Source organism: Tamandua tetradactyla, chromosome 5 (genome assembly GCF_023851605.1).
Source record: "Tamandua tetradactyla isolate mTamTet1 chromosome 5, mTamTet1.pri, whole genome shotgun sequence".
In the NCBI taxonomy this organism is placed as follows: Eukaryota; Metazoa; Chordata; class Mammalia; order Pilosa; family Myrmecophagidae; genus Tamandua; species Tamandua tetradactyla.
The window spans coordinates 175,488,465-175,625,038 of record NC_135331.1 but is presented as its reverse complement, the minus strand read 5'-3'; the positions used below and the strand labels follow the sequence as shown (position 1 = coordinate 175,625,038).

At 39.5% G+C, this 136,574-nt stretch overlaps 2 protein-coding genes and 1 long non-coding RNA gene across 6 annotated transcripts; 1 reads left to right on the top strand and 2 right to left on the bottom strand.

The window, feature by feature from the left end:
• Nucleotides 1–20,473: 20,473 nt before the first annotated feature.
• CALHM6 (calcium homeostasis modulator family member 6) lies at nucleotides 20,474–22,675 on the bottom strand. Its single transcript, XM_077162717.1, has 2 exons — nucleotides 21,664–22,675; nucleotides 20,474–21,048 (listed from the first exon to the last, which is right to left on the bottom strand). The coding sequence occupies exons 1-2, from the start codon at nucleotides 22,189–22,191 to the stop codon at nucleotides 20,626–20,628; spliced, it is 951 nt and encodes a 316-aa protein (XP_077018832.1). The 5' UTR covers nucleotides 22,192–22,675; the 3' UTR covers nucleotides 20,474–20,625.
• A 4,248-nt stretch (nucleotides 22,676–26,923) lies between these two features.
• Nucleotides 26,924–85,306, top strand: LOC143685101 (uncharacterized). Its single transcript, XR_013176375.1, has 3 exons — nucleotides 26,924–27,034; nucleotides 28,175–28,371; nucleotides 84,839–85,306. It is a non-coding gene; the product is annotated as an uncharacterized LOC143685101 (long non-coding RNA).
• On the bottom strand, nucleotides 53,686–132,930 carry DSE (dermatan sulfate epimerase). Of its 4 annotated transcripts, none has more exons than XM_077162712.1 (7): nucleotides 132,906–132,930; nucleotides 98,112–98,580; nucleotides 94,789–94,890; nucleotides 63,614–63,867; nucleotides 59,596–59,835; nucleotides 58,456–58,663; nucleotides 53,686–56,400 (listed from the first exon to the last, which is right to left on the bottom strand). In XM_077162712.1, exons 2-7 carry the CDS (start codon nucleotides 98,525–98,527, stop codon nucleotides 54,642–54,644), a joined length of 2,979 nt encoding a protein of 992 aa, XP_077018827.1. In that variant the 5' UTR covers nucleotides 98,528–98,580; nucleotides 132,906–132,930; the 3' UTR covers nucleotides 53,686–54,641. The 4 variants fall into 4 exon arrangements, with proteins under 4 accessions (XP_077018827.1, XP_077018828.1, XP_077018829.1 ...); XM_077162713.1 differs by lacking the exon at nucleotides 132,906–132,930 and adding an exon at nucleotides 125,095–125,218; XM_077162714.1 differs by lacking the exon at nucleotides 94,789–94,890.
• Nucleotides 132,931–136,574: the final 3,644 nt, after the last annotated feature.

Sequence of the window (136,574 nt, the reverse complement as noted above, 5' to 3'; positions counted from 1 at the left end):
TCATAGAAACAATAAAGAAACTTTGCACACCATCTCCTGGACTCCAAGGGTGTTTTCATTGCCTTCATATGAAGCTGGCTCTTTCTGATAAGGACTTGAGCCTGACACACAACCTAACAGCAGGGTTATATAACACTTTCATTGCACAAGAACCTTCACTCTGAACCCCAAACTTTGATTAATGCAGTCATTTTTTTTATCATCTCGGCAAAGTTAAAGTGAATCAAAGGATTTGGCTAGAGAGATATTTTAGTGTTTACCTGGCATCACTAGACTTCTGCCCAAGCTATTTGCTGAGGAGGCCATCCCAGGTTGTCTATTCAACATTTAAAGTTGCCAGGGATCAGAATTACTTCCCTCAGCAGATGTCCACTTATTTATTGTGTTCTCAAAAACCTTAGCTTCTCCAAAAGGAACTAACACCAACCCTGCTCAAACTTTTCCAAAAAACTGAGGAAAAAGGAACAATGCCTAACTCGTTTTAGGAAGCTAACATCACTTTAGTATCAAATACCTCAGATTCATCCATTAGTGCCGAGAAATCTAGATCTCTTTACAAGTTAAAATAAGTTGCTGTGAAATAGGGACAGTTCCCTCTGATCCCTGTTTATGATGGAGCAAAGTAGAAAAGTAAAAATTTGGAAAACCAAATGCTTAAAGTGGGCACATGACATTAAATCTTTGGTAACCAAAGAGACCAGTTTAACCAAGATGTGTAAGTACTGACTAACAAACACGGTAAGTGCTTGAAAATATGATATTATTCATTGTGAAAGACATCTCCAGTCAGCACTGAGTGGTTATTATATTTCACCACCTCATCTACCAGCAATAGATTAATTAATATTAATACTGATTAATATCTCCTCAGTAATTCTGAAGGAGTCTGATGAGTGATGGTCCCCATCCTGGGAATATGGCTTAACAGAAGATTCAGATTCCTTCTTCTTAAAAGAGGAAGTCAAGTTTTGCTTACTCTATTTGGTTGTCATGACCAATGATCAAACAAGAGTGTCTGTGGCCAATTGTCAGCAGACAGAAAAGGGATGGAGCCAGGATAATGTACCCATCTATGATCTGAGAAAAAATACCCAGTTGTGTGTCGGAGTGGGGGGACGTGGTGCAAGGGTAGTTCAGTGGTAGAATTCTTGTTCGCCATGCGGAGACCCGGGCTCGATTGCCACCCCATGCACTTCCAAACACAAACAAGCAAGCAAAAAAGAAAGAAAAACAAAGAAACAAAAATTCAACAATTCGTGCTGCAACAACAGGATGCTCACATGGAAAAAGAATGAAATGTGACCCGCCATACAGCCTACAAAAAAAAAAAACAAAAAACCTAGTTGTTCTTCAATCAGCAAGTCATCCTAAATGGAAACAATTACAGCAAAACAAGGGCTAGCCAACAATCATTAGCAAAATTTTATTTTTCAAGTATTTCATTAAAAGAAGAGATGCTAAACAAAAATATAAAAACTTGGAAATCTTCACTAATGTCAGTTAGGACATAGATGTTCTAGGATAATATTTGTCTCCCTTAAACTCAAAATCTTTCCCACCTCATCCCTAGAAGCACTTCCTTTCCTCTTCCTTTTCCATTTCCCTTGTTCCCCCCTTTTTCTCTTCTAGAAGCCTTGTTGCCACTGAATACGTTTTCCTCTTTTCTTCCAATGAATCTTCCTGTAACTCTAACCTTCCTGTGTTATTCTCCCCTTCCATTTCCGTTCTTTTTACTTATGCTTCATGTAATGGACATTTGCTGGCGGCCTGTATCGTCCCTCTTTCTAATAAAACGTCATTTTTCTGTTCAGTTGCCCTCTACTCTGTCAAGCACCCTGTTTGTTTCACAGGAAGTAAGCTCTACCCGCAGCTCTCTTTCTACCTCTAGGCTCAACCGCTTGTTCCCAGTTTAAAACCACCCGTCGACAGCACAATCTAAGCCAATCCCCACATGGCATTCTCCAGAAGACATTCACAGTTTCTGGTATAGGCCAGTCACCCTTACTTTTATTCCATGGTTATGGAAAAAGTGTCTCTCCTCTCTTCTCTCCTCCCCTCCCCTCGCCTCCCATCTCCTTCTGCCCCCCCCCCCCCCACCCTCTGGAAATGTGCGGTCTTATTGCTGCTGATTTAGGGAGGAGAACAAAGGATAAGTGGATTGGATTAGAGGGAGGAAAATCTTGGCCTGCCTCTGGAAATGTCAGTGTATCTACCGATAAATTTATTTTATTCTTTATGAGAGTAAGTTGGGTTTCTGTTATTTGAAACTGACAGGATCTGAACAAAATTCATCTTCCAAATCGCCTATCCCTATTAACAGCTATGTAACAAAGCTCACTGCATGATAACTATGTGATAGGTCAGAGAATTTACAAAATATTGTGTAATACCAGCTGTTTATTATTACATTTCTCACATGGTTGAATGTTCAATGAAATAAAACTTGGATTTACATAGCTCTTCTCACACAGAGGAAAAAGCTTACAGGAGGGAGAGAATAGAGACTTGCATTATAGTGTGCATCTACATTAGAGCATGCAAGTACATTACAGTGTGCATCTACCCAGCACACTGAGTCCCAGAAAAAGCAGATTCCACAAGAAGAAAACATAACTTTAAATTAATAGCACTTTTTTTAAAAGCCCATATATTTCAATTTCTTATTGCAATATACTTCCACTGGAAACTAAATCACATCAAGAGTTGCTTGAGAATTTCAAAGTCAGGACAATTCTCTAATTCCTTGAGCCTCCCCGTGGCACAACTATTTCAAGCCAACAGACTATATTTAGTGAGTTGCTATTTCAGTGTAGTATGTGAGTCACAGATTTTAGTGACTTAAAACATGTTAATTCTTTTAGTGATAGTTGCTGAAGATCCATATATACCAAAAAATAAGATCACTGGAAATGGTGATTTCTTATTTTTAGATTCAATTAACATTTTTATCAGGTGCCAGGCATATTAATATGTGGTATCTCAATGAACTTTTCCTACAAAGAAACGAAATTTGCCAGTACTTAGTGTTTAGATGAAGGCTGTTGAGCCGAGGGACTTGGAATGACACCCAAGCAGCCCATGTAAGTAGAGGCACTGCAGAAGGAGGAGTCAGCTTAGAAAAGAAGCAAATAAGCTCTGTATATCTTGAGTTTGAGTTGTGTTTGAAACATCCAAATGATCCCAGTGCTCAGAAGAGAGGTCTAAACTGAAATTATACTTTGGCTTCATTAGTATATGAATAATAATTAAAGCAGTGGGTGTGCATAGCAGAATCCAGAGAGAGCATGGACTTGAGAAAATATGAGGGACAGTGATAGGATTCTGAGAAATACCACCACTCAAGGGACTGCAAGGAAAGAAGGGCACACATGCAAATGTGACTGAACCTTCAATACAAGCTGTAGACAGGAGAAACTGGTGTTGATGTCAAAGAGAATAGAGTGGTCCAAGTGTCTGATAACACAGAGAGGCCAAGAAAATGAGGTTTGAAAGGAGACGTTGGATTCGATCATGAGAAGGATTTGCCTCGGAACAGTTTTAGGGCAGTGGTGGAAGCAGAAGCCTCAATGCAGTGGACTGAGAGGTTAATCGGAGGTGAGATGTTATATTTAGATGACTCTTTTAAGAAGCTTAACTGTAACTGGAAGGAAAGTACGATATTAAATGCAGAGTTGGGAAGTTTCTTCTTTTATTTTATATTTTTAAAGAAAGCAGGTGTTTGAAAATATAGGAGAGAGGGAATAAGTCATGAAGCAAGAACTGGGAGGAGGTGGAGGTGGGCCAGACCCAGATAGTAGGAGAAAGGTTTTACTCAACTTCAGAATAACTACCCACCCCTTCCCTGAGAAACACGTGATGATGGTAAGAGAAGAGAAGGTGCGGATAGGATTGGACGTGTTAGTTGAAGACCTTGATAGACCTCATGAGTGGTGTCCTCATTTTGTCAGTGAAGCAAAGGTCCTTGTGAAGATGGAGGTGGGCAGAGCCCATAGGCCCCTGCCCATACTCTCAGCACTTATGGCCCAGAAGTGGAAATAGCTCAGCTGCAGTAGATTGAATCAAGTCCAAACAAAGACATGAGAAAGTCCTAACTCTCCATCCTGTGAGTGTGAACTCATTTGTAAATGAAACCTTCAAAGATTCTCTTAAGACGAGGCCAAACTGAAACAGTGTGGGTCTTAATCTAATATGACTGGAATCCTTAGAAGCAGAGGAAATCTAGAGAGACAGAGATGACTGAGCAGGAGGAGTAGGAGGAGCCGGAGGAAAAGACAGAAGGAGAGGGATGGGCATGTAACAGAGGCAGAGATTGAGTTATGGATTGCTGACAATTCAGCACCAGAACACTACAGACTTTGGAGAAAGCATGGCTTGCTGTACCTTGATTTTGCACTTCTAGCTTCCAAACTGTGAGCCTAATAAAGTCCTATGTTTAAGCCAACTAGTATGTGGTATTTTGTCATAGCAGCTCTCACAAACTAGTACATTAGCCTCCAGATTGAACAATCATACACTTTCCTGGGGGGGGGGGAATGCAGATCACTTTTACCTCCCTTGAGCACTAATGAATGATTCCCCACCTCACACCAACGCAGAGTACAACATTCTATCTGGACATGTTTACCTGGGATTCTGTACCCATCATCAGCATGATCTCTTCTGTTTTGGAGGAAAATGGGAAGACTTGATTGCAGGCTATTTTAGGGAACTTTTCCAAGCAGTGATTGGCCTTGCGGCTATAAATTTGTCCCAGGCATTCTTGAATTAGGAAACTGGTCATGCAAAGATAAATGACCACTGAGGAAAACCACAGAAAGTTATATAAGTGGGCCGACAAAAACTTGTAAAATGACTGTGCCAAAGATGTAAAAGAATGACGTTGTTTTCTTTAGGAAGAGGTTTTCCAGAGGTTCCCAGAGGATCCTATGAAAACTTGCCATGTGCCACTATTGAAAAAAAAAAAGAATGAACAGGGAAAGCAGCATAAAAACTAGAGGCATTAATCAAAATAGTTCATTGACATAATTTTTGCTGCTGCCAGGATGCTTAAAAACAGACAGAGAGAAGAAAATCTCCGTCTCCCCCAAGCCTGCCCTGTCAGCAGTCTCAAATGACGGTAACCTGTAACTGTCATGTGGCTGCCTAAGGAATTCCAGATGGTCTGGAAAGCTCCATGTTTAAACAATGCACTTTTCAACCTCCTAGACAGATGAAAAATGGGCCTTTTAAGTTTTTCTGAACACCTGTTGGGTGGAGTTCCTTAAGAGGGTGTCAAATCCAAGTGAACGAGTGGGGGAAAAGAGGCCCCAAAACGTGTTGCTCCAGTTTAGATGGCTAAGGGGCAATTCTTTACCAAGAAGTCAGTTTCCCCAGGCCCAGTATTTGATTAGGACGGCATTTCTATGTATGGGCTAGAGCAGCTACCTGTCTCTTAGGAAAGATTTGTCCTCTGTAATCTAAAGCTGAGCATGGTTGAACTTAGTCTTAATGATATTTCTAGTAGCTGTCTTTTAGAGGTAGAAATATTTGTGGCAATTTTGACTTTGAGGAAAGGCAGACAGAACAGTAGCTCTCAAAATTCTTTCTAGTTTTGGGATGGAAGACTATGTAGCTAAAACCTATAAAGATATAAATTAGGGACCAAAAAATGATGTTGGAGATTGTGGTGATATAGAGCTGTATGTTCTTAAACTTAAAACATGTTCTTAAACTTAATCCATTCCTGCGGATGTGAAACCATTATAAGTAGGACCTTTTGATGAGGCTGCTTCAGGTAAGGTGTGGTCCAGCTCAGTCAGGATGGGTCTTAAGCCTACAAACTTGAAATGAAACTAAATAAAATTTCATTCAGTTTAGAATGAAATTTAGACAGAGGTAAAGGCACAGGAAACAGGAGGCTAGAAATTGTCAGAACCTGGCAGAGAAGGAAGATGCCAAGAGAGTCCACCAAGTGCATTGTCCTGTGACAGAGGTTCCCATGCCCAGGGACGGCTGGCAGTCAGCCAACCCCAGAAAGCTAGTCTTTGGGAAGAATTGGTGTTGCCTTGATTTGGTCCTCTCCTAATCTCAAAACCATCAGCCAATAAATTCCCATAATTTAAGCCATCCCATTGCATGTTCCTTGCTTTAGCAATGAAGAAACTAAAATAGAGAAAGATCTAAAGTATCCTATTATTTCCTATTGATAAGGTCACTGAGACCTGAAAGCTTGTTTTGGTGTGATGATAGGAAGACCCAAGAGAAGACGAACTGGAATAAGTCATCACTAGTATATGGAATTGCTCATTTCTAGAGAGACACATTAGTGCTCTAGTTCTTACCATCTCCTCACATCTCACACCAACAGTTATCCCCACCCCTTCTACTGGCTCCTTATAAGCCTTAGAGCATGCTCAAGTCTCAATCATCTCCAAAAGAATGCTGCCTAGACACCACATCCCTAAGAGTTCTCCAGTACCTCTCTCATCTTTTCACTCTCAGACTTAAAAAAAAAAAAAACACAATGTGGCAGGAAGAGTGTCGATTCTGAAACTAGACAATCCTATGTTAAAACAGGATGCTTCATCAATGAGTGCCCTTAGGCACACCCCCTTCCCTCAGGTAAAGTGGTGAAAGACTACCTTCTTTGAAATATTAGGTGTTTAGTAAATGACACCCATTATTGTTACACTTGTTGAGTCTCCTTTCCCTACCATGCGCTCCTCAACTCACTATACTGACTTCTAATCCCACATTCTACTGAAATTCATTGTTTCAAATTGCTTCCTCTTCTGCCAAGTAAGGTTAACACTTCTATTTTTTTCCTTATGTCTTATGGGCATGATCCAAGGCTACTGCATAGAAAGCCAACGAGAGTGCTGTGGGACCTGTAAAAACAGAGTAGCTGCCAGTCTGGACTGGGGGGTTCAAAGAAGGGACACATTGGAGCTAAAATAACTTCAGAGGCAAAACCATGGAGGCCGGGGTCTGAGGTCAAGAAGCCTCGGGCCAGGAGAGCGGACCCACCTAAGCCCGTGAAGAGGGTGAGTTTGCCCTGAAGGCAGAGGATGGGCCTTCCACCTCGTAGCATTGGAAGACTCATACCGTCTCAGGCCTTGGAGAGGGTGAAGCACATTCCTTGGGGTTTGGGGAGAGCCTGGCTGCCACCACACAGTGGGGTTGAGCATGTGCCCCGGAGATGGCAGACAGCCCGTGTGCAGCCCCCATGTTGAGGGTGGAGTCGAGAAAAATGTGGTCTCCCCAGTGTCCCCCAAGATTGCATTTGGAGAGAGGCAGGCCTGTGTATAGGCCCTTGGAAAGGGTGGGACTGCTGCTTTCTAAAGCCCCGAGGATGAATGTCTCTCAGACTTTGAAATCTAATGGACTTTGCCCTGCAGGTTTTTGAAACTGCTTGGGTCCTGTGACCCCTGTGTTTTTAACTCCCTATGGAAATGAGTATATGTATCCTATGAATACTCTTCCTGGGTATGTTGGCAGCAGATAATTTGTTTCGAGTTTTTATAGGTCCAAAGCCAGAGGGGAACTTTGCCTTAGAAAAGACCATGCCTGTAACTAGCTTTAATAGGAGTTCATACGGTTTCTAACTTTTCATTTCATTTGTATTGCTATTGAAATGGTTTAAGGATTTGTGATATTGTTATGAAATGAATGTATTTTGTATTCAGGGAAAACATATCTTTTTTAGGGTCCAGAGGGTGGAATGTGCTGGTTTGAAAGGATGTATGTTCCTAGAAAAGCCATGTTTTAATCAAAATCCCATTTCATAAGGATAGAATAATCCCTATTCAATACTGTATGTTTGAAACTGCAATCAAATCATCTCCCTGGAGATGTGATTTAATCAAGAGTGGTTGTTAAACTGGATTAGGTGACACCATGTCTCCACCAATTTGTGTGGATCTTGATAAATTTCTGGAGTCCTATAAAAGAGGAAACATTTGGAGAATGGGAGATTCAGAGAGAGCAGAGCAGAATGACATAGCCACGAGAAGCAGAGTCCACCAGTCAGTAACCTTTGGAGATGAAGAAGGAAAATGCCTTCCAGGGAGCTTCATGAAACAGGAAGCCAGGAGAAGAAGCTAGCAAACCAGAACAATGTCTATGGCAGTTCATTAGATTATTCTCACCATTTTTCTCTAGAATTTTTATAATATAATGTGAAAAAAAAATCCTTTGCATCGATTAAAACATGGCTTTTCTAGGGGACACACATCCTTTCAAACCAGCACACATATCAAGTTTTCTATTGATTTATCTTTTTAAAAAAGCTTCTCCCAAGCTATCCAATGTGGTCTTGTTTCTCAGCTGTTGCAGTGGGAAAAAAAAACTGACTCAAAATTTAAAATAAGACTTTGTTGTTTATGAAAACTGCAATGCCGAAAGGAAGAAAAAGATGCTTGCCAGCCAGTAATTTGGCATATAACGAATTCCAGATCCTTAATTAATCAAAACTGCAATCTTTCTTTACACATGAGTACAATGTAAAACTTTCTCCAAAACCAATCGTCCTATGGTCAGCAGGGGAAGTGGGGTCTGTGACACTCAGGTAGAGGAGATAAGTGAGACCAGCACTCACTAGCATCACAGCAACAGAAGAGAGAGAGAATGGACCTTATAATTAGCAGCCTTCAAAGGGCTTCGATGTATTTGTTATCTATTGCTGTGTAATACATCACCCCAAAACTTTGCGGCTAAATGCAACAAATACTTATTTTCTCACGATTTTTCTGGGTCAAGAATTCAGCAGCAGTCTCATTGTATGGCTCAAGTTCAGGGTCACTCACAAGAGTGAGTGAGAATGTTAGTAAGGTATGCAGCCATCTCTAGGCTTGATGAGGACTGGAAGATTTGTTTCCGGGACAGGCCTTCCCCATGGCAAGAGACTTCACTTCCTCACCAGCTGGGCTTCTCCACAGGCTGCTTGAGTGTCCTCACAACATGAACCAACTTCCCTGAGCGTGAGCAATCCAGAACGGGGTGGGGGGGGAGGCTCCAGTGACTTTTATGATCCCTACGCTCTGAAGACACATACACCACTTCCACTTTTTTTTTCTATTCGTTTGGAGTTACTAAGTCCAGCCCACATATGGCAGAGCATTAAGTGCTCCTTCTTGAAGGGAGGAGTTTTGCAGAATTTGTGAACATATTTTAAAACCACCACACACTATTTGAAAGTGTTTTTTCAGTAAAACATTAAAGATCCATAATTTTGTTGAAATGTTAATTTTCTTTCTCTCTGACTCTGATGCGTAGGCAAAATCTCATTATGAAAGGGCTGATTTAATCATTACTTTTGCCTTGAACTTTCCCTTCCCATCGTCTTAGGAATTACCTTCTCCTTCATCTTTTGTGGAAACCCTTGTTGGGTGGTCATGATATCCCTTTCTTGGTGTACTCCCTCTCCTGGAAAAGTGCATTCTCTATCAGTTCCCTGATTTAAAAAGTGAATAACAGATAAAATTTGTGAAAACATGATCAACCAGCTTCCAGTTGGATGTCCATTTTCTTTAGAACACTTCCAAAACTTCTTACCCCCAGTGCTCTAAAATTGCACCGAGTTTCAGCGTGGTTCTGTGTCTTTCCTCTGTGCCGCATCTCTTCAAAATAGAAATCCACGGCCTTACGTTTGGAATGTTTTCTTCAGTTAGATCTTTGATTATTTCTTGTCTTATCCCATCCCTTCCCGTTCTGTCCATTTTCCCTGCTTTATCTTTCTGGAATCCGTTCAGTAGGATGTTAGGCCGCTGTACTATTCCTGTAAATTTCTTTCCTTTACTCTCTTTTCCATATATTTTTTGTCCTCAAAATGTTTTTAAGTACCATTCTATTCTTATTTCATACATGCACTGTTTTCCCTTTTATCTCTGAAGTCATTAATAATAATTAGTTTGTTCTTTTCAGGCTTTTTAAAACTACATGGTCTCCATATCTTCCAAGTAATTTTTTTCTTTCTTTTGGCCTCTGATTTTCATCCTTTTCTCAAACCTCTGGAGCTCCTTGGTTATCCATTGCTGTTGGAAACTCTATGAACTTCAGTGGAACTGGCAGATTATAGGCTTCAACATAGCATAAGTTTGGGAACTCAAATATTTTCTCCAAAATATGCCATTTTATTGAAGTCTCTTCTCGTAGGCAGTAAGACTTCCTAGAATAGGCTCTTCTGACATATTGCTGAGATAATATAGGCCTGAATGCTAGCATTCTAGAAGCCAGGTTGGGGAAGAAGGCTAGGAAATACAAATTTGAGATGTACATTTTAACTTGATACCCATTTGTTCAATATAGCGTCCCTCAGTTAAGAACCCTTTGAGAAAGAGGGCGGGGGGTGGGGGGAATTAAAAATCCCATCTTCTTCCAGAGTAGGGAGAAACAGCTGTCCAGCTTCATGGAATGGGGAGAGGAATCTGGGGGACGAATTCCTTCTCAACCAATCCTGTCTTTAGCTCCGCCTTCAGCCCCATTTCCAGAGGTGATGGGTGCAGCTAATGCCTGAGACTTTTTACAGATTCCACAGCACAAACCATATTGCTACTTATATTCCTCCACAGCTGGCTTGGGATGCAGACTTCTAAGGACTGTGAAGCCAATGACCACTTACCATCTGCTTTCAAGCTTCCAAAAATTGCTTTTCTTTTACCTCCTTTCATGGGCGCTTCATGCCATGAAATAAAGATTCCCTTATTATATTATTGAGCTAACTGTACTTTCAACCCAACAATTTTAACCAATGGTACTTCTTTAGATTGTGTTTCACTGCCAATAATCATATTTACCAAGGATCATTATCAATAAGTGTAAATTATTGGCTATCAGATAGTATTGAGAAATAGAGGATCTGGAATGAATTTTAAGAAAACCAAATTACTATTTTAAAAGTGAGTTTCCACAATACAACTTCCAAAAAGTTAGGCAGCTTGTAGCTGGGATAAAAGTACTTATGGATCTGGAAGGGTTGTGCAATTCTGTTGGTATGAACAGTGGGTCACAGATTTAAAAGTTGAAAAATCCAGACTCATTAAAATTTGTATTCTGGATTGCATATGAGTTGTATAGGAATAGTTGTCTCAAGAAATCCTGAACAAAGCTGAGAGTGGAAAAGGGATTAGAATTGTTTTGATTTTTATGAGGAAAACATCTGCTTCTTTATTTTATGCACTGCTCTCTCTCACAGCGCTTTCAAGTATCTTTAAGATGCCTAGACACAAGATGATCTGGTCTTCATGAAATAAACTATGGTTTAACAAATCCCCCATATATCCATTCACTTGCTTGGCCGTTGAAATAAGTTGCTCCATGTCACAGATTCTGGTTTATGTAACTGCGATTCTTGGATTAGACTACTGACTTAATAGTGTTTTGGAGTAAGCAAACTACAGCTTATGACCACCTACTTCTGGTTAGCCGAGACACTATTTCCCAAACTCCCAAACTGTGTTCTGTAGAACATCAGTGGGTCCTAAGTAGTTGGTGGGTATTGCATGAAAAAAAATCTTTTCTTTAAAATTTAATTATTAAATATATGGAAGTGTTAAATATATTTTATTATATTCATTATTCAATAGGTTATTTACTGTAGTATATATTATTGTATAATTACATTTATTATGCTATAATCGGTCTTTAAAAATGGAGTTCTATACAGGAAGGCTAGCAACAAAATGACATGAAAGATTGCCTGATTTGTGAACACAGTTTCAAGTCTGGAAATGAAAACGTATTTACCAAAATGCAACAATTGGTACCTTGTGCCTTAAAGTTTCAAGGGGTATTTGATACTTTAACATTTTTCTTTTTAATAAAATAGAAAAAATATTTAATTGTTTGAATTTTCATCTGTCTTATTGTTATTTCTTGGCAGTTGCAAGACAATTGTTTTGAAGTCTTCAGAAGGCATAAATCATGTCAGGAAGGGAAAATGCGGCTATAGTATGACACAGAGGTACACAAATGATGAAGTGCAGCAGTGAGTTTGAGAGGTGAAGTCACAAATATTCTGAGAAAGAAGAGATTACTGTGGACTGTCGCAGCTGGGGAAGGCCATAAGGAAGAAGCACAGTTTGAGATGGAGCTTGAAAGATGGAAAATATTGTGTGTTCGGAGATAGTCCTCCATGGGTTCCTTGAGCTCTTACATGTGTTGCCAGCATGCCAAGAATGCAAGACTCTGCTTTTTAGTCAGGCCATTTCTCGGAAGTCTGTTTGTAGCAAATAACCTTAGGACAGGAAGTAATGTTCCCTCTAGGACAAAGAACAGGCTTGATTACTACTTGCTATAAAATGGCGGCTCTCCAAGCTCAGTGCTCTTTCCAGTGATGCAACCTACTCTGTGAGCAGGTAGAATCCATCTACTCTTCCATATTGCCCCTGTGGTACTTGGAGGCAAGAGGAACCAATGCAAACATGATGCTCATGGTGTTTGCTCAGCTGTGATTTATAAACGAATTTTATACCTGTTTCCAGCATCCATGAAATAGCAACAGGCTAGCCATTAGCTTGTAACTAGGTCAAATCCCAGACCCGACATTAGGATAATGAGAATGTGGTTGGTTAGTGCTGCTGATAATGGATGTGACAGAATGGTCAGTAGGCCTGATCCAATGAAAGACTATATGCTGGGGAATGTTGAATAAATAAAGGTAGATAGATGTATAGGGAGTGGAGGGCATGGATCTTAAGGACCATAAATAACAGGCAAAGGACTTACATTTATTTACTAAGTCATGCACCATATTAAACTCTGAGCACACAGTGGGAAACAAAATCAAACTCTATCTCTCTTCTCATGTAAAAATAAAAATAAAAACTTCTTATCTCCCAAATTCCAAAAGGAAAGAATGAATGACCTTTGGCCATAGAAACCTATCCCAATTGACCAATAACAACTTTGCTTCCATACTCACAATTTAGAAAGCCACTCAATCAGTGATATTCTTACACTTCCAAAAGTCAGTCCAGCAGCAATAGTTTCATTCTAATAACTGCACTTCCACTAATTTGCAAACAATTTTCCCTTCTGAAAGTGCACAAATTCCTGAAATCTACTACTTTCCCAGATTTCTATATAAGATCACTGTATTTCTTTGTTCAAGGACCCTGTGCCCTACAAGCTCAGCTTTCTCTTGATTAACAAGCAATAAATTCAGCTTTTCTGAAATCAAGTGGCATTCCTCTTCCTTCAATACATGGAGCATAAAGTAGTCTAGCTTTGATGGGTCAAACAACAGGGGTCCCTCAATTAGGGTATGGTGATAGTGGTTTAGGAAAATTGAAGAAAGACTGCAGACAGAGAGGTAAAAGACAACTGCAGTAACCAACTGTTCACAAGCCTTAAAATCAACTCAGCACCTTACATCTGAACCCTTGTACAAAGTAGTACTGTGCTTTGAACTAGAGCAGCAAATATCCCTGCAGAAGAAAAGATAAGTGACTAATAAGAAGCAAAATGCTGAGGAATGGAGACAAAGGAGAAGGGACCACCTGAGAGTTTTATATACAGGGGAGGATAGGTTTGTTTTCATCTACAATGAATCTCAAGTCAAAATATTTGTGGATGTTGGACTCTTTGTGACAAAGTATCATTTAATGAATAAGAAAATTTCCTTGAATAATATTCTCCTAGTAAAATAGACTAGCAAAAAAAATGTACTCAAGATCCCATAGGAGGATTCACACACACACACATACACACACACACACACACACACACACTTCGCAGGTGATTTTATCTTCTATTTTAATTCTGGAGTTATGGACAACAATAGTGTAAAAAGAAGCATCACTTCCCCTTGCTTTAATCAGCTCTCCTTGCCTTTTATTCAGTATCCTGGAATGATGAATGGCCTGACACAGATATCAGATGATTTAGTCATTGTAGGAAATGTGAGTGGTTTCTTGTTTTATTCAGAGTAAAAGTGCTTACAATGGCTCCAAAGGCCTTACATAATCTGCTCCCCAAAGCCCTCTGTGTCTTTGGCCCTGTGGCTTTCTTTTTTTCCCCAAGTTCACTCCTCTGAGGCCGTACTCAGTAACCTCTCACTCCTTCAAGAGTCCACTGAGAGGTCACTTCTCAATGAGAACAACCTCCCCCAGCCCTAAGCCTTCCTAATACCTCTTAGAGTGCCTCCTCTCTTTTTTTCATACTACTCTCCTTACATAACCAAAGATTGATTGATTGATGATTGATTATGCTTAGTGTTTATTGTCTCTCCCTCTAGAATGTACGCTCTTCTATAGGGCAAGGTCTTTGCTGTTGGTTTACAGATATATCCCAAGTACCTAGAATATGCCTGGAACAGATATTAATACGCATTTGTCAATTTAAGTGATGAAGTAATTAATGAAGTCCTATGAATCAACAGAAAAACACAGATAACCCAAAATTTAAAAATATGTTTAAAGGCCTGAACAGACATTTCATAAAAGATGATATCCAGATGACCAGTAAACATATGAAAAGATACTTCAAGTCTTTAGTGATCATGGAAATGCCAATTAAAACCACAATGAGAGATACCATTACGTATTTGTTCTAGTTTGCTAGCTGCCGGCATGCAACACACCAGAGACAGATTGGCTTTTAATAAAAGGGGATTTATTTTGTTGGTTCTTCAGAGGAAAGGCAGCTAACTTTCCACTGAGGTTCTTTCTTACGTGGAAGGCACAAGATGGTCTCTGCTCGTCTTCTCTCCAGGCCCCTGGGTTCCAACAACTTTCCCCGGGGTGACTTCTTTCTGCATCTCCCAAGGCCTGGCCTGAGCTGCGAGTGCTGAGATGAGGAATGCTGAGCTGCTTAGCTGTGCTATATTGCGCTTTCTCATTTAAGCACCAGCCAATTAAGTCAAACATCACTCATTGCAGCAGACACGCCTCCTAGCCTACTGCAGATGTAATTAGCAACAGATGAGGTTCACGTACGATTGGCTTGTGTCCGCAGCAACAGAATTAGGTATGCTCACCTGGCCAAGTTGACAACTGAATCTAACTAACACAGTATTGTTGATCAGAAGGTGAGACACCTAAAGAGATGTCAACCCACTCCAATACAGGTGCCAACAAAACAGGACTCACACAGACTCTGATGGAAGAATGTACACTCACATAGAGAAGAGAGAGCCGGGTCAGCTTCACTGGGCGGGAGTGGGGAGGTGGGGGGAAGTGTCTGTTCCCCATAACCAGAGGATCTCAAGATGTGGCAGATGTAGAGACATGTCCTACGTGCTATACCCTTCTCTTGGAGGAACCCTGCTCTTTCCTTCCCAGGGACAGATAAACCACCAGGATGTGAGTTGGATGTCATAAAACATGCCCACCAGTCAGACATGCTCCTGTGAATGTTTATATATGCTTGGGAAAATAGGGGAAGGAATGTACCAGCATCTGCTTATCTACTAGGGATCTCTATTTAATCCAACCAGGCTGCCACCCCTGTGCCTGAGCACGGGATGCATTTGTGGGTCCCTGGAAAAGGCAGCAGGTGGTGCTAGGACTGCTCCTGCAGTGCATATTCACCACAGTGACAAAAATTAAATAATTGGAAATATCAAGTGTGGCTGAGATGAGAAACTGTAAGAATTTTCGTAGTAAGTACAATGATTTTGGAAAATGTTTGGCATTATCTATCAAACTGGAAGACATTTTTACCTTCTGTGCTACCTTCTCTTCCTAGGAACATTCCCTCATGAAACACCTGCACATGTAAAACAGAATACATGTCCACGAATGTTCAGCCTGGAAACTGGGACCCACCCAAATGCCCATCAGCAGTTCAACAGATAACTAGATTGTGGTATAACCACACAATGGAATAATACACAGCAACCAAAATAAACAATGCTCTAGACATAATATGGATGAACCCTCAACAAAAACAAACAAAAGGAAGATGACAAAACAATTCCAAAAGGATGATTTCATTCATATAAATTGGAAAAAAAAAACAGGCAGAACTAAACAGTGATTTTTTAGGAATGAGCACACAGGTGATAAAACTATCAAGCAAAGTAAGGAAACAATCATTTTCCAGTTCTAGAAGGAGAGAGTTGTGATTGCGAAGGGGTACATGGGGCAGGGGACTTCTGGGATGCTGGAAATGTCCTATTTATTTTCCCTCTGTGATGGTTACATAAGTATTTGCAATTATTCCTTAAACTGTGCATGAATGTTCTAAAACTGCCTTATTTGCCAGGGCTGCTATAACAAAATGCCATGGACTGGTTGGCTTAAACAATAGGCATGTATTGTCTCACAGTTTTGGAGGCTAGAGCTCCAAAATCAAGGTATTATCAGGCCATTCAATCTTCCAAGTCCGTAGCATTTTGGTCATGGCCTACTTGCAATTGGTCTCTGCGTCTGTCACAAGGGGATGCATCTCCTTTTGCTTGCTCCTGTTCCTTCTACTGACAGGTCCAAATTCCCTGTTTATCAGGTCCCCAGTCATACCGGATGAAGGGCCAGCCTGATTCAGTTCGGCCTCTTCTTACTATGATCAACCACTGACTTCACACCCACAGGTCTGGGAACAAGGACTTGCATATGTCTTTATGGTAAAACCCCTGACAAATACTCTTTTCTCATTTATCTCACAATTTTTAAATGTCAAGCAATTGCCTGGTCTTTTAGCATCTTTTTTCGCTTGGAAGGTTTTAATGTTCTGGTCTTTGTGGCAAAGGATCTTGGCAGGTCTCTTTGATTAGATAAGAATTTGATATAATCAATTCCACAGTCTTTATGTTGCATTTCTCAGCAACTGTTTCACAGGTAGGAAATGGAAAGGCAAAGACAAACAAAGATCGACTGAAGGCTCAGCTTTCAGGGCAGGCACAGTGTTTGACACCAGGTAAGTTATTGGCGGAAGGTGCTGACAGAAAGTAGGCAGTGGTTGCTTCTGGGGCTGACTCAGGGAGGGAGCTTGTCTGCGTCTTTTGTCTTAGATCTTAGGAGGAGTTATTTATTCTAGGCCAGCTGGTAGATAAGACGCAGGATGTTGTGAAACTCAGGAGTTTCAAAATGTTTTTCAGCCAGAAATGCTTGTGCATGTGGCTAATTCTATTATTGGATGCTTCCTTTGGGACTTACTCATTTAATTAGCTCATAGAGCATTGGTATTTCTAATAAAGCAAAGAGACCGTGCTTACTCTTATGCTCTGTAAATTGTATCATCTCCCCAGTATTCAATACAATGTCAAATCATCCCTTAGATCAGCAGTGTTGTTTTTCAGTAAATGTTAATAGAAGGTGTGTTCAAGTCTCTTCTGAGCTTAAGGCTTCAGGGCAGCCTGAAGTCAGAAGTGATTATGAAGAATCACTTGGTGAAGCAGCAAAAAAAAAAAAAAACACTGAGAGTAGAAATGCATTTTGAGTCCAGGTTGTGGCCTGTTCAGGGTCAAGTCCAGAGGAGTGCTGTGTCCTGCCAAACCAGTGTTGATCCATGAAATACCTGTGCTGGTCTCGCTAGGCTTATTCAAAATGGTGATAACTATTTTCCCAAAGCCATCAGCAGTTGCCAAGTTTCAGGGTAAGTAAAAAATATTGAGGTCACTAAGGACCTCCGTATCTCTTACCACATGGGCACATCCCTAAGACCGGAAAAATATGACTCAGTAATAAAAACAGGGAAGTGGTCACATAGGAACCGTGTGATCTAGAGAGAATCAGCCACCAGCTTCCGTTCTGCCCTCACTGACGCGGTGACCTTGGACTAGTAACGTAATCTCTCAAACCTCTGCAACCTGACTTGTGAATGTGAGCCCTGTGTTTCCTTGCCCCCCACAGGCTGCCCTGAAGATGAAATGAGGTAAAAGATGCAAATCCGCTTTGTCGACCGTAAAGCCTAAACCAGTGGAAGGATGCATTTTAACTTTTCTAATTACACAGGTGATATTTATTATTCATTTTAAAAATTCAAAGACTCAGAGAGGTGCAGGAAGCTAAAAAAAAAAAAATTCCCTGACTCAGTCTTAGTCTCCAGAAGGGACCACATTTAACAATTTAGTGCTTATCTTCAGGAAAGTATATGTATGTACTTGTGTGTGTTTATTTTTTTAACCAAAAGGTATCATATCCAGCTAACCAGTGGAATATTATTCAGTAATTTAAAAAAGAGATAAATTATTATATATTGACATGAAACAATGATGTTTTATGTGAAAAGGTTGTAGAACAACATTTATAGTTTGGTAATATTTGCACAGACATAGAGTGTAAGGGCAATTCTGGGAGGAATGAGGTGAAAATAATTTTACTTTTTCCTTCACATAATTCTCCTCCTGTGGTAGTTAGATTCAGTTGTCAACTTGGCCAGGTGAATGTGCTTAGTTCTGTTGCTGTGGACATGAGCCAATGGTACGTGAACCTTACCTGCTGCTGATGACATCTGCAGTCAGCTAGGAGGCGTGCCTGCTACAATGAAGGACGTTTGACTTAATTGGCTGGTGCTTAAATGAGAGAGTGCAAGGTAGCACAGCCCAACCACTCAGCATATCTCATCTCAGCACTCGCAGCATAGCCCAGGCCTTTGGAGATGCAGAAAGAAATCACCCCGGGGAAAGTTGTTGAAACCCAGAGGCCTGGAGAGAAGGCCAGCAGAGATCAGTCTGTGCATTCCCAGGTAAGAAAGAACCTAGGTTGAAAGTTAACTGCCTTTCCTCTGAAGAAATAACAAAATAAATCCCCTTTTATTAAAAGCCAATCCGTCTCTGGTGTGTTGCATTCCGACAGCTAGCAAACTAGAACACCTCTATTTTTTTTAAATTTCAAGCATACATACTTTCATAATAATTATTCAAGACTATGCAAGAGAAAGTGGAGCATAAAACACAAAATTGGGGCAAAATGATATTATTAAAGATGCACCTATTTTGTTTGGAAGCACCTAGAAGGAAAAATCTGAGACGATGGCATCTGTTCTGGAACTACTTGTGACGAGTGCTTTGAAAATTATTGTTTTATTCTTTCTTTGCTTTGTTTATATGTTATATTATACAATAAAAAAGTTTAAAAGAAAAAGATGCACCTGTAAATGGTAGACCAGAAAAAAATTAGTGAACGTGTACATTAAAAGAAAATAGAAAATGAAAAATGGAAGCAAAAATGAAAGTAGGCATGGCATGACTGTCAAAATCATTCATTGGAGAATAGAAAAAGACTGACCATGAAGTTTCTGCTGCCAACTTTCTCATCATATGACTCTCTACAACAGGATACTTGGCCCCGTCGCCTAATTCTTCTTAATGACCCCATGCAAAAAAGAGCCAATAGAAACTAGTGCAAGGGTCTGCCAAAAGAGAAAGAGAGGCTAAATATGATCAGTGCCCAAATGTTTTACAGTTTGAAGCTTCTGCTTTTCCTTTTTTAAAGTGCTAACAACAGCAATAAATTTGGGGAAGGGCAGGCATGACAATTTAATGAAAGACAAGTGGCCCCTGAAAAGTCTCAGCGTTATTAAGCAACAGAATTTTCTCCTGCAGTGGGGAGAAAATTTTCTGCATTTTCTCTCTAGATATCATCTCCTTGCATCCTTTGCATCAGCAAATCCTGTCAAGTCCACATACAAAACCTTATCTCGAATCCAACCAAGTTTTCCATTTTCACTATTAACCCAGTTCAAGTTCACGCTCCCCATCCTCCCTCCTACTTTCACTGCAGTGGCCTCGGATGTGTCCCCCCCACTTCCACCCTTACCCGTCCTCCCAAAAAGATTGATCTTCCTAAAACGTTCATAGGATAAAAACCCTGTGATTACTATAAATTACTGTAACTTCTAGCCCCTTCATGCTGTCTCCCGCCCACTTTTCCAGTCGCCTTTCAGGCTTCCTTCGGTGCCAAGATTTTTCTCACCTCGGGGTCTCTGCATCTGCTCTTCTGTCCAACTGAACCACCCTTCTCCCCATCTTACAGATTTCAATTTCTCAACTACTTCCTCTCCCCTCCCCTAATCTAAATCAGTTTACAATTTCTATTTTTATATTTGTTTCTATAGATTGGGTCTTATCTGCCTCACTGCCTTGTTGAAGCTGTGTGACAACTATGGGAGTTCATAATATTCTCTCTCCTTTTAGGCATATTTTGGAGTTTATTATCATATCCTCAATATTCTTCCTCCGATCCTACAAACGAAAAACAATACTTATGACTTGCAAATACCCTAAAACACTTCCTCAAATTGTGGGTTTTTTAAAAAAAGTACTTTCCTTCTCATAATGAGTTTTTGTATTTTCGTCTAGTGTACTATTATAAAAGAGGCACAAAATGCTGGTATTTTTAAATTCCAAAGGAGATGGCAAGAAAGTGAACTGGAATTAATAACTGGTAGTTAACCTACCAGAAAGGTCTGAAATTCAACTGCTCTTTCACTGCTTTTGCTACTAAAGAAGATTATTCAATGGAAAGGACCTGAGGCTAGGGATGTAAGACTTTTTGTTTAATTTCAGTTTGTCACTTTGAGTGAATTGCTTATAACCTCGCTTGAAAACAATAAATAACAGAGGGTAATCTTTAAATTTCTATTTCATATTTAAAATTCAGTTTCCACACTTAGGAAGATGAAATTCAAAAGCCAATTACAGAAAATACCAGTGTTTAGTTTTTAAAAAGAAATCAATAATTCCCAAGAAGTTTTTTTTTTCCCTATTCATATGTCAGTAGGCAAGTTCATTATATGTGAATCTACAAATCCAAGAACGGGGATCACTGCATCTCCTTCTACAGATCTTAAACTCTGGCTCTTCTCTTTCCTGTTAACATATTTATGCAATATGCTGTAGTACTGGTCTGTCGGATTGAAAGTATATAGTGATGAAATTTGTTGCCATTCTTTAATGCTTGGGGTGTGGTATTCCTTTGGATGTGAGCACTCGAAGAAACATTTAATATTCTCTTTTGCCAATTCAGTCGCATGTTCTGTGGCTTGAGCTTGAAGGATCTTCTGCTCCTGTTCCAGATAGATTTTCCAGAATTTCAGCTGCAGAAAACTAACTGGGGAGAGGCATCTGGTGATAGATACAAAAATTAGAAGGAAGATGATAACAGTTGCTATCAGGATCCAGCCCAGGACCTTAGGAAAATAGAGAAAAATAATAATTTAGTCCCTTAAAAAAAAAAAAAAGAAAAAAAATTTTTTTAAATCCTCAGATAAAGTTTGTGAGCTACTTCACAAGTTATAATAACCAACAAACAACAGCTTTAGGTGTGAATCACTCTAGAGAAAAAGGCTCACAGTAAACATCCCCTCCCCCGCCCAGTACAACTCTTGCTTGGAAAGTCAGTGTGTTCCAAGTCATATCAAGATCCCAGAAGAAGTCTACATGTCACTCCCCTAGAACTCACACCACGTGGAATTTTTGCATCTCCAGGGAAAAGAGATGTTCGCTTTAGAGAATCTCTGGGCTTTAGAAGCCCAGATGCACTGTAGCGGGGGAGGGGGATTTCCACCAGAACAGACCCACTTGACTACAACAATTCTGCTTTCTCCCGGCTGCAGACACAACTTTACCTAGACTGAGTTTTTAGGATGTCGCACATCTGGGAGAAAAGGTCGCATCGGTAACCTTTGCCTAAGGTCCCCGCTCCGCACCCGCACCCTCGTCTGCCCCTCAGGAGCTCGCCCCTCCCGCCCCCTCCAGCCCCTCCGAGCCCCGCGCCCGGCGGCCCTGGAGTACCAGCGCCTCACCTGCGACTGCGCCCTGAGCTCCCTGAGGATGTCCTGCACCTTGGGCGCGCGGGCCTCCTGGCAGGGCACCAGCGGGAGCTGCTCGACACAGGGCGGCTCGATGTTGGAGCACAGCCGCTGCGCGAGGGCCTCGCTCCCGCTGGCCGCGCATTCGTAGAAAGTGCCCCCGAGCAGCCCCACGGCCACCCAGGTGAGCGGCGCGACCGCGGCGGCCCCGCTCAGCTGTGCGCACACCAGGGCGCCGCGCAGCCCACTGCCGCAGCAGACACGGGCGCCGGGCGCGCAGCAGCCGGTGAGCAGGCGCCAAGTGCGCGCGCTCAGCACGTAGCCCAGGAGGAAGAGGGCCAGCGCCGGCACCAGCAGGAAGACGAGGCCGTAGGTCAGGTTCCACTTGGCGTTGCAGGGGCACTGGAATACCACGGTGGAAAAGATGCGCTCCCCGCCCGCCGTCAGCAGGGTCACCAGGCCGTAGCCTAGTGTGCTGTGGTGCTTCAGGTGCAGGTCCAGCAGTGAGCGGAACTTCTCCATGGGCTCCGCTCCCAGCGCGCTCTGGGCAAGTTCAGATGTTCTCCTCACTGCTCTTGCTCGTCAGATGGTTTGGGTGGGTTGGGGTCTGGGGCTTTCCTAAATCTGCTAAAAAGCAGCTTCAGAAAAGGGAAGAGGTCTCTTTCCCGCCCTGGTGAGGTTTCACTTTCGCACTTCAGCTAAAACCTCCTCTGACTGACAGACAGACCCAGGTAGACATACCTTTGACCTTCTTGGCACCCACTCCATTTCAGGGGCCGAGGCACAGGTTACGTTGCTTCACCAAGTCAGAAACTCTGCCCTTGGAGCCACTGTTTCTTTTGTTCCCATCAAACTGACAAGGAGCCCGGGGATTTTACCTTATACCCTTTCTGACCCAATGCAGCCTCCCCGTGGAATCATTATTTTTTTGCTTAGGTAAACCGGGAAGACATGAGATTTTCCTCTATTGCAGTCACCGTGGTTGCTAAACGGACATCCAGAAGGACCAAACAATTGCAAGAAAACCGAGGGTTTACAGGAAACATTATTCAAAGGCAACTATTTGGTTTCTCTTTCATAAGCTAAATCACCACAAAGTTGCATTCAAGGTCTGAGCCCTCTCCAACTCTGCCCGGGGACCAAACCGGACAGCCTGCTTCACACTGAGTGTCCTCTCCCTCATCTCCCACAGGACATTCGGCTGTGACTCACTTTTTGGCACCTTAATAGAGTGTATTGATTTCTGAGAGTTTTTTCCCCCTAGGTATATCATAACACTGCCGGTACTTGGAGGAGAGTCAGTTTCTTCCTCCAGGACTTCAAGTGGACCAGCACCCAGAGGTGTGTGGTGGCTCAAAAACACACTACTTGAACCAAAATATTTCAAACTGCGCAACCGCCAACATGCTTCCTCCAGCCTCAGTTTCCGCAAAGCAGTATTTGTTTGACACAAAGTGTAAATCCATGTCTGTGACACCGAGCTTTCTCTGTGCAATTCTGCAGCGAGGTGAGGTGTAGTTAAAAGCACAGAGGCTTTGAAGTCAAGTTTAACAAGTTAGCGCCTCTGACCTCAGAGTCCTCATTTTTGAAAGTTCTCACTTTTCAAGATCGTTGAGTGACCTGAGTAACATATGCAAAGTGCCCCTACATATAGAGTGTGCCTAGGAAATGAATGCTCAGGGTGAGAGAGAGCCTCTTACACTGCAGTTTTGGGAATAGACCTGATGTTGTGCATAACTTAAGGATCCAAATGAATGCCCAGTTTTAGACCAAGGACAGTATTCAATGACTCGGTGAACCGCTCTGCTTTGGAGAGAACTGGTACTCCCTGTTAGCTGGGTATGGGAGTCTGGGTGGACAAGTCACAGTGAACGGGGCACTGATGGTGCCCATGCACTAGGCCTGCCTCACTTTGGAAAAAATATACTAGTAAAACCCAGTGCACTGTTAGAGAAAGGGCAGGAGATGCATTTTTTTTGTTGTTGTTAGTTGTACTTGCCATCTTAAACCTTCCCCACGTCCAGAATATGCCAAGAACCTATTAAAGTACTTGGGATTGTTGGATACCAGGAATAAGACAAATGGGTACTCTGCTCTCATCAAGTTTATGCTGTGGGAAAGGATAGAGAAAAAGGGGAGAAAAGCGTTAAAGGTTATGCAGAGAATGAAAATAGAATGATATGTTAGAGTTTTCTGAGAAAGCCTTAGGGGGGAGATGACAGTTGACTGAAATATGAATGACAAAGAGTCTGGGGTGCTTAAGAGCTTATTACTTTGTGTTTGGAAAGAAACTCAGAATGGCAGGCACATCGAGACTGAGAAGGAAGATGTCACGTCACATCAGGTGAACTGAGCTACAGGAGAGGGTTGGGATTAGGGACTGCAGACCTGACCATGTAATCCTCACCCCTGCCCCTGAAACTCATCACAGCCTGGACATAGCTTCCAGCCTGCTTGTGTCTCCAAATACCCCTCTGGACTTACTACAATGTTGCATTGTGGAAACAAATTTAGGACACAAGAGAAACTTTTGGCAAATGATCCGTTTATTATACAGAATGAAGAGTCCGAAAACGGCCTATCTCCTTGTCACTTGCATAGTATAAAAAGTTCAAAAGAGCAGGGGGAGCCGTCCCATCACAACTGGTCTCCCGGGATGATGGAAAATTGCTTTAGGTCAGATCAGTAAATGACAGCTTGGCATGGCACACAGAGAAGAGAGACAGATCTACACAGTTAATCCACCTGGGGGGCTGCCACTGAGAATTCCTGTTCTGATGAGCATTAGTGGCTGCTTGTTTCTGGTTCCCAGTTTTAAGATCTGGCAGGGTCTTTTCGTTAGACTTAACATCATTCCATGATTGTGGAATGGCAGGATAGAATAGGAGGTGGGGAAAGCAAAAGCTGCTTAGCCTGTGTTTGTGACTTCCCCAGAGAAGGAGGTGAGGATATGTGAAATGGGGCAATGGCCTCTTCTTTTTTTTTTGCTGCATGGACGGGGAATCAAATCTGGGTCTCCCACTCCACAGATGAGCATTCTACCGCTGAACCACCTGTGCAGACTGGGGCAATAGCCTCTTAACACATGTCTTTGAATTCCCTAACAACCACCTCTCAGGTTCACCACTATCCTCCCCCAGTCACCTTGTGCTCACCATTGGACTGTCCAGATGATGGTGATCATTCTGTACCCATTACAGTCTTCCATCACCAGGGTTCTGCCTGCCAGCATGAATTTTCTCCCAGCACCTGCAATTGATTCTAATAGCCCACCAGTCACCCCCAGCACCTATAGCACAATGATCAGTTCTAGTTCCAGGTCTGTTGAAGATTGCCCAGCCCACCATGCCAGGCTGTGTCCTGAGAGGACATTTCCCAGAAGTTCAGCCCTCGGTATAAATAGAGTAACGTTCTAAGGGTGTGGAAAGTATTCGAGAATTTTCCCTAAGAGTGAAAGAGATAATATTTAAAAGCACTTTACAGTTTGGAAATCTATGATTCTAACACCAATTTGTTTTAGCTTTTTAGAAATGAACAAGAGGTTTTCATGTTAAGATCACTGAAAAACCAATGATCATGGGTTTTTGTTTTTGTTTTTAACTGTATTACTTTGTTTCTCAGCATGAACATTATCAGTGTCAGATGGGTTTCAGAAACCATATGACATTTCTTAGAGAAGAAAGCAAGAGAAACTCCTAAAAGGAAATACACAATCACACGTGAATCTGAAAGTTTCTTGCAAGTCTTCAAATGATCTAGTTCTCACACATTATTCTCTCTTATGAAAATTCAGACTAATATTATGATCCTGCTTGAAATATAACAGATTCTAGCCAAGTGTCAGTCCTGGGCCCGAGACCCATCAACTATAGTAAAATCAAATTAGGATTCAAATGTCTTTTAAGTATTAACCATGTGTATGACACAACTTTAGATGCCAAAATTAACAAGTTAATATGATCCATTTGTGTTCAAAAAAAAAGAAGGAAAAGAATATATGTATCTGTGTATAAATGTTTATATCTCTTGCAGATGCATGAAATATTCTGCAAGATTCAAAGATATTAGAAGTTTTTGCCATTAAGGAACGGGGAGGGGTGGGAAATAAATGTAGAGATGGAAACTTTTTTTATTGTGAAATATACTATATATACAAAAAAGCAATACATTTCAAAGCACACCACAACAATTAGTTATAGAACAGATTTCAGAGTTTGGTATGGTTTACAGTTCCACAATTTTAGGTTTTTTCTTTAGCTGCTCCAAGACACTGGAGACTAAAAGAAATATCAATATAAGGATTCAGCAGTCATACTCATTTGTTAAATCCTATCTTCTCTGTTATAACTCACCTTCTCCTTTGATCTTTCTCCCAATCTTTAGTGGTATTTGGGATATGCCCATTCTAAGTTTTTCATGTTGGAAAGAGCTGTCAATAATATGGAACAGGGAGATGGAACTAGCTGATGTTCTGGAGAGGCTGGCCCCTCTGGGTTTCAGGACTTATCTGACCTAGGAACCCTCCAGCTGCTGGCATCTGAGACATCTTTGTTGTTGTCAAAAACATAACAGCTTCAAACTACCACACTCCACCCTCTGGACCCCGAAATAGACACGTAATTTTCATATGCAAAATACATTCATTCAATCACAATATCACAAAAGGCTTAAATCATTTCAGTAACAATTGTAAGTACAAAGTTTCATCAAAATCAGTTACAGGTGTGATCTGTCCTGGGGCAAAATTCCCCTCAGGCCATCAACCCATGAAATTTAGAACAAGTTATCTGCTTTCATTATACAAAGGAGTATATCAGGGGTCTAAGGTCCCAAACAGTTCTGAAAACCTTCAGGGTGTATTTCATTAGATTTCAAGGTCTGAGAGTCATCTATAGAAAAACATGTCATCCTCAGAGAGCAGAAAAACCCTGCTCTCTCCAAATGCTGGGGTAAGGGCTCCAACATCTACAAGCCCTGGGGAGATAGCCATGCTCTTGGTTCCACCCTCTTTAAACATCAGGGTAGCAGCTGGACTTTCTCCAATCTCCAGGGCACAGGCTTAATCCCCTCAGAACAGTGAGGTGGTAGCCATACTCTCCCCAGTCCCCAGGGAATGTGCTTTCCACCCTCTCTAAAGCCTGGGGCATCAGTATTCTTCCTGAACAATGTGGCAGCCAAGCTTCCCTCAATCCCCTAGGCATCTGAGAACCCTGGGGTGGTAACATTCTTCCTTAACAATGGGGCAGAAGGCTCACCTTCTGCCAGCTAGGGCAAACTCACCCTTTCCAAGTACATGGGTGGGTCCACTCTTTTCCCCTGAGGTGTCTTTGCTCCAGACCTCAGTTTTCATGATTCTGCCTTTGAAGTAATTTTTCCTTCAATCTGTCCCTTTCTTATCCTTTTTAGTTCAGACTGGCAGTGGTTCCATTCATATAGATCTCACAAAAAATTTGTTGGTTTCATATGTAGCACACAGCAATCCAAGCCATCAGACAATAGACTTTCCACAAATCCTTTCTGGATAATTTCATTTCCAATCTTGATTCACATGAAATGGCTAACTGGTTCTGTGATCAGCTAAATCCTCACAAAGGCCACTCTTCTCTAGGGATTCACTTTCTGGAAACTCCAAATTTTTCAAACCATCAATTTCTGGTTTCTTTGTACCCACGAGTTCAGTTCTCAGCTTATCCCTCTCTGCTAACATTTTACTATAAACTTTAAGTTTTTGGGGAAAAAAAAGCTGCAGTTCCCACATTTAATTTGGAAACCTCTTCAGCTAAATATCCAAGTTCATCACTTTCCAATTCTGTCCTCCATTTGACATCAGGACTCAGTTTTGCCAAATTATCTGTCACTTTAAAACACTTTTCTTCCAGTTTGCAATGACACACTCATCATTTCTGTCTAAGGCTTCATCAGAAGTACCTTTAACATCCATGTTTTTACCAACAGTCTCACCAAATCAGTCTAGGCCTTCTCTATCAAGCTCCTCACAATTCTTCCAGAATCTTTCCATAATTGATTTATAAAGCCATTCCAGCATTTTTTGGCATTTGCAAATTATAGCAACCCTCTTCTCAGTACTAACATCTGTTTCGGTTTGCTAGAGCTGACAAAATGCTATATACTAGAAATGGGTTGGCTTTTAAAATGAGGATTATTAACTTACAATTTACAGTTCCTAGGCTGAGAAAATGCCCAACTCAAGGCATCAACAGGATGATACCTGGACTTTGAGGCCTGGCTACTCATAAACTTGGGCTACTCTGTCATATGGGAAGGCACATGGCCAGTGCCTGTTGGTCCTTCTCTCCCAGTTTTCATTACTTTCAGCTCTGGTTTCAGTGGCTTCTTCTGTTTTCTGTTTTCCATACCACATTGCTTTTACAATTAAAAAAATACTAACATAAAACTTCTTGATCTAATGGAGAAGCTCTAAGGAATAAGCCTGAAAGTGGATTTTTTATATCCTCCTCTTTCTTCTTCCTCCTTTGCACACAAGGACATATATCACAAGCTGCTTCGTGAACTTGGGTAACCTAACCACTCACCTCTTGCTGCCGAAAACTAATAAATTCTTGTGAGAAATCTACAGTGCTTGAAGAATGCAGAAGATAAAGAACTGAGGTTTGAGAACCAAAAGGTGACAAAAAAGCAGTAGGACGAGAAGAGGGAATTTTTCAACTATTAGATGGAAAGGTGAGTTTGCGTTGACGATTATCCAAGCCCCAGGGGAAACAAGGTGAGAGAATTCTGCTGTCTTCAGAGAAGGCTACAACTGTGTTCTGTAGGGTTCCCCATGTGTCCATTACTGGAACAGGAACAAGGTGCAGGGGAAGGCGGTAGAGAAGAGAAGAGATGCTGAGGGGCCAGCTGGGGGAGCCCAGAAGCAGGGGTTCAGCCTCTGACCATGCTGCCCTTTAGCAGTTTAGGATACACCATCATCTATGTCAAATGTTGATCCAGACAGGTTCTTCCTGAGTTTAGGGCTAGTTGTTTGAGTTTAATTTCATCAAAAATCACCTATGTGTTTGAAAATAGCTAGGAAGTAAATAGTGTGTGAATTAAGGTTAACTTTAAATGTAGGCTGGGAAGTGCTTCTGAGTGTAAGCACCAGAGAATAAGGAGAATTAAGTGACTGGTTCCAACTACAGTGAATTACAATTTATCCCATATTCCTTTCCTAGGGTCTGTTAAAAATTAAAAAAAAAAAAAAAAGGAAACAATTCTGAGGTCCTATTTTTCAATTCCCTGGAAAGAGTAAGGAGTTGGGGCAGATATTTGAAAATACTTCAGGAGCTTATACTGAAGTGAAATGGCTTCTCATCTATTTACACTAGCAAGTATCTTTGTGACTGCTAGAGAACCAGGCTGGAGTGATACCACTGTCATCTCTATGCTGTACTGGCTTTCCCAGGAACCCAGGCACTGCCCTCACTCTGTGTCCTATAGACTCTACTTCAGGGAGTTACTATCCCCTCTTTAAGGGATGCTTGTCAATGATGAAGATGTATAGTCACCACCTCTGTCCCTACATTCATCTTCTAGATGACATGTGCACTTCGGGAATGTTTGGAGGCCCTACAGCCCCCTTATCCTAGTGTGTTTCCTGTTTCTTCTCTCTGTTCACTTACGAACTTTTGGTGGAATTATTAGATCCAGCCTCTGGGCTGTTCTCCTTGTCCTCAATTTCTATCCCCATGTTAACCACTCTTCCCTTCACCCATTCACTACACTATTGCCATCAGCTTTAACTCCTCAAACACATCAAGCCCTTTCTTAACTCAGAGTCTTTGCATATACATCTTCTGTCTGCTAGCTTTTTCTCATCCATTAAGGTTCAGCTTAAATACCACATACCCAGAGAGGCTTTCTGCTCTAACAACCACCCCCGAAACTTGGGAAATACAGAACATTTATTTCTCTTTTCCAAACCATCTGCACCGCAGTGCCTGCCTTCCATGCTACTTTGAATATTTGGCACCTCTACCTCAAACCAAGGCCTCCTCCATCATCTTCACAGCAGCAAGTGTGCTGGAAGGTCCTACAGCAGCTGCTAAATGCTTCAGCACAGTTTTGTGATCCCACTTTACTGGGAGCAGACAAGGCTGTGTAATCCTCCCGTGGGTCAAAAGGAAAGTCAAAAAGGAGTGTCTGCTGCACTCCACTATTCTGTCTCATTCTTCTTCCCTCCCACGGAACCCACTAACCTCCTTCCCAAAAGAAATAAACCAGAAGTCCAAACCAGTCTAATGTGGAGCCCTCGAGTCTCTGCGTCGTGTGTGGTAGTCTCCATGTCTGATCTAGGCGTGGCCCCTGCTTGTCTACAGACCTATGAACCAACAAAGATTATCTGCTCCCCATAGACAATGTACAGTGGAGGAACAGGGTCAGGACAACCACAGGTATCACCCCCATTCTGAAGGGGGAAAGAAAGGAAGACACACAGAAGGCAGTGTTTGATCTGGTGCAAATACTTCCGGAAAAACTTGGTGAACTGTCCTACCTTGGGGGTGGAAAATGTTCCTCGATTTTCCAGACTCTACCTTCTGTAGGGTCTTCTTCTCTTATCTTCCTTATGGAAAACATGTACTCCTTGGGGATTGATCAGTTTTCACAGCCCATGTCCTGGATGCATAATGTTGGAAGACCATAGTTCCAATAAGGCTTGTGATTCCATTAACTGTAAACCTCTCTTGAAATTAGTAACCTTCTTATGTCTTTGATTTCAGTCAGTTATATTTGCCCAATACTTGTATACCCACAGTTCTTTCCAAGACATGTTTTCAGATTTACTATATCCCTTGCTTTCTTACCCCACTCTTTCGCTCTTTCCTTCTTCACCCTCCCCCGTCCAAGATACCCCAAGTTTACACAACTTTGTTTGTCTTTGGAAAACCCACACCCTAAATCTTTGCTCTGAAATTCATAGTCCAATGAGAGGTATTACCAACAAGTGCAGATTCATAATTAAGATGTAATCTTGCTTTGATCTTTTTCATATTTTTTAATAATAAACTTTTTATTTATGATGATTTTAGATTTATAGAAAAATTGTGGAGATAGTATAGAGGGCTTTTATATACCCTATTCCCAGTCTTCCCTCTTATTAACATCTTACAATATTCTGGTACATTTGGCATATTTGATAAACTAATATTGATACTTTATTACTAACTAAAATCCATACTTTTTCAGAATTTCTTCATTTTTAACTAATGCCTTTTATTTTCTTTTCCAGGATCCCATCCAGTATACCATATTACATTTAGTCATCAGTGTCCCTAGGCTCACCTTGACTATAACAGTTTCTCAGAGTTTCATAGTTTTTGATGACCTTGACAGTTTTGAGGAGTACTCTAACACAGATATTCTGTAGACTGTCCCTCAAGTTGGATTTTTCTGATGTTTTACCTGTGAATAGACTGGGATTAGGGGTTTGGGGAGGAACACCACAGAGGTAAAGTGCCATTTTCATCACCTCATATCAAGGATTGTACTATCAACATGGCTTAGTGTTGTTGATATTGACTCGATCACCTGGCTAAGGTGGTATTCGTCAAGTTTATCCACTGTAAAGTTATTACTTTTCCACCTTTCCATTTTGTACTCTTTGGAAGGAAGTCATTATGGATGTTTCTCACCTAAGGAGTGCAGAGTCATGCTCCACCTCTTTGAGGGCAGAATGTTTACATAATTTATTTGTTATTTTTCTGCACAGGTTTGTCTTTCTCTTCTTATTTATTTATTCATTCATTCATTCAATTTATTTTTGTCAGTCTGGGCTCATGGATATTTATTTTATTCTTTGGGTTATAATCCAGTACTACCTTACTTTGTGGTGCAAATTGGTACAGCTTTGGTAATCTGGGGCTTTTTCATTTGGCTCTGGTTTCTCTTTGACCTGCTCCCATCATTGAGAGTTTATTTATTTTGCTTTGTTTTGTTTTTGCCTTTTTTTTTTTTTTGAGCACATCCTTACTTTCTGGCACAAGATGCTCTGGATTTATCTTGTGTATTTCCTGCTCAGGCCTATAATCAGCCATTCCTCCAAGGAGTCAAGGTTCTTTTTATTGGAGAATGTATTAGGGACATTGGGTATGCTCCTTGCTGCTACCGGGATTTCATTGCTTCCAGATCCCCTCAGCAGAGAGAGCGAGGAGATTGTGTGTGCAAACCAATTTGTGTGCCAACACACATTTATAATCTGTCCATGTATAACCATCTGAATTTCTATTCGGATAAACATGAATTCATACTGATGTTTCTGGCTCTAATCTATAGGTTTATTTTATAGGGCTTTGTTTTTCCAGGCTTTCTCAATTTTCTCTCAGTATTTGGAGTCTAAAACCTGTTATCTTTTTTTTTCTTTGGCATGGGCTGGCACCGGGAATTGAGCCTGGGTCTCTGGCACGGCAGGCAAGAACTCTGCCTGTTGAGTCACTGTGGCCCACCCTAAAACCTGTCATCTTTTGCAGTTTTGCAAGGCACCAATTTTCTGGAAAATTTCTATTCCTTTTCATTTCTGATTACACATCAACCAATTCTTTCTTGAGCTTATAACCACACCAAGCAATACGTTAGAAACATTCTGTCTTCCAGTTTCCCTAGAGGTACAATTTCTTTAGCTATATGACCTTCCTTTCAAGTTAATGCAAAAGTCAGTTTTATCAACTGTGTTGCTTCCCCATAATAAGAACTGCCATCTCTGCAGACTCCACTATCAATTCCCATACTGTATTGTACTACTTAGCCAATACCACATATTTTAGGGTTTATTATGATAGCACCTTGCTTCAGGAACCAACAACTGTTCAACCAGTCGGTCAGAACTAATCATGTAGCTATACCAACTGCAAGGGAAAGGGGGAGTGTGGTCCCCTACTGGCCTTAAACGTGAAAATACTGGGGTAAATATGGGAAGTCTCTACTAAATCTTCCATGACAAGCCTTTCTAAATGGTCCCTGTGCTAGTTTGAAACTGTTATGTTCCCCAGAAAAGCCATTTTCCTAATCCAATCTTGTTTAGGGTAGAAACCTTTGATTAGATTGTTTCCATGGAGACATGACACATCCAACTGTGGGTGTGACTTTTTGATTAGATGGAGATGTGATCCCACCCACTTAACGTGGGTCTTGATTAGTTCCTGGTGTCCTTTAAAAAGGGATACATTTTGGAAAAGCCCAGTTGCTTTGGAGCAGGTTCAGATAGACATTTGGGGATGCAGCGGAAAACATCAGAGGGATCCATAGGATCTGTGAGAGCTGTCTGCAACCAGAAGTTGGGAGAGGAGTCCAGTGGACGTCGCCAAGTTCCTTCCCATGAGATGCTAAGCAAGCCAGAACCCAGAGAGGCTGAGACCGGACCCACAGACGCTTAGAGAAGAAGCCACTGGAATCAGAAGCTGGAAGAATTGGAACCAAGAGCAAGGACCAACAGACACCTGCCATGTGCCTTCCCACCAGCCTTTCTTCAGAGTCAAGGTATCTTTCCCTGGATGGCTGAGTTTGGACATTTTTAAGACCTTAAACTGTAAACTTGTAACTGAATATGTCTCCTTTATAAAAACCTATCCCTTTCTGATATATTGCATTCTGGCAACTTCAGCAAACTAAAACAGTCCCTCACATAACCCTTTTTTAGGCTTGTTCCAACCCAGCACAGCCCCAAGACCAAAGAACATGCTAGGTAGAGAGCTGCCCATGAGTTTGAATTAGGAACTTAAAAACAGGAGAGGATTTGTCCTGAATTGGGGAAGTGGAAGTCGGTGATCTGCCCAAACAAAAGGAGGAACAGCACCACGGGAGCAGCTCCTAAAGTTCAGCAGTCTTGCGAGATTTGGTTACAAACAGTGATCAGGGGAGGGGACTTTTAATTCTTTGATGATACATTCTTTCCCCCTGGAGAGGGTCTGTTGACCTTTAATGTAATTGCTCTGGTCACACAGACTGCTCCATTCATCAGGCTTCAGATTTTTCCTAAGGTAGGGAGGGGGTGGTCCTGACTCTGGGACTCATATTTGTTTCCTTATTACATATAATAGTTTTCTAATCTTCTATTTGCTATTTTCCTTTTTTGTTTTTTTAACATGGGCAGGCACTGGGAAGCGAACCCAGGTCTCCGGCATGGCAGGTGAGAATTCTGCCACTGAGCCACCATTCCCGCCTGCTATTTACCATTTTGAGGCATCTCCAGAAACTAGATTATAAATAAATTCCACGAAGGCAGGGATCATGCCTTACTAATTCCCTTTTGTTTACACAGGTCCCAGTATAGTGTCTGAGACATTGATAGTCCTTGATAAATATTTTTGGAACTAATGAATGAGTTAAGGAATGAATGAATGAGAAGCAGATTTTGCATCTCTGTTCTCCTACCACAAAGTACATGCCATGTCTGCTGTCCCCTCTGCAGAGGCCTGCCCAGAGACGGCCTGGGCAGTACCACTGAGAAGACAGGGCCATGAGGCAGCTTCCAGGTGCAGGTGTGCTACCTGGACACCTCCTCCCACCTGCTTTCATCAGTCACCAGGCCATGGTGGGGGGTGTGGAGGTGCCTGTTTGGGCAGAGCAGGGACTCTCCCACCGCTTCCCCCTTCTTTCCTCCCTGCCTCGCTTAGCTGCCCTGCGTATTTATTCAGTACAGTTGTCTGGTATGAAGCCCTCCCTGACTTCTCTACTTCCTTCCCCAGTTCTGCACAATCTTCTCACACCCACACATTTCCTCACACCCACACAAAACCGAATTCCTTAAGGGAGGGTTCTCTTTTACTTTAGCTGTAGACAGTACCAAAGAGGAATAACTATTTTTCTGTACTTTATTATTAGATTCCCTAAGGAGCTTTTATTTCCTTTAGGGGAAGCAGTGAACCAAGCCTGAATAGGTTTTGTTTACATGTAGACTCTAAATCTGACCATCTGTGACTCTACTTTGGTTCTCTACCTCAACTCCTCAGATGGTGGCAGGTGCCTGTGGTGCTTACTTTTAATTAGCCAATTTAAGTTTGGTTTCTAATGATGCTCTTCTAGCTCTCCTCCTACCTAGATGACCATTTCTTCTAAGTCTTCTCAGGCTCCTCCCAACCATTAGTATTGGTATGGGCTAAATTTCAGCCCTTTCTACACCTTCTCCCTGGATAATATCCTGTTGGTTTCACTCCTGGCTAAACAGGTGACCTTGGGCAAGCTAATCTGACTTCTCTGCGCCTTGGTTCTCTCCACTATAAAGTGAAGATAATAGTGTCATCTACCGCAATGGGTTGTTGTAAAGAATAAATGAGTTGACACATGGAACAATCTTAGGATAGTGCCTGGCACATAGTAAATGCTCAAAAGGTGCTGGCTTTCTCATGGCTTCAACAACCACTGTATGTGTTCTAGTTTGCTAGCTGCTGGAATGCAATGTATCAGAAACCGAATGACTTTTAAAAAGGGGAATTTAATAAGTTGCTAGTTTACAGTTCTAAGGCTGAGATAATGTCCCAATTAAAACAAGTCTAGAGAAATGTCAATCAAAGGCATCCAGGGAAAGATATCTTGGTTCAAGAAGGCTGATAAAGTTCAGGGTTTCTCTCTCTCAAGTGAGAAGGCACATGGCGTACACAGGGCTTCTCCCTCATCTGGAAGGGCATATGGCAAACACAGAGTCATCTGCTAGCTTTCTCTCGTGGCTTGCTGTTTCATGAAGCTCCAAGAAGGCGTTTTCTTTCTTCATCTCCAAAGGCTGCTGGCTAGTGGACACTCTGCTTTGTGGTGCTGCAGCATTCTCTGCTCTCTCCAAATCTCTCGCATTCTCCAAACTGTTTCCTCTTTTATAGGACTTCAGAAACTAATCAAGACCCAACCAAATGGGTGGAGACATGCCTCCACCTAATCTGGTTTAACAACCACTCTTGATTAAATCACATCTCCAGGGAGATGATCTAATTACAGTTTCAAACATACAATGCTGAATACAGATTAGAAGAAATGGCTGCCTTTACAAAATGGGATTAGGATTAAAACATGGCTTTTCTAGGGTACATACATCATTTCAAACCAGCACAGTATGTTAATATTTCCATATCTGCATTTGCATCTCCCTACCTTTCCTAAATTCTAGATATGTATTCCTTCATGCCTAGCAGACATCCCCACTTGTATGTCCAGCAATCACCTCAAACCCAAATGAGAACTCATCTTCCCCCTAAAATGTACTTCTCTTCCAGAATTTTGATGTCAGTTTGAGGATATTAATCTTTCAAGCTAGAAAGCTCAGGGTCACCATTTCTTGTGCAACTTGATTCTGCCTCAGGATGTCCCTCAGACTGAACATCTCTTCTCCATCCTCATTGCATGTAGACTAGGTCCATTTTATCTCACCCTATTTCAGTTTATATCAGACACCCTATCAGAGTTATCTTCCTGAAAAATGAACCTCATTATGCTTGAGACAGTTATGAACATGTGAATCAGAATACAGACACAAAAGCTCTAGCAATATTATTTGTAATAGCAAAGAACTGGTGGGAAAAAATCAAAGAACAAATAAATATCCATCAACAGTAGAAGTAACGAACTGGAAGTATTCAAACAAGAGAATGCCATACAGCAATGTAAATAAATGAACTACAGCTAGGGTATCAGCCAACAAGAATGAATTTTTTTTAAAAATGGGGAGCGACAGAAATCAAACACAAATGTATTCAGCATGATTATGTTTATATAAAGTTCAGGAAAAGTAAAAACTAAACTATATTTTATGAGGATGTACGCATAAATAATAAAACTATAAAGAAAAGCAAAGATAAGTATATTGATATAATAATAATATTCAAGAATCAGGAGAGGGGTTTTTATCTGTGGGTCCTGAATAGGATTGTGATTAGGGAGGAGGAGGGTGATATTTGCACAGTTTATTTCTAAACTAGGGTGATGGTCACAGGAGTATTTGCTTTGTGCTATCTTTTTTTTTTTTTTTTTTGCATGGGCAGGCTCCGGGAATTAAACCCGGGTGTCTAGCATGGCAGGTGAGAATTCTGCTACTGAGCCACCCGTTGTATCACCCTTTGTACTATTTCAGTACTTTTCTGACTATGGGTAATATTTCTTAATTTATAAGGTAGCAGAAGAAAATAAATAAACAAATATCATTATATTAATTTTTATTAATACGGGGAATACCATACCCCAAATATTATCAGTATTACACAAAATATATTATATTTTGCACATTATTGAGCAGAATGCCAGTATGCCTCCAGTACCCCCAGTTGTGAAGAGGACAATTCCATACCAGTGGCCTTGGCACAGAAGCTCTTCCCAGTCTTGGTTCTGCTCCACTCCATCCAAAGGACCCCAATTTCCAACAGCACTGGCCCCCTTCCATTTCCTATCTATACCTATCTCTGACTTCCTCAGTACATGCCTTCTCACCTGCTCTTCTTTCGCCTTGAAAAACATTTCTCTATTTGTCACACAGCAAACCCTTCTCCTCCTTTAATATGCAGTCCAATGACCTCTCTTCACTGAAGTCTTTCTCAACACTCCCCAGCAGAGTTTTGCTCCCATGCCATTAAAAATAACAATCTAGCAGTGGTTCTTAGTGTGCCTCTCATGGCCGTTCCATTCCAGAGACCTTTCTCCCCACTACGCTGGGAGGTCCCCAAGAGTCAGGACCGTATATTACTCATCGCTGTATCCCTCAGTAGAGTCAGTCATTCTGTCTGTCCCTAACTCTCATCTCAGACCATGAAGCAGCCCTCACCACATTGCTTATTAGCTTTATCTACTTACCTAGCTGTCTCAAGCTATGCCATAAAATTTTTTGTGAGAATTAAAATGAGATAAAATAAAGAACCCAGCACGGTATTTAGACCATTCTGATTTCACAGTTAACATTTTATCAGTTTTCCAAAAAAAATGTGGTGACTTAGAAATGTGCTAGAGGGCGCTAACTCATTTATAAAAGGCTATTGTGCTTTATAAGGGTCACACTTCATTTGCTCATCTAACCAAAGGAAGCAAAGAATCAGGTGTTCAGTAAGCACAATATTATCCATCTTTATTTAATGAAATAAATTAATAAAATTCAAGCATTTAAGCCCCTAACATATTTGGAATTATTTAGGGGAAAAGAACAAGCCAACATTATACCAAGTGTCAGTCCCTGGTTCGCATTTCCCAAGAAGCAGTGGAAACAAAGGAGGCAATGCTAATTTCGGCGATGCCCGAACCTGCCTTAAAGTGAAGAAATGACAAACAAGATGCTTCCTCATCTATCTGATGGGAGAGTTGGAATAGATGGTTTTCATGGTCCCTTTCAACTCTAACATACTATAACACACAATTCTAGGTTATAAAAGGGGGAAAAAAAGGCAAAATCTCCATACTCACCCAAGAAGTGACAAAATCCAATCAAAAGGGAAAATACATAAGGTTTTAAAAATCTCCCATACCAGCAAAGCAAAATAAATTAAAACAAACATCAGTTCCATATTTTCCTTCATATAACATGGGGAGTAAAAATCAATTGAGTGGGGGTGCACGGGTAGTTTAGTGGATAGTATGCCTGCCTTCCATGTGGGAGATCCGGGTTCGATTCCCGGACCACGCACCCAAAAAAACCAAAAAATCCATTGAGTGATAGAGGGTTGGCTGCCTGAAAGCTGTATTGATTGTGAAGTATTTTCTAGCCTCTTCTACATCTTCACATCCTCTATTAATAATTATTTCAACCAAATCTTTGCCTCCTTTAGGAGAGGGTGATAAAGTAGGTTTACTCTCTATAAATTATTAGTCGACCAACTAATTCACTCCAACCACCTAAAAACCATGAATATCCATGACTAAGGCAGGCTAGGAACAATCCTAAATTAAGAGAAGCAGATGAAGAGATTAGTAAATGATTTGTTTTTAATTTATGAAACTCTTCTGATTTAAAAAGAATCAAAGTGACTCCGTTTGGAGTGGAGACACGAATGGACACTTGCACACTGGTGTTTCTGGCAGTCTTGCTCCTGATTCGCAATGGATAGAGATGGCCTTTGTACAATGACTGGGGAAAGTAAAGAGGAACTGTGGGCATGCATACAATGCCCTGCTGAGCCGCTGCAAGAAGGAATGAAGTTGCGAAGCATGCAACTAGGTGAATGAAGCTTGAGGACAGTATGTTGAATGAAATGCCAGAAACAAAAAGGTAAGTATTATCACGCCTCACTCAAATGAACTAACTATAATATACAAACTCAGAGAATTGAAGTTGAGAGCATGGGTTTTCTCGTTGGGGCTTATTGTAATGGGTCCTAGATTGTAAGCTCTTATAGCAATTACATAGATTCAGGAGTTGTAACTGTTATTTCTAAATTCTAAGATACAGAGCTATTTGCGTATAACCTGGTCATTCCCTGAAACTCTGAATACTTATGTGACACCTGAGAATCAGAGTTAGAGCACTGAAGCTATGAAAAGTCAGCATTAGCCCATATAAACATCTGTTTAAAAGTTGAAAAAGTGATCAGATTTTAACTAGAGATATGAATGAAGCTGATCTGGAGAGGACTAAAGTAAATCAGAATACAGGGGAAAGGATGATATGGTCCATATTTTAAAACTTCTACTTCTGTGTGAGACCAAAGGGAGAGATGTTTATTTGGTGTTGAATTTGTATTTTGGGCAGCGCATTATCTAATACCACTTTTATGGTCAGTTTATTTGAATACCATAATTACATGGAATCTTGAATAGCGTGTGAGATCTTGTTGGTTTGTACAGGTTAATGTGATGCCCTGATATAAACCAGAGTAATTTGGGCAGAGAATAAAAAAGTATTTGCAAAGTTCCCTTGGGGGACTGGGGAGAAAGGACGAAATATTCAACTTCTCCATCTGGGGAATTCCTGATATTCTCACAAGCAGTGGGGATAACCAATTCAATAGACTGAGCCCTTAATCTTGGGGTTCACCCCTATGAAACTTGTTGCTACCAAAGAGAAGCTTATACTTATAATTATGCCTAAAAGTCACTCCCAGAGAACCTCTTTTATTGCTCAGCTGTGGCTTTGCTAAGCCACTTCGGCAGGTGAACTCACTGCCCTCTCCACAATGTGCGACGTGACTCCCAGGGGTGTAAATCTCCTGGTGATGTAGCTCTGGATTCCTGAGATGAGCCAGGACCCAGGCTTCTTGATCAAAACGGGTAAGAGAGAAATGAGACAATTTCAGTGGCTGAGAGATTTTAGAGTTGAGAGGTTATCCTGGAGATTATTCTTATGCATTATATAGATATCCATTTTTAATTTATGGCATATTGGAGTGACTAGAGGGAAGTACCTGATACTGCTGAACTGTATTTCAGTAACCTTGATTCTTGAAGATGATTGTATAATGATATAGCTTATACAATGTGACTGTGTGATTGTAAATACCTTGTGTCTGAAGCTCCTTTTATCCAGGGCATGGGCAGATAAAAAAATAAGGATAAAAAAATAAATGATTGGGGGGATAAAGGGTAAAAAAAATTGGGTAGAATGAAATACTATTGATCAATGAGAGGGATGGGTAAGGAGGATGGGATGTATGTTTTTTTTTTTCTTTTAATGTCTTCTCTGGAATGATGTAAATGTTCTAAAAATGACCATGGTGTTGAATACACAACTATGTAATATCATAAGCCATGATTGTATACTTTGGATAGACTGTGTGTGAGGATACCTCAATTAAAATACTAAAAAAAAAGAAAACAAACCATATCTCAAAAATAAAAGTGACTCCAGTTTGAGTGCGATATGAGATTAGAAGCAAAAAACAGTAATCTGATTTTACCCTGATTTATCTTATACTCCATATAGGCTGTGCTGCAGGATCTTAAAGGGTGACAAACAGCTGCTGTAGTAATTTCTAGAATGCGGTAATGTCCTTTAGTCTATCTTTAATAGACTAAGAAATTTAATTTTAATGAGTAAATCAATTTCAACAATTTTTTTGTTTGCCCTTTCAGTTTCACAAGATTAAGGGTAAAAAAAAAATTGTAGTGAGATTAATTGCTTTGTTATAACTATGCTCATATTTGGCACCCAATATTTTAAATGGTTTTTGAGCTATGGCACTTTAAATACTTCAAATAACTAAAAAAAGGCACTAAAATATTCTTTTAATTTGAGTTTTATGCAGTAGTCCATAATTGTTGGCTGCATGCCTCTGGTCATATTTCTTAACCTTTCCTAATTTGTAAAATGGGCTGTAGCTTGTACCTTCCTGAAAGAATTGGTTTGCAGATTAATTGAGATGAGGTGTACAAAGTGTTTGGAACTCTGCTAATCCTCAGTAAATTGTCTTTTATTATCATTGCTTTCCAGGATACTTTAACCTAATAATGGCATAAATATGGACTGGGCAATCTTGTCATACATTTTAACACATTTTATAAAATATGCCAAGCAGGTGCATTTTTTTTTACATACCATTGAAACACCTAAACTTATTTTACAGAATTATCAAATACTCTTTCATTCTGTCCTTCTTCCTCTGGCATCTAATTACTTTCTTTTTTTTTTTAAATAAAAAATAGCATCTCCTGGTTTTGGTTCTATATTGTATCTGTAAAAGAAACCAACAAAAAAGGCATCTCCTTGGCAGTGAGTTAAAAAAAAAATCTCTCATTTAAGAGACTTCTAAAACATCCACTAGACAACACAGAAACTATTTAGAAGTAGGGAAAGCATGCATAGCTTCTGTGAGATCCTTCCCTGGCCAGAGTCTTTTTCAGGAAATCGGTGATCTCTGAGGTGCCACAGTGGGACCCGCCACGTGTGCAGGTGTGGCTCAAGGCTCAGCTGAATAAGCAACCCTTCCTGCCGCTCTGCCTGCCCACAACCACACTCCCACACCTCACTGTCCCGCGTTCTCGAGGAAGTCTGCTGTGCTGGCGTGGCCTTGCCTTCTGGACTGCACAGTGTCATGAACTTGCAAGGCATTCTCGTCTGCAGTTGCTGGAGCTTAGCAACACTCTGTTGATTCCTTGTGGTTTTACAACGTCCCACACAGATGGTGTGTTATTTTAAGTTGTGCTTTGGCGTCTGGGCTGTCTATTCCACTTGAGACCATCCCACATATAATAGCCATGTAGCAGCTGTACAGGCACCTTGTTAACATCTGTCCTTCATATGTACCCTGTCCTGGGCACTGAATTTAAGCGCCTCCTCATAGCTCAGAGGCTAAGTTGAAACAGCTCCAGGATCTAACTGGACCATTCCTCAGGGCCAGGGTTCACGGCTATGTGGGAGGTTAGTGATGTCAGCTCATTATCAGAGATACAGCGCGGTATTAAGGTCTGCTGAGACCAGAATTGACTGTACTCCATTCATTCATTCATTCATTTACCCATTCAGTCAGTCAATTCATCAAGCATTTTTTAAATACCAAGTATGTGCCATCAATCACACTATAAGGAGCAAGATAATATTCCCCCCCTCAAGGAGTGTTGTCTAGTGAGAAGACAGAAAAAAAAGCTCTATTTTTATTATCTCTTTGTGTCCCTTAAGTGTGAGCTACCCAAGAGCAGCACTCAGTAACAACAGTTTTAAATTGTTATTGCAATTGATATTCTAACTGTGATAAACGTTCTGTAAATTCACTTTTCAAAATAATCACATTTTTCCTCTCCTCAGTCCTTTTTGCCTCAAGAATTCAGAACTTGAAATATATACAGGGCTGCAGGAATCCTCTCCAGAATGCCTAATAGATGGCATGGACCCATCCTTCTGTCAGTACAGCAAATTCCTTAGAGAGTGGAATGAAGAAGTCAAGAAATCAAGATGTTCTGCTCAGCGAGGCAATTTATAATTGTGACTCTTATATTGGAGGATTCTGATCCTGGACTAAATCAAAATTAAAAAATGGTAAACAACAAGTGCTGAAAAGTGACAAATAGAGGAAAGCCACAAGATGTTCCCTTCACACAAAAAAAGACACTCTCACAGCATCCTGTTATTGCCATTTCTTTGAAAGAGAAAGAAAGGGCTCAAAACATTGAAAACCTTTTTGTTAAGAAAATAATTCCTAAATACATTCTAAAACCTCTTCTCATTGTTTAATTTGGAATGTGCTAGGCTTGACAGGAATATTTTTTGAATCTCTTGCTTCAAGAAATTCTACCTTCAACCAAAGCCTCAAGGGCCCATCCTGAACCTTAGTGTTTCTGCTGCGGCTCACCACTGAAATAAAATGAAAGTTTCATGGCAAAGACTTTCCAATTTTTCCAAACTCCCAGAGATATACAGAAGGAGTAGCACTTTCAGTTTTCTGATTTAGAGGGTAGCCCAACTGCCTGGATTAATCCAAATGCTTTATGATTGGAACTATTTTTATAAGTTAAATGAGGGAAAGGAAAGTGCTGCTTCCCCTAATCTCCCACTTGCTATCACACACCCGAGGCTCCAGCATACTAATCTGGGTGAAGTGCCTGAACCAGGCAGGCTGAAAACAGAAATGGCAGGAAGATTTGGACCCGTTGCTGGCCTTATTAAGAGAAAGCTAGGGTGACTGGAATAGAGCCATGGCAGGCAACTGCACTGTTCTACAGGGAATGGGACATTGGAGACAGAGGAGGGACCCTTGATTCATCTTTCTGATTAGTGCTCCCAGAACATACTGAATACATTGATCACACGTGTTCCCTGTGAGTCATGCTTTAAATTTTCCCTCCTTAAACTTAGTCAAGGAGCTGACCATCCATCTCCTACCTAGACTATGGAAACCATCTCTTAATTGGGTCCATCCTTTGTTAAGCTAAAGCTGTCTTTCTAAAATGCACATCTGATTATTTTTTTAAAAATCCTTCAATAGTTCCCCTTTGAAGGTATTTCCAACTGGCTGGAAATTCTCCCCTGAAGTGTATGTGGTGGATATGGGGGACAAATCAGAGCACCTTAGGACTTTCTCAAAAGTTTGCAATCACAGGGATGTGTGCCATTACCTCCCTCCAATGCAAGTCCCCTTTCCCCTCCACAAATACTTCCCATCAGGTGAAAACCACTGCCATATTGGCTCAGCAATGGAACTGTGAATATTGCTTAGTTATGCTGAGGCATAGAAAAGGATGAGGATACCTTGCTGCAGGAGAAAACTCCTTAGCATGCCACACAGTATCCTTTCTGCTTTCCTTTGTCTCATCTTCGCCCACTCCCCATTCTACACTCTGTGGTACAATCATACCAATCTCAGTTGGATTCCTGAATCACAGTTATTTTTTATCCTACTACTTCTATTTGTCTATTTCATTTACCGAGAATTCCTTTCTCCTCCTGAGGCAGTGAATGTCCATTTAACCTTTAAGAAGTCACCACCAATGAATGGTATCTTCAGCCAGAACTCGCCCCTGGATTTCAGGATTATACACTGCCACCTGAATGTTTAGAAAATATATTAAATTTAACATGGACAAAACAAGGTCCATCTCTACCTCCCTCTCTTGGCCCCTCCTGCAGTCTGCCCCATCTCAGTTCATTGCAACTCCATTCTCCCAGCTGACCTCTCACCTCAAAATCAAGTCTTTGATTGAGGTGAGGCCAAGATGGCGGCTTAGCAATGTGCACGTTTTAGTTCATCCTCCAGAACAACTACTAAATAACCAGAAACAGTACAGAACAGCTCCAGGGGCCACGTCGGTGACTGGACACACAGCATACCCCAGTCTGGACCAGCTGGACCGGCTGTGAACCTCCCCAGAACCGTGAGTTCCCAACGCTGCGGCAGCCAGTGGTCGGCATCCCCTCCCCCCCAGGCTGCTTCCCAGAAGGGAAAGGAAAGAGATTTTACCAGCAGCAGGGGTTGAGTCCAACCAAACGCCAATTGTGGAATTAATTAACAAATTCTGACTACTAAAAATAGGCCCCCAGCTCAGGTGAACCTGGTCAAAGCGGAGGTCGCTCATTTTTGCCCCAGCACCAAGTATGCAGGGATGACGGAAAAAGAAAAAAAGAAAAGAAACAGAGGTTTTTGTGGCTGTGTTTCTACAAAGGTTTGACTGCCTTTGGATACAGCAGCAGGATTTCTCAGGCTGTGACTGCCCCAGGCATAGTCAGAAACAAGCTTGTTTGAGGGCCTGTCTGGAGCTTGTGCCTTCCCCAGGGGAGGGGTGAAGCCCAACTCAGTTGGAATCCCTCCCTTAAGGAATTCAGACACCAGAGCTTGGTAATTTGAAGCCATTAAAACCAGCCTACAACCTCTCCTCTGACTCCACCATGCCCCCAGCAGGGAGAGTCTTCGAAAGTTAAAGGTACTGCATCATCTTATGCTGATGGAACCTGCAGGAAGACAAGCACCACATACTGGGCAGGATAAGAAAAACAGAGTCCAGACACTTCACACGAAAGTCTTTTAACCTGCTGGGTCTCACCCTCAGGGAAAACTGATGCAGGTGACTCTTTCCTCCTGATAGGAGGCCAGTTTGGTCTGGGAAAATCCAGCTGGGGTCTATAATACCTACGTAGACCCTCCTAAGGTTGGGGGGGAAAAGGCACCATACAACCAGGGCAAGAAACAAGAACTGAAAAATTCTCCTCTGTTAAATAAAACCTAAACTAGAGGTCCAGAAAAAGCTGAACTGAATGTCAAAGAACAGATAGACAAGAAATTCATCCAACAAGAAAACCCTAGGTAAAAGAAGTGAAAGCAATCTCCAGAATAAACTAATTAAGGTAATTAAATGCATAGACTCCAGCAAAAAATAACAAATCACACTAGGAAAACTGAAGATATGGCCCAGTCAAAGGAACAAACCAACAATTCAAATGAGATACAGGAGCTGAAACAATTAATTCAGAATATACGAACAGACTTGGAAAACCTCATCAAAAACCAAATCAATGAATTGAGGGAGGACATAAAGAAGGCAAGGAATGAACACAAAAAAAGAAATCGAAAGTCTGAAAAAACAAATCACAGAACTTATGGCAATGAAAGGCACAGCTGAAGAGATGAAAAAAACAATGGAAACCTACAATGGTAGATTTCGAGAGGCAGAAGATAGGATTAGTGAAATGGAGGATGGAACATCTGAAATCCAACAAGAAAAAGAAAATATAGGGGGAAAAAATGGAAAAATATGAGCAGGGACTCAGGGAATTGAATGACAATATGAAGTGCATGAATATACATGTCGTGGGTGTCCCAGGAGGAGAAGAGAAGGGAAAAAGAGGAGAAAAACTAATGGAGGAAATTATCACTGAAAATTTCTGACTCTTATGAAAGACTTAAAATTACAGATCCAAGAAGTGCAGCATACCCCAAAGAGAATAGATCCAAACAGACATACTCCAAGACACTTACTAATCAGAATATCAGAGGTCAAAGAGAAAGAGAGGATCTTGAAAGCAGCAAGAGAAAAGCAAACTATCACATACAAGGGAAGCCCAATAAGACTATGCATAGATTTCTCAGCAGAAACCATGGAGGCAAGAAGACAATGGGATGATATATTTAAATAACTAAAAGGGAAAAACTGCCAACCAAGAATTCTATATCAAAATCAAGTCTTTTCTCCGATCTAAGAGGACATGCTTGATATGATCTCACTGTCCACCGTTCTTCCCCTTGTACATGTGCATCAGCCACACTGGTCTCCTATTTCTGAAAACTCCAAACACATATTGATCTCAGGGTCTTTGTAATTGCTGCTCTTTCTGCCTGGAAAGCTCTTCTCCTGGATGTCCCATGGCTTACTCCCTGTGCGAGTGTCATCACCTCCCAAACAGCTGTTTATGGATCACCATCACTTACTATCCCCTTCCCTTGCTCTGCTCCCCTTGTACTTGTCACTATTTGACATCTTGTATTTTTGTTGTTGTTATTTATGTGTCCTCCAACTCATTCACACTAGAATGTAAACTCCTTGAAAGCTGATGTATTTTCTGCTGTAGTTCTCTTCCACATCTCCAATTCCTCAAATAGTACCTAATACATGGAAGGTGCTCAGTTAACATGTGTTATGGTTATTCTTGTTATTTGTCAACTCTACTTTAAAGTGATGTGGGACTTCCAGCTAAAGATCTTGGACTCAGCATACAAATTTATTTCTGCTCCTTTTTAAAACTAAATTGTCAGTGAGGGATTTTTAAAACAACAAAGAAAATGGAAATGGAGACATCAGAAAACCCTATGCTGGCCACCCATTTCAGATCACAGAACCTTCCAGGTCTTCTGCTTTCTCCCTCACAATACCTATTAATGTCTAGATTATATAATTTAGCTGTAAACCATGCTAACTATGCCAGGTTGTCAGCCCTAACCTTAAAATGTAAGTTTTAAGGTTGGCAGAGGACAGATGAATGGTAACTAAGCAGGAGGTTAAAATCCAAGCCTTGAAAAGGGTGTGTCCCACCCCCCCAGAAAAGCCATATTTTAATCTAAATCTCATTTTGTAAAGGCAGAATAATCCTTATTCAACACTGTATATTTGAATCTGTAATTAGATCATCTCCCTGGAGATGTAACCCAATCAAGAGTGGTTGTTGAGGGTGGTGCAATGGTGGCTTAGTGGCAGAGTTCTCGTCTGCCATGCCAGAGACCTGGGTTCACTTCCTGGTGCCTGCACATGTAAAAAAAAAAAAAAAAAAAAAAAAAAGAAAAAAGAAAGAAAGAGTGGTTGTTAAGCTGGATTGGGGGAAATGTGTCTCCACCATTTGGATGGGTCTTGATTAGTTTCTGGAGTCCTATAAAAGAGGAAACATTTTGTAGAACGAAGGAGATTTGGAGAGAGCAGAGAATGCTGCAGTACCATGAAGCAGAGAGTCCACAAGCCAGTGACCTTTGGAGATGAAGAAGGAAAACGCCTCCTGGGGAGCCTCATGAAACAGGAAGCCATTAGAAGCTAGCAGATGATGCCGTGTTCACCTTGTGCCCTTCCAGATGAGAGAGGAACCCTGTATTCACCATGTGCCTTTCCAGATGAGAGAGAAACTCTGTGTTCATCATGTGCCTTCTCACTTGAGAGAGAAACCCTGAACTTCATCAACCTTGTTGAATCAAGCTATCTTTCCCTGGATGCCTTTGGTTGGACATTTCTATGGACTTGTTGTAATTGGGACATTTTCTCAGCCTTAGAACTGTAAACTAGCAACTTATTAAATTTCTGTTTTTAAAAGCCATTCCGTTTCTGGTATATTGCATTCTGCCAGCCAGCAAACTAGAACAGATTTGGTACTGAGAGTGGGGTGCTGCTGCAGTTTGCAGATACTAGATATGTTGGAATGGCTTTCGGAATGGATAAGGGGAAGATTTGGGAGGAACTGAGAAGAGAACGATTGAGAGGTCCTGGAGTGCTTGAAGAGACTGTTGGTGTAAATGGAACCACTGCCAATCTAGACAAAGGGGGACACAAAAGGGACAAATTGGAGTTTGTAGAGTGCAATCCATGGAGGCTGAGGTCTGAAGTCAAGAAGCCTTGAGCCAGGAGAGTGTGAGTTTGCCCCAAAGGCGGAGAATGGGCTTTCCACCTGGTTGCAGTGGAAGAGTCATGCTGCCTCAGGCGTTGGAGAGAGTGAAGCACATTCCTTGGGGTTTGGGGAGAGCCGGGCTGCCACCATGTGAAGGGGTTGAGCGTGTGCCCTGGAAATGGCAGAGAGCCCGGGTGTGGCCCCGATGCTTGGGGAGAGTGGAGTGGAGAAAAAGGTGGTTTCCCCAATGTCCCCCAAGGTTGCATTCGGAAAGAGGCAGGCCTCTGTGTAGGCCCTTGGAAAGGGTGGGACTGCCGCTTTCAGAAGCCCCGAAGATAAATGACTCTCAGACTTTGAAATCTAATAAACTTTGCCCTGTAGGTTTTTGAAACTGTATGGGTCCGGTGACCCTTGTGTTCTTTCCTCCCTATGAAAATGCATATATGTATCCCATGACTGTTCCTCCTTTGTATGTCGGCAGAAAATAACTTGTTACGAGTTTTCAAAGGTCCAGAGACAGAGGAGAACTTGCCTGAGCACAGACCACACTTGTACCTAACTTTGATGAGACTTTGAAAGGTTTTAATCTTGTATTGCATTTGATTGTTACTGAAATGCTTTAAAAGTTTTCTGATATTGTTATGGGATGAATGTATTTTGTATATGGGAAAAACATGTGTTTTTTTAGGGTCCACAGGGTGGAATGTGCTGGTCTGAAAGGATGTATGTCCCCTAGAAAAGCCATGTTATAATCTGAATCCCATTTTGTAAAGGCAGAATAATCCCTATTCAATACTATATGTTTGAATCTGTAATTAGACCATCTCCCTTGAGATGTAACCCAATCAAGAGTGGTTGTTAAGCTGCACTGGGGGAAATGTGTCTCCACCCTTTGGGTGGGTCTTGATTAGTCTCTGGAGTCCTATAATAGAGGAAACATTTTGGAGAATGAAAGAGATTTGGAGAGAGCAGAGAATGCTGCAGCACCATGAAGCAGAGAGTCCACGAGCCAGCAACTTCCGGAGATAAAGAAGGAAAACGCCTCCCAGGGAGCTACATGAAACAGGAAGCCATGAGAAGAAGCTAGCAGATGATGTCATGTTTGCCATGTGCCCTTCCAGATGAGAGAGGAACTCTGGCTGTGCTTGCCATGTGCCTTCTCACGATAGAGAAACCCTGAACTTCATCTGCCTTCTTGAACCAAGGTATCTTTCCCTGGATGGATGCCTTTGATTGGACATTATTCTATAGACTTTGTGTAATTGGGACATTTTCTCGGCCTTAGAATTGTAAATTAGCAACCCTAGTTTGCCCCTGCCCCTGCCCCTCTCTTCCCACTCTTGAGTTATGCTTCCCAGAGAAGCCAATTTTTATTATCTTAGCTGTTGCGTCTACTATTTTGTTTATGATTAGGTCTAAAACTTCCTAGCAGTAAAAAGGAAGATTTAGCTCACATTATCCATTCCCTCCCCTCTCCTTACACTCTTTGCTTTTCCCCCAACTTATTAAATTCCCCTTTTTAAAAGCCATTCTGTTTCTGATATATGGCATTACAACAGCTAGCAAACTACAACAGGGTGAGTCAGAGTTAGGAGAAACAAATCCGCTCAATCAGCAGAACTGCAGGGAGGCTCAGGAATCAGCAGCAGGTACCTCTACAAGTAAGAAGCACATGAGGCTGAAAACAGAGCCACCACAGAGCAAAATACAACTGGACCCCAGCAAAGGATGAGGCTTTGACATCATGGAGTGATTGAGCAGAAGGTTTCTGGATGTAAAGACACCAGTTAACTGAAAGTGCAGGCACTGTACTTAATCACAGGTAAGTTTCTACCTACTTAAAAGTGAGACAGCCAGTCCCCTTTCTTTGACTTTGAGAACACAAGCTGTTAGGCCTTTTAAGAACCCCCTGCCCCAGCATCCCTCATTGAACCAACCAGGGAGGAGCCTGGGGGTTTCTCTGGGTAAACTGCTCTGTCCAAAAAAAAAAAAGACCCTTTAACAGATTTCTCAATAACAACACCAGAAGACAGATAACCAGGGAGTCTTGCCTTCATAATCCTAAGGAAAAATAATTTCCAACCTAGAAGTGCTGGCTAAGTGATGAATCAAGTGAAGGAAAGAACAGTTCTTCCAGACATTTTAGACAGAAAAATAATTACTCCCCATTATTGTGGGGAGAAAGGAAAATTACATATTCCTTTCTCAGGAATCTTCAGGAACATATGCTCCACCAATATGATGTGTAAACCAAGGAAAAGGAAAACATGAGATTCGGGAAACAGAAGATGTACACAGAACAAGGTATAGAGGATCCCCAGAATGATTAGAAAGGAGATTTGAGGACAAGCAATATGCAGTGGCTCAGATTAGAGCCAGAGAAAAGCAGGGCTCTGCCAAGGGCTGGTTCGAAAAACAAAAGGAATTAAAAGATGTGGTTAAATGGAGACTTGGAGAGTCACACTTTGGTTGGAAAGGTTAGGGATAAAATGAGGAGACTGCTTCAAAACGAAGAAAATGAAAAAGTGAAATAATGATTAATTCTGGGAAAACCAAAATTGTATAAGAAAAGAAATATGATACTGCTCCACATGACTAAGCTATGAGTCATATTTACATAGTCATAACATAAAAACACTGAATATTGACTTAACCAAAAATTATGACAGCTCGGTTAGGAGGTTGGGGGAAAAGCAAAGAGTGTAAGGAGAGGGGAGGGAATGGATAATGTGAGCTAAATCTTCCTTTTTACTGCTAGGAAGTTTTAGACCTAATCATAAACAAGAAAATAGTAGACGCAACAGCTAAGATAATAAAAATTGGCTTCTCTGGGAAGCATAACTCAAGAGTGGGAAGAGAGGGGAAGGGGCAGGAGATGTTTTTAAATATAAATCTGGTACTATTTTACTTTTCTAATCATATATGTTTATAAAAATTAAAAACAAAAAGGGTGAAACTTTATACCCAAGAAAAAGAATATATAAGAAAGACATATTACAACTTCATTCATTTTTACTCCTGACACGGTGGCTACAGGTCTCACAGAGTTTGAACCTATAGAAACATATGACCAAAAATTAAATATTGTTAGAGCACGCAATGGAATAAATGCATGATTTCTCTTGGTCATTTCTTGAAAGTGCACAAGTGCCTCAATGACATTATATAGCATAAAACAAATAGCCAAAACACTGCTGAAAAAAAAACATGTCATTAAGTTAAATAAACTGCAGAAACTGACCTCTTCTCAATAAAGAACCAAACAGGAGAGACTCACACCAATGGGGTTTGACAACAGAAACAAAACAAGCACAGGAATACGCCTAGGGCAGGGTCTAAAGAGAGGAGATAGCCCCCTTCACCACTTGAGTTTCAGTTTCCTCACCTGCAGATTTAGGAGGTAATTACATCTCCCCAACTCCCTTTTCTAGCACTACACTTCAAGTTATATATCACAAATAAAACATTTCATAACCTGCTTTCTCTCAAAAACTGGGAGAAATTTCAGATTCCTCTGTGAGTGGTGTATGAACTTCAAGAATTTTTGAAAAACAAAGTTAAGTCATTTGTACATTTTTCTTTTTAAAAACATATCAAGGGGTGGGCCACGATGATTTAGTGGCAGAATTCTCGCCTGCCATGCGGGAGACCTGGGTTCATTTCCCAGTGCCTGCCTATGCAGAAGAAAACAAAAACAAAAACAAAAACAATTTGCAAAAGTATACGGAGACCTGGGTTCGATTCCCGGTGCCTGCCCATGTTAAAAAAAAAAACAAAACAAAACACACACACCAAGTGTTCATAACATTCTGTCAAAATGTTTCCTAATAACCTTAGAATATTAGCTACTTCTTAAAAATTACAACTCAAACATTTGTGGAAGAATTAATTCAATATTCTAGGTGATACATCTTAGTTATTAAAACAGTCCCAGAACAGGATCTATGAGTTCAGTCTATTTAACAATTATAACAATGTTCTCAAAAGAATGTTCTCTCAGCCTCATGGCTGTTTCTAAACTAATTAGTCACAAACAAGCAAATCTGCCACTTCCACTACGTCTAACTGCGGAGAGGTTCTGTGTGCTAATGATTTTCAAATCTTCTTTAAATTTAGGGCCAAAAGTCCTGCCAATCCCCTAAACTTGAAACACTCCTTTCATAGCGAGTAGCACTATGATAGATTCTATCATTGATTACTGAGTTTCAAGGGAGATTTTACATTGCTTGGCTATCTTGAAGATACAAAGAGGTCCTTAGTTTTCCTCACATATGCGCTGATAAAAAACATGTCTCATTATGAAGAGCTGTGATTTGTTTTTGTTTCAGCAGTTTTTTGGCAGGAATCACTGAAAGCAGTGCCTGCAGATATTCGTTTACTTCTTATTTTTGTTTTATTTTTATTCTTCATTTAAATATATAAATATATATTTTTTGCAGAAATTTCTTAAGTGCCATAGAATACCAAGTCCATGAGAAGGGAAAAAACACACATGTAATTGTAATTCATATTTTTTTTAAAGATACGTGATTACCTTATATTTAATTCCTTTAAAAATGAGCAGATGTGTTAGACTAGACTAAGCCATGCTGCCTAATAAACTGCTTTGCCCTAACCTAATGAAAACAAAAGGAATGCTGGATTTGGCACTCACTCACTTTTCATCTCTGTTAGAAAGTTTTGAATCTGAGATTAGGTTTGCCTAGTAGCCTCAAAGAGTAACTTTCTTTTTTTTCAAAATGTCCTTTGATCATTTCAGACAATTCAACCTTTTGAATGAGAAAAAATAGGAGAGAGGAATGTCGAATGAGGTTAAGTAAATGGAGAATCTGTCACATAAAGCAAATTTAAACCCACTAAGAGCATCCATGCAGGACAAACGGAAGCATTATCCTTTTGAAAACATTATTCTTTTAAACAGTGTGTAATGACATCCTCCCTAGAGATTTTTTTACATGAAAGAAGAAAAAAATACTCCCTCAGAAGTCATTTTCTAGATTCCAACTATAATGAGTGAAGCACAGTAAGAGTCAAACTTAGGTTGAAGGTTCAAAATTACAACTGCAAAAGCATCCATAACAGCTTCTTCGTGTTCGTGGTTTTTGCTATATATGCTATTTCCATGAACAAAAAAGACAAGGAAAAAAAAAATCTCCATTATTACTTTCGACCTATAGTGACTCTATCCGTCCTTTCAAAACTTGAGCGGAATATATTTTCCCTTTTCAAGGGAGAAACATATAAAAGATTCAAATATGCCCAATGTAAGATTATTTACTCTTTAGTTTCTTTTAAGTATATAGTTTCTTACATGCTGAAAAATAAACCGCGGAATCTGCTGTTACCTCCTGAGGACTTGATTGAAAATAACTATGGAAATGTTTGGTCTTACATAAATATCAGAAGTCTGTTTTGGTTTAAAATGTCTAAAATATGTTTAAACAAGAAAAAGGCAAAATAAGCAGGGAAATTAGTTGCTTTGATTCAAACACTATTTTATAAATTTGATTAGTACCTATCCAAATAAACTTCTCTACAAAGGGTTCGGAAAAAGTTACATACATTTTGAATGTAATGCAACAAAGGAGAAAGACACTCTAGAAAAAGCACAAGTAGGATCAGTTTATTTAGCAAAATAAACTTGAAGAAAGTTTTTTTTTATTAAAAAACATAAAAATTATATCCAAACTTTAACTTCCTCATCTTCTTTGGTATTGAAACTCACCTTCAAGATACAAAATATTTCATTGTAAATAATTTAGTCGATGGGTTTACAACAGTTTTCCATGTAAAGAAATACAATTAAGTTATCTGCAATTGTTTTACTTATTGAACAACCAATGAATGGATAAAAGCAATCAGTCACAGGTGTGTTGAAACTGCCATCAAAAATGAAATATTTATTCCTAGGATAAACGTTTTCTGTCGGAAATACATTTTAAATTTTTAAAGGTCTTTTGCCATCATTTTTATAATGTTATCTGGATAGCAAGTCAATAAGCTAACCCTGCTATTCCCTTGAGCTAAAGTACTACTTCTCCAAGGAAGCTGATTCCACCATAACTAGGTTACACCTTTCAACATGACTATGCCATTAAAAAACAATTGTATTTCTCAGATCATGTGCTTCAGTCTTCTTCATAAAATAGTATCTGGAAATTGCTAAACAGCATTAATTTAATATTAATCTAACCCAATTCATGTAAATCATTTTTTCTCTTAAGAAAAAAAAACATTATTTAATGCCACATTTTTTGTTTCTTCTAAGAGTAGTATTACATGGACTGCTAAATTTGCAAAACAAAACACTTCATGTTTTGCAACAACCATGCAACAACCCAATGAACTGCTCTTAATCTTTTGATAAATTCTTTGCCTGTTCCAAATATGACTTCACCATGTCCCTACTTCCTTGTCTAAAAATATCTTCCCCTTAATTTGTTAAAATGAAATTCTGAGAAAAAAAAATCCACCAACAAACGAGGGCAATGAAAAAAAAAATTTTTTTTTGCATCGATTCTTGGGATCACAAAATGCTAAGCCACGTAGAGCATGAGTGTTAACACTGAGACTGAGAACAAGAAGAATACAACCACAATAAAATACAGCTATCTATTAGAAGGACTGCGTAAAGACATCTTTGGCCATGTAAGCTCTGAGCCCTCTGGAAATAAGTCAATTGCATTGCCAACATGACAAAGAAAATAGCAATGTTCAGAATCAGGAACAGTCTGGTATACGAAGCAGACAGTGAGGGGGCTCTGCCATGAGCAGTTACCATCTGTGCCTGTCTAAACTGGCCTTGCATCAAGCCACTGTTTTTGTGCTTCTCATATGTTACATCTGCAAAATCTAAAAGGTCTTTCATTTCCTCATCTTCATCTATGGGCAGTTCTTTCTGTGCCAAAATCTGAGCTTTCTGCCGAATCTTCTTCTCATTGACTTCAATCTGTGCAAAAATATCAGGGACAGCATCCATAAATTTATATCGCTTGCCTGCCCTCCGGTTCTTCTTTGACTTGCTTTGCTGCTGCTGCTGTTGCTGGGATATGGCAAAAATCCTGTCGATGGCCTCCTCAGTCTGTCTCTTATCTGAAAATCTCAGCAGCCGCTCAGCGGTCTTCCTAAAGCTAGCTGTGTTTCGGACTCGGGACAAGATCTGCTTCTCCAGCAGCTGGAACACTGGCTTAAAACGCTGCAGGTTCTGTTCCACAATTGCAGCATAATCCTTCACCTCAGGGACAGTGGTGCTCTTGATAGCCGAATTCCAGTCAAACAGAATTTTCTGACGATCTGCAATGACCTGTGCAAAGGCAGACTCTCCCGGGGACTCAGCTGTCCAAAGGTAGGTTGCATAGGCATGTTCACTGGTGGCTATGAACACATCCAACTGCTGAGAGTCTCCATGGATACTGAAGCTCTGAACATCTACAGATGGCCCTATGAAAAGGTAAGCTGCCCTGGTGATGGGACTTCGGAGGTGCATGGTGACATTTACATAGTTTGTCCCATTGTAGGGATAGCCCCGAGGGTATGTCACTGAAGCGAAGGTTGCTTTCTCACTGTAGCCAGTATCATCCATCCAGTACATTTTATAGAGACCATCTCGCTGCCTGATGAAAGCTCCATGGACCCCATCTACCACTGTCTCCTCAAAAGGAACATCCACATTGTGGAAGAAGCTTGCTGCTGTCTCCAAGGGGCTCTCCTCTCCCACATGTATTTGGTCCACAAGCAGAAGAAGCTGGGGGTGCAGGAGGATCAGATTCCTCTGAACGTTCTTGAGATTGAGCTGGGGGTTATAAGCTCCTACACCTTCTCCTCGGATGAAAACCACCCCATTTTTCTCCAGTGCTGCAACCACTCTGCCTTGACAGCTAGCTGCCAGGTCATGCTTGTATTTAGACCATTTTGATGAGCAGTCTTCTGTGACCTGACCCTCCCAGGGAGAAAAGCAGCTTTTCGACACAGCCGGGGAAAACATCAAAACGTTGTTGAAGAAGGTGTACTTGGGCCCATAGAGAGCCTCAGTAATGAAAGGCACACCATTGGGGGCAAAGGTAAAGGAGTTTTGGTCAGGATGTTCATGCCCTGCATTAAAGTTTCTCCAGCCTTTGATCCAGTCTTTGTATTTGTTTCTGTGGACAATGTCATATATTGCACGTCCCCCAAGTTTTCCTGACTTGAAGGAAAGGAAAGATCTATTGATCTCTGCAGGTAGTGCACTTCCATAAGTCACAACACCCCAGTCTTCAAAATAATGCAATGTAGGGGTGCCAAAATCTGGAGGAGGAACAGATTGCAAGCTGGCATCATACCTGAATAAATTAATTTTTAAATGTTAAATGGTTCTCTGACGGAAGTAAAAATAACAAATCAGAACTATGACGCCACATGGTAATACGGATGGACAAAACTACATACGAATGCTCCCCAGAGTACTGGCAGTGTGGACTGTATTAGGGACAGTTCTAAAAACACCCACATGTAATTAATATGCTTAGGGGGAAATACTTGATGCACGGGAAAGGAGTATACCTTTATGACTTGTGAGCCTTGAATATGAGCATGAAATTGTTTCTGCTGTTTTTACTGCAAGTAAAGAAGGTCTAGTCTTTACTTTACAATTTCAGAGCTGACACCAAAAACTACTAGGACTCATAGATGTAAGCACTTCATCCAAATTTCTACTTGAGCAGCTCTTATTTTAGGGAAACCCTAGGTTAAGACCCAGACATTAATGGGTCTTGAGTTGTAATGAAGTGTTGTTCTGCCTTAACTAATTATTGAAATTTTGGTAGAATATATTTTTCCTCTAAAAATTAATAAAAATGGAGTGTAACTTAACATATTAGATCAAATTTACTGCCAATACCACATCTAAGACTGTAAAAGGGCAGAATTCCAGGAAAGCATCAAATACAGGAGCTATGACCACTGCCTAGCTAGATCAAAGGCTTTGTTTTTTTCTTCAGTTTGTAAATGATGCCATTCCTCCTTGGACAATAACTGGCTTATTATCCAAGTGATATAATAATGAACATTACTTTTTCAGTGATTAAGAATATACTAAATCAGAACACTGAACACATTGAATCATAAATTCTCCAAAATTAATAATAGAGATGATTATTTGTTTTTGATGACTTGACCGATTCATATGATTTGATGCTCAGGGGAAGAAAGGCAGATAAAGGCATTATTATCTCTTAAATACTTTTTTACTAAAGAAAACCAACTGAGCATAGTAGAGTTAATTTTATGGGTGTTTGATTTTGACCATTTCATCTATTGTACTAGTTTTAGTTTCAGGATATCAGAAATTGTTTTTCAACTTTTGTCTAGCATAATGTTGATTTATTTCATATGATTTTTTAAAATCCAGATATAAACTGATTGGCCATCTTTCCCTCAGTTTTTGGTTAGTTTATATATTCTTGTTAAGGAAGACAATGAACCAAGTCAGAATTAACACTAATCTGATTCCCAGAGTCAGTGCTATAGAACTCTTGGTTCTTATTTGTGGGTAAACTGAGTACTATTAAGTAATTATTTCACATCTCCAAAAGAACTTGGGAATGGATGCATATTAATACATCTAGTTCATCTCTGAAAATAGTTCAGAAATGTTGGTTAAATTATAGATGGTCACCACTTTAATAGCATTGTTTTCTCTACTGAATTGTTTAAATTTTGAAAAAGGGAGTCAAACCATAGAAAGCTTATTTTGGAGTTGAATGAAAATTCCAATAGCTTGAAAAGACATCAAGGATTAATGATTAACCAGTTCCCTATAATTCTGATTTTAATTTATTTGATGCCAACAATATATTTGGCAGTACTTAAAAAGGAGACCCATGCTTCTCGTTCTGGGCTTAAGAGATTAAGGCAAAAAGAAATTACACAGTTCTTTTATTATCAAAGTGAAGCTGCCGTAGGTTGTCAAACACTTTCAAACACTTTTGAAAAGTTATTAACAGCTCACATTGGGAGATTATAAGGCTCCATTTATCAAAACGAAGCATTTTACTATTCAGAGTAAGCCACTCTAACTTTTGTGGTTTTCTCTTTATACGATTTCAAAAAGGATGTAAGTCAAAACAAGCTTATCACAGTGTGAGCCTAGAAATCGCTAACACAAGAGAACAGAAACTACAAAGAGTAATTAGATCTTAAGTATAAGGAAATATCTCTAACCAAGTTTCACATACTGTGCCATGAATTGAATTCAAGCTGCGTGTCCTTAGATGGCATGGGGAAGGGGGAGAAGATCGTTTTAGATCAGTTCTTTTTAAATGCCAAAAAACTAGCACATGGCATGAACAGCCAGCCCTCGGGACCACTACGTTGAAAGCTAGCCCAATGTGTCTTACCAGAGAAATTCCGTGTGAAGGGTGCACCAGCGCTGCCCTTTGGATGGTGTCCCTGGGCCTTCCATCACGCGGTTCCTCCTGATTCGGTCAGCCAGCCAGTTACCACTGCCGTTACGCATGACAAATTTATCCAGGAACACTAATTGGCTTTCTGGACCATAAAACCAGTTGTAATTTGAGTCTGCAATAGCCACTGTTCTTTGAAACCCTGTGGGGGGGGAACATATGAAAGAACTAAGAGAAGTTTAAACTGCAATACTCCTACAAATGCTTAAGCAATGATTTTTAAAAATTTGCTGCAAATTACAATCTATTATGTGTTTTAGCTAAAAATAAATAAAACCACAATGCACATGTTCTACCTCGGACTAATTAATCAGAATTGCTCTGAAGGTCTTCCACAAGTCTTACATGCAAGCTTGTACTGATATGTGGGGGCCTGTCATTGGTAAGGAAAGTGTCGCACCTCTGAACTGCTCATGTATATTGCCCACATTGCTCATTTGCCAATGCCCATGCTATTTACCTACAGAATATTTACATATTTACATGAGCTATCCTCTTTTGCATTATGAGTTCATGAACCTGGAATGCATGCTAGAAAACTAAACATTATATAATTTCAACCAAATAAAGAAAAGTTCCAATTTAAACAGGTCCCGATTTAAATAGGCAAGAGTAATCTTTCTTTCTGAATTATGTATATACCATTTGGAAGAAAAAATAAAAAACCAAGAAATAAAGAAAATAGAATTGATTGGGGATCACACATGAAAGAATACTGCCATGTAATCATAAATGTTTATATTTTGTTTAGCATCATGAAAATAAGTTCGTATATGTACCCAAGTTTACATGTACACAAAAATACAAGTACTATAGGGGCTAGAAATTATATTTGTCCTCTATGCTTTACAATACCATTTTACAATACCTGAAGTAAAAATTCTTATCTTAGGTTCCACAAAGGTTCTGCCTGTATGCAGCTCTTGAATTCAATTCTTCTTCCAATTTTGTTTAATTCCTTTAATCTCAATGTCATTCAAAACCCAGAGACCTCACTTCTTTTCCTAGTCCATTTTCACAATCAGAAGGAATTTCAATGGTTTCATGTTTTCCCACATCTGACTTATACTATACCTGGCAGGATGGTTCTATACATAAATGCAAAGTGTTGTTTAAGCCACGGATGACCGAAGTGGTTGATATCGAAGTGCCTCTGGACGAGAAACATATATTGGAAGAGTGATCTAGTGGTATAGCTGCCGTATGCGACTCCTTCATAGAGGGAGCCGTCAGTCACCTCTCGGAGCAGGACCAGAGACTTCTCCATGATACTCAGAACCTGTTTGGTCCACAAGTAGGCCTCCTGGAGATACCCTGGAAGATGGAAACACAGGGAAACGATGACTGAAGACCTCAGCACAGCAAAGACAAAAACATGGCCAAATAAAACCCTCGGAGTTATCGGACTAGTTTTTATAACAAATTACAATTTTGCTAAACCCTCACTTGTCACCGCTGCAAATACCATCCTGCTAATCCAGGTTTGCGATGGGTGCATAATGCCAGTTAAGAAGTTCTTGAAGGCAGAGCATCTATTAATTAAGTGGAGTAAAACTTTTAAATGAGTATCAGTCATTTTCTGATTTTATTTCATGGAAACCACATCTCAACTAAGATCACAAACAGCACATCATTTTATATCTGCAAGAAATCATTGGCGTACTGGGACTTTTATTCAATTTTTCTAAAAAAACACTAGTTGATGATATTCTTTAAGTTTATCACTTTATCTAACTTCCACCATTATTTTATAGGATTTGTAATAAGCTTCAAATACAGACTTATTATAGCTGAATGGACAGCCTGTGATTTGTACTGTTCTTAGAAGACAACCTATTGTCCTTTACATGCTTTTAGATTCCACGGGATCTGAGAAGGCAGCACAGCAGAGACCACAAAAACGGGAAGAATCAAGCAAGAAAAAAATCAGCTGGAAGTCCTGAATCTGCCACCCATGCACTGCAAGATTGTGTCCACGTAGTTCTTCAAACCAGTCACATTTTTCAGTCTCCCCGATGGAAAATTAAAAGTCTAAAACCTTTTATAAAGTCATTTTGACTTAGAAATGCTAGCTTTCTATAATTCTCATGAGACCAGAGTTTTAGGAAACAATAACAACTTGCATTTCTGAATCATTTATGATTTACTCAGCACTGAACACTCTTAATCCTTTTAACAACCCAGTTATGCATTATTGCCCCAATGTTACAGACAAGAAATCCAGGGATCAGAAATGTTGTCCAAGATCGCTGATATTTAACTAAAAATGAACAGAACTTTTACCTGGACCTACCTCTTTGGATAAAGTTTGTTTTTAAACCCACAGCCCCTGGGGGTAAAATTAAGCTCATTGCCTCCAAACATGGATGGATCCTGCCTCATTCCCACAGACAGGCGTGTCATCAGCAGCACTGAACACTCCACCAAAGCCTACTCAGTGCTCAGGGGGCTTCCAGGGACCCAGGGACCACCCACTTCAGGTCTAAATCCAAGGTCCAAGGCTCAGACCCTGCTCCACCTTCTGGCTCAGCTGCCAGAAGTGACTGTTAATTGTCCCCTGATTCCTTTGTCCCCCAGCTCCGCACCTGACAAACCAGTCTTCTGGCTAGTTTTCAATTTCTTTTCTCTAATGATTCAGGTTTAGAATTCCAATCATCTTAAACTTTTTTTTCTCTCATGTGTTCTCCATATCCAAGCAGATGCCAATATCAATGATGCTTAAAATCAGGCTGGCTACTCAAAGGTTTCCTGGATATCACATGACCTGGTTTTCCTTATTTCTCCTTTACAACAAACAACCTGCTCAGGAGGTATGAGGCAATGTTTACCAACATGCTTTTCAAATTGCAAATCCTCTGTCAATACGAGGGTTATGTCCTGTGTTTTTCCACCATCTAAACACCTTTCCTGGAATGTTCTTTATTATTGGTTTATGCAAATCTTGCCCATCCTTCAAAGTTCCATACCCTGCCCAAATTCACCTATAAGTACAGAGTTCTCTTGAATTCAAACTTAATACACTCACTTGTAATTTAACTGTTAAAACTGTTCACGATGCCTCTCGTTTCATTCTCTGGTACTAATATAATTTAACAATTCATGCCTCTCCTTCTCAACTGATTCACAAACTCCTTACATGTAATCCTTGTAGTTCCTGTACAGTAAGCCTTAGGCAGGGTTAGCAGAGAAAGATAATACTAATTCTCTAACTTTTGACATTTTATGTGAGTCTAATGGAAGCTACAGGTGTACTCTAAGCTATCTCAGTCGATATCTAAATGGTCTGGCTGGGGGGAAACAGAATTACTGAAAGAGCCTGGTAAGGAGAGCGCCTGGAATGAGAGTGAAGGTGCCATGAAAGTCAGGGCCACCAGTCTGGTTATTCAATGAGACAATGCAGGACCAGAGATTTCTCTTCTCCTGCTATCCAGTCTCCTTATAAATATATGTATGGCTTACATAGAAGCCACAGAAAACTGTACTCTTTAAGGAACCCATCACATCTGCCAGAAAAGAAACGCATATGAAAACTCCTACCTGGGAGAACTACATATTTGATCCAACCTAAATTAGTATGTTAGGTGCCTGCTTATGTAGAAGAGTTTTAGCTTCCATGAAGAATGAAAAAATAAGCTCTATCTCAGCTCTTAAAGAACTAAACATTTACTTAAGGAAATAGAACTACACTAGATTAAAATCCAAGGTCCCAGACTGAGATCCAGCTTGCTCTAGGATGCCTCCCACAATTTCATGATGATATCTTTCCATGAACCTTGGGATATATTAAATGGTTTGATGGCAGGTTTTAACATTGGGTCTTGTTAGCATTTGACTCTTTTTTTAAGCATAAGGGAAAAGGGACCTAGACTGAAATTTTACCCTCCTAATTATACTTTTCTAAGATTATTAAAAATTGAATTTCTATTCTAAAAGAGACAACAAAATATGGAAAGTGACTGACTTCTGAGTTTGGCAAGAATTGGTTCCAAATCTCAGCTACCTTACATAACTGACATGAGAATTAAATAAAATACAGAAAAGGGATATGTCACATGCTCAATTAATGTCACTCTTTTTTCCTCTAAGACCTAATTAAAAGTGATAATTGATGGATATGACAAGAAAGAAAGCAAGACTTGGGGAAAACTGTTGTTAATAATCTAAAAAATGCTTACTAATTTTACTTGAGTTAAATCTTTTAGATTTGCTAGTTCCAAGTAAATAGTCACTGTTCTAATAACTAATTGTGACCTTTAGGTTGCTTTTTCTTAAATACAATCTACCTAGTCGTTTAGACCTCCACAAGAACAAAGAAAATGAAATATTAGCAATTACGTAATACATTACGGCAAGGTAGCCGCACAATCCACGAAAGTCACTTTCAATCTTGACCTAAATGATCTATATTGGTTGTTTTGAGTCTTCAGAGAAAAAAGAACAGTGGTGTTATAATAAACCTGTGTCCTCGGAACATTTGTTTCAAATAATAAATCACCTGCTCTGCTTTTATAAACTACATTTATCTAGGCTGGCTGTCTTCACTATCAAAATTCACTGGAATAATGACTATTCGCCATTGACCTTGTGTTGTAAAGATATGGCCTGGTGCTATCAGAAGCCATAGTCAAATATGATTTCACTTATGTGAAATACCTAGAATCAGCAAACTCAGAGAGACAGACAATAGATCACAGATTGCCAGGGGCTGAGGAATGGGGAATTATTGCTTAATGGGTACAGAGTTCCTGTTATGAGTGATGATAAAGTTTTGGTAATGGATGATAGTGATGGTCACACAAAATTGTGAATGTAATTAGTGTCACTGATTAGGGAGTGGGTTAAAATGAGATATTTGTGTTATACAAATGTTACCAAAATCAAAAACAAAAACAAAAAAAAAACTTCTGCAGTCTAATGTAACTAGCCTCTCAATTAGCTAAGAGATGCCCTGGTGATTACTCTATCTCAAGGGTTCAGTTAGGATCCAAGTTTGAACATGTAGCTAAGAAGATTAATAAACACTGCACGGCTCACAGCATGGCAACTATGCTGATGTCAGCTCAGGGGTCCCCTCCACTGTGCCCACACTCACCCTGATTCATCAGCACCAGGCTTCCCGTGAGCAAGGCCATGCAGTTGGTGGGCTGATGATTGTGCAGGTACTGAAACCCCCAACCTCTCCTGTATGACGTTTCGTACATATATCCTGAGGCATTGGCAATCACTTCAAGAAACTTCTCCTGCTGCATCTTGCTCAGGTAGTTGTACAAAAAGTCATAGGCGGTGGCAAAACCAACCAGCGAGTGAGCAAGCGGGACTTCATCCCAAGGAGCATCTTTCACCAACCTGTAAAGGAAAATGCACAGTGCAAATGAGTGCATAAAGCCTCACAGATTTCAATCACACTTTTAAAGTGTCTATTGCTTAAAGAACTGAAAGACACTGTTGAAGGTATAATCTAAGAGGTTTAACAACACAACATTAGACCCATAAGCATAAAGTGTGACTAATGGGAAAACTGCAGTCAGTACTAGTCTCTCTCAGGCTATGGCAATATAGAGATACAGAGAATTTTTAATTTTAACTTTTTACTCTTCATGAAAGGCAGTAGAATATATCCACAGGGATCTAAAGCAAAGAGCATGTAAGTGGCAGGGCAAAATTCTCTGGAATGCCCATTCAACAGGTGCTCACCTCTCCCTTTTTACCTGCATAAGAGGTTCTCGGTTTTATGCTCTGGCTGTCTTGCTAAGCAGTCAAACATGCACATACCATGTTATTTTACAAAGGTGGAACAAGGTGAAGGTATCATGGGCTATAGCTCGTGACTACTCAACCCGAACAAGCCAGCTTGGTCAACATCACGATGGGAGGGTGATTGGGAGGCTGGATGGAGGGTAACTGGAAGACGGATGGAGACTTCCCGTAAGATGAACTGCAGTACCTTCAAGATCCTTAAAATGTCTTTTAGAGAAGTCTAAAAGCTGATCTTCTATGAAGTGTTAAAAACTGTCATTTTCCAGTAAGTGAAATTTTGCTTGACTTGCTACATTATTCTGCAAGTATTCTAATACTGTATGGCTGGGTTAAACAGGAAGCTAAAAAAAGGATCTTTCACAATCAGAATTTCATGGAGTTATCCAGAAAACCCTCCTCATCTGCCCAGGATGTATGTGAATACTCACTACGAGAGGGAATCAAATGCAGAGTGCATCATTCTCATGGGAGGGGAAGGCAGGTGGTCCACAGTACGTTTAGGCTTTCAGATGTTTGCAATCACTCATTAGTCTTTGTACCTGTGTTGTCTATTCATAATAAAGTTATGCCAATACTTCGATAGTTGGTTATCTACATTTAGGATTGAAAAGGATGCTAAATTTGAGTTAGAGTTGGTGAAAATCAAGGAGTTTGGGGATCCTAGGTTAAGAACCTTTAAAATTTGAGAAACTACTGCTTTTACTGTGTTCTTCCTTCAGGGAAAGCTAAAGAAGTGAGTTTCTTGGTTGAGGTTTTCCCTGGTCCTCCTGTTAGAATTTTAACATCCCTCTCAACCAACAATATTTCACTCCCCTTCCTCACTTCCATCCTCAAAACTTAGCCCTATTTAATGAAAAATACAGGCTCACTGCTGCCACGGAGGTAAGAACAGAATCTTTACTGATTCATAGTGATTGGTCAGCCAGGCACAGAATCCAATTCATTTGTTTCCAGTCTTGTGCTTTGCACCCTGACAAATGCAACCATAAATGACAACATATGTACCCAGCCAGTACAATGCCGATGCCAACGAACCGCTACCCTCTACCAAACCCTCACTCAACATCTGATTAACCCATGAGCTTATTTCTGTATTTATAATAACTCTTGTCCTTCAGGAAATATTAAAACGCAAACTTTGGTGCAAATTTCCAAGCCCTAACACACAGTTTGCTTGCTTCAAATAGTTTCCAATCCATCAAAATACTGATACACCAATTTTAAAAAAATGTTTATGGTACCTGCAGATCCATTCCCATATCATTGTGAAATCTAACATGTAATAGCTATTTTTCTAAAAGGTTATCTAAATCCTTTACAAATTCAACTTGACTTAGCCTCAGATACAAAGACAAAGTGCAACGAAGGGAAGACAGAATATTTTACTGTCAGAAAAACCAAAAGAAATTGGTTCCTAGCTCATGGATGGCTACAGATAAATTCCTCACTGTGGTTAACGTAGTTAAGTGGAGAATCATAAAAAATAACAGGAATTCTATTTCAACTCAAAATATCTGTGTATACACACATGTACCAATTTTCTGAAGGAGAGCCAAAGCCTTCTCTTTCAGTGTTCGTCTACTAATTTGAGTTTCATTGTCTTTCATCACCATTTCCAACTCCGATTTCTTTAAAATACAGGAAGAAATTAAAGATACTGGAATAAGGGAATGTAGTATCCTTCAAGATTTTATAAATTTTCTTCTAATCTTGTTATAAATCTCACCCACACTAAACTATGAAAGCAACTTTTTATAGTAAGTCTTTCCAAAGCATTTACGTTGGCTTTAGAAACATTAACTCTTTTCCTTTTTGGATGCACATTACTTTATGTACATATTATTAAATCATGTAATTATAGGTATTAGTGAAACTGGCATAACCTGATTTGAGAATAAATGCAAAGGTCACTTGCTAAGCACTTAACTCTACCGGTAGTAGCAGAAATGGATGGAGTTCTAAGGGGTAGCCCATCAGCCTTGACATTCAGCAAGATGTGACAGCAGCCATGATGTAAAACTAGGAACAGAGGTGAATTTTACTGGAAATCAGTTAAGAAATTGACTCAACTGAGGAGGGTGGTTAGGAAAACTTTCTGTATTTCTCTTTTGTAAGCTACACCATCTCCCTGGAGCAGCTGTTTTCAAAGCTAAGGTCCATGGACCTTGAGGTTTCTGAGACTATTTGGGGGGCTCCATAATAAGCACTATTTTCAAAACAAGTAAAGATATGACATGTTGACCTTTGCACTGATGGTGCAAAATCAACAGTGGGTAAAAATGCTGGCATCTTAGCAAGAACCCAGGTACAAACACCAAACTACTGGTAATTCTTGTATTCTGCACTCATAAAACTAGACAAAAATAAAAACCAGTTTCATTTAAGAATGTCCTTGATGAAGCATTAAAAATTATTAATTAAAAAAAATCTCAACTCACTGAGTACAGGTCTTTTTAATATTCTGTGTGTTAAATGGGAAGTATGTATACAGTCCTAGCTGTATTCTAAAGCACAATGACTATCACGAGGAAAAGTACTTGTGCAATTGTTTTGAGATTGGGAGCTAAACTAGCCTCTTTTTTCATGACATACCATTTTTATTTGAAAGAACGACCAAGTGACAAATTGTATTACTCAGAATTTGGTATTTAGGAGATTATTTCTAGGAAATGAACAAAGAAGCCTGCCAATTCAGGGGAAATTGACAGCATTTAAAGCCAATGACAAAATTTGAGCTTTCAAAGAAAAAATAAGAATTTTGGGAAACCTATATCCACTAAATGTAAGTTTAACAGCTTACCAATACTCGAAGACTTTTCTGATGAGATTGGTAACATTAAGAAGGATGATTTTTTAATACTGTATAACTAAAAATGCCAACATTTGGAGGATCGAAAAAACTCAGTGAACAAATATTCAAAATGACAGGCTACAAAATCTCACAAACAGATAAAAGATCCATTCTAAGTGAAAATCAGACCAAGAGATTTTAATGTAAGAGGCTTGTTATTATGGTTTCAGACTCTACACTGCAACTAACCTTTATGAAATTACCTTTTGTTAAGTTTTAATGTCGTATCCAAGAAGAATATCCATAATTATCCGGAAATGCTCTTAAAACATCCCTCCATTTTCAATCACATATCTGTGTATGAGACAGTCAGTATCTTCTTCACCTACTTCAACCAATACAACACATTGCAACACACCGTATGCAGAAGCAGACACACGAAAATTTTGCAAAAAATGTAAAACCAGCCATTTTTCTCCTTAAACATATTTTGCTTTCAAAAGTTATAAACATTTTCTAAAAACGTTACATTGACATGAAGTGGGTTTTATTATTTTTAAATGAATGGGTAAATATTTCATAATTAGTGTTTGAATTGCTAATATAATACCAATAGATATGGCCCACATAGAGCTCTTTGATTTCCTCACTAAATTTTAAAGATTTAAAGGGTCCTAAGCCCCAAAAGTTAAAAAATTACTGCTTAGAATATTTTCAAAGGTGAATTAATGTAACAAGAGGAAACAAAATGAGTGGAATGCAGAAAAGGTTTGTTAATTGTCTGGGATTGGTATGGAATGTTAGTGGGGAAATCACAGAATTTGTCTTGATGAGCTGTTTCCATGACTCAAACTTGTGACTGTAAAAAGGAAGAAAAGAAGAATAAAAGTCTTCCCCAAATTTAGCAGCTTCATTAATTCTAATTTTTATAACAATGTTATAAAACTGTTTTCATTATTATGCAAGCATTCTGAAGTATCTATTAACATGTACAATAGTAGGCAATGTTAAGAAATTGGTACTGAAATTTGACAGCTTACTTGATTATATAACAAGTAAAAAGAAGTCTAATAACAATGTTGCCACCTATTCACTTGTATACATTGAAATTTAAAATGATCGAATTATGACACTTAATAGATATAGTCCTAGAAAATAATTATATGTGAAAAGATTATACTTATAGTGTACAGTTCATAGAATATTTTTGCATAATCTTTTTTTATTTTTAACTTTTTTTTTTACTGTATAGTATAACATATATACAAAACAATGAAATAAAAAAGCAATAGTTTTCACAGCACTCTTCAACAAGTGGTTACAGGACAAATCCCACAGTTTGTCATGGGTTACCATACGATCCTCTCATATTTTTCTTTCATGCTAATCCAGAATATAGAAGGCTAGAAAGCTTAAATACATTTTTATCATCACACTAGACTTTTTTCCTTCTTTTTTTGTGAAAAATAACATATATACAAAAAAGCTATAAATTGCAAAGCATAGCACTGCAATTAGTTGTAGAACATATTTCAGATTTTGACATGCGTTACAATTTCACAATTTTAGGTTTTTACTTCTAGCTGCTCTAAAATACTGACTAAAAGAGATATCAATTTAATAATTCAGCATTCATATTCATTTGTTAAGTCCTATCTTTTATGTATAATTCCACCATCACCTTTGATCTTTTCATAACTCTCCTTAGGGGTGTTTGGGCTGTGGCACTTCTAAATTTTTTTATATTGGAAGGGTCTGTCACTAATATGGGGTAGGGAGATGGAACTATCTGATGTTCTGGAGAGGCTGGGCTAGGTTTCAGGACTTATCTGGACCAGGGACCCATCTGGAGGTTGCAGGTTTCTGGAAAGTTACTCTAGTGCCTGGAACCCTTGTGGAATCTTATGTATTGCTCTAGGTGTTCTTTAGGATTGGCTGGAATGGTCCTGGTTGGGGGTTGGCAGGTTATGATAGGTAGCAAGATCTACCTGAAGCTTGTGTAAGAGCAACCTCCAGAGTAGCCTCTCGACTCTATTTGAACTCTCTCTGCCACTGATACTTTATTAATTACACTTCTTTACCCCTTTTTGGTCAGGAGGAATTGGTGATCCCATGATGCCAGGTCTGGATTCATCCCTGGAGTCATCTCCCATATCTCCAGGGAGACTTTCACCCCTGGATGTCATGTCCCACATAGCAAGGAGGGCAATGATTTCACTTACAGAGTTGGGCTTAGAGAGACTGAGGCCACATCTGAGCAACAACAGAGGTCCTCCAGAAGTAACTCTTAGGCATGCCTATAGGTAGTCAAAGCTTCTCCGCTACCTACATAAGCTTCAAAAGAGTAAGCCTCATGATCGAAGGCATGGCCTACTGATTTGGGTGTCCCTAAAGTTTGACACAGTATCAGGGGATTCCCTGATGGTAAGGTTTAATAGTTCCATATTCTTTCCCCTCTCCCTCAGGGGACTTTGTCAATACTTTTTGATTATCTGCTTAATATACTCTAAAATGTTTCCAGGCATTACAATAATCTATACAGGATTAAAGGACCTCTTTCTTATTCTGTGCTTCCTGTGTTTCAATTGTTCAAACGAGCTATACAGATAGGCCAATTTAGATTATGCACTACAGAAAAGTTCAGTTGCAGATCAAATAAACCTTTCTTTCACTGGTCTCAAAGAGTATATGTGCTTCTAAAATATAGACACTGTATTATTCCTTACCCCGATGCTCTGAATTACTTTAACCCCAACCTTTTTAGCTTTGTTTTTATCTCTAAATATCAGGTTTCATATATAAAAACAGCCTCTCAAATCCAGAAATAATAATCACCACTCTGGATTTAATGTGTCTCCTCTATAAGCTTACAATCTAGGCCCCTGTTTTCTTATAAGCATTTTCTAAAGGTGACCATACCATTGTTGTTGTTTTTTTTGTTTCTGGCTTATTTTGTCTCACCAAATGTCCCCCATGTTTATTCACAACATTGCATGCCTCACGACATTGTTCTTTTTTGTAGTAGCACAACCTTTGTTCATAAGTATACACCATTGTTCACCAATCTATTTCTCTGTCAGAGCATCCTTCGGCCACCTACGTTCATCGGGCATCATGTAGAGCCCATCAACATTCTGAATTTTAGATAATTTCATTGTTCCCAAGAGACAGAGAACCAATAAACACACCCTCACCAAATAGGAAATCTAAACCTCCCCTTAACTCTCGTCCCTCACCCATTATTTACCTCTGCTGTTGCTGTGGTAGTGCTGATGGTTTCCTTTTGAACATAGCTCATAGCATGCAATAGCAGTTTTCCCCCTGTAGCCTGGACTTATACACTCTTTATACAAGAATCATATCTTTGAAGTAATTCTTACGAAAATTCATTCATATTTCTAGTGTGAATCCATGGGACACATAAGCCTATACAACCCCCTTCAATCTTGTTCATCTTCAATATGGTAATATTACTTCTAGAACCACTAGAGAATCACCTTCACTCCTATCTATTTCCTTACTTTAGAATTCAACCTCATTAGCTAACAGTTCACCCATTTCTAACTTCTATATACTATCTCTAAGTCCCTATATTCTGTATTATTAGCCTCTGATTATACCTTTACACTGGTCATAAAAGTGGAATCATATAGTATCTATCCTTTCGTGTCTGGCTAATTTTGCTCAGCATTATGTCCTCAAGGCTCATCCATCTTTTCATGTGCTTCAGGACATCATTTTGTCTTACTGCTGCATAATATTCCATCATATGTAGATACTACATTTTGTTGATCCACTTGTCTGTTGATGGGCATTTAGTTTGTTTCCTTCTTTTGGCGATTGTGAATAATGCTCCAATGAACATGGGTGTACGGATGTCTATTTGTGTCATAGCTCTCAGCTCTTCTGGGTATATATCAAATAGTCCTATTGCTGGGTTATAGGGCAACTCAATATTTAGTTTCCTAAAGAACTGCCAATAGTCTTCCATAGTGATGCACCATTATACACTCCTACCAGCAGTGCATAAATGTCCCAGTTTCTCCACTTCTCCAAAATGTATAGTTTCCTGCTTGCTTAATAGCAGCCATTCTTATAAGTGTGAGGTGGTATCTCATTGTAGTCTTGATTTGTATTTCCCTTATAGCCAGTGAAAATAAGCATCTCCTCATGTGCTTTTGAGCCATCTGTGTTTGCTCCTTACAAAAATGTCTCTTCATATCTTTAGGCCATTTTGTAATTGGGTTGTTTGTTCTTTTGTTGTTAAGTTGTACGATTTCTTTGTATATACAGGAAATCAAACCTTCGTCTGATACATGATTTCCAAATATTTTCTCCCATTGAGTTGGCTGCCTTTTCACCTTTTTGACAAAGTTTTTTGAGGCGCAAAAGCATTTGATTTTGAGGAGTTCCCATTTACCTATTTTATCTTTTGTTGCTTGTACTTTGCATATGAAGTTTAGGAAGCTACCTCCTATTATTAGGTCTTGAAGATGTTTCCCTACATTTTCCTTTAGAAGCTTTATGGTGCTAGATCTTATATTTAGGTGTTTGATTCAATTTGAGTTAATTTTTGTGTAGGGTGTAAGACAGGGGTCCTCTTTCATTCTCTTTGGCTATTGATATTCAGTTCTTCCATGCCCAATTACTGAAAAGACTATTTTGTCCCAGAGTTCAGAGGATTTGGGGGCATTGTCAAAAATCAGTTGACCATAGATTTGGTGGTCTATTTCTGCACTCTTGATTCTATTCCATTGATCAATGCTTCTCTCTTTGTGCCAGTACCATGCTGTTTTGACCGCTGTGGCTTTATAATAGGTTTTAAACTCAGGTAGAGTTAATCCTCCGATTTTGTTCTTCCTTTTTAGGATGCTTTTAGCTGTTTGGGGTCTCTTTCCCTTCCAGATGAATTTGATAGTTGGCTTTTCCAAATCAAAGGAGGTTGTTAGAATTTTGATTGGTACCGTGTTGAATCTGTAGATCAATCTGGGAATAAATGATATCTTAATTATATTTAGCCTTCCTATTCATGAGCAGGGAATGTCTTTCCATCTATTTAGATCTCCTTTAATGTCTTTTAGCAATGCTATGTAGTTTTCTATGTACAAGTCCTTGATATCCCTAGTTAAGTTCATTCCTAAGTATTTGATTCTTTTAGTTGCTATTTTGAATGGAATTTTTTCCTTAACTGACTCCTCAGCTAGGTCATTGCTTGTTTATAGAAATGTTACTGATTTTTGCATGCTACTTTTAAATCCCGCCACCTTGCTGAATTTGTTTATTAGCTCAAGTAACTTGGCGGTAGATTTCTTAGGATCTTCCAAGTATAGTATCATATCATCTGCAAATGAAACTAGAGTTTTACTTCTTCCTTTCCAATTTGGATGCCTTTTATTTCTTTGTCCTGCCTGAATGCTCTAGCTAGCTCTAGCTAGCACAATGTAGAAGAACTGTGGTTGTGGTGGCAGTGGACATCCTTGTCTTGTACCTGTTCTTAGGGGGATGGTTTTCAGTCTCTCTCCATTGAGTACAAGGCTGGCTATTGGTTTTTCATATATTCCCTTTATCATATAGAGGTAGTTACCTTTGATTCCTACCTTTTGGATTGTTTTTATCGGAAAAGAATGCTGAATTTTGTCAAATGCTTTTTCAGCATCAATCTAGATGATCGTGTGATTTTTCCCTTTTGATTTGTTAATGCGCTATATTACATTAATTGTTTTTCTTGTGTTGAACCATCCTTGCATTCCTAGTATAAACCCCACTTGGTCATGGAATATAATTCTTTTAATGTACTGTTGGATTCGATTTGCTAATATTTTATTGAGAATTTTTTCATCCGTGCTCATTAGGGGGATTGGCCTGTAGTTTTCTTTGTCAGTCTAACTAGCGGCCCATCAATTTTATTGATTTTCTCACAGAGCCAAATTTTGGTTTTACTGATTCTTTCTATTCTTCATTTGTTCTCCCATTCATTTATCTCTGCTTTAATCTTTGTTATTTCTCTTCTTCTATTTGCTTTAGAGTTAGTTTGCTTTTCTTTCTCAAGTTCCTCCAGGTTTGCTGTTAAATCCTCAATTTTTGCTCTTTCATGTTTTTTAATATAAGTATTTAGGGCAATATATTTCCCTCTCAGTACAGCCTTTGCCACATCCCATAAGTTCTGATAAGTTGTATTCTCGTATTCATTCATCTCCAGATGGCTACTGATTTCTCTAGCAATTTCTTCTTTGACCCACTGGTTGTTTAAGAGTGTGTTATTTTATCTCCATATATTTGTGAATGTTCTTGTTCTTTGGTGGATATTGAGATCCAGCTTCATCCCATTGTGATCAGAGAAAGTGCTCGAATAATTTCAATATTTTTAAATTTATAAAGACCTGTTTTGTGCCCCAACATATGATCTATCCTGGAGAATGTTCCATAGGAACTAGAGAAGAATGTATAACCTTGTGCTTTGAGATGCAATGACCTATATATGTCTGTTAGGTCTAATGTATTTATCAACTTATTTAGCTTCTCTATTTTCTTGTTGAGTTCTGTCTAGTTGTTCTGTCTATAGAGGGGAGGGGTGTATTGAAGTCTCCTGCTATTACTGTTGAAGCATCAATGGCCCCCTACAATTCTGCCAATGTCTGTCTCATGTACTTTGGAGCTCCTTGATTGGGAGCATAAACATTTATGATTGTTATATCTTCTTGGTGAATTGACCCTTCAATTAGTATATAGTGTCCTTCTTTGTCTCTTATGATGTCTTTATATTCAAAGAACATTTTGTCAGATATTAGTATAGCTACTCCTGCTTTCTTCTGGTTCTTCCACTTGAGTGGAAAATCTTTTCCCATCCTTTCACTTTCAATCTATTGGTATTCTTGTGTCTCAAATCAGTCTCTTGAAAGCGGCATATAGCTGGATTATGTTTTTTTAATCCATTTTGCCGATCTGTATCTTTTAATTGGTAAGTATAGTCCGTTAACATTCAAAGTTATTACTGAAAAGGCATTTCTTGATTACCATCTTATCTTTTTAATGTTATTCATCAGGTCTATATATTCTTTTCCCTCTTTGTCTTCATTTTACTCTTTAAATTACCCTTAGAGGTACACTTCAATTCTGTCTTCCTTTAGACCTCCCTCTCCTGTCTTTTTTTTTTTACAGCCAGCAGAACTCCTTTTAGTATTTCTTATAGGGCCGCCATCTTGTTGACAAATTCTTTCAGGACCTCTTTGTCTGTGAAACCTTTAATCTCTCCCTTAACTTTGAAGGACAATTTGGCTGGGTACTGAATTCTTGGCTGGTAGTCTTTCCCTTTCAGGACCTTGACTATATCATACTGCTGCCTTCTCGCCTCCAGGGTGTTAGTTAAATAGTCTGAAGTCAGTCTTATTCAGTTTCTCTTGTATGCAGTCGATTGTTTTTCTCTTGATGCTTTCAGGATTTTCTGCTTCTCTTCAACATTTGACAGACTGATTAGTACGTGCCTTGGGGAAGGCCTATTTGGATTTATTCTGTTTGGAGTTCTTTGGGCTTCTTTGACTTGCATATTTATGTCCTTTATGAGGGTTGGGAAGTTTTCCCCCATTATATCCTCAACTATTCTTCCTAGCCCTTTACTGATCTCTTCTCCTCCTGTGTCACTAATGATTGTTATATTTGTGCACTTTGTTTTGTCTATCAGTTCTCTGAGTTCCTACTGAATAGGAAGACTTTTGAATCTTCGAAGTAAATTATCCTGTCCTCTATGTCACTTATTCTTTCTTCTGTCTCTTCAAATCTGGTGTTGTGTGCCTCTAGTATGTTTTTTATTTAGTCAACAGAGTCCTTAATCTCTGTGATTTCTACTATTTTTCTATTTATTCTTCAAAATTCCTCTTTGTGGTCTTCTACTGTCTTCTTGATTTCCTTTTATATCATTTGCTACCCCACTTATTTTATTAAGTAGAGTTGTATGAACATTTTTGATTAGTTGTTCCAATGTCTGTGTCTCCTCTGGTGGTTTAATTTGGCCATTAGGCAGGGCTACATCTTTCTGCACTGTGATATGCTTAATGATCTTCTGCTGTCTTCATGGCATGTAAATATCTTGATTGATTTACTTTGGGAGTTGATTTCTTTCAGTAGTCTAAGGCCTTTGGTTTGTGGGATGGTTGTACAGCAGGGAGCAGGGCACAGGGTGGAACATACAGTACAGTGATTTGTTTCAGGGCAGGTATAGGCACAGTTTGGGGATGTCACACTGATGCTTGTGAACGTGGGTGCCCAGCAGCCAGGGAGGATGTAGCTGTGCGGGTACACTGGTCTGGGGGGCGTAACCCTTGTGTGTGTTGGTCTAAGGCACAGGGCCCTTTGTGTGCATGCACAGAGCTGTGGCAGCAGGTTGGTGTTATGTCTTCATGGATTGATGGCAGCTGTGATTTGGCTGTGCAGGTCAGCACTTTCTCAGAGCTGGGAAGTAAGGCTGAATGCTGTGCCCAAGCATGGTTCTAGGATTGCTGTATAGTGCGATTCCCAGAGCTGAATGATGTGACTGGGGGTCCACACACATGCGTGGGCCTGGGAATGCCATAAACGGATTCACTGAGCTCAAGGAGGGCGGGGTGAGGCTGTGCGACACTATGGGCAGTGGATGGATGCAGCCTAGGTATGGATGTTAGTGCCCACAACCTTTATGCACTGGGGGGAACAGCCTGCAGGGAACAGGGAGGGGGAGGTGTGTAGGGCTGCACTTGTAGTAGGAGTATGGGGTAGGTACGTGCACTGGGGGCTGGTGGTGTGGGGGCTCCTCAAGCATAGGGAATGGGAGCGGATGATGGGGTTCAGGTACATGGGGTGTGGGATGAGTCACCAGTCATGGGGCTGCATTGGTGAAGTAGCACGCCCAAGGAACACAGCCTGGCTTACTTTCTAGTTCCGTGCTCCTGTTTGTGCACTCCCACAGGCTCTGCAGCTCTGTGGCTACGTGCCAGACTGCAGCTTTCTACCTCTCAGTTCCTCAGTCTCTACAACCAGGGCTGCGGCATGTGGTGAAGAAGGCTCTCCCAGGTCAGCCGCACTCCAGAATTGCTGTCTCAGTCGCCCTCCTGTCCCTTCTCTAACTTTTCCATACTGCAGGGCTAATCTTGAGCTACTCTAGTCGGCCATCTTCCCAGAAGTCTTGCATAATATTTATATTGTCTGATTCATTTACACAAATGCTGTTAAAATATGTGCTTGGAATACCTAAAAGAAGTTAGGTATTTAAAACCTAAGTGATGCCAAGAGATCCCTGATTCTTTACAGAATGTTTACTTAATCAGAAGTAAAACTGGAAACAATGGGGACAATGCATAACTCCCTTCATGTTATTGTTATTTATTTATCCTATTTTCTAGCACTTTTGATAGCCTAAAAACTTTATACATGGCATTTTCATATTTTGAAGCCAAGATCTGAACTATGGTATAGACAAATCTATGCATTTTTAAAGTACATTTAAATGAGGTTCTACTGCTTGGTAAACCTTTCCAAACAGAGCAGCAGCACTCAAAAAAAAAAAAAAACCACCTTGTTTTTCTCAGTTTCAGAATAACATAAAGTATAGTTCTATAAATCTATAAAATCCTTACTTGGTAAATTCATCAAATAGAAGATTCCCATTTAAAATACCGGCTTATTTTAGACTCTAGATTAATTTGTATAAACACAAATTTGGAGAAAAAATAAAACAAGTTTTAAAAGAATTATAAACCCATACATCCATTTAAAATGCACTTTATTTAAATTCGTAACACAACAATGAACTCTTGAGTAAGCCCTAAGTCTATATTTACGTTAGAGCCATTTTCACTAGAATACATAAGCCAAACCTCTGCACTTGGCCACAACACCAAAATATGCTGAAATGAGATTAGTTCTATCATTTGAAATGTAAATTAGTCAATTCATTGTAAAAGAGTCCTGGAGATAGTAACCTGATAGAAAGTCATCCAACTGTAAACCAAATGCTTTTCTGTGTTTGGACTCAACCTGCAATTAGCCAGCAGAGTCATGTATTACCTCTCTTTTTAAAAACATGCCTAATGCAGTACTGAGTCATCTTTTTTTTCCTCTGGTGAGTTAAATATGAAAACTAACTGTGAATGTTAAAAGTCAGCAGTATGTTAAAATTTGGGAGTAATGTCTATAAAATTTAGTCAAAGGGAGGTGGATTTCTAATGTTAATGTTGCCAAGAAGAACAGAGTAAATCCAGAAGGCAGAGAGACTGAACTAGGGGTCTCAGAGTTATATTGAATGGTGGAGTCAAGGATTGAATCCAGGACTTACCTGACTCTCAAATGGATTTTCCTTCCTCCTGGTGAGGGCAAGCACTGTACTTCCAGAAAAAGTTACCAAGTTTGCAATAAGAACCAGATGGAAGTGCTAGAGTTAGCAGACCTAGCAAGAGCCAGGGAAGAGGGCATATGTGGTTGAATAAAAAGCATGGTTCATGATTCCAAGCCCTGCCATTTTTATAACACCAAGATCCCCATGAGATCTGTGAAAAGTGGCAGAGATTGGCTACCAGGGCCCACCCAGGGCACATCAGATACCAACCATTCCTGAATTCCTGAAACAATTCTCCTCCTCACAGACCTCTATGAGCCTGGGGTTCCTGGGGTATAACTTCACTAAAGTTGGCCTAGGGATTTGTAGCATGATTGTATGCTCAGAACATGTGGTCCCTTAGGGGCAGAGTACACAGGATGGACAATGAACTTTCCTCGGTCAAGGTTTACTTTCTCCCTCTTCAGGAACAATTGCTTGAAAGATAACAGTATGACCAAATGAGACTTGGCTGCATTTTAATACCTACAGTCAGGGAAAATCACATTATCACCCCCCAAATTTAAAAGACTTCTTCCTCTCACAATCTGTATCTCTATATTCGTTAAATCAATGGATTCAACCTAGCAGAATATTACTACTTAATTTCTTTCTTTTTTTTTTTTTAACATGGGCAGGCACCAGGAATCGAACCCGGGTCTCCAGCATGGCAGGCAAGAATTTTGCCTGCTGAGCCTCCAAGGCCTGCCCTTAATTTCATTTGAAAGCTGAGAATTCAGGATCCCAAGTATTAAATTCTGAAATATACAAATTCAGGTCAGCTTGGCCCCACTTAAGCAGAATATTGAGGGCTCAATTATGTAAAAGCATCAACTAAAAGGAATATTCTTCTTCACTTGAAAGAAAAGTACTCTAGATAATTTGTGGATAAAATGAATTAATCTGAATGTCAAAACATACCAAGCTAATAAGAATAAAATGCGGTGTAGGGTTGTTAAAAGAGAAAAGGCACTGACGTGTCATTATTCCAATGTTTAATTCACTGATATAAAGCCTTATGATCCAAACATCCAGATATGTTATCTAAGCATAATCTGTTTAAGCGGAATTGAACGACATTTATCATTGTTATTTAATCTGTTTTAGCTGACCAGGTGTGCTCTGAGCTAATGTCCAGCCTGAAAAGGCAACATGGCTAAAAATGATGAATAAAGTAATTCAAATTCAATTAACGAGACCCCTGTTTTGTTAGAATGGCAGAGTTCAAAGGACTTGGGCTAAAATAGGCTGACATATCACATTTTGATGGGCATTGTAATGTAGAAATTGTGACACCTGGATTTGCTAGGAGTAAATAACCAATATTTACGTTTACTGTTCACAAAAATGTAATCAAATGACTTTGCCCATTTAAAAATGTAGCTTGGTGTTTTATATGTTTAATGTGCTTTATATTTGTATGCATAAAATGATTAATGTTTCCAAGGTTTAGATGGTAACTTATTGATGGCAACACTTCAGCTGATGAATATTCAAGTATCCAGTGATCCTGTGAAAACTATGCCTGGAAGCAGTCTATTTATTTTTTTTTAAATTAAACAAGCAAGTAAAGCTACGGAAGTTATTTAAAAGAAGAGCAATGATGAAGGGTGGAGAGCAATACTAGAGAAAACCTCACGAATCAAAACAGTGTGGTGCTGATATCTGAACAGACAGACACACAAATTGAACAAAGCAGAAAGTCCAGAAATAGATGCCAAATACACGGAAAGTTGGTATATGTTAAAAGTAGCGTCTCAGATGACTGAGGAAAAGAAGTTATTTTTAACAAGTGGTATTCGAACAACTAGACCGTCATTTGAAAAAAATGATAAAACTGTATCCAAACCTCAAAGAACACAGCAAAATATCCTTCAAGTGAATTTGGGATCTAAATGTAAAAAATGAAATCATATAAGTACTAAAAGAAAACAGGGATGAATTCCTTTGTAACTGAGAGAAGTTTTTCTAATTATGACTCAAAAACAAGAAGAAATAGAAGAAAAGATTGATCGTTCTGACCATACAAAAATTTTAAAAGAATTTATGTATGGGGAAAAAAACATCATAAGTAAAGTCAAACGCAAATGACAAACCAAGGAAAACTTGCATCATATATTTTGGATAAAATCATACCTACCCTGAAAATTTAAGATCCTGAAATTTAAGACAGGGATCAAAAGCTCATTAGCAAAAAGAGCAAAAGGCAGTTAACAGAAAAAGACAAGTAAATGGCCCCTAAAAATGCTAATCTCCACTTATAATTAAATAAATGCAAATTAAATCTAAAATGAGGTTAACATTCTGATCAGCAAAGATCTCAAATTACGACAACACACTCTTAATAAAGGCTGTAGAGAAACAGGCACAATCTGAAAAATGCTTTTAGGAGTACAAAATGCTAAAAATCCTATGGGCTACAATTTGGCAGCATCTAACAAAACTATGCAAACATTTATCTTTTGGTCCATTAGTATCAGTTCTAGTAATCTACCCTGAAAATACACCTCCACAAATTCAAAACAACATAAAACAAGATCATCCATTGTGGCATTATTTATAATATGCTTCTCACATGATATATACGGTACCATGTAAATATTTCAATTATTAAAAAATTAAAAACAAGCCAGAAATACATAATGGAATGAAATATGACCTTTTGGGTTTGATTCCAAATAACACAAGAGCAGAGGAGAGGAAAATTCTACTTCTGATTAGGATGTAGAGGGACATGAAAAACCCTCACTTGTGCCTAAACAATAAGAAATCCCCAGGAGTCATAGCCCTCCCCCAAAGGGCTTTCTTAAAGCCACCAAAGACCTGTGGAAACAAGTCTATAACTTAAACACGCACACACACACATACACAACAGCTTAAAATAAAAATTATGAGACCTCCAAGAAGAAGGAAAATGTGACCCATAGTCAAGAAAAAAAAAGTCAATAGAATCAGACCAAACAACTCAAATGTTGAAATTATCTGTTGACTTTAAAACAACTAAGATAAATATATTAAAGAATACATAGTAAAGCTAGACACAATGAATGAAGAGAACAGAAATTCTAGGAAATATCTGGAAGCTGTAAGAAAGAATAAAATTGAAATTCTAGAATTGAGAAATAAAATTTCTGAAATAAAAAATTCACTGTTTGGTACTGACAGCAGATTACACACACAGAATAAGGAACAGGAACTTCAAAGGCAGGTCATTATATAGTATCAAAGTGAAACATGGAGAGGAAGAAAAGATTTTAGAAGTGAACAGAGCATTAATGATCTATAGGTCAGTATCATGAATTCAAATATATACACAATTGGAGTCCCAGAAGGATAGAAAAGACAAAATGACACACAAAAATTTCTGGAGAAATATTTTCTGAATTTGAACAAAATCATCAACTCACAAATGAAGAGTTCAGTAAATTCCACGGAGGATAAATACTGAGTCCTCTGAAAAGCCAAGGCAGGATTAGACATATAAGGAAATGTGAGGGAGCGAAAGAGAAAGAAGGACGATTGGGCAGGAAAAGCCTTGGAAAACACCAACGAGGGTTTTGCCAGGTCAATGGGGACTCCTCAAACAAAAGTGCCCAGGGGAGGAATTAGTATCCTCACCATGGTCAGTAATTAGCTGAGAACAGCCCACAGAAAAAAGTGGGCTTGGCTTGAACACAGTGATAGATTTAGAGGGGCATCATCCGGGACCATCTATCAATCATGTTCCCAGTAACAGGTATCTGTGTTGATGTTTTCACTCACCTTAAAGAGAAAATTTTGATAGCAGCAGAGGAAAAGGAAATACAGATTATGTACAGGGAAATAATGATAAGAATGATGATGAATTTCTCATGAAAAACAAATTAAATCAAAAGATAATGGAATGATATATTTAAATTGCTGTCAGAAAAAAACTGTCAAACCAGAATTCTATATCCAGAAAAGATATCCCTTAAAAATGAATGTGAAATAAAGCTTTAATTTTCAGATAAATGAAAGCTAAGAAAATATGTCGCTGACAAACTACAATTACAGAAATTGCTCAAAGAAGTCCATCAGGCTGATGGAAATGATAACAAGTGGAAGCCAGGGTCTGTAGAAAGCAATCAAGAATACCAAAAAAGATAGCTATGTGGGTAAACATAAATTGCCCTTTCTCCTAATATTTATATTTCTATATATGTGTGAATTCATTCATTCCAATCTTTTAAAAAAGATTATTATCTATTTAAGCAAAAATAGCAATGCATTATGAGGTTAATAACAAATATAGAAGTATAATATATAACAACAAGAGCAGAAAAACTGAGGAGGGGTAAATGATATGTTGCTGTAAGGTTTCTATATCTTTTCTGAAGCAGTATATTATTTATATATTGTAAATTCTGTAATCCCTAGCAGCCACTAAATAGGCAACACAAAGAGATTAGCTAAACATAATGAGAGACAACAGAACGAAATTTTCAAAAATACTTAATTAAACAAAAGAAGGCAGGAGGGGGACAACAGAAGAACAGAAAATAGGAGGGACAAATAGAAAACAAATACCAAGATAGTACATTTAAATACAATTATATTAATAATTACACTAAATGTAAATGGACAAATCCTTCATGTAAACAGATTACCAGAACAGATAAAAAAAAGTAAGACACATGTATGTTTACAGAGACATATTTCAAACATATAGGTACAAACAGGTTTTAAGTAAAGGATGAAAAAACGATATGCCATGCAACACTAAAAATAAAAATACCAGAGCAGCTATATTACTATCAAATAGATTTCAAGACAAGGGATATTATCAGAAATAAAAAGGAACATTTCAAAATGAAAATCTGTCAAATCAAGAAAATATAATGGTCCTCAATGTGTAAGAACCCTACCAATTGAGCTTCAAACTATGTAAAGCAAAAATTGGCAGAACTAAAAGGAGAAAAAGACCCACAATCATGACTGCAGATTTTAATACATTATTTCTAGAAATTGAACAGAACAAGAAGAGAAAAAGTCTATAAGGATATTAAATACTTGAATAACATTATTTGAATAAATTGTGATTTACTCTCCTTTATAAAACAGTATACCCAACAACCGTCTACACATTCTTTAAGGGCACATGGAACAGTCGCCAAATAAACCTTAAGCTAGGCCACAAAAGTAGTCTTAATAAATTGCAAAGGGCTTGAATCACTTAAGGGGGGTTTAAATTGCAATTCTTCCACTTACTAGTTTTATTTCTTTGGGTATTTACTTAGCCTCTCTGAGCTTTAAAATGGGAATAATAATAGTTCAAACTCACCATGAGGATTAAATATTATGCAAAGCAATTAACACAGTGCATAGCATATAGTAAGCCCTCTGTAAATGGCATTCTTCTACACCTTTGATAGATATTTCACTGATTAAACAAAGTTGGTTTTGCCAAAGTACTAAATTCCTCTTTTCCTACAGACAAATCTATTATTAAAAATTTGCAACCCCTCAACATTTTTTAAGAAAACCCATATGGAATCAGAAATCTAACTTAAACCTTATTAATGAAGGATGCAATCACTCAACATATATATAGTGATTTTAATATCAATAGTGACATCCCCACACAAGTGCTAGGATTGTTGAGAGTCCCCTAAAACTCCTATTAACTCCTCTTCCCATAGACATCTTGAGCTCTGAAATCACTATAAATGTAGGGATCCTACCTGTTTTGACAATGTCTCAATTACTCAGCCAACTACCATCTATTCTATCCTAGGAGTTTCAAGGAACAAATGATAAATTGGGGTTTTCTTTGGGATTAACAACTTTACTAGAACCCTATATCTACAAAAGGGAAGGGAGTCTTTTGTGTTTAGTAACTAACAGAGTGTTTAGTAACTAACTTTCAGATAGAGGACAACGTGCTCCCATTAGTTATGCAGGGAAAGCACTGACCGCAGAAAAACATCAGAGATGCTTTGGATGCAAAAAGATGTGAACTCAACTCCCTCTTTGTTCACTGTACCTATGATGCAACCTCGGGCATGTTCCGTAACTTCTTTCAGGCTCAGCTTCATCATCTGTGAAGTGGGTAATTAACAAAATGCCCAGGAAATTTAAATGAAATCATGAAATAAATGAAAAAAATATGCTTGGCTCATAAATAAGTACTAAAGAAACATGAGATCTTTTGTGTCTTGTTTTTTTGTGCCTTGAGGAAAATGAGATTAGTAGTATAGCTGGTCTTATAATTTATCTAGGTTCATAGCAGTTATACCTTATGCAAGGGAAAATAAATAAATTTATCAATTCCTTACAATTAGAATTCTAAGGTCCAGATTATATTCCCCAACTTCTAAGATCTAACATACTACATGGCTGCCAGCTTATTAGCACCATCTTCCTTCCAGCTGCTGCCTGAACACTTGGTTGCTCCACTGTTTATTTTTTAAAATTATCTCCTAGCACTCAGACAGCATGCATAAATAAGGGTAAAGAATGATCTGAGATGTAAAGTTTAAAAGTTTGAGGGACACTTTAACAACAGCAAACACTGTAACCAAATTGTTAAATCCTGCTGCTCTGACGGCAGGAAAATATCAAAACCAAAGTAAGGCAAATCTTAAAATGCTAGATACACAAAATATTTTACTTTCACTTGTAACTGCCTCACCAAAATTAATATTTAACCAATCAATCTTATTTTTAATGTTTTATCAAACATTTTCTTTTCTGTAATATGATTTTAAAGACTTTGTTGAAGCTGTATATATAATTTAATAAAGCCCAGGGGTCTTTTTAAAGCAGCAAATGAACTGTGGCTGATTTTATGCTGGGCTCCAATAAGAAATAATGTGTTGCAAGGTCTATTCCACTCAGTACTGGAATCCTGAAATAAAATCATTAATCATACACTTGCACTGTTTTTTAATGAAAAAAAGATGCTTCTTGGTATTTTTTTAATCACTTTTTTTTTTTTCCATGGGCAGGCACCGGGAATCGAACCCAAGTTCTCTGGCACGGCAGACAAGCATTCTTGCCTGCTGAGCCACCGTGGCCCACCTTCTTGGTATTTTTTTAAGAACAAGTATTCTAAAAACTAGAATTGCAGAAAAGAGGCTACCTCAAAGAGTAGGAATATTCAAGAAGAGGATCATTAAGAAAGAACTCTTGGGGAAGGAATCATTTGCCAGAATGTTAGATAGGGTTCTCAAACTGAAGATCATCAGAAATAACATTGTTAAATCAACATAATGGGTTGTAACCAGCATTTTTAAATAGAATTTATTGAAATGCAACGGACTAGAAAACAACCAAGTGCAAACCATGATTTAAACGCAAGCACTTGACTATTTATAAAGTATGTGTATATCGGGTTATAGTGTAAAATTTGTTTCTTATAGGGGCTCACAGTCAAAAGAAATGTTCAAATGCCACTGTCTTCGCAGGTAAAGACTACATCAAATGGCCATCAGATGTATCCTACAGGCAGAGAGGAGCTGAGTTCAAGGCCTGCTTCAGTGCCAGTTGCTGAGTGAGGCGAGGACCCAAGCTGCCCAGAATGCCAGCTATCCCACAGAGGGTTGGAATCCCCACTGATGGAAAATCCCACCGTGAGATCATCAGGAAGGAACCCAGGAAACCAGAGGGGTTCCTAATGTTCTAAGTGGATGGTGCTAGTCTGGTGGAGGCAGAAAGACAGACAACAAACAGGCTCAGGCAGTCAATACAGGAAGAAAAAAAATAAAATAATTTAACACTGTATGGGAAAATAAAAATAAAATGCCCTACCCACCAAACAAGTTGGCGTGGCTTTGAAGCCACTTAAGTTCAAATGAGATAATGAAATAATGCCTATGACAGCACCCTGTTCAATAAAGATACAGTTTCAAGGTATACTTCATAAAAAGTCATTTGGTAGTTGAGTGGGAAAAGGAAGTTTAGGGCTTTCTTTGTGAATCATTAAAAAAAAATTGTGCAGGATGTGTTATATGCTTCCACAAAACAGAATTCATGAATAAGCTAAATTTGAATTAAATTATGAGCCAATCGTGAGAGCTATCTTCAATATGCCATGGGCATTAGATACTTTCCCAAGTTTTAGATTCTGATTATCTGTACATATTGAAGATATAAAATTCACCCCTAATGCTAAATAGTCACCCTCATTCCATCTTCTCTGAGCAAGTGACAGGCCACGCTAGAAAACCAGGAAGCAAAAGATTCAATCTGGATTCAATAATAGTTTAAAATTGTACTCATGTCTACAGTTAAGCTCTCTAACACAGTCTCTGAATTCCACGTGGTTTTCATAAATTATGGCCCAAAGTTTAGGGCAGAAAGGTATTGAAGTTAATATAAACTTTTAGCAATATGAGTACATTTTATTTATTCTCATCTCTTACTTTCCCAATTTTTTTCCTGTAGTAATGAATTCATTGTAAATGAATCACAGAAATGAACCAGAAATTGCTCACAAAACTGATGCAAACCTAAATTGCTATCCATGCTTCATTAAAATCTTTCTTCTGTTTTCTTTTTAACTTCAGAAGAAATAGCACAATTCACGCAAGCTTCATTTTGGGGACATTTCATATTGGCTTCAGTTGCACAAAGTGATTTGAGGACGCCCATGTGGATGCAATGCTCTCTTAGCACCTTGCCTTGTCCTCTCATTTCTCCAGCTGTTATTGATTTATTTGTTGTGGCTGCACTACTTTAATTAAATTTGACCTTCTTTGAACCTCCTTCTATATTTTTTCTATCATTTACAGAAACTACCTACATCACACCCCAAAGTATATTTTTATGTTGGATAAGTTCTTTTTTCTTGGTGACAACAACATTTTTTTAAGTCACAATAAACCAACGGCAAATACAAAGTAGCTGAAAATAAAGCTTGCGTATGTGAACTGGAGATCCATCCCTTCATAGGTCCACAAATACCTCAACCTTGGCATATCCCAAACCAAACTCTTTATTATCATTCCCAAATAGCTCTGGTACAAGCACACTGAAAGGTCCTACCATCCCCTCAGTTTTCAAAAAAATTCTTTGTCCTCTTTGCTCCCCAAATACAATTGCAAAGTCCTTTAAATGTTAATTCTTAAACCTCTCTGTGAGCCATCACTTCCCATTTCCACAGCTGCTACTTCAGGCTGGACAGCACCCCCACCCCCACCCCCACCCCCCACTCCCACCTTGTCTTCTCCTATCTGAATCAATGCAAAAGGTCTGGTTTGTCTTCTGGGTTGAGCTTTGCAATCTAGACTCCACATGTAGTCAGAGGTCCTTCCTAAAACACAAATCTGATCTTGTCACCCCAGGCTCTGTTTCAATATGAAGCTTCAGAGTGCTTTTAAGATACGGTCCAGCTCTTTACTATGGCAAGCTCTCCTCTCAAAGCTTCAGCACTTGCTGGTGTCCCCCCTGCACGTTAAATTTTCAGTTCCCCAAAGGTACTCCACCTTCTTACATCTCTGGGGCTTTGTGCATCAATTTCTCCTGCTTGGCACAAAGTCAGCTCTCTTCCTTCATCACTTGGCTAATTTCTGTCTATCCTTCAGGTCCCATTTGACAAGTCTTCCCCAGGCTCCAGTGCTGAATAAAAGTATTCTTATGTCTTTCCACGATACACTGTATTTCCCCAATCACAGCAGTTATAACCTGCTTTAATACTGTCTATTAATTTATATCTTCCATAAATGAGTAACTCTAGGCAAGACAGAGCATAACCTGCCCTCAAACTTTTGTTTTGTTTTGTTTGTATCCCCAATAGCTAGCACAATGCCTAGAACAGAGTAGGCACACAAGAGAAACTTGTATAAAATGAATGAATATATGCATGCATTTATTTACAAATGAAAATCGCCTTGGTTGGCATCAATTTATAAGAACACAAAATACAAGCAAAGTAACAGTTAAAAATAACAATGGGGCAGGCACAGGCAGTTCGGTGATAGAATTCTCACCTGCCATGGGGGACAGCCGGGTTCAATTCCCAGCCCATGCATTCAAAAAAAATTCAACAAAATATTGCTGCAATATTGGGATATTCACATGGAAAAGAGTGAAATGTGACCCCACAGCACAGCATACAAATAAATAAACAAAAATTAACAATAATAGCTAACACTTACCATGTGCTAAGTACTGTTTCACTAAATCATTAGGTCTCTTAACAACCCTTTGCAGTCAAGTATCCATCCCCAATTTATAGGTGAAAGAATTGAGCCATGGAGAAATCAAGTAACATGCTCAAGGTCACAGCTTATAAATAGAATCAGAAAGCAGTTGTGTTGCTCCAGAGTCCTTACTCTTAATTCAATAGCATACCACCTCCTGCTGCTGACACTGCAACTATTCAAAGACGGAAGCAAGTAGTTTTAATGGTGAACAAAAACCAGACTCTATGGAGTTAAGTAATAGAGCACACAAGCAGACATTGTGAATGCATGTAAGATGATGGACACCAAAATCCAAGGGATTAAAGGGGCGAGAATACCAGGTGCAGAAGAACTTCAAAGAGCAGGTAAGCTGAGACGCGCTGGTAAGATGTCAAATCCTGACATTCCTCCCATCAGCTTCCAAATGGGACAAGGGTGCAATGGCCCCGAGGTTACAGGCAGAGAGATAAGCTGACAGCAGAAACAACTTCAGAATGAAAACGAGGCCAGATAAATATGAGCATCCACAGTGCATGAGGCACCAAGTACGATTCAAAATGGTTTACAGACTCGAGACTCCTGCAACTGGTAAAGCTTACATCTCAAATAAAACAAGATGATGCATTCATTCATTCAATATAATTATTATTGTCTTTGGGCCATGTATACTAGTTCTTCAGGACTCAGAGGTAAAATATGAAGATGGTACACCCTGAATAAGCTTCACATGCCCTAGGGGAGGCAACAAACCAACCAAGAATTTTGGTGCAGGGTAAATGGCCTGCAGGAGTTCTCCATGAGGTCCTTGGGGCATCTAACTCATATTGGCGAGGATAGGGCTAGAAGGTGGCCTCCAGGAAGTTCCTAGAAAGAAGTGTCTCTTTGGCTGCAACTTGAAGACTGTAGGCCTCATTCTATAGAAAATGTTACAGAAGAAGGAGAAATTAAGTTGTACCATGAAATCTGAGTAGAGTTGGAAAGAAAGAAGGAAAGGGAAGGATGAGCCTGGAACCACTGCAGGCAGAAAGGCCAGCTAAGGACTGGACTATAAACTTCGTACTGCCCAGTCCCAGGGCTGAGCTGAAAATGCCAATGCCCAATGTCCCAGTGGACCACTGGGGATAGTACACATCAATTCCTGTCAGTGAGAAGGTTTCAAGCAATAAAACCACAAATTTCTAGGGAAAAAAAACTTCTAAAAAATCTGTAAGCCCTTGGTGGGTTCATGATTTATGGCAACCAGTGATGACACACTGGATCTTTTTGCAACCAAACATACTTTTTCTTGAAAAACTTAATTCATTCAACGATGGCACAAACAATGACAGTAAAATGCATTCACAGAGTAGAAGAAATGAAGAATAGTATAAATGGGAGGGAGGAGAAAAATGATTAGAGGTAAAGAGAATGGAAACAGCAGTGCAAAAGGCACAGGACAGGTCCAGGTGGAAGATGGTAAACTTATAAGAATTAGCAGATATGGCCAGGAGATCCTGAAAGTTGTACTAATAAATATATATCAACATGCTTGCTTAAGAAATCTATGAGCCCCTGAGATGATAACAGGGGAAGAGGACTTTAAAAATCATCTGTTCACACAGTTGGTGATGTTAACAGAGGTCAAGTGAGACCTATAAAGTGGATGGCAAAATCAGACAGTGACATAAAAAAGACATGTAAAAGAGTGAACCATCTCTTCCCTCCCAAACTGCCACACACACACACACACACACACACTCCATATATCATCTGGGCATCCCCACCTAACCAGGCACCCAGCACAGAAACCTGAGGGCCATCCATACCTCCCTATCTCTTACTATTATTAAAAAATTTTAGAAAAGTTGTAGGCTTTCAGAGAAACCATACAGAAAGTAAACAATTCTTATATATATATATATATATATACCCCCATCCCTGCTCCCAGCCCCTGAGACACACAGACACACACACACACAGCACTGTGTCCCTTACTAATTAACTGTTAATGTGCCTCAGAATCACAGGGGGAACTTGTTAAGTGTGCAGATCCTATGGCCTAGTCTAAGAGATCTTAACTCAGTGAGTCTGGGCGGAGCTCAGGAATCTGTCTCTTTAAGGAACCCCTACATGAGTCTGCTGAAGGGATCACACTTGGAGAAACACTGTCCTGTGTCCAGTCTCTCTGCACATTCTGTGTCCTGAAAGTCTCTTAAATTCATCCCTTCTTCCCCTAACCCATCTTAATTGCGATCCTCATTTCCCTCTTAGACTAACATTATCAGCTTCCAACCAGTATTTCACTGCCTAACCCCCCTCTGCAAGCCATCCTACACAAGAGGCTTTCTAAACCACCAAGGTTCCCCAACGCTCCTGTGGGATCAGCAATGGCCCCTGACAGGTCTCATCCCTCTGCGCTAAGCGTGTGTGGCTGACAGAAAAGGAAAGAAGAGTCAGAGAGTCTGGGGTAAGCACAGCTAAAGCCCGTCCCCTTAACGGGTCTGGCAGAAAGAGATGCAAAAGCCTGCTCTGAAGGTACTGACAGTGACTTAAACTACCAGGCTTTGTAAAAGATTCCACCAGCAATCTCCAACCACTATTCTTCTCTAGCTATAAATATCCATACAGTTTTGGCAAGAACTTAAAATCAGCAAGACCCTCCATCTTAAGTGGTGTTAGAATTGAAGTCTTTTTATCCAATGGATAAAGCCATCTTTTAACAAATGATTCGCGGTATCATGGAAACAGAACACAGATACACATACTACCTTTGTCAAATTTACACTTCCCTCAGGATATGGGGCAACGAACGTGCGAAATTCAAACTTTATGCTTGCTAAGCTGTTATATCAGAAAAGTTGAAAAGTCAGATATAAAAAGTGCATGGAGCTTAACATGTTGCGTTGCTTTCGTGTGTACAAACTGGCGATGTGGGCCAGACATAGAGCTCTATCAAAGGGGGGGCGGGGGGAGTTCCTCTAGCACTGAGCACAGCTCCCTCATGCAACCCTGAAAACCCACATTGCATTTAAAACAGCAAGGAAAGATAAGGGGTAAAATAAATCTGGTAGACTGAAATACTAGTGGTCAGTGAGAGGGAGGGGTAAGGGGTATGGGATATATGTTTTTTCCCTTTTTTCTTTTTATTTCTTTTTCTGGACTGATGCAAATGTTCTAAAAATGATAATGGTGATGAATACACAACTATGTGATAACATTGTGAGCCACTGATTTTATACCACATATGGAATGTATGTGCATGAAAACTTGTCAATAAAAATATTTTAAGAAAAAGGCCAGGAAGGGCACTGCCAGGGTGGAAGTGGGAGAGAATAGGTCATTTGTTCTGGAGACCAGCTGAGGGTAATACCAACCCTAAATACTACCGTCAACCAACAAACAGATCCTACAAAGAAAGTTAGCTTTGGATTTCCTTCCAATTGTATATGATTACGGTTGTTATAAAACAAATCTTACATTTATCATCAGACAGAAAATGATGAAAAGTACTATAACCCTCACCAGCATTTCGAATAGATGAGGATGGTTTGCCTGCTGGTACTGACCATGCATGCTAACAGGACACAGGGAACTTGCACTGCCCCTCTCCCTCAGCTCCTCTCCAGAGACCTACTGACCTCCATTCGGGGACTCCCCAGGTCCTCTCCATCTGTAATGATGCTGGCAACAACCTGCCTATTAAGTGACTTTCAAGAAGCAAAATCCCAAGGCCCAGGTTCTGAACACATGTATTTCTATAAATTCTAGAAAATCTGTCTGTTGTTAACAGCCCCGCAGTCACTGGTTACTTTAGCCTTCTACTTCCATGGATCTGAAGGATGGTAATAAGAGATAACTTTCACAGGTCACAGAAGGAAAGGAACTGAAAAAAAGAAAGGCAGCGAAGGGGAAAGGGTAAGAGAAAGGAAAGGCTTGACTGAGAGTAAGCCAAGGGGTCAGGTCAGCCGAGTCCACGTGCATTCTGGGCGGGCTCTCCCAGGCTTGTCACTGCAAGGTCGGGACAGGAAAAGCTGCTCCCTTTACTCACAGGCCTGCAGCTCCACATGTTGGAGTCCAACTACGTCCTGCCCCCTTAGATTCCCAGCTTTTAACTTGCAATTTAGAAAAGTAAAAAGCCTGTGAAACAGCTGCAAGGAGCTGTGTTTGGAGCCCAGCAGGCAATAGCTGAGAATGGCAGTCAGTCTTCATTGTGGTATGCACAGTGAAGAATCTGAGTGTTTCATCACAACATGCCAGAGATTTCCCTTTCTTTTTAGCTTTTACTTTCTTTTATAAATTTCATCTGATTTTGTTATTGCAAATACACCCCAAATGTCAACATCCAGAACTTTACAATCCACGGGCAAGGATTTAATACTCAGTCTGTTGCAAATGAAAATACAATTATGCCTCTGTCCAAAAGTTCAACTTTCTTTGTTTCCTTCAACCAGTTCTCCTGATTTCCTGTAGCTGACTGGCTCCAGCACAAGAGTGAAGTAATTTCTTTCCTCTGTGATTTATTTTCTGTCTGATGATAAGCAAAAATACTATAAAGTAAGGGGGGCAGTATGACTCACAACAGATACTTCTCAAATACACAACTCAGAGAGACAGAAAGAGGTAAAACTGAGGACTGTGTATCAAGAGATTTAGAAAGACTAAAGCTGCATATTCACTCATTTCTGTGTCAGAATAATAAAGCCATGTGTCGGGAGCATAACACTAAAATCTAACTTCACATGCACACCTCCTTTAATCCTTGGAACAACCTTGCATGCGGGGAATTATCACATTTTATAGATGAAAAAACTAACGTTTACAGAGTTCAAGGAACCTGGCAAAGGATGTGTGGCTCATAAAATGGCAAAAGTAAGACACAGTGCAGAACTGACTCCAAAAAACACTATGCCAGGCCTCTTCCCTGGGTTTTACAATCTAGGGAAAAGCCTCGAAAAGCCTGTTGCTTGCAAACTGCACTAGATAACTATATCCTATCATCTAGGGTTTAAACAAATCCTTTCTGTTATAATCCTACTTTAAATCGCTTCTAAATGCTTTCGTCTCCCCATATTAGTAAGATATGGTAAATGTAATTGCATCTCATGGCCACTAAATTTCAAAAGTTGACAGAGCTTACTTTCTTTCCCAGTAGAAAATCCAGGTCCATATTTGTGGCCCACTCGTGGGATGGAATTGCTTTCAGCAATTGCTTTATTTCTAATCCAATCTATGTCCTCACTCCTCTCTCTCCCTGCCCTCTCTTTTTTCTCAGCTAAACCTAATTTGAATTTTGTATTTTATGCTTCCTTAATCTTTTGGGGAAAAGGTATTGTAGACGTAAGTCCAAAGAGTAAATAAAAATATACATGCATGTTCTGAAAATTTTAGGAGAGTAGGGTAATATGTTCTAACTCCAAAGCTTCACCATGAAAGTGGATTTAAAAAAAGAAAAAGAAAAGAAACCTTGTAAGTCTCTACTAAACACTGTTTTTGTAATTTTCCTATCTTAAAACTCAACCAAGCTCTACAGGGGTTAAAAAAAGAACTGGTGGAAGATTTTAGTTATTTGAAGTTCCAGCTCTTTTTTTTTTTAAACTGGGTTGGGATTGTATACAGAAGGTAAGCACTTACAAATGAGGATACCCCATGTGCCAACTGGCTACACAGAACTTGCTTGAGTGACTGAACATCTTAGTGGGTATCTCAAAACTTAATTTATTCTAAGTGCTACAAAATGCATTTTCCTTTATTACCAGCTCTGTATTTATTTATGATCTCCATCCATTATAATGTTTGAAAATGGTTTATATTAAGTTCTAATCAAGCTTTTATGCAACACGGGTCCAACTACAACCCAAACTCTAGCTCTCATTTGGAAGAGACGATCTATAAGGAAAAAAGTTTTCATTTAAAGATTAAAAGCAAAAGACATTATTGGTGATGAAGAAAACAATGCGTCATCATTTTAGGTTAAAATATTATCTTTTTAAATTTTCTGTTTAGAATTAACTTTTAAGAAGAGTTCAACTACTCTTTTAATTTCATTGTTATCTTATGGAGAACATATGAGCATTAGCAGAAGTGAGAAGAACAAAGGAAAGAGTCCCCGGAGAGAATGCGGGGACCTCTGCAAAGGCTGACACAGCACACTGACATGGCTTATCATTCTGTGATGCCCAATCGCCTGGGCACTCAGAAACACGCAATTATAGTGCTAAAAGAAGAAGCTTCTCGTGATGCTATTTTTTTTAAAATCACCTCCACCATCCTGGTCTACCAGATTTCCTTCCTACTTTGTAGTATGTTGTATCAGATGGACATATAACAAGAGCAGGACAGTCAGATATTTTCCTGTTTTTTGTTACCATGACTCAAGATTCTTAAATAAGTGAATCTAAAAATAAAACTTTTGAGCTCTTTATTTACTAAATACTCAAATGAAATGAAAAACATTAATAAATTTTAGGCAGGGATAGCTCATATGTACTTCTTTTTAAACACCAGACAAAAGAAATATTATTGTTACTTTCCCCCAAGCTTCCTTAGTTGTTACAATTAGATTCCTGCAGGCATAAAGAAAGGGCCCAATGGGCCATCACTGAATGTATTAATGGAACAAAGCCAAAAAGAAAATTTTATGAGTTAAACAGATGTTCCAGTTTTGAAGCAGTTTGAACAGATACGTAAAATTGTGAAATAAACCGCAAGTGAATACTATTTCCTTAGAGCCTCCTTATACCAAATTATAAAGCAAAAAGAATCTAAGCGCTAGGTGAAATAACAGTAACAATAATAAGTGTTTATTATTATTATTATTTCTTTAGTGTTTACTAAGTGACAGGAACTGTGATAAGTATTTCACATTAAGTATTTCATTTAATCCTCATAACAATGCTATGAAAAACATACAGTTATTATTGATATTTTACAAATGAGGACACTAAGGATCAGACAAATTAAGTAAATCTGTCTGCAGTAACAACAGTTGGAGAGTGGGGGCACAGGATTCAAACGTGGGCAGTGTGAATCCAGAATTAGTGTTTTTTCTTTCTTTTTTTTTAACCACACTAGAGCACTGCACAAAACAGCCTTCAAGGAATAGCAGTCTGTCCTCATTTTGGTATGTACAGTGATGAATCTGAATGTTTCATCACACTAATGAAACTTCTTTTTAAATGAACCTTACATTCAATTCTGAGCAGAGGAGATACACCTAGCTTAGGTTTCAAATACCCAATGCTTGCCCTCCTTACCCTGCTTGCAAATTATAGAAGTACTGGGCTTTTTCTTCATCTTTGAATCTCCAGCACCCCAGCACAGTGCATGACACACAGCAGATACTCAAAAAATGTCCCCTGACAGAGTGAAAAAAATGAATGAATATAATTTAGCCACTGGTTTTCCAAGAGTAGAAATGCTCATTAAGGAAAATGGTACATGTATTCAGTTCGAAAAAGCCTTTTTAGCAAAATTTTAAAATTCCCCCAATATCAATTGTAGATCAGTTTTGTAAACAAGAACATTTTATTTTTCTGAAATCAATTATAGGTAAATGATTTCCTAAGACAATGGTAACACCCACAATATGCTTCCTTGCATCTCGTAAGGATATGATTTAGTTGAGCAATTTAAACAGAGGAGCTGGACTGTTAGAATATTTAATAGCATTTTAAGTTGTCTGAAAGTAATTATGTTTAAATCCTACTATTAAGTATATACTCCAAAGAATTGAAAGCAGGGATCTGAACAGATATTTTCACACTGACATTCCTAGTGGCATTATTCACAATTGCCAAAAGATGGAAGCAGCCCAAGTGTCCATCAACCAATGAACAGATATACATAATGTGGTATACACAAACAATGGAATATCATTCAGCAGTAAAAAGAATGAACTTCTCCCTAAGTTAAACCATGGACTTTAAATAATAATACAATTATAAAAATGTGCTACCATCACTTGTACCAAATGTCCTATAACAACACAAGGTGGTAGGATGGGGTGGTGTATGGAAATCCTGAATTTTATGCATGATTGTACAACTTCTCTAATAAAGAAAACAAAAAAGGAACAAGCCCTGATTCATGCAACAAAATGGATGAACACTGAAAGACATCACTGAGTAAAATAAGTCAGACACAGAAGGACAAATATTGTATGATCTCACTGATATGAAATAATTAGTATAAGCAAATTCTTAGAGTCAGAATCTAGAATATAAGCAACAAGGAGCTGGGTTGAGAATAGGGAAAGAGGAGTTAATGCTTAAATTGTACAGGATTTCTATGTGGGTTGACTGTAAAGTTTTGGTGTGGATGGTAGTAATGGTACATGACATTGTGAATGTAATTAACAGCAATGAAATATATATGTGAATGTGGTTAATAGGGAAATTCTAGGTGGTAAGTATGTTACTAGAATAAAGTTTAAAAGATTTTTTATTTAAAATGTAATTACATTCAACCACAAATCAAAGTGAAAATTAGTCTAGTGATTGGATGTGGAATTTTGGGGAAGTTAAAATTTCCATAAAATCATTTTAAAGAATTACCGAACAACAGTATCTATCAAGACAAAATATTTATATAGCTCAACTTTTTATGTCAAGATCACTTCTGGAACCAGAAACTAGATTTACTTTTACATCTAGCTTAAAAGTAAATCCTCAATTTCTGATCGTTAGCTTTCTGGAGGCAGAAAGAAAGAAGTTAAATGCTTAGCTCTATTAAGTCATTTAAAAAAGAAGGTCACTAGATAATGGCAGTGAATTATACCTATTTTTACCAATACTATCATGAGTAAAGTAGTGCTGTAATAAATTTCTACAAGTTTCCAATAATCAGTAAATCTGAACTTGTAGCAACTATACCAAAACTATCATTTTAATTTGAAGTTATTTTCCTTCTTTTAGATGAAAGGGGTCTACTCTCTAACAGCAACATTCATCCTAGTTGTATTTATATGCCTGAATGCTTTACACTATAATAATAAAACTGCATCAGTCCTTGCCAATCTCTTACCATCATTATTTTATATGAAAAAATCATCAAAATGGTACACTTCTTAGTTGGTTACCCTTTTGCGAGATGAAATAGATGACTTTAACTGTAACAACTATCTCTCTAGAATATTTTTATCAATATCTTAATCTGCCCAAATCCATATTTATCTAAAACAAAAGAACTTTAAAAAAAAGTCCTTACAGACAAAAAAGGAGTTTTTTTTCTAAATAATGTTAATGTGGTTGCCATTTAACTGAGTCCACAGTATCAAGTGAATTATTGTAATATTTGATAATTTAGTCTAATAGTTCAAATATCACATAAATTTCCTTACATTTTTTATTTTCTTCCTTGGTGTGAGGAATAAATAGAATCAGTTAGTTTGGGCCAAAATCAAAAACGACTACGTACATAGCTAAGCACTGAAACAAACCAAATAAAAAGGTTCTTTTCAACATAAAATATTATAACCTACAAAATGACTCTGTATTCCTAATAAATAATAAGCTTTAAGAAAAAATCACCTATGATATGGATTTAATGGCAATTCTTCCATTCTTTTCATTTTCTTTCAGTTCTTTTTCATTAAAGAATTTTAGAAAATCTTTCAAACTCTATAAGCACACAACCATATTGGCAGAAACTTACTGGGAAACTTGCCTGCCATCACTCTTCATCCCTGTGACAGCTATAAGACATAATTCCTCACAGCACTAAAGGCACCCACTGATTATCCAAGTACTAAAAAATGAGTCTCTCCAGTCCTTTCAAGTCACATTTTTTTCATTATCAAATAGTTTGCAATTTTTTTTTTAGTGCAACTGAACCATGAATGTGCATTAAAGCACATTTTAAGTGAAAGCATTTTAGGTGAAAGTTTAGCCAATTCATTGCATATCTTTTTTTTGGAAGCAGGTGGAGCTATCACCATAAACAAGTAAAATAAACTTAAGGTAATTCCAAACAGGACAGGAAGTTTATTCTCAAATCTTAAACTTCCGAAAGTAAGTTATTACATTATCAGAACTCCACATACAATTACCCTACAATGTTGGTTTTTCCACAAGTCTGGGCAATTTGCTCACTCACGGAGAGGATCTTATGTATAAATTACCGGTTAGTCCTACCACATTGACTTTTAGCTCCTCAATGTCATAAAATGCAAATAAGCCCTAATTGGCTGAAATCTCTTGCTGGCAAAAGGTTTGAGCTACTTTGGGATCAAACAAAACCTAACATTAGAAGATGGTAAGATACACTTATTAAATAAGGGGGAAAGAGTGCTCAACAATTCAGATGATGCTTTTTACCAAATTCAGCAAATTACTTTTTCCTTGGTTAGGATGTATCTAAATATTTTCCTTCTAACTATAAACATGGAAGTAACTAGGTCCTCTGAAACTCCGGACCACGCATAAGCCACAGGCAATGGAAAGAACAAGGACCTTTCCTCACAACCCCACAGAAACAAGTATCTGAAGAAAATCTGCCCTGCAAGAGTTCATCTGAATATGGGTTCGTTTCTTTAAACTGCCGACTTGAATACAGTAAGAAGAAAAAGACAAAAATCTACCAACTAGGCTGCGCTGCCATCCTCTCCATGTAGTCTTTCGCCATGTCTCGAGCTTCGATGTTGTCAGGATAGAGCACACAGAACATTGCCAAGGCGCCCAAGTTGTTCCCGTAGATTTCGTTCCAGCGGGCGCTGTATTCTTTGGGATCCCAGGGAGGCAGGTACTCCAAGGGGCTGGACAGCATGGTGTGCACGGCCTCAGCGAGGCGGCTGGCGATGTGCTCGTGGCTGCCGGCAGCTTGGAGCTGGAGCTCGGCCACCTCCGCCTTGGAGAAGTACAGCATCGGGTGGCTGTCGTAGTTGGCATTGGTGAAGGGAATCATGGCTTCCGGGTTCTCCTTGGTGATGTAGGCTGACACAAGGCAAAAGAGACATATGAAAAACACACTGGGAGCCCCCCGTGTGTGAGTCCTCATTGTGGCATCAGATCTCCAAATCTCCAAGGCAGCCAAACCATCTTCGAAAGATCCTGTGGAAGAGAAAAGAAGAGAAGGAAACGTCACCCAAGGGAGCATGGCATAGTAAGAGACAGTAGGCAGGACACAGTTTTCTTAATAAAACTACTGAAAAATAAAGCTTATGGATTTAGATATTTTGAATGTGACAAAAACTTGATCTAGGAAGAAACAGCACTTGAGAAAATTTCCTTTTGAAAAACCTCTGAAGTTCTGATTTTATGAAATGAAGTAAACATGACCCATCAGATATGTATTCATTGTGGGCAACAGAACTTTAGATCTGGGGAAATTATGGAATATTTGCTCATACAGGAGATAGAAACTCTCCTTGGTGTTCTCCTCACATTTTATCACGCAAAAAAGTTTAGATTTTATTTTTTAGACGTTAATACACAGACCACAATAACCAAAAGTATGTGGTGAGATGTCTTCTGGGAATCTAAATGAATATTATGGGAAAAAAGAGAAAAATCCTGTATTTCTTCACGTGGACTCCTCCATCCTAGCTTCTCCCATCTTCCTACATTCCCCATTCTGTATCAGGAATTAGGATCAATACAGCCATAATAATAAAAGCAAATAAAATATTATGGATACAGTTAAGTGTCTCCTTGTGGAAGCAGAAGGTAAAGGCAGAGAAGACAAAGGCAGGTAGACACCTGCCACGCCCTGGCACGCCCCAGACTGACATCAGTAAATGTGCAAAGACTAGACTTGGGGCCACAGGACCAGAAATGGTTTGATGTGCCATCTTCATTCGGAAAATAAAACTCCAGAAGTAAAAAGCTAAAATAACACGTGTGCATTTTCCCCTGATTATTTGATACTGCTGTCGACTTTTTCATTTTGCATATGGGATTCTGGTGTCTTTCAGCAAGTTAGAAACTTAAGCCAAACTCCACATATTTTCTTAACGACTTGACTTTCCTAAAAACCCCTTTTCAGTGGTGGATTTGCACAAAGGTTAAAAGACTGTCTTTCAAAACTAAGAACATTGGGAGGAAAAAAAATAAAAAACCCTCAGCCCAGTCTATGTCCTACATCTGGGATAAAGCAGGCATAAAATCCCCCAGAGGAAAGTCAGGAAATTCTTAAAATTCTTAAGAGGGGAAAGGTTATAGGAAACAGACCAGAAAAAGACAGTTTTATGTAAATAATGAACCGTAGTTTTCAGTTATTAAAGGGAAAAAATGATGGAGAAGAATCAACCTCCCAAGATGAACACAAACTATTTTCCCAAGGAGAAACTTCCTTGTCACTTTCAGAAGGAAGAAAACTAAGGACTTAATACATACGATCAACCCACCTTCTCACCTGGCTGCATTTCCAAGAGAAAGGCAGGCGTTACCTTAAAGTCTGGTATTCTTTAGATTTCTAAATGCGCTTTAAACTAGATCTAAGAATCTCTGTTAACGCTGGTTTTGTGAAGCATTTTTAATTTATTTCAAGAGAAAAGCTTGTGATGGGTTAAAACAATTTTTTAATTTAGCCATGCTAAATAAAACCTGCAAAATAGAAATCATTCTTGGACTCCATTGGTATTTTGTCTAGCACCCAAAGCTTCAAGGCGGCTGACTGTTCCTTCAAGGTCAGAGACCCAGCCAAAAGAAATAGTCTCCTGTGGTTACGCCTGAGGAGAGGTGTGGGCTCTGGCAATGGGGACTTGGCTGGGACTGCAGTTATACTCAGTTTCCCCAAGGGTCCTTTCTTGCCTTCTTCAGAGAACAATACTGCTATTAATGTGTTGTGTTTTTTTAAAGCATATATATATACATATATATAAAATAAATCTCCAAAAGTCTAAAATTGGTTGCAGTCTTCAGCTATGCAATTAGCATTAGCATTGTTGGGGTTTTAGACACCCAGGACAGGTTGGAAGTTTCTCCTTCAGTTGACCCCCACATGCAAGTGACTGAAGACATCTCTCAACTACTGGTTTCCAAATGTGCAAGAGTGCAAGATATGGGTAGGGAGTGGGATAGCTTGGGCCTCGGGAGGATGGGTGAGAGGATGTGTAGAGACTGGAATTTCTCCATCTTAGATGCTGTTCACACATTTCCTAAGGGTCGCTAAGGCTGATGTTTTCAATTCTCTTTCTCCTCCCCTGTACATATCTCCCTCCTATCCAGGACTGGGGTCAATGAGACAGAGCTGCTCTAGAGAGGTCCTCACACCTTGGGGTTCACATGCCCACCCTAACAGAACTCTAACTGTGGCCCAGGCCACTTCTGCCCCATTGCTTTTAGTTATGTGAGTTGGGCCTGAATATATTTAAACAAGAAGAGAGGATTCCAAAGCACAGAACTTCATTAACTAGTTGTTTGGAAATGATACCACTTCACAGTGCCAACTGTTCTTGCCGATTCCCTGATTATTCTGAGTTAATCACACATTAAAAATGGTAATTCTTGTTGGAATGCCATATGGGCCAATGCAGAACCCTGCAAAAATTCTGCAGAACAATCATATGTGAAGACTGCCTGAAAGAGCCATAGCTCTTTTGGGGATGCAACTTGCCTGTTGCCTTCTTTATGTTCCATTCAACATGTCCACCCTTCCACTGCTCTCCCAGCTACTAAATCCTTTGCTGATACACCCAGAGTGTTAATTTTTCCTGTATCTGCCAATAGCTATATGACATGAGATGTTTTCAGTGATTTACAAGCCATGCCTCACAGAAGATGGAAGCTTTAGCTTCATGTTTGCATCACAGGGCATAGCAGTGTGCCTGGCATATAACGCATGGGTGGGGGTGGGGGGACTCATAAATGCTATCTAAATTGAACTACACTCCTGGGCTTTGGAGAGGGTAGAGTACATCTCATCACTCTATTGAGCAAGGAGAAACCTTGCTTCCCTTCATTGGAAGCCAAGACAAGTTCAGAATTTTCCAGTAAAAAAATTTCTAGGAAATGAATAGGGAAATATACAAAGTCTAGAAACTCACAAATCTAAATATTATTCAACAATTTTCCAAAAAATAAAGAGAGAAAGTAAATTAAATTTAATGAAAACTAACCAAATTTGCTTTAGGCTGATAATTTAAAGGGAGACCTAATTCCTATTCCTCACCTTTTTTAAAAAAATATTTTTATTGCAAAATCTTCACAAACATATAGTCCATACATGGTATACAATCAATGGCTCACAATATCATCACATAGTTGTATATTCATCTCCATGATAATTTTTAGAACATTTGCATCACTCCAGAAAAAGAAAGAAAAAAGAAAAACTCATACATCTCGTACTCCTTATGCCTCCCCCTCACTGAGCACCAGTATTTCAATCTACTCAATTTTTTATCCTTTATCCCCCTATTATTTATTTATTTTTTATACCTATTTTTCTACTCATCAGTGGCCATACCCTGGATAAAAGGAGCATCAGACACAAGGTTTTCACAATCACACAATCACATTGTAAAAGCTATTTCATTATACAATTGTCTTCAAGAATCAAGGCTACTAGAACATAACTCTACAGTTTTAGGTACTTCCCTTCAGCCACTTCATATACCATAAAATAAAAAGGAATATCTATATAATGCATAAGAATAACCTCCAGGACAACCTCTCAACTCTGAAATCTCTCAGCCACTGAAACTTTATTCTGTCTCATTTTTCTTGCCCCCTTTTGGTTAAGAAGGCTCAATCCCATGATGCCAGGTTGCAGTTCATTCCAGAAGTTCTGCCTCATGTTGCCAGGGAGATTTACACCCCTTAGGAGTCATGTTCCTCGTAGTAGGGAGGGCAGTGAGTTCACCTGCTGCATTGGCTTAAGAGAGGCAACATCTGAGCAACAAAAGAGGTTCCCTGGGGGTGACTCTTAGGCATAATTATAGTAGGCTTAGCTTCTCCTTTGCAGGAATAAGTCTCATAGGGGCAAACCCCAAGATCAAGGGCTCAGCCTATCCCATCCATCATCTTAAACCTGTCTAGAAAATTCCACTGATAAACCCCTATTTCCAGTCCTTGGAATTTCCCCTGATTGTGTACTTTTGGCACTGTGTCTTCCCATTCTGTATAGAGAGGAGTTAAAATCAAATGAAAGGAGTATTTCTTTAGATAATTTTAGGTGGTGAGCTTTTATGCTAATTTTATGTACTTATTTCAATGTGCATTATGAAAAACTGTAACTAGCATATCAAATCTGAGATTTCAAAAGATATATAAAGATCCTGTTTTAAATCCACTGAACTTTAAAAGTAAGTTTAAAATAAGCATGAAGTTGATAGACAGATATGGCAAAAATCGCTGACTGCAGTGTATGATTCAAGTTTGAGAAATGTTGAAAATGCTGAGTGAAACAATAGCCGTTAAAGGCTCTGAGTTTACCAGAATCCCCAACCTTGACCTTCCCATCCCCCACCACAAAACACACACACACAAACTCACACACACGCACCTTGGAAAAATAAATCGATACTTGATGTAGGCAGACGATCTCTCAAGCCATTCTCCCCCCAGTTCACAGTGCTCCAGACAGAGGGTCACTGCTAACCACTTTAAATCTTTATGTTGCAACTGGCCCAGTTTAAGAATATGGGACTTTTCAATCTGGTAAATTCACAGAATACCTTCCTCAGCTTCTAATATTTAAATTATTTATAATTTAACTCTCAGGATTTTTGCATGACCATACTGAGCCTCATTTCCCCTGAAATTTTTTCATTCCTCTTTTCCTTCACTGTAATATACTCATTTTCACAAACCCAGTTTTCCTTCCCATACTTGTCTCATTCTACACAGCTCGGACAGTGTAACATTCCTAAAGGTTTGCCTTAATTGATGGCTATAGTACTGTCATTTAATAATCACTGTTAACATAAAATAATTCTGATGGCAATTTGATCTCTTCCCTGCCACCAAGCCCTTTATCTCTCAGCAATACACTGAGTCTGGCATCATGCTCAGGTGAAGCCAAATGATACAAGCTTTCCAAATTCTAATCATCTTAAGTAGGTCCTAAGAAAGCAGTAATAAGCCCCAAATTGTTTTGCTTTAAGTCTGGTTCCAATAATCACTTGCAGCTATTAGGATTGCTGACAAATACAGACACTTCCTATCATCTTAAATGCTTTTTGCATATTTAACATTTTACTTTACAATAACAAAGTGTCAAAACAATTAGTAATTTGCTCCATATTAGAACTGGCGTCAGAGGCAGAACTAGAACCCAAATCTCCTAAATCCTAAACCAACCTTTTCTTTAACTAAACTAGGCTTTAACAATATTCAACTACTTTTGGCTTTCGTGTATACCATCCTTAGACAAAGAGAGTACAGAAAGAGTGTGCTGAGAAGGAAAAGATCTGAAAAGTACTGCTAGTTTCAAATATGATGTGGGTTTCCAAACAGTCTGGGACTGTTTGTAGAATGAAACACATGGTAGAACAAAAGTTCTTTCATTTCCTTAGCATTTAGAAAACATAGAAAATATAAGGATGGGAGAGAGAAATCACCCTGTAGAACGTAAAACATGCCCCAAATTAAGATGGATTAAAAACACTCATAGTATGTGTCAAACCTAAGAAGCACAGCACAACGATTAACAATATGAGGACTGGAGTTGGATATAAGTGTAAATTCCAGCTCTGCTGTCTACTAGCTTTGATCAATTGACTTATGCTTTCAAAGCCTCCATTCTCTCATGCATAAAATGCATCTACGTCATAGAATGATTAAATATATGTGATGCATTTAGCCCATGAACTGACATGAAGTAAGAGCTCAATAAATATTTATTTTTAATAAAAGCGAAGAAGTATCAGACATGCAAGATTATATTAACCTATTCATAATAAATACAGTATTTTATTCCAAAGAAGCTATATTTTCATACTTTCCAAGCAAGAGAACGAGAACTAGAGAAGTTAATTGATGAGGGCAAGGTCATGCCACTTGCTAGACACGCAGCTGAAGCTGGAACACCATGCTCCTGACTCTTCAGCACCATCTATCCATTACTCCCTGGAAAGGAAACCATATGGCCCTAGAAATTTTTCAAGTATCCTTGGGGGGCGGGGGTGTTCCTTCCATGAAAAAAATAATATTAAACTATTATCTGATAAAACATATGCCTGGGTACTATACAATCGTTCCCTAAAAAGTATACTCCCTGATATCTAAGTCTATAGTTTCAAGCCAAAAATACAAATGTTTAAAACCAAGAGCTCTTAATCAAAAGGAAAGTTCCTTTTACCAAGGGCTTATTGTTTCCTTATTTAAGAGTGAAATGAAAAATACCCCCCACAAAAGTCATTTTCAAACAAAAATACATGATATCAAATGAAGGCATGTGGAACCCTCAAGAATTTAAACACAGAGTGCTAAGGGAGCCCACACAGCAAAACCATGCTGCGATGACATCCACCACATTACAGAAACTTTAGGTTAGGTTTGTAAATTAAGTGCAGCTCTGTGCAGTAAAGAACATTCCTATCATTGGCCCCTGGAAACTTTTCATGAAGATTCCCAAACTTTCTCATCAAGTAATCTGAACCCCTTTCTTTCCTACAGCTATAATGATAACTGTACAGTTTTCTTACATGAGAGGAATAATATAAGCTATGCTTAAAACGGTCACAGATATTTCTGATGTCAAATCTGAAAAGCTCCATCTTTGATTCATCAGAGCCCACCTGAAATGGTGGTAGAGTTTCTCCTTTCTATCAAGTTCCTCCACTTCTATCAAGTTCATCACTACAAAGTAAAGAACCATTAAGATCAGCTTTTGAGATAGGGGCTGTCATTTGAAACAGAGTAAAATAAAATCTACACCATTTTCATGGCAACAGAGAAAGTAGGGTGGGGGTGACAGTCTACAAACGCACTGATGAGAATTCTGGGGAACTTGGATTTTGGTTATAAAAAGGCTAAAAGAGGAAACAAAATAGTTCTACTTTCTAAAGTAAGCTATCAGTAAATCCTAGTTTATTCTCCAGTCTAACAATTAGACATCTTCTGGTTGGTACTTATTTATGACAATTTTAATTGAACTTTCTTAATAATGGTCTTAGAATACAATCTCCTAAAGTATTTTCAGAATTATTTATTCTGATATTATTAGCAGAATAATTAAGCATATTTTTTCTGAATCTTTGTAAAGTAACCATTTATGTACATTATATTTTGCAATGCATTGTCACCCAGAATTGATATATCAATTCCCTACCGAAGCTGGGGATAAGAATTTCTTGTAAATAGCAATTAATTAATTCAAGTATTTATTGAGCAGCTATTATCAGATACTATGCTAGGCAAAGAAGATACAAAATGAACAAGAAAACCACGTTCTGGTCTAAATTACTACAGGATAAATTACCAAGAAACTAGTGTTAATTTTAAAGTTTAGGTTAAAGTTTCTTTTTCAGCTTCATTATAAATTTAGTTTATACTCTGATAACTCATAGGATTTGTATCATACCATTTGACAACAAAAATTAATAGCATCCTCTCTTTGTCTAAAGCAATTTATTTAGCCTATGGTGCCTGGCCCCAGAAGAAAACTAGCAAGCTTTTATTTAAAATATCTCTAAATGTACACAACGCAAGACTTTCTGCAAAGGTTGAAGGACCAGCTTCACCTTTCTCAACTATACCTTTAAGCACAAAAATAGACTTTTGTGGCATCACTGGCTTAAAAAAAACAGAAAAGAAGATGAATTAATATAAGGAAGCCAAAAGCTAAATTCCACCTTCATACAGTTTTAAATAACAGTTAAACTAAACCATGAAGTGCTCAGGAAATCTAAAACAAAATTTATCTTCCTGCCAAGGATTTATGAGGCAGATCGGTGAGGTGATTAAGGAGCTAGCACAGGGTCAGAGTGGCTTGTTTCACCACTGAATGTCTTTGGACAAGCTAATTATCTAAAACTATTTCCTCATTTAAAAGGGAGATAAACATGTTATTTAGGCTAGTTGGAACATTAAATGAGATAACACTCATAAAACACATAGAACTTTACAGTCGATACTCAACAAAAAAATTTGGAGCCAGGCAACCTTGTTTGAATCACCATATCCTTTGCTATGTCTCTGTTTCCTCTTCTGTAAATGGAGAAAAAAAATAGTACCTTCCACACAGGACTGCTGAGATTAAATTGGCTAGTACACTTTTTAGGACGTAGAAAGCACGGGATGAATGCTGGCAGCTATCATCTCAATGAGAAAGGTAAGGTCAGCCCAACCCGGAGGAAGTACCAGAGGACGTCAGGAGAAGGTCAGCCCAACTTGGAGGAAGTGCCTGAGGACACCAGGAGGTGGTCAGCCCAAGCTGGAGGAAGTGCCCGAGGACACAAGGAGAAGGTCAACCCAAGCTGCAGGAAGTGCTTGAGGACACCAGTAGGTGGTCAGCCCAAGCTGGAGGAAGTGCCTGAGGACACCAGGAGGTGGTCAGCCCAACCTGGAGGAAGTGCCTGAGGACACCAGGAGGTGGTCAGCCCAACCTGGAGGAACTGCCTGATGACACCAGGAGAAGATCAACCCAGCCTGGAGGAAGTGCCTGAGGACACCAGGAGAAGGACAACCCAAGCTGGAGGAACTGCCCAAGGATATCAGAGAGAAGGCACTCACACAACTATCACTCACAGAAAGTTGCTTTTAAAACAGGTACAATGTGTTGTTTATTCATAATCTTTATAGAAAACCTCGGGAACCTAAAAATATTAAAACATTTTGATGACTATGAAGTATTTGGTGGCAAGGGGTTTCTCCTTTTTCCTGCTTCACTGCACATTTCCAACTTTCAGGCTACATGTTCCAAGTCATAGAACCCATCTCAGGGGAAAAGAAGTCCTTAAATCTAATACTATTTCTTCATCAGAACCCTGAGGTTTATATACATAGATAAAACTTACTGATACAGCATACCGAGATATATGTGCTTACATAGTCAGAAAAACATGCCAAATGCAGAAACATCAGTCCTAAGAAAAGTTAAACAATGAAAAAATTCCTTTTGAATCTAAATATAATTTCTAAAAAGCTAACGTATGATCAAAATGCATTTGTCCATTTGCCACAAATGCCAACATACATTAACTCCTTGAATTTGTGGATAAAACTAATTTTTTCTTTAATGAAATTTTATTGGAATATAGTCACACACCACACAAACTAAAGTATACAAACAATGGCTCACAGTATCATCAAACAGTTGTGCATATATCACCATAATCAATTGTAGAACAATATCATTACCCCAGAAAAGAAATAAAAAGAAAACCCAAATCCTCCCATATCCCTTATCACACCCCATCCCACTCCCCACCATTGACCCATAGTGTTGGTGTGGTACATTTGTTACTGTTAATGAAAGATTATTAAGTTATTACTGTTAACTATAGTCCATAGATTGCAATAGGTACATTTTTACCATACACCCCACTATTATAAACCCTTGTAATAATGTCATGCATTTGTTCTAGTTCATGAAAGAATTTTTTAATATTTGTAAAGTTAATCACAGTCATTGTCCACCACAAGATTCACTGTGTTATACATTCCCATGTTTTAACCTTCAACTTTTCTTCTGGTGACATACATGTCTCTAAACTTCCCCCTTTTCACCATACTCACAACACAATTCAGTAGTTAATCATTCTTATAATATCATGCTACCATCAACTCCATCCATTTCCAAATGTTTAAGTTTGACCTAGTTAAACATTCTGCACATATTAAGGAATCACTGTTCATTCTTTATTTTCATTCTATATCCTGGTAACATATTGTGCTGGTCTGAAAGGATTATGTACCCTAGAAAAAGCCATGTTTTAATCCTGATCCATCTTGTGGATCTTTTCATCCTTATTCAGCACTGTAGGTTAGGAACTTGATTAGATTGTCACCACCGAGATGTGACATGCCCAGTTCTGGGTATTAACCTTCAATTAGAGGAAGATGTGACTCCACCAAGTCCATCTGTGTCTACATTAGTTTACTGGAATTCTTTAAAAGAGGAAATATTTTGGAGAGAGCCCCAAAGCGCACACAGCCAGAGACCTTGGAGATGAAGAAGGAACTTCATGAAACTAGAAGCCTGGAGAAGAAGCTAGCAGATGTCACGATGTCCACCATGTGCCTTTCCAGCTGAGAGAGAAACCCTGAACTCCACTGGCCTTTCGTGACTGAAGGTAACCTCTTGTTGGTGCCTTAATTTGGCCATTTTTATAGTCTTGCTTTAATTGGGACATTTCACAGCCTTAGAACCGTAAACTTGCAACTTAAAATATTCACCTTAAAGCCATTCTGTTTCTGGCATACTGCATTCCAGCAGCTAGCAAACTAGAACACGTATATTCTATATTTTATGTCCATGAGTTTGCATATTATAATTAGCTCACATTAGTGAGATCATATAATATTTGTCATTTTGTGTCTGACATTGATAAACTATTTTTAATTCGCTATCACCAATACCCCCCTTGATTTTTAGACAAGTGACTTCTCTTCTTACCAGTCAATTAAAGCAGCTCAGACCAAGGTCTCCTTTCAAATCCCCTTCTAACAGCCCAAGGACCCCATCCAGGTGCTCAATCCCCAGGTTTCTTGCCTCCTATGATACACAGCATTTTCCCTCTCCTCTGCCACTCTGAAGGCTTTGTTTCCCCAAGACAGTATTTTCCTGCTTCTCCTAATACTTCTCTTGAAAACCCTTCTTTTGCTTTCTTCTCAGAAGATGATACCGATCAAAAGCAGGGGTTTCTCTGCCCAATGTGCTCAAATTACCAATTCTTGAGACACCCTGGTTTCAAAGAGAGAAAGAATTTATTGCTGAGCACAAAGCAGGAGATCAGATGGCCTACTGGCCTAAAACTCTGTCTTCCCAAACAGCAGTATCAAATATGGGCAAGTTTGAGGATAATGAGCACAATGGCTTGAGATGATGAGGTTAGAAATGATCTAATTATTGCACATGTGAGGATTGAACAGATACTTAGTCACAGAACTTATGTAAGAAAATGGTGGCCTTAATATGATGATGGGCGTGACTTTTAGTATTATAATGAGGCATAGGTCACTTATAGGTTAGAGTTTAAGCTATTGTGTATGTCAGGTAGGCCAGTTTTGGTCAGATCCAGCTTTGTCTACTAAGATAGTTTGGGAATTAGGGTAGGTTAGCTCTGGGCTGACTCAAGTTCCTTGATTAATAAACATTAGGGACTGTCTTTAGTGATCATAAGTTGAAAAACAGGATAAGGGGATATAAGAGAGGTTAATCACAAGGTTTTTACAATCATTAAGATAAAAGCCATATAGTTATAAAATCAATGTCAAAGATTGAGGTATCTGAACAACTCAGTAATTTCAATAACTTCAGGTACTACCTTCTGGCTATTCTAATATACTAGAAAGTAAGAAGAGCATCTACATAATCATTCAGTAATCAAAATTATTTGTTAATCTTAAGTTCCTGATTACAAAGACACCTACTGCTTATACTGTGCAAAGCACACTTATTTCACTATCATATTTAATCCTCACAATCATCTTGTAAGGTAGTTTTGTTTGGACTTAAACAGATGAGAAAAACAAGTTTTAGAACTGTAAGTAACTTATCCAGTGTCACTGGATAAGTGGAAAGGGTTGCTTCTGACTCCAACTCTGTCTGATATGAGAGTCAAGATTTTGATCACTAGGACTCACTTTCTCTCCCAGGGAGTAGCCTCTAATACCTCAATTCTGGGACTTCTCATGGGGATACAGCTGTAGAGCTGGACGTGAAGGGGTTCTGCTGCTGTATCTCCTGTGCTCACCCCCACCCCATAGCTTCCTTATAACTTGCTCCCCCAGGTGCTCACCTGGTTCCTCCTGTATAAACACTAGGGACAATGTAAATACATCTGCAACTATATCACCTTCCATTTTAACCTCCTCCTCACTGCCTGTAGAACTAGTATTTTCCGAAACTGGGCATCTGGAAGTCAACTTCAATTCCTTCCTATCCTTTGTCTTCCATGCTCAGTTTTTTCACCAAAGATGTATTGTTGTTGCTTTTCTCCCGAGGTAACATTCATTACTCTGCATTTTTTAAAACAGATTCTGGACAGAGATGAGGTCACCCCCACTTCATTTTCGGATTCAACATCAACTTTCAAGCTTTGATTTCCCCTTTGGACCTTTTTCCTGACTCCAAACAGTACCACACAAACCTGCAGGTCAGCAGCTCTGTTCTTCAGCTTCTGTGCCATGGGTCATAATCTCAATTACAGATTTTTAGAAAAGGACCACCAAACATATCTAACCGCCCTTCTGTAACCTATTCTGGCTCATTCATTTATGAATTTAGCTAATCCCTGCCTGCAACTACGCATACTTTAGGTCTTTCTTTACAGCATCATTGCCTCCAGGAGCAGATCCTATGCGTTTACTCTATAACAATGATACTAAATAAAACCAACACCATGTTTAAGGCCCTAACAAGTCTTTCCTCTTAAGACTAACCATCTAAATTCATGTTAGAATTGTGGTAGTCTTGCCATAATACTTCATTCCAGTAGGAAAGAAAATAAAACCTTTCTGGTGGTTTGAAGCTGTATGTGCCCCAGAAAAAAAAAAAAAAAAACAGTTTCTTAAATTTCATCCATTATTGTATATGTGGATCCATTTTAAGTGGGACCTTTTGATGAGACTATTTTCAGTTAAAGTATGACCTGCCTCATTCAGAATGGGTCTTAATCCAATTACTGGAGTCCTTTAAAAGAGAATGAAATTCAGACAAAGAGAGAGAAAAGCCAGGAAGCAAGAAGCTAGAACCAAGGAAATTCGGAAGAAAGGAGTTTCCATGTCTACGTCAGCCAGGCAGCTTCTCCTGGAGAATTCACTGAAACTTTCACTGGAGTTCCCAGCTCGCAGCCTACCCTACAATGTAGACTTGTCCAACCCCATAGTGGCATGACACTACTTATAAAAATCTCATAGTATTTACAGATACCTCCTGTTGGTTCTGTTTCCCCAGAGAACCCTGACCAAAACAACCTTCTAAAACTTTTGACCAAATCTTTCTTTTTACTCAACCTTTCATATTTTTCTCTGACTTTTACCTAGAAAAAAAGATACTGTCCCACAACATTGCTGTAAAAGCAAAGGGCACCACAGTATATACTGGACCTACAGATTGTTTAAAAGCTTTCAATATTGTCTAAAAATGAAATTTGTAAATGTTGAGCCAAAGGTTTAAAAGAACTTTATGGGAAAGTTCTGATATTAAACTTACAATTTCAGTCCATTTGATCAAAATGAAAATTTTACTTAGTAGATAACTAATCTAGAGTAATGCTTTTATCACTATATATGAAGCCCCTTTTCAATCCTTGCATATACTCAAATATTTCCCCATTTTTTTCAGTCTTCAAATACTGATGATAAAATTTATTTTTCTGTTGCCTTTTACACTCCTGAACATTTTACATGTACTTTTTTTTTTTTTTTTTTTTTTAAAGGAAAGACAGAGAGAAGGAAGGAAGGAAGGAAGAAAGGGAAACATTTTTTAAACATTTTCTTGCTTTATTGTATTCTGTTTCTCCGTTTTTGTTACATGGGCTGGGGCCGGGAATCGAACCGAGGTCCTCCGGCATAGCAGGCAAGCACTTTGCCCGCTGAGCCACCGCGGCCCGCCCCACATGTACTTTTTATAATTCTCATTTTGGTCTTAAAGACCATAGTTCTTTGGCATCAAAAGCCCCGAGTCCTTCCAAATTTCCTCTTATGACTCACAATCGAACTCAGAATACCACAGACTTATTTGTAAAACAACGATAGATAAATGTAATTAACTCAGTGATGCAGGCACTGCTTTCCCAGATTTCCCATCTCAGCTATGACAACCAATCCCACCATAACTCAGGCCCAAACGCTCTCTCTCCTTCCCCCTTCCTCCACACCCGAACCATCAGCACATTCTTTTGCTCTCAACAGGCATCCAGAACCCACCGCTTCCGCCACCCCCGGGACAGCCTAAACCACATCGTGTCTTCCTGCGCTACTGCCACAGCCTCTGACTCTGGGACCCCTCGACTGTGGGGTTCCCCCGTCTCCACCCTTCAGCCCAAGGTCATTCTCAGCACCAGAGTCCAAGTGATACTGCTCCATCATACTTCGGATCGTGTCATGGCTCTGTCTGAAAACCTCTGATGGCTTCCCATCGCATCCAGAGGAAAAGTCAATGTCCTGACAGTAGTTCATAGGCCTTGCCTCTGCCTTGGCGCTCTATTCTCCCTTCTCTCGTCCTTTCCAGCCCTTTCCTGCACGCTGCGGGTGGGCCCCGCCCCCATGCCTATTCACTGGCTGTGCTTCTGCTTGGACTGCTTCTCCGCAGCTGTCCACACGGCCTGCTCCACACCCCCTTTAAGTGTCACCTACTCAGTGAGGCTTCCACTGGTCCTTTTGCCACCTGCGCCCCCAACCACCAGTCCCTAACTCCCTTCTGGGTTTTATTTTTCTTCACGGCACTTGGGACCTTCTAAGGTATTAAGATAACTTATTTCTTTTGTTTGCCTGCCTCCCCCACCTGGAGAACAGACGCTCTGTGAGGGCACTCTGCTTTCTGCTATATCCCTGGCACCTGGAATAGGGCCCAACACTTAAGTCAACACTCCGGATAAATTCAACTCATGTGTCAAGGTGTAAACCCTTAAATGCTCAGAGATAACCACACATAAAATTATATAGCTGCATTAATGTACCTACATGAATAGAAGTAATAAAATCCTTCGCGTACCAGGATAAACCATCTGAAAGTAAAATGTCCTACAACATCTGACCTTTTCAGGGTGGATCAGGATGACTGTTAGATTTGGCTGAGCTGTCATCCCCAGCACCCTCCCTGAGGCACAAGACTCTCACTCGGGCTTCCCCCACAAGCTGCCGGCTGCAGCTGCTTTTACTCTCAGCCTTGCTAGGCCCCTGTACCTGGCCTGCCTCTGATCACAGTCCATGCCACCAGTACCCCTGGCTGTTCCCCGAATGGCTTTCAATGGTCTTTTTTGAAAAGCTACCTCAAAACCTTTAGTCCATTTTGCCTGGAATTACAGAGACCAGCCAGTCCTTTTCCTTCTGCAGGATGTCTCAGCACTAAAGCTTTTTGATTTAGGTTGCCCTGTTCTGACATCTCGAGAGATTCCCTTTATGTCCTTGCTTTTAACCATACGCTCAAGGATTATTAGTAATATTATTTTACGGTTTGGTACAAGGGCTACATTAGTGTTATCTGCAAATTAAAAAAAAATCTTTCTTCATTAGTTATAATAATCTGCACTGCTCACAATCCTTTGCTCCAGAAAATTCAAAACAATACAGATGCTCTCTAGTGAATTACTTCTTCTAACCTAGATCATTCCTGTTATCCTATGCTTTAAAAAACTTATGTTGAGTATTTCTAGACCTATCTATAAAGTATGAATAGTAGGGAAACAATTCACACTGTTCAGAACAGGAAGATAATCTGTGAACTGACGGCCACGTATCCACAATAAAAAATCTGCTCCTTCAGAAATACACTAACTGGAGCCTGAAATGTGGCCAGATATTTGATGCATGTATGTGTTCATATGTACAAGGCCATGAATGTTTAACTTAGTGTTTTTATTCTAGTCTTAGAGATTCCATTGTCTATTTAATTCTGTCTTTAGCATCTGCTCTGGCAGTGTTATGCCCATTCTTTGCACTTCCCAAACCTAAGTGTATACCTCTCACCTGTACCCTTCTCTCCCGAAACTATCACACCTGTCCTATCCATCTCCACCTCCCCTCTGCTCACAGCCAATTTCTACCGAGCTACTGCTTTTGGTCAAACCTAATGGATTTCCTCTTCTGTCATGCTGGGGAAAAAACTCCTTTTGTACTGGTCTTATTCAAACTTTCTCCTCATTTCTTGCCTTTAAAAGAGACTAGGTGACCACCTATCGGGGGATTACTGAATTAAAGGGGAGTGGGAGACCAGATGTCACTTAGGAGCTTTCCAAATTTAGGATGTGATGAAGTAACCTTGACTCTTTCATTGACACCTGTTCACCACTGCCCTCTCTCCTGGAGGCCTAACCTCACATTCTCCGCCAATAGCACCCAGCCTCTTCGGTTCCTGCCCGGGTAGTATCTCTTGGTCCATTGGCCTTCTGGCACTTTTCCATCCTCTGAAATCACCATTTGTCTGTGTACTCGTCAATGTTCACAGATAAATTCTATTGCTTTTGGTTTATTTCTAACTGCCTTGGTGACTTAGGAACCTCTGTCAAATGCATCCGTTCTACTCCCATTCCTACTCTAAAGCTGGACGCCTCACGCTGCGCTCCTCCAGCCTCCCCTGCCTCACGCAGGGCCCTGTCCTCCTCCACCTTGCAGAATCCCATCGCCACACCACAGCGGCCAAACAGTATCCCACGGCTGCAGGGCATGCACACGAGCCACTGCGCCTCTTCTCAGATGTCCAATTCACTACCATCTGCCCTTTATAGATCACAAGCCCTCCTCTATCTTCCCTACCATGCCCCAATACATCCACCAGATTACATCTCTGCCCACCTTCTTGAAGACATTCAGTTACTCAATTCTGCCACTGCACTCAATCCACCCTCCTTACACGCTTCCTGCCCATCTTTCCCAGCATTCTAGATCATTCTATTCCTTCGACCTTTTGTTGGTCAAGGACCCCATTACCCTGCATCACTCTCACACTCCATAGGCTCCATGCCTACAGGCTGCAGAATGCAGGCCGGATCCATCATAAATTCATGTTACCCAACCTCTCTCAGCTGCATACCTGTCTGCTTCTTCACCTCCAAATGACTCCTTAACAAAATCCTCACCATCCACATTTCAGTTTTGCCTCTTTCCAAAAACATTCAATTCTTGCAATGTATTGCCCAGACTTACAGAGAAGACAGGTTGTGCTTTGCAAGCGCAACGACTCTAAACCCCCTTATCCTTATCACCAATTCCGTATAGAAAGAAGTCACTACATAGAGACAGAGAAGGAAAGCAGACCTGCCTAGGAGAGGGCAGCACAAACAAGGCCCCAGGGCTCTCAGTGACGCTTCCATCACTGTGGCTGCACAGAAATGGTGCAGGTCCAGGAAAAGAGGGACAAAAGAGTCAAGGACAGCTTATTAACCATTTCTGAAATAAACTTCTGTAAGTTTAGTTTCCTGTAATTCCTCCTCTTTTCTATAATCCTTTTGGCACTTTATGACCAAAATGAGGTATACTTAAAAGAGCTGACTTGGAGTCCTACAGTGTTCTCATTTCTAAAATAGGGATTATAATTCTTTGGAGATAGAATAAACAATAAATACTTATGGCAGTTGCCAAGTGCCAGGATCCGTGCTCCACAATTAACCCACATGTCATCCCTTCTCACAGATGAGGAAACTGAGACAATAGACTGCTTAAGTGACTTTTGCTAAAGGTCACAAAGAAAGCAACAGCGCCAAGATATAAAAACTCAGTCTGTTCAAGACTACTCATAAAATAATTATTCTTAAACCACGTAGTTTCTCACAAGTTAAAGAAATCACCATCCTCATACCATTTTCCTATGGAATCAAGAAATTCTATTTCCCATGGCAAAACGAACAACCCTCTAATCTAATCTAATTTCTTAATCCAGCTCAGCCCTACCTGTCCAATCTTATCACTCATTTCTACCCATACAAACTTCTCCTTTCACTAAGAGCTGCTCATCCTTGCTTGAGCACAATTCCCATTTGCCTTTTCCTTCCCTTGGGGTTCATTTAATGCTGAGAATCTGAGAGCTCTCTCTCACAGCGCTCCTTCTCTCCACCTGTCCCACATCCTTTCTCATTTAAAAAAATTCTTTATGAAACTTCCCCTGACTACATCCATCAACGATCCCTTACCCCCATGAACCCATCTATGATTGTTTGGTTTTCTTTGAGAATTCAGGGACACTGCCATGGAAGGTGCTTAAACTATCTTATAAAAGAGGAGAAGAAATGTTTACACAAACCACTAAAATAAAGGGCAGTAAGTTTCCATAAATGACAAAGAAGTACTGAAATTTAGAGAAGCAGGTTAACACTTTAGCCTAGGGTGAATGAGGAAGGTGGTATTTGAACTGAGCCTTAAAAAGGAGTCAGTAAGCTTGAACCGCCTCTACTATACTTTTAGTACTAGTAATATATAAACATATACATATATACATGTACATATATCTACAACATTTATCTTGAAGGTACATCTTATCTTTCTTTTTTGTTTCAGTCCTCTCTGGATCTAAAAGAGATTTGAGGTAGATCTCCCATACTGGGAGGTAAGCTACTGGAGGGACGAAGGGAGGCTTTGAGTTCTTTGTGTCTCCTATAGTACCAGGCACATTTGATTTACATGCAGTACAGGCCTTCAAAGAATATTTGTGGGAGACAATTAGCAAATAATATGGAGGGAAAGAAGAAAGAAAGAGAATGTCATAAAAAGAGATAAGCGAATTTTCAGGATTTTTCCAAGTTCTCTCCAATCTGGCAGACGCTCCATTTCTCTCCTTGCTCCCCCTTCCTGTGCCACTGCTCAGTCAACTGTCCTGTTTGCAATGCTCTCTCCCCTCCCTCTTCCTCATAAAATCCTTCAAGGCCTAATTCATTCTTCCTACCTAACTGAGTATTCTCTGTCCAAGAAACCCTCCCAGATCTCTCCCTTCCTGAAATCCTACTGCGTGTGTTTGCCTCGTAACTGTTCGGCACATAACTGTCCTCATAAAGTTTCATATTCAGTTATCCTTCTCCAGTCAGAATTTATAACTTCTCAAGCCTGGAGACCATATCCTATTTATTTTGCATGCCTCCCTTCTTCTCTCCATCCAGAATTCCCTCCAAACACAGAAGTAGCTGGTAAATACTTGTTGAATGACTAAATCCTTTTAGTATTTCTATTGCTGAAGTATAATGCTCTTTTATCTGACTCTCCAGGTTCAAAAGTATGTTGTAAAACGTCATATGTCAGAGTATTCCTCCCCAAGGAACCCAGACATATCCTTCCTAAAACTTGCAATCTCTAAATCACAAACTTCAGTGGCTCCAACAAGAAAAAATATATAAGTACACAAAGAATGATTTGTATTATAATCACTAACACTCTTAAGCCAAATTCTTTAGGCATAGGCTTTATCATTTTATGGCAGTTTAGTAGTACAAATACTGCCACACATACCTTCACCAAGAAAGGGATTTTGTTAGTGGTCCAACTTAATCTAAAACTTTCATGAAGACATTTAATATGTAGAGGTGAAATTGATCTTTTGAAATTCAGATAGCAAACAGTCAAATTTGAATTTTTTTATGGAAAATTCTATGCCAAGTCACATTACATTTAAAAATTTGAATGGTGAAAATCTTAGTACCCTGACAAAGCACATGGATAATAGGATGAATACGAACTGCATTAGTTGGTATTATTTTAAGATGGATCTTAAAATTTCATACCAGCATTTAGGAAAGGATAAATTAAACTGTTGCATAACAACAAAAGATCAATTTTTATTTTGCTCCCGCATCTCCTGGGTTCTCATTAGTACCAAAAGCATTTAAATTATGAATGAGTTAGAGAATAAGAAAACAACATTAAAAAAATGATCCTGCAACAAAAAGGGGCAGCAAAAGTCACTCTTACCCACAATAACCTTGCAGGTTTTCAGTGCTTCCAAGAATCAAAATATTCTTTGAGAAAGGCATCAGTGAAAAAAATAGAAAATTGCTTAAAACTGCAGGGCAAAAAGCTAAATTAAAACATTTCCAACTGTGTACGATATTGATTTTGTTGGGCTCTATTTTCTTGGCATCTCTAAGATCACTGACCTTCCATCAGCTGAGAGTGCATTTTCCAACACCTTTTCTTGCATCAAAATAAACCCGCTTTTAAAATAATTATATCTTAAGTACTGCCTGATTTTAATATTGAGAAAAAGGCAGAGCCAAGCACCTGAAGTCATGGGATCCCTTCTCCTGGAGATTTCATCGTCCTCAACAAAATGAAATAAGGTTCACGTTGTGTTTCGAGACACCATTATCATTTTAAACAATAAATATTGCTACAAAAAGAAGTTTGGTTTATGAGCAGTTCCCAGATAGGACATAGCCAATGTCCCTGTTTTGACTATGTGCCTGATGTCTCTGACATTCATGAAAACATTGTGACTCCTTCCCTCCTGCTGCCACTCTGGCTTCATTACAGAAACCAGAAAGAAAAACACAAAGATATTAATGAAAGTTCAAATGGAATACCACAGTCTTGTGCTAAGACTATTTTTTAAGGTTTTCTAGAACATAAAAGAAATATGGAGACGAGTGACCCATTTGGGGAGAAAACAGATTAAGCACAGAGGACAGTTTTCAGATATTATATTGTTTACCTGAAGGAAAGGTGGAAGGAATCTTACATGATGAATATTTAAACATTTAAAATGTTTTCTTTTAACACAATAAAAATGCTAAGCAGAAAGTGTTATTTCAAACCCTAAAATTGACCTTTTTTCCACATTCATATAATTAAATCATTTTTAATTCCTAATATTTTCAAATCCAGGTGAGAGCAGAAATACAAGAATAGAACCATAGAAGACAAAGTCTAATGTCCCTTCAAGACAATCCCACTTAAACCTTTCTAAACAGAGAAGAATTCAAAGGTCTTCTTCAGAAATCCATCCTAACGGATAAAAATATTCAGAAAAACATCCCTGTAGTTAGCATAAATCCCTCATGATGCTTGCTTTAAGTGTATTTTCTCTTCTTCTTCTTCAAGGAAGACAGAAAACAGCTGTTCAACATTCCCTTCCAGGCTGCTTTTTCCTTCTGCCAGGCTCCTCCTCTCCCCCCACGGGAGAAGTTTAAACACTGCAGGTGATTCCAAAATCCAGCAGGCCTATGCCTGATTATCCACAAGGATGGTGAGCCTGGCGCCATTTGTGCCTCTTGGAATGATATCATTAAATTGCAAAGGCCCCAAGAAAAGTTCTTTACCAGAATTTGTAGAATTCTCGAAATCTAACGCTGAAAGTCTATCTTCAGATATAGTCAAAAGAGGGAGACATAAGGAGAGCTGGCCTGCAGCTGGCTGGGAGAGCTTGAGCTTCAGCACTGCACCACCCTGGGTTTTGGGGTGCTGAGTTCAGCTCGACATGAAACATCTTTCAACTGTCTCATGAATGCGATTTTTGAGTTTCTTGTCATCCGAGCAACCTTCTGGATGTAAGATAACTTTAGAAACCTAATAATTCTTTCAATACCCCGATCTAAAGTACTACTCTGTAAACTCAAGTATTGATTTCTAGTCAGTTATTTCTTTAAATGCATAATCAATACTGGACTCATGTCATAATCTGAAATTTATAAATCAGGGCAGAAAACTCCAGATTACTACACTTTATACTGAAATTTCCAAACTACTGTTGCCACCTCCCACTACAGAAATTGCTAACAAGTGAATTCACTTTTCTTGCAAAAATCATTTGACTCCAGCAGTACTTCATCAATAAAAATATTATAAGAACCACATGCTTGGTGAGCCCATTTTCTTGACACATTCCTTTTCAGAGTTATGAAATGCTGACTCAACTGTGTTGTGACAGCATTCCCACGCATTAAATGTTTATTGTCTAGTAGCTAATTTGTTACACCTGAGAAAAATGTCAAACTTCTCACAGCAGCCTTAATTTAAACAACCTCTTCTGCATCTATACATGCAATGAATGTTTCAAATGGAAAGACCTAAATGTCTGCTTTTTAGACTGACTGTGGATCTATTCCATTTCTATTAACAACATGTATGCTAATTTAAACAGCGAGAATTTTGCTATGAATATATTGCTGTTTTTCATACTAAACAGGAAGAGGCACTATTAATTCTATAAATAATAACAAAAAATAGGAGGCATGCAGTCACATGTATTTCGTTAGAAACTCTTTCTGACCCTGCCTAGGATAAAACAGATGCAGACAAATAATCCACAAAGGATAAATCATTTGTTCATAACTGAGAACTGAATGTGAATAATCTGGGGGGGGGGGGGGTGCATGGTCCAGGAATCGAACCTGGGTCTCCCATGGAAGGTGAGCATTCTACCACTGAACTACCCGTACACTCTGAATGTGAATACTTTTAAAAATATTTTTAAACGGACCTGCACTTACCTAGTGGTAATAAGGATTCTCAAATGTAAAATGCCAAAGCAAACTATGTTTAAAATACCAGTATTGTTTATAGCACCTACATATTACTAAAGAGGCAATTCTCTTCTTTCAGGAATTACTACCCGTCTGATGACAAATGACACCAAAATCATGTTTAAAGAATATCCCAATATATTGAAACAAATAGAAGGCATTCAAGTGGTAATCTTACTACACACTAAAATTCACAATGTTATACTAAACTAAGGATTGAACAAACTACTCCATTCAAGAAATAAACAGATGGCCTCAACAATCTTTTCTTCTTCTTTCCAAATTGAAACCATTCCTTTTTCTTCTTTGTGATCTCCACCAGGCTTTCTGAACACTGTGCCTCCAGCAGGTTTGTGCTCCTCTGGGCATCTGAAAGAGGATCTGAAATCCACACCCTTTACAGGCTGGAGCTTGCCTACCTTCTTCAGAAGTAAGCAATCTCTAGTTAGTAAAGCTACCCAATAGTAAAAGAGCTGAAGCCAGCATATGAGAACTGTGCAGTCAGCCTAGGGCTCTGTAGGAGTTAGAAGAGGCCCCACAATGGAATCTTTACATGGCCAGGAAAAGAGATTCAGAGGAGTGGAGGAGGAGGGGGTCTGCAGAAAGGGGAATCACATAGCCATTTGCAGAAGCCTGGGCCACACACAAGCATTCTAGGGAACCGACAACTGTGTGGTTAGTAGAGAGTAGTAAAAGATACAATGAAGTAGGTCTGTAGGAAAATGAAGTTTAAGAGTCTTTAATAATATGAATTTGGAATCATAAAGGAGAAAGGTAGAATTAAGTTGCAATTTAGGTTACTCTCATATTTAAGGTATGCCACTAACTACTTGTAAAATAAAGACAAGTCCCTTAATCTTCACAGTATTTCCATTTTCACACCCCTAAAATGAGGTTAAAAAACCTGCTCTACATGTCACTCCATTTCCACTAGGCTAAAATGTGATATTAGAACAGTCTGAGAAAAGTAAAAGGTACTAGGCAATTTCTAAATGCAAATATTCGTTTAGCTCTAGGACCTAACAGGTACTTTTTCTTACCTTCAGTTGTCTAAATGCATCCATATATGCAGCATAATTTTATTAATCCCAATGATTCCTCTTTATCTCACCTATCTATCTCTCTTTCTAGTCTGATTTTTTTCTGCAACTCTTCTTCACCATCAGCTAACCAAAATGCTCTTCCATACACAACTAAAGTTAAACAGGCCAGAACTTGGGACTATATTTATTTGCTAGATATATATAGTAAGCTTTTCTTTAAAAATTATTTCAATTAAAAATATTATCCATTTGACACAAAGTTTAATTTTTAATAGGAGTTTCCTATCTCACCCACTTCTAATTATTGGTATCACCAAATTGAAACATGGATCAGTACCTTGGGAATCTGGGGTTTTAATCTCTATTTCCCATTCTGCCATGAGTTCACCATACGAATTTCATGGGAAAATAATTTCCCCTTTCAGTACTCTGAGATTGGGCACCACCTGATTCCCATGTACAACACTGACTTGAGGTCCAGAGAACTTTGTTGGGTCATCTAAACATCTGCTGGTAATTTGGTGGCCCCCACCTCCCCCAGAGTTTTATTCTCAAATAAAAGAAGATAATGCAATTCCAAGATGAGAAAATCCTTAGGTATTTATATTAAGAACTGTCCTGTGCTCTGCTTGGGCATATTCTTTCAGGAAGTTTGCCAGTCACTGAAACTCATCAGGAGCTTTACTCTCTCCTTCAGCCATGGCAAAGATCCAGCCCTCTCAGGCAAAGAAATCATGGAATCCACTATGACAAAATTCCCTCAACCAAAGATTCTCCTCAAATGCCTGCTAAGAACACACTCTGGGACGATGACCATTATTTCTCTCTCTCTCTTTTTTTTTTTTTTTTTTTTTTTTTAATTTCTCTCTTCTTTTGTTGTTAGGTAAGAGAGGGATGGTATGGTGAAAAAAAGATAAGAATATTTACTACGGCTGGGACTCAGACATGCTAATGGTTATATAATATTTAATACATGCTACAACTACAAAAATGCTAGTTTCTTATTTTCTTTGCCCCTTTTGAAAATAGACATTACTAATATAGCAAATTCCAAATTTATCTTCTTTTCCTTCCAATCATCTACTGAAATCATAATATTGAGTGGGAAATTTTTTTTTTCGTGCAACACAATGTGATCCAAGACAAGCGGAAACAAAATAAATAAATATATATATAAATAAAATAACATCAAGTCAAGAAATGTATAAGCAAATATTTTATTGTTTAATTGCAGAATGCATTTTCATCTATTATCATAGAAGCACTTTCTCAGAGATTTAAAAAACAAATCATGCTCATGAGGCGCTGGGAAAGGCTGAGCAACATCTGGGAAGTGAAGAATTTCACCTCATGGGTGACCACCAGCTCCTCTCCTGGCAGCACTCCCAGATATGGCAGCGGATAACCCACAAATCTCATTCAAACGAAGTGCATTGGCTCACTGGCGAACTAATTTTATAGATATGAGGTCAATGTACAGGCAAACGTCAGTCATGAGGTAGGTACTGACCTCAGCTGGTAAACCAAGAAGACTTTAAGCACTGATGTTTCCCACAGCCAGCTCCCCAACCTCAGGAGGAGGAAGCTGACCCAGCCTTCACCAGAACCTGGAACTGAACCTATTAATACCCATCAAGGCAAATTTCCATCTCCAAGTCAAAGGTCTTCCTCCTTTTTTTGAAAATGTCCTTCTACTTGGTGACTCTACTGACAATATTTTTTAACCTGAATGTCTGAATGCACTTTGTACGCCACTGTTTTTATTTAATTAACTAGAACTTGCATATAATTAACTAAAAACTGAAAATGAAATATCATATAACAAGAGCCCATTAAAAATAACTTCCCAAATTCAAACTCTCAGCTGTGCTTAATTTATATTCTCTCCCTTGCTAAATTAGCAGCTCCAAGAGAGCTAGGGCTGTTTCTTATACCCTCTCCTAAATAACCACACTGTCTTGCATTTTTTTGCCGAACCCAGAGGGGTCACTAGGTAACAGAGTCATCAAATTCAACCCGTTCTCCATTTTTACTAGAACCCATCTTGCCTACTTCAAAAAAGGACGTTTATCTGTATGGTGACCTTAAAAAAAATTACCACATGATAGATAATTAATCGGACAGATGATCTTCTATTTTATTTTTTTCACGCGTTACCAAAATTTCTGTGATTGCATTTAGAAGTCTGAATATACTACGAAACATTCCATTTAGTAAAGAGTTTCACTTTTTGAAGAATCAAGCAAAAGCTAAAGTTGAAAACATTAAGTCGTATAATGTGAAAACTAAAGTGCTGGGGCGATTTTTGGGGAAACTTTTTAAGTGAGAAAGTCCATTCACAAATTTAATGTAGTATTAACGAGTGTTTTCCTAAACCATGACCAACAGTTAAAAGGCTGTTATTGCACGAAGATCCCTAGACACTAAAAGTGCCGTTTCCTGATTTAAGGAATTCCAGGTACATGAGATTCACCTCATCCTTTTAAGCAATGGATTCCGTTTAGAAGCTAATGCCAGCCGGCCTACGGGAAGGCTGCTGCCTTAGACCAGGGACCACAACGGAAAGTTCTCGGGTCGCAAACGTAGCACAGATTCCGGCCCCGACTGATGCCTCAGCTCATGTGGCTTCGCTTACAGAGCTCCCTAGCCTGTGAGTCAAGTCCCCCATCCCCACCCCACCAGCACTCCGGGATCGCAGCCCGCGCGGCGTCCCAGGAGTGAGGTTTACCAACAATTTCTCCGAGAATCGATGGAGCCAAGCGGCGCTGGAATGCAGCGGGAGGCTCGGGACGTTGCTTCTCTGGCTGCCAGGGCCAGGATCTGCCTGCCCCAGCCCACTAACTGGGCTAGGCGGGGAAACGGGGGATGCGGTGCCACCCAAGCCGGTGGACAGAAGCCGAACCCCGCGGGTTTCCCGGAAAATCGCCGCTGGGCAGGCCACATCCCGCTTCCCTGACAGCGATCTCGGGGTTCCAGCCGCGGGCGCCCGGCTCTGTGCGGGCCGTTGCGGGACGGAAGGGGAGTAAAAGATTGCCCCCGAGGCAGCCCCGCCGCCGGGAAAACCCACGCCTCGAGGCAAATTCACGTCTCCGGCTTCACGCCTGGCGCACCCCGCAGGAGCCCCGCCGAGCCGGCCCGGGCGCGCAGCCCACAGCGCTCTGCGCCGGGCGGGGGACGTGGCTCTCCGCCTCCAGCCGGCACCGGGCCAAGCCTGCCGGCCGCCCCCGTCCCCCCACCCCCGCCAGGCTCCAGCGGACAGATGCGCCGCTGCGCGCCCCTTCCCGCCCTTCGCGCGTCCCTCCGCTTACCGCTCCCCGCCGCCTTCGTCCTTTCCTGCGTCGCCGCCCCAGCCTCGGCCGCCCCCGCCCCGGAGTCCCTTCTCCGCCCCCCTCACTCCCGGGCGCCCGGGTTCCCCGCGCCGAGCCCTCAGCGCGCCCGCCGCGCCTGGGTACCCTGGGCGCCGCGCCCCGGGACGCACAGCTGCAGCCTTGGGCGGCTCGACTGCGAGCCGGGCCGGCGAGGGCGGGTGAGGGGAGAACGGGGCGGAAAGGGGCGGAGGGCGGGCCGCGGCGGACGCCGAGGCTCCGCTGGAGGGCGGGGGAAACCGCAACGTCATCAGAGCCCCGGAGGCGAGGATGGGGAGGGGGAACCGCGACCCCTTCCCCCTGCGGAACCCCGACGTCGGGGCCGCCCCGCCTTCTCTCTAGACTCGCGGCTCCCAGCTGTGCTGGGCCTTCCCGGCGCCTCCCACCCCGGCTCCAAGCACCCCGTCCCTGCCGGGCCTCTCCGGCTCCAACTAGCTCTGGTTTCGAATGACCCATACGCTCCGGGTTAAACTTCGCTATCGTCCCCAACCGAAAGATACGTTTGGAAGCCCAGGGGAAGACGCTGATGTTTCCCTACAGTCTGGGGAGAGGAAAGCGAGGAGACCTTGGAGAACCTGACTACCAGGGACAGGACGGTGGTGTGGTACCCACTCCCCTCCTAATTCTCCAAAATAGGCATTCCCTTTTATTCCGTCTTAGATTTCATTCTCTTCTCAAATAGAAAGAGAGAAAGACTCACCTATTCAGAAGCAGTTCTGGCCTCAACTGTGGTAACGAAATACATTAAATTCAAAAGCCCTGGACACGGCAGACTGAACAGGTTTTAATCATAAAAGAAAGGTAAGGAGGTCAAGAACAGAGCATTCGAGGTATGGAGCCCACAAGAGGAGAATTTACTCCTTACCACGAGAGGAAATTTTACTTACCTTATTTGAGGGTGCTTGTGTGTGTGTGTGTGTGTGTGTGTGTGTGTGTGTGTGTGTGTGTGTGTGTGTGTGTGTGTGTGAGAGAGAGAGAGAGAGAGAGAGAGAGAGAGAGGTTCCCTCATCCATCTAAAGAGGTCTTCTGTGGAGCGTTTGTAACCTCAGCAGTCACTTGGAGAAGTTTTCTCCTGTTCTCTTCAACCAACCATAGCATTATAGCTGGTCTAACCTGGCCCAGGGGAGCTGTCAAATATGACGAGGCCCAATGCTCAGTGTGTCCATCTGTAACTAACCTACCAGATCTAGACTGTGCAGGACTGACATATGTGCTTCTTACTTACTTTTGACTAGTATGGGAGGTGCTTTTCTCCATGTTTGCTTCAAGTGCTCTATTTGCCTTTGGAAGGGACGCATGGATCCATTCCCCCAACTGTCTGAGGTTAGCAAAACCTACAGAAGAGTTACCATGTGGCCACGTTAGGAAAGAAGGTGGCTGTCTACTTTTCTGCTCCTCTTTTTCAGAAATCACATTTAACACAATTGTCAAAAGGTGGAAGAAATGCAAATGTTCATCAATAAATGAATGGATAAAGAAAATGTGGTCTATACATACCACGGAATATTATTCAGCCATAAAAAGGAATGCATGCTATAATGTGGACGAACCTTGAAGACATCATTTTAGGTGGAATGAGCCAGACACAAAAGGACATATGTTGTGTGATCTGATAGGAGATAATTAGAATAAGTAAAATCATAGAGTCAGAATTAGAATATAGGTTACCAGGGGCCAGATTAGGGGTAGGGAATGGGGAGTTGATGCTTAATTAATACAGAGCTTCTATTTGAGGTGATGAAGAAGTTTTGGTAATATATGATGGCAATGGAGGCACAACTTTGTGAATGTAATTAATGTAACTGAATGGTACATTTAAAAATAGATAGAGGGCGGGCCGCGGTGGCTCAGCGGGCAAAGTGCTTGCCTGCTATGCCGGAGGACCTCGGTTCGATTCCCGGCCCCAGCCCATGTAACAAAAACGGAGAAACAGAATACAATAAAACAAGAAAATGTTTAAAAATGTTTCCCTTTCTTCCTTCCTTCTATCCTTCCTTCCTTCTCTCTGTCTTTCCTTTAAAAAAAAAAAAAAAAAATAGATAGAATGGGAATTTTTAGACTGTATATTAGTTACTGATGGATGGGGAAGGAATCTAGAACTGTATAATACAAAAATTGAACTGTAATGTAAGCTATGGGCTACAGGTAATAGTATAATTATAATAATAATTTCATCTTGTAACAAAGATATCACACTAATGTAAAATGTTAATAATAGCGAAAGCTGCACGTGTGGGAGGTTTATATGGGAATTGTGTACTTTCTGCATGATTTTTCTGTAGTTAGGTTCAGGTGTCGGCTTGGCCAGGTGATGATGCCCCATTGGGCTGTTCCTATGGACTTGAATCATCAGCATGTGAAATCCATCTACGGTTGATTACATCTATGGTTGGCTAAGGGTATGCCTTCCACAATGAGTGATGTTTAATTTAGTTTGCTGAAGGCTTAAAAGAGCAAGCTCACCTCAGCCCAGCCCAAGCAGCTGGGCATACCTCACAGTTCAGCCCAGACTTCTGGAAATGCAGAAAGGAATCCCCCCGGGGAAAGCCGTCAGAACCCAGATACCTGGAAGGAAGGCCAGCACACGTTGCCCTGTGCCTTCCTATGTGACAGAGAAACTCACTTGAAAGCTAGCTGTCTTTCTGCTGAAGAACTATAAATTTTTGACTACATAAATCCCCTTTTATTAAAAGCCAGTCCATCTCTGGGAATGCTGCATTCTGGCGGCTTTGGCAGACTAAGACAGGAGGTATATGGGAATTCTGTACTTTCTGCATAATTTTTCTATAAGCCTACAGCTACTCATATATTTTTAAAATGCACTTATGAGAGTTTCCTTATAAATAGGACAGGAGCAACTGGTTTTGTTAAATTAAAAATTTTAAATGTCACTCAGATAAATGACTGATTTGCATAAACTTCCAGATATCTTAGTGGTGCCTATGGAGGAAAGCAGGGGCTGGAGGGCCCTCTAGAATTTAGAACTAGCCTTAAATCTTGTTTAAATCCTTATTTTACAGTTTACTACCAGGGGCCTTGGAAAACTAACTTAATTTCAGTTTCAGTTTAGGTTAACACCTCCACTGATCCATTATAGCAAGGTTACAATAACAATAGATGATGTTTATAGAGAGTTGAGCTACTCATGGGCACTGTGCTAAGGGATTTGCGAATATTGACTCAATTATTAAGGAGGATAATTGTTAAAGTGCCTAGCTGTAGTATGTAATCCATAGTGAGTGTCCATTTCTCTTCTCAAATTTGGAAGAGATCTTAGAGAAGACATCTGGTTTAGTTTCATAACCAACCATTTGTCATTTAGCCCAATGATTCTCCAAGTTAATCACAACAGTAGAATCAGTTGGGGACTTTGACAAAATATTTTTTGCTAGGGTCCCCATACCCAACAGATAAAAATCACACTCTTTCAGATTAGGGGTTAGGCATTGGCACTTTATAATCATCTCCCAGGTAAACCCATGTGCAATCAGGGTTGTGGATTCTTTAGATAAGGGAGTTTCCACTGTTATCATCATCGCTTAAACTTAGTTTTGTATCTTAATTGACCTCAAAATCTGCCTGTAGATTACATCTAGCTTTTCTTACTGTACATCCATACAGTATGTCTAGGCACATCTGCAACTCTACCTTGTACAGTCTTAGATGATGCATCTAGCCTTCATTCCACAGGAGAGTGCCGTGATTTGCCTGAATAAATACCGACTTGGTCAATTTTTATAATAGAGTTTCTAATCCAGGGAGTCACAATTTGAGAGTAATTTGTACCGTTCTGCTTCAGGTACATGCTTCCTAACCTTACACTTTTCTAGCAGGTTATTATACATGTCAACCACTTCCATATGTGTCTCGCTTATCCTCACAGTCCTGCATGTCAGTATTACTGTGCCTGTTTGATGAAGGAGGAACCAGAGGCTCAGAAAAATGAAGGGAATTTCCCAAGAAGTAGCTCAAACCACATATGATTAAGTTTCCTGGATGTAAAACTTTCTGGATGTAAAATCCAGGTCTTTCCACTAAATCACATGACATGTACAAATTTTTTTTTTTTTTTAATCTAAGGACCTAGTTACCATTTGAGGGTAGTGGCCGTAGTTGAAAGTTGCTTTCCATTCATTCATGATTGGCTTTCTTTCTTTAAAAGAAATTTTTATTCAAACACAACATACGATCCAAAGTGTACAATCAGTGGCTTTTGGTATAATCACAGAGTTATGCATTCATCACCATAATCAATTTGAGAACATTTTCATTGCTCCACAAAGAAAAATCCCATACCTGTTTTATCCCCCTATTATTGATGCTAGCATTTGTATGGTACCTTTGTTACAATTGGTGAAAGAATATTACAATATTACTTTAACTATAGTTCATAGTTCACATTAGTTTGTGTTTTTCCCACATACCACCCTATTATTAGCATCTTGTAGTAGTGACATACATTTGTTTGTGGAAGAACATTCTTATATTTCTACTATTAGCTACCATCATTGTCCAAAATAGGTTCACTAACGGTCTTCCGTGATGGCTGCACAATTTTACATTCCCACCAGCAAGGAATAAGTGTTGTATTTCTCCATACATTATTAGTTATTGAAATGGATGTTCTTAAATCAGTCCAGATTCATTTTAAACCCTCTTTCATCAAAGAATACAGAGTGTAACTTCTTTATGTTTTCTTGAATTTTTATGATTTTTATAGTGCCATTTTTGGGGGGGCTCTTTTCATTCAACATGGTCACATGGAAAATACTGGCTTTTTTAATACTAAAATAAAATTAAAAACCCCAACTACAGTCTGACAGAAAAACCACATTCCTTAGAAGTATTTATTGTCTGTGCTAGAAAGGTAGAAGGGAACTTAGAATAACTATACTCCAGCCCTTTAATTTTACCAACTCAAATTGAGCTCAGAGTAGGAGGTGACTATTTCCCAATCCTATTGCTAATTACTGATAGAAGTAGGGAGATAACTCAAACTTGCAGGCTCCTCTCCATTTACTTTCCCCCATTCCTCCATGCTGCATCAGTGGCCAACAAAGTGCTACTAATTTCGATTTTTGAAGCCTTCGTATTTCATATCAACTCTGGCAATTAAAAAAAGAAATAAAGATGCATTCTTTCCATTTACAAACTGTTAAGGAGAAATAAGTTTAATTTGGGGAGGATATCAAACGCTTACTCAAAATGTGCAAGGAATAGCACCTTTCATTCAGCCCTGTTAAACTTAATGGTGTAAACTATTTATGATAGCATTTTCCACTGAAATTTGGACAATATACACTCATCACCACATACTTATGATCACTGTCTAACTACCTAAATTTCCATGGGGTGAAATCATCAATAAACTTTTATCTGTCCTGAATTATTTATCCCCTCATTATACCTAGGAACTTTTTTTAAGCATTTAAAAACCTTAAGCTGCTGGAAAGCAATATACCAGAAATTGATAGGATTTCTTACATTACAAGTTTATAGTTCTAAAGCCATAAAAATGTCCAAATTAAGGCATCAAGAAGAGGACACCTTCACTCAAGAAAGGCTGTTCACATCTGGGTATTCTAGGTCAGCTGGGAAGGTACCTGGCTGACATATCCTGGTTTTCTGCTCCCGGGTTGCATGCTTTCAGCTTCTGATTCCAGTGGCTTTCTCTCTAAGCATATATGGCCCCTTACTTACCTTCTCCAGGGAAAACTCTGGATTTCATCTCTTAATTTCCCTTGGTTCTTTCCTTGAATATTTCTGTGAGTCCTTGCTTAGCACCTGTAGTTTTTCTGTCTGGCTCTCTAAGCATCTACAAATGCCTGTCTACGCATCTGCTCTCTGTATTGGCTCTCCAGGCATCTCCAAGCAACTGTGTCTGAGCTTTCTGCAAAATATTCTCCTCTTAAAGGACTCAGTAAGCCAATTAAGAACCACCTGGAATGGGAAGGGTCGCATTTCCATAGAAACAACCTAATCAGAAGATCTCAACTACAATAAGTTTGCACCCACAAGATTGGATTAAAAGAGCATGCCTTTTATTTGCAGAGTCCCCTTGGGGGACTAAGGAGAATGGAGGAAATATGCAACTTCCCCATTTGGAGAATTCCTGATATTCTCACAAGCAGTGCAGACAAATCAATAGCCTGGCCCTTGTTCTTGGGGTTTGTCCCTATGAAACTTATTCCTGCAAAGGATAGCTAAGCCTGCTTAAAATTATATCTAAGAGTCACCCCCAGAGAACCTCATTTATGATCAACTGTGGACTCTCTCTAAGCCAACTCAGCAAGTGGACTCACTGCCCTCCCCACTACATGGGACATGACTCCCAGGAGTGTATATCTCCCTAGCAATATAGGAAGGAGTTCCTGAGATAAGCCAGGACCCAGCATCATGGGATTGAGAAAGCCTTCTCAACCAAAAGGGGGGAGAGAAATGAGACAAAATAAAGTTTCAGTGGCCAAAATATCTCAAAGGGAGTCAAGAGGTTATCCTGAAGGTTAGTCTTATGCATTATATAGATATCCCTTTGTAGTTGATGGTATATTGGAGTGGCTGGAGGCAAGCACCTGAAACTGTTGTGCTGTGTTCCAATAGCCTTGTTTCTTGAAGATAATTGTATAACAATATACCTTTTACAATGTGAGTGTGTGATTGAAAACCTTCTGTCTGATTCTCCTTTCATCCAAGATATAGACAGATGAGTAAAAAAATATGGCTAAAAAATATTCGGGGGGGGATAAGGGGCAAAAAAATGGGTATATTGAAATATTAGATAGTCAATGAGAGGGAGGGGTAAGGGGTATGGGTGTATGCATTTTTTCTTTTTACTTTTTCTTTCTCTTTCTGAAGTGATGCAAATGTTCTAAAAATGATCATGATGATGAATACACAACTAAGTGATGATATTGTAAGCCATTGATTGTACACCATGTATGGACTGTATGTGTGTGAAGATTTGTCAATAAAAATATATTTTTTAAAAAAGATCATGGCTTTTCTGAGTACTTAACAGTTTCAAATCAGCAAATTCTACCCTCTGGACACCAAAAAGACATGCTTTTTCTATACAAAATACATCCATTCATTACAATATTACAAAAATCTCAGACCATTTCAATAACAATTCAAATATAATACAAAGTACACAATCTCATCAAAGTCAGTTATAGGCATGGTCTATCCTAAGGTGAAATTCTCCTCTGACTGTGGACCTGTGAAACTCAGAACAAACTACCTGTTGCTAAAATACGAAGGAGGGATGGTCACAGGATAAACATTCTAATTGCCACAGGGAAAATTGAAAGGAAAACAGGAGTTACCAGACCTGGAAAACTGTAGGACACACTCCATAGATTTCAAAGTCTGAGAGTCATTTATAGAATGACATATCCTCAGGGTTTGAGAAAGCCAAAGTCCCACCCTTTCCAAGGGTTTTCACAGTAGCCTTTCTCTCTCCAAACATTGGGGTGAGGGTTTCAACATATCCAAGCATTGAGGAGAACACTTTGTTATTGGCTTTACCCTCTCCAAGCATTTGGGCAGTAACCAGACTCTCTGCCATCTCCAGGGAACACGTTCAACCCTTTCAGAACATTGGGGTGGTTGCTTGACTCTGCCTAGCCCACAGTAAAGGTACTCCACCCTCTCTCTGTGGCAGCAAAACTCTTCCTGAAAAATGAAGCAGAAGGCATGCCCTCTGCTTCCAGGGCAAACTCACCCTCTCCACATGCATGGGTGAATCCACTCACCTGGCCCGCAATTTCCTGGACTCCAGACCTTAGCTTCCATGATTCTACCTTTGAAGTCATTTTTCTTTCAATCTGCCCCTCTTCTCTCCTTTTAGTTTTGACTAGCAGTGGTTCCATTCAGATCTTGCAAAATAAAAAAAGATTTGTTGACTTGGCATACAACTCACAGGAGCCAAAACCTTCAGACATTAGGACTTTCCACAAATCCCTACTGGATAACTCCATCTTCAATCCTGGCTTTTTCTGAAATGCCTGACTGTTTCCATGTTTGATTGAATCTTCACATGGGGCAATGTTTTCTGGGGTCTCATTTTCCAAAAGCTCAGATTTTTCCAAATTATCAGTTTCTGATTTCTTTGTACTCAAGAGTTAGTTCTCAGCTTATCCCTTTCCTGTCTCATTTTACTATAAGTTGCAAGAAGAAGCCAGGTTGCATTTTCCACATTTAGTTTGTAAATTTCTTCAGCTAGTTATCCCAGCTCATTGCCTCCAAATTCTACCTTATGTCCAAGGACTCAATTTTGCCAAATTCTCTGCCACTTTAAAACAAGGGTTGCCTTTCTTACAGTTTGCAATGACACATTCATCATTTCCGTCTAAGGAATCATTCAAGGTATCTTTAGAGTCCATATTTCTACCAACACTCTCTTCAAAGCAATCCAGGCCTTTCCTATTCAATTCCTCACAATTCTTCCAGAATCTTCTCTTTATCCATTTAAAAACCCACTCCAACATGTTTGGTATTTGCAAACTCGCAGCACCCCACTTCTCTGGAACCAAAATCTGTTTCAGTTTGCTAAAGCTGCCAGAATGCAATGTACCAGAAATGGATTGGCTTTTATAAAGGGGATTTATTAAGTTACAAGTTTACAATTCCAAGGCCATAAAAATGTCCAAATTAAGGCATCAAAAAGAGCACACCTTCACTCAAGATTGTGTCCTGGGTTTCTCTGCCAGCTGGGAAGACATGTGGCTAGCATCTCCTGGTCTTTATTCCTGGGTAGCACTGCTTTCAACTTCAGATTCCAGTGGCTTTCACTCCAAGTGTCTGTGGGACAAACTCTGGATTTCATCTTTTAACTTCCTTTGGTTCCCTCCAAGTTCTGGCTATTTCTATGAGTCCTCACTTAGCATCTGGGGTATTTCTGTCTAGCTCTCCAAGCATCTCCAAATGTCTGTGTCTAAGCTTTCTCCAAAATGTTCTCCTCTTAAAGAACTCCATTAAGCTAAATAAGACCCACCTTGAATGGGTGGAGCCACGTGTCCATGGTAATAATCTAATCAAAATGTCCCACCCACAGTTGCATGGGTCTCATCTCCATGGAAAAAACCTAATCAAAAAATACCACCCACAATATGTCTGTGCTCACAAAGTTGGATGAGAAAAAAAACATGGCTTTTCTGGGGTACATAACAGTTTCAAACCAGCACACATCTTTTTATTACATGAATCAAGGCCCTGCATTTCCAGCCATTATACAAAATGGAAGATGCTAGATAGCAGTGTTTCTGGCCCTGTTCATGGTGGGCAGATTAATATTACCATATGAAGATCATCTAAGCATTCCAACCAATATATGTATAATCTAGCCTACTGATAAGTTATTAAAGATGCTGCATCAAATAGAATTGTTATGAAGTAGACATAGAACATAGAATACCACAATGTGGATTCACTGCCTGAATTAGACAAATCATAATGGTGTTTGTGGGAAAATGATCGGGATAATATTGTAAATTGAGAGAGCTGGGTTCCAGAACTAATGCTTTTATGTACTAGTTATGTGGCTTCAGAAGAAATTGTGTCTTTTTTTTTTCCACTATAAGTTTGGAAAATTCATCTGTAGCATAAACCATGATACCTGGAAAAATCTCTGAGTTTCGGTGTCATTAGTTGAATTGAAGAAATTAATTGAGGAAATTGACCTACATCAGTGGTTTGCAATCCTGGTTATATACTAGACTCACCAAGGGACTTTTAAAATTATGCCATGCACTGTCTCTGAGGGATGTGGTCTAGGCCAGTCCTTCTCAAAGTGTGATCCACAGACCACCACTCAGGGGCTCAAAAATTTCCAGAGCCCAAGAGGATAAAGAAATATTTTCAAAGTCCCCTTGTGGGGGGTGGGCAGAAAGGAGGAAATATTAAACTTCCCCATCTGGGGAATTCCTCATAGTCTCACAAGCAGTGGGGACAACCAATTCAATAGGCTGAGCCCTCAGTCTTGGGGCTCACCCCTAGGAAGCTTACTCCTACAAAGGAGAAGCCAAACCTTCTTATAATTATGTCTAAAAGTCACCCCCAGAGATCCTCTTTTGTTGCTCAGATGTGGCCTCTCTCTCTAAGCCAACTCGGCAGATGAACTTACTGCCCTCCCCCACCCCACATGGGACATGACTCTCAGGGTGTAAATCTCCCTGGTAATGTGGTAGCTGACTCCCAGCGATGAGCTGGGGCCGAGCATCATGGGAATGAGAAAGACTTCTTGACCAAAAAGGGGAAGAGAGAAATAAGACAAAACAAATTCTCAGCAGTTGAGGTTATCCTGGAGGTTATTCTTATGCATTATACATATATATCCTTTGTTAGTTTATGGTGTATTGGAGTGGCTGGAGGGAAGTACCTGAAATTGTTGAGCTGTATTCCAGTAGCCTTGATTCTTGAAGAAGACCATATAACTACATAGCTTTTACAATGTGAATGCGTGATTGTGAAAACCTTGTGTCTCATGCTCCTTTTATCCAGGGTATGGACATATGAGTAAAATATATATGTATAAGGATGAACATACATATATTCATGTATATATATATATGAAAAATAAATAAATAATAGGGAGAGATAAAGGGTAAAAATTGGGTAGATTGAAGTACGGTGGGTCAATGGGAGAGAGACATAAGGGGATGGGATCTATGAGTTCTCTTTTTTCTTTTTATCTGTTTTTCTAGAGTGATGCAAATGTTCTAAAAATGATCATGGTGATGAATACACAACTATGTAATGATATTGTAAGTCACTGATTGTATAATATGGTTGGACTGTCCATATGTGGATATTTCTCATAGCCCAGACCAGATCTACAAAATTAGATTCTTTAGGGGTGAGAACTAGGAATCTGTGTTTTAGCAAGCTCTGCAGATGATTCTTATCAGGCTTTAGTTTGCGGACCACTGGCCTAGGACACTTACTAACTAGACTGTGTATTTGAATGGCTGGGAAAATTTTTTTAAATAGTGATGGCTCTGTCCCAATCCCAGAGATTCTGATTTCACTGTTGCAGAGTACACATCCTGGGCATTTTTTAAAAAAAAAACATTTTTTATTGTGAAACATATATACACAAAAGCAATAAATTTCAAAATACATTTTATTCAGTAGTTGTAGAACAGATTTCAAAGTTTGCTATAGGTTCCACAATTCCAGGCTTTTCCTTCTAGCTGCTCAAGACACTGAAGACTAAAAAGATTATCAGTATGATTCAGTGGTCATACTCATTTGTTAAATCCTAACTTTTCTGCTTTAACTCCTCTTTCTCCTTTGATCCTTCTCCAAAACTTTAGGGATATTTTAGTTTTGCCCATTCTGACTTTTTTCATGTTGAAAAGGTGTATCAACAATATGAGATAGGGGGATGAACCTGGTTGATGTTCTTGGAGAGACTGACACCT

What these genes read in the sequence shown, in the direction of transcription:
- CALHM6 (XM_077162717.1), bottom strand. Translation starts at nt 22,191, where the DNA reads ATGGAGAAGTTCCGCTCACTGCTGGACCTGCACCTGAAGCACCACAGC. An exon ending in AGCTCAGGGCGCAGTCGCAG is followed by an intron (nt 21,049 to 21,663) that starts GTGAGGCGCTGG and finishes TATTTTCCTAAG; the next exon opens with GTCCTGGGCTGGATCCTGAT.
- DSE (XM_077162712.1), bottom strand. Translation starts at nt 98,527, where the DNA reads ATGAGGACTCACACACGGGGGGCTCCCAGTGTGTTTTTCATATGTCTC. An exon ending in TTCTATAATTTGCAAGCAGG is followed by an intron (nt 63,868 to 94,788) that starts GTAAGGAGGGCA and finishes TTTCCTTTACAG; the next exon opens with GTTGGTGAAAGATGCTCCTT. An exon ending in CCTGGTGCTGATGAATCAGG is followed by an intron (nt 59,836 to 63,613) that starts GTGAGTGTGGGC and finishes TCCATCTTCCAG; the next exon opens with GGTATCTCCAGGAGGCCTAC.